This window comes from Mytilus edulis, chromosome 4 (assembly GCF_963676685.1).
Source record: "Mytilus edulis chromosome 4, xbMytEdul2.2, whole genome shotgun sequence".
Taxonomy (NCBI): Eukaryota; Metazoa; Mollusca; class Bivalvia; order Mytilida; family Mytilidae; genus Mytilus; species Mytilus edulis.
Genome location: NC_092347.1, coordinates 24274509 through 24388928, shown reverse-complemented (window position 1 = coordinate 24388928; position 114420 = coordinate 24274509). Strand labels below are relative to the sequence as shown.

Below are 114420 nucleotides of genomic sequence, written 5' to 3'. Positions count from 1 at the left end.
TTAAAATTGTATTTAAAGCGTTTAAAAATGTGTACGTTAGAACGGTTTGAAAGGACATTTACATGTTATATTGTGGACAAGTGTAATAAACAAATTCAGTTTAAATGTTAATTGTCCACATAAGTCAGGTTAATAAGACACCTTGTGTAGAAATGTTAATAAAAAGAGACTTAGGGTATACGTACTTAAGAGATTAGTCCAGCAAAAAAGAATATATTATTACATTTTGTTCTTATTTTGTGCTCTAAATCAAATAATATATAATTCATTTTATTCTAATGTTGTGTTGTTCCACCACTGACCCTGGTAATTAGAGGGTCGATCGCTAACAATTATATTTAACCCCGCCACATTCTTTATGTGCATGTCCCATGCCAGGAGTCTGCAATTTAAAATGGTTACGTTTTAGATTTTAAATCGTTGATTCGTGTGATTGCTTCCAATGTTGTTTTCTGACCTATTTGACTTATATCTGGATTATTAATTTTCAAAAATAGCAATACGATGCTTGTCTTTTTTATCTTGTCTTGGGGTCAAATAATGTATACTGACAGTGTAACGGACTATAATCTTACTAGCTATCACGCTTAAAATCCAACTCAGTGTGTCGGACTTCTACAATGTATGTGTCATTTTGTTTCTAGATGTGAAGATATCATTTATAATTACCTCTTTTGTCCCTCTTTTATAATTAAAACCAATGTTTAAATTTAGATTGTCTTTATTATCCATATTTCGGATAGCCAAAAATGTGCCGAAATCTAATAAGAATTCCAGTTACAAACCAGTGAGATGTACACATAATATCACATCAGGTCAATTTAGACATGCAATGTTATGTGGGTTATGTTTTCCAAGTGATTATAAAAAAAACATGTATTCTGCTATTGAAATGAAAACAGATAAAAATGATATGGTCCGAGTACACAGTTATTTCGTAGTGCATTTCTTTTAGACAATAAATGAAAATAAAAAAAATCTCACCTGCGCTTTCTCAATAATATTTTTACAGTGTGTTGTACTACTTTTGGGACAAATTATATCAAAATTATAGAAAACTTCATCAGCTCTAACTCAAAATATGGACAATTTTATGTTAAGGGGGTCTTGAAATCTTTTGACAGCTTCCGAAGTGCTAAATTTTGACCTTTTTCAGCAGGACCTAATCACTACTTTACATTAATATTTATGACCCAAATGTTTTTACAGTGTCATTTCACCCCCCTACTTGCTATATGAGAAATAAAACATGGAGAAATAAATTTGGAAGGGGTATAACAAAAATTGGCAAGTAACACACTGTCCACACTAAGGACTATATTCGTGGACAACGAAAATCAAAGGACGATAACTGTGTACTCGGACCATATGTTTGAATGCAAATGAGGCAACTACCGTAGAACACAAAAATATGGCCAACTAAAGGTACATTACGGCATTCTCAAATGATCAAACCTATATCGCAACGTTACTTTTAAAAGATCCTGGCATACAAAACAAGAGAATTTATTCTAAAATGAAAACTAGCGTCATAATGTATGCTGAAAACGAAACGACAATTAAATATGACAATAACTAACCACAACTTTAGAACTACAGGCTCCTGGTGTGCTACAGCTTGGTGGCACTCAGCTGTTCCATCTGTGTTTTTGAACCTTGATGGAATTTTATCACTGGTCATTTCTAAAATTTCATTCATCCCCAAGCATTTCGGGGACAAACTTGATCAAAATTATTCCAGCGCCAGTTTGATAGACCATGCTACTTACTACTTGTAATAGCACCACATGGGCTATCCCCTGATGCAGACCTTGCACAACCCGTCTGCAGATGAGATGTCTATTCTCATCCTCTCTGTGGAGACACTCCACTTCCTGGCTGGCGCATTGTCGGGCAGGCAGTTTCTTCCTTTAAATGGAGGTAACGCAAGCTGACCTGCTCAGGCAGGAACTCAAAATTTTATTTTGTATGCTGAGTGTTTCTCAAGGGCCAAAACTGATTTGATTATTTTTAATAAAATTATTATTTTAACATATCTTCCTGCTTTAGCCAGTGTGATTTGCAAGTATTATGTTTTGGTTAACACACAGATATCCCTTATGTTAAATTTGTTTGGAGTAGGTCATTGATTACAATGCTAAAATATGTGGGTTGCTGTCTTGACTTTAATTGTGATTTGCTCAACCAGGAGAGTTACTTGTACTAACAATTGGACATTTAAGAATTATCATCAATACACACGGGAAATAATCAGGACTTCTTATCAATACACACAGAAAATAATTTACCTAAATTACAGCTGTAAAAAACAGGTTGATGTGATCATTAAACTTTTCACTGACACTATACATTTACAAAAGTCTTTGCATACCACTCAGACACAAATAACAAACAACCACCTCATGAAACTATAGGGAATATTTACACCTAATGAGATTTTAGAAAGATAAGAGACTACAGAAAATTACAATATGAGACTATTATACAGACTGATTATACATACAACAGGTTTGAATAAACACAAGAATAACGTGGCGGGCTTAAACATATTTGTGGGCGCTATATAAACTGCGTTTCTTCCGAGAAATTTCGGACAAAATTCAAAAACAGTACAGAAAAACAAGATCGAATGCAATATAAACATAGGTTTTTACAGCAATTTAATACAAAAACTATAAACAAACTTTTAAGTAGTATATTTATAACAAAAATAACTGTTTGTGAATTACAAGGTTGTGATCAAACTCCTGCAAATGAAATAATACTATCAAAATAACTCTATATATTTGCGTTAAAATATTAAAGTAAAGTTTATTTAAAAACATTAAAACAGTACGTGAAAATTAAGCATAAACAAGCGCGTATTTAAACATACAGAAACCTACTATTTATTGAAGAAAAAGGAAAATCACAGTCAGCAAATGGAAAATAAAACTACCGAAAATATAAAAGTCGTCTGATTTGTCATAAATAATTGTGAAAAGATCAAATCGAATTAAAAAGTAAAATAACAAACATTTATAGAACACCAAGGAAAATTCAACACAGAGAGTCCCTTAACTTATACTTAAACAATAAATCCTCTTTAGCATCTTGAAAAATTATTTTCTCTTAATTGACATCATAGTTATTATCTTTAATGGATTTGTTGCTTAGTAAACAGTTTGTTCCCCTTCGGGAATTAATTGTGGTCCTCTCGTAGCGACTCGTTTATTTAATTGTATGATACACACAACACACAGGCGATTTACAAGAAGAATGTTAAGTACCTAACAGTGTCTTTAAAACAATTTAAATTGGTTCATGGAATACATCAAACTTTAGATATCTTTGATGATCACATCCATTCCTTTGAATTTAAAAGAATATAAATCATATTTATTTATAGTTAGTTCTAATTCATATCTAAGAACTTTATTTTACGATCAATGTAATGATTCAATTTTCCTATAGTGAACTTTTCATTTTATGTAACACCTTCTCTCATCCGCACATATATATTGATCATACATTTATTAGTTGATACGATATCTATGGTTTGTGTTTCCTAACCGGATTTCCTAGATATAGTTGTTGTTGATAATATGCATGGTATTTATCGAACCATGTTTTTTTTTAATGTGTAGTTGCGGTTCATATCATCGAAAGATTAATGTACAGCATTATTTAGTTGACAGGTTGGAAAGTCCTTGTCACAGCTTACAACGGACATGTGTAGCAATTACTAAGACGAAATATATTCAGAATTGACCCCTCGGTGTATTAATTCTTAACCATCCGTTTATGCACGTCACAATGAAAAATAAACATATCAAATATTTTAATAGTAATGTTTTGTATCGATTTTTTGGGGGTTATTTGTGGTAAGACATAGAATTTATTTTCGTAAAAAGAGTTAAAAAAAGGCAAGAAATTTTGAAATTAAAGTTAAAAAAAAGTAGAAAGTACGTATAGTTTTGTAATACCTTTTCTGAAAGTTTTTCTTTTAATTTTCTGTTTGCTCAAGTAAGGGTAAATTAAATATTTTGGGAAATATATTGTATATAAAATCACACCAAACAATAGTTTCGTTTATTTGATATCGTTTTAGGCATTCAGTCTAAAAATATGTTATATACCATTATGTTTTTCTCATATTTGGAAAATTACCAAGTGACCAAAAATACAAAAAACCATACGACTAAAACCTATTACCGTCATTAACTAACTTATTTATAATCCGATCATTTTGTTTTTCATTCCAGACATCACCCAATGGTACTTAATTTTGGAGTTTTTACTTGCCAACAGCAACACGACAAGAGCAATGATTGGAAAGGGAAATGCCTGAACTCAGAGACTGAGTTCATCATGCGATTTTGATGAGGTTTGAGTTTTGATATGCTTTGTGATGATTGTTTAAATTATCCACTTTTTGTCACTGTTATATCTATTTTTCTATTGTGACTGATTGTTCTGATTCCTATGCGACATTAATTTCATCATAGTATACTGTAGTAGAGTATATTTTAGTTTACAACGATATATTGTTATATGCTGAGTGTTATATATTTATAGGGTGTTTACGCTTTAGTGTGAACTATGGTTATGTTTGACTTTCTTAACATGTAGTCATCAAATTATGGTTTACCAAATATATTTTCGAATAGCTTTTAATATGTGTTCATGAATTATTACAACAAAACGTTTAGGCCGCTACAGGTGCTTTGAAAATGTCTCTTGCAAAGGTTTTTCTAAATCTCTTAGGAAATTGTTTATGTATGATCTAATGTTGCTATTATTTTTCATGAAGTGGTTCAAGTGCACTAATATTCATAACTTAAACTAAGCCACAGGGTTGATCAAAATATGGTAATCTACAGAAACAAATGATTCAGTCTTTTACACTTTAATGCCATCAAACAGCATAATAATTTTCTTTTTGCATGTAAAATAAACTAGCTTTCACAGTTATAAATAATAAACTGGTCCATTGGAGTGACATCATGAACATTTTTTGTCTCAACGGTGCCATTTACTGTCAAACATGCTGTATCAATTCTTGTTGATCAGATACTATATTTTAATTTGTGTCAACTACGCTTATTAATTTTTCAATAAAATCAGAACTGTAATAGAATTTAAATTGCAGTTGATCGCATTTAGCGTAAAATAAAGTAGCACCGGTTTTAGCAAAGAAATAGTAAATGTATGTCATTGTTCAATAAAACAAATAGTATATGTATGTCATTGTTCAATAATACAAATAGTATATGTATGTCATTGTTCAATAATACAAATAGTATATGTATGTCATTGTTCAATAATACAAATAGTATATGAATGTCATTGTTCAATAAGAGAAAAAGAAGATAATCTGCAATTATTACCTTAACATATCCTAGATTTTATTTCTTCCTTCCCAAAAGTACATTACAATTTGAAAAACAATAAATTCAAATTCAAAAAAACATCTCGTTTGATTTTGTTTATCATTTCGGAATTATTTTGCATTTTCTTTTATTTCTAAGAAAGGAAATTTTACGGCGAAAGACACTTTGTCAGTTGAAAATAACCGATTTTATTATAATTGATACAATATTTCAATTTCGTGAATAAAGCAAGTAATAAAACTTCAGATTTTCAACGTTATGTCAATAATTTCATCATTATCGATGAAATTGCAGAAGTGAGTTAAACGATATCAATTTTCTCAAATGTAGTTAAAACGTTAACGACTTTAATCCCTTGACTCGTATTTTGTTGTTATAAAAATGTTATATTTTCAAAATGAAAGCAACATTGTTACCAGCATTTTAATCGGTCTAATCATTCAATCCTTTATTTGAATATGTTTACTTTTACGCAGTTATCGACATAGTCATTACTAGTATATAACATCTTATCTCCATTATGTTTCTATTAATGACTTATTGCCATTTATACAAAAGCCGTTGGGTATTCATCATATTCGCACGCACGATGCTTTATTCACTAACTCTTTCAAAACCTCATTCTCTGTACAACTTATGTTACGAAAACACTGTTATAAACCTCAAAATAATGTCGGATATTACCAATCATAGACTTTTCAAACAAGTTCGCATTGGAAAACATAAAAAGAAGAAAATATCCTTTCTTTAACTTTCCTTTTTCAACAAAGGTGTCGATGCCACCAAATTCGGCAACATCTTTCATTATAAGTCAGTCAAAAATACCACTGTGCTATTATTTCTTATATTTCTGCAGAATGTGTTATCCAGAGGCATGAAACATCAAGGCTAAATCCGTCAATCAAGAACACAACTTAAGAATACTGATGGATTCAGACGAGTATTATGCCAGACACTGGGTTGAATAAAGGCAACAGTAGTTTACCGCTTTTCAAAATTCATAAATCGATAGATGAAAAACAAATCCGGGTTACAAACTAAAACTGAGGGAAACGTATCAAATATAAGAGAACTACGACACAACCCCGACATGTAACACACACATAAAAGCGAGAAAGAAGACGTATACATGCTCTTTTCGAATGGATTATAGTTGTGAAGTTGTTGATACAAAAAGAATTTAATGGGTTTACGAACACCCTTGCTTTATCAATCTTTAAAGACCAAAATGTTTCAAAACGTCTGCTCTACCCCCATGCAAATTTTGTTTTGTCCCCAAATAATAAAGCCAAAAATAACATTGTTTTTGAGTTTTAATCATATTACATAAACAGCTTGATAAGGGTATTAGGTATCGACAACTCATTTGGAAATCAAAATACACCCCAACGACACTTACCAAGGAGAAAATCCTAAATAATCATAGGTTTGTTCTATGTTCCTTTGGATTTTGACCCAAAAATGAAGATCTGAATCTTTCTTTGCTGTATTTGATACATAAACTACATAAATGTCCTTACGAACAGCGTTATAATGATTGGTCTTTCAAACTATCTACCTCTTTCTAAATAATTAACATCAATTTAATCAGCATCTAAAGCTGGGCTTCAAAATTATTTCGAAACTACCTATTCTACATCAGATATGAAAACTAAAACATATCCAAGATCTTTTTAGAGTACATACAATCTAAGACTCTTTCATCTTGCAACAGTATTAAAATATTTGACCTTCCTACACTGAACACAGGTATTCCCTATTCAAAACTAAAATCAAATTGAAAGAATTGTGTATCTGTTTTGTTGCATAAAAAAAATAACTTGCCAATAAAGATACCAGTATCTGGCCCAAAGGGAAGGATAAATCGTACTTTGTAAGAAATCAATCCGATTCAAGCACAAAATTCGCTAAAACTTCCATTATCAAAATATATTGGTTTATTTCATCGACATTATATTTGTTCATTTGGATGACTTATTTTTCAACAAAAAATCGGCATTCCCTTGGAAATCAACTCCTCTTTTTGCCGAATTGTTTCTTTATTCATATGAGGCTGACTTCATACAGGAACTTCTTTGGAGGAAAAAAGTAAGCAGTATCCTTATCTTTACTTTCAGCTAAGTAGATGATGTTCCCTCACGAAATAATTTAACATGTTTGCAACTTTGTTGAACGCATCATCCTATTCAACTTAGGATAAAGGATACACAAGCACAGTTGAGTCTACCTTACAACTTGACTTGAATATATACATTAACAATGTGGGATGCTTGAACACACTATTTTACGAAACAAAGAGATTATTTCAAATTATACATTGTGACCTTTCTATTTCTATTTTGCAACCTTCCACCAGCGCCTGCATACGGAGTATATATATATCTCCCGATCGAGACGATATTTCAGACATGTACTACCTATCATGATTTCCCTGATAGAGTGTTGCTGCTCACATTAAGCTTTAAAACCAGGAGTTCCAAGTGGTAAAGGTGAAATTATTCCTTCGCAAATTTAACGACCCCATCACGAGTTGGTTCATTATTATGGAATATCTGTTTCACAGATGACGACGGATGTATTCCAATTGTCAAAACCACAATCCCGTCCCCTTACATATGTGACTTACATAATTGGACTTATCACCAGGTGTGTAATTGCATGAGCAACACAACGGGTAACACATATGGAACAGTATCTGCGTACCCTTTCGGAGGACCGGAAATCAACCCTTTTTTAGGGGTTTTTTGTAGGTTCGTATCGTCAGTCTAGTTGTACATGCTGTGTTTTGTGTACTGTTGTTTGTCTATTTGTCTTTTTCCTTTTTAGTCATAGTTTTGTCAGTTTATTTTCCAATAAATTTGGTATAAATCGACGCTGTTTTAAAATGGAAATGTTGACAGCAGTTACTGAATATTAATAACTAACGTTAAAAAAAAAACTAAAGAAAACAATACAGTTGACCTCTTGTAAACACGTTGATATAGATTCATGTATAAAAAAGAGAATAATGCAATTTTGAGTCTCTTGTATATAATAAGCAACTGAATATATGCAAATAAATAACTACATGTAGTTTAAATTATTATTATTACATTTCCTAGTTTCGTTATGTCTATTAAAGTTTGGGATCATGAAATGTATGATAGTCCATAATTTTAGGCGTCACCATCATCACTTTACCATTGTTATCACCGTCATCTAATACTCGTAGAAAAGCTTCTGTAACACGATCAGTCCTGAAAAATAATAGGTCAACAGTCTTTTAAATCAAGTTCACCTACTTAAAAATATAATTATAAGAGTAGCTATTCGAATTTAATAGTGTACACTGCAAGATTATATATATTGTGTAATTTTGTCCATTTTATTTTTATCCCTTTTTTATGACATTTGAAAGGATAGTAGGATTTACTCTTCCTGTCGACACACTCGACTACCCTAAGTGTGATTGGTGTTCATTCGACCTGATGTAACTTCATAATACAACCTCTATTAATAAGATGCATATTATTTGTCATTAAGGCCATGGTAATAATGGTACATCTTGCAAGATGTGTCACCGAATACAAAACGTAAAAGACCAACACACAATTTTCCATGACGACGGTCTTTACGCCTGTATATATTATGTGGTGTGTGTTTTCTTTGTTGATGTCAATGACCAGTAAATGGGCTATTTGACATAGTTTGTATACAAATTTGGTACTTAAAGAGTGCACTGAAAGTTGATATCATAATTAAAATAAATTAAACTTGCGAAAAACATAATTGGGTGAAAATCCTTAAAATATATCATCAACAATTCTACAGAATGGTTTCACAATCTATCAAAATTATCTTAAAATACACGTTTCTCAACGCACACGAAACGTTTTTTTTTTTTACATCGTTAAAAGTGTGCTAGATAAGTTTCTGTTCACCTGATTATAATATTTCTAGTCTTACCGACTTTTTGGTGTAGACATTAGTCAAAGAAGTGAATTTGGTGAAAAAATACTACTTAACTTAATATTCATTCGATCTTGAAAATAAATGCTTTCTAGGCTATATAAATAACATAAAACGTCCATATCTTTAGACAAAAACAAGATCTATATTTCAGCTTAAACTTTGCACATTGTGCAACAATAAAAACTTTACTGTTGCATGGTCATATATTTATTTATAAATTTATTTTACAATACCAATGTATTTGATATACAATGCGTGACTCTTATTCAACAATATAAACAAGAAGAAGTGGTATGAGAGCCAATATGACAACTGTTACTCTCCATCTAAGTCAAATTTTACGAATAACAAGCTATAAAGGGCTAGAAAATAACTAGTGTAAAACAATTTAAACAGGAAAACCAACAGTGACTGTCGAATCTATATAAACACAGGAAACGGGAAACATCTTTGAAAGACACCAACAAACGAGAACCATTAAACAACAGGAAACGAGAAACTCATTTCAAACACACAAACAAACGACAACCACTAAACAATAGGTTCCTGACTTATGTCTTATGACAGGTGCATGCAAGCATTGACCAGTCATGTGACATTTGTAGTGATTTATAAATAAGAAATGAATGCTGTAAGAAAACAACAGCTCTACTTCCAAAGTAAAGCTGTTTTACATTACTAGAATTGCAGATCTATGAACATACTATTGTACATTTTGTACTTATTCACCTTGTGTTTTTATCCAGTAAAATTTTATTTTTATATAAAGTCGTCTTGTTTTTCTTTTTATATAAGTACGTTATTTAAAATAATCTTGGTTTCATGGTCACATGTTCTGAACACTAACACATCATCGGGATGAATGTCTCATTAAATTATTGTTCAATATCCGTTTGAAACGTATTATAATCATCCTTATACCACAGTACCACTAGGCCACGATCGCACTATGGTCTGTAAAAAAAAATGCAAATCTTGATGATCGTAGTACGATCGTGTCGATCACAGTAAAGTCGTATCATGGTCGTGGTGAGGTCTTCAAGCTCGTGATGAGCGTGGCAAACTTTGAACATGTTCAAAACAATCGTGGTGCGGTCGTGGTGAAATCAGGTCGCTGTACCATCGTAGCGAGAGCGTAGGAAAAGCATGATTCTATTCGGAGAGACTGCGCTACGATCTCACTACGACGTTATAACGACCTCACTACGATCATCACGTTCTCACTGCGACCCAACTACGCTTCCACTACGACTATACCACGCTGTTCACGACCATAGTACGATTCTAGAACGCCCTTGCCGTCCTCATCACGCTCTTCTACGTGCATACTACGACCATAATTCTCATTGTCATTTTCACATAAATTATATTAAATCTCTCCAGGTTTTGTTTGATTGTATGTAATTAGGACTTCTTGTCCATTTTCTCTAACGGCTCAACCAAGCTTTTCGTTTTTAAATATATTAGACCGTTAGTTTTCCCGTTTGAATGGTTTTACACTATTAATTTTGGGGCCCTTTATAGCTTGAAGTTCGGTGTGAGCCAAGGCTCGGTGTTGAAGGCCGTACCTTGGCCTATAATGGTTTACTTTTATAAATTGTTACTTGGAGGGAGAGTTGTCTCATTGGCACTCATACCACATCTTCCTATATCTATTGATATCTATTGACACATCTGTGTCATCTCTGCTATCGTTCACTGAAATATCGTCATTTAAGCTTCGTTGGACCAGCAATAGGTTGTAATTTAGGTTGGATTGGTCGGTCCAACATCTCTGCTTCATCAGGATTCGTTACTATCAGAGGCTGCACCCTCTGCCTCTACATCAACCCTACCACCACGTCCACGTGTTCTAGTAGATTTTGGTGGCATGACTGTATTGTGTCCGAGAAATCTACGTATTAATCAGAAATAGAAGGAATGGAACTGCATTTATATGGAACACGATATTTACGTTATTGCTGAGAACGTAGTAAGATCGCGGTATGAACGTAGTATAATCTTGGTAAGAACGTGCTATAATCGAAGTAGAAGCGTGGTAAGATCGTTTTGCAATTGGATAACAATCGTATGGTCGTAGTGAGAACGTGATGAGCGTAGAAAGATCTTGATAAGCGTAGTGAGGTCGCAGAATAAGCGCGGTGAGAACGTGGTATAATCGTAGCGGGGTCGTTAAAGAAGCGTAATGAGGACGTAGTAGCATCGTGAAAGCAATGAAAATTTACATTTTCATGCCGCTCATACCGCTACCTCACCACGATCTGAATTTATTTTAGATCGCGGTGAACGTGGAGCGATCGTGGTCTAGTGGGACTGGGGCTTTAAGGATGTTTGCTTGTCATGTTTTGGAATTTTTGTCAGAGTTTCGAAATCCTCTGGTGTTATTCATTTGAAAGCCTTACAAATGTTTTCCCTTTGACTCCCATTTTTCTTTTTGTAAATTTTTTACATGTATAATTATAAACCATTTGTAAAAGTCTTATAAAATCTTTTTTTTTAATAGTTTTTGAGAACTAATACTTGTCAATGTTAAAGCTATGAAAAGTCAAGAAAGAACATTTTTCAGTCAAAAATTCAATGCCTAATATCTCAAAAACAAGCGCATTAACCTCTTATTTTTTGTTGCTTTTTTGATTCCTTAATTGATCCTCTATCATTATATACTACTGTTATGGAACACTGATTATTTTGAAACTGAGTAGCGAACTTCCTTAAAACTACCATTAATAAAGTAAAATGTATATTTGACGTTGTTATGCCACAAACTTAAATATAAATGATAATGTTGCTACTTTTCATTTTCAATCTATTTCATATATCATAACCCATATCGGAAAATATACAATTTATTTAAACAGAACGAAAAGCGGTGTTTGCTGAGCTTTTCGTTGGTTTCATAGTGAGTACCAATACATTTCATACATTTATTGCTTTTTTGCTGCAATTAACATCAGCAACTTGAGGCTGTAATTGTTTAAATCCAAATACTTTTCACCGATATTTCGACAAAGAAATCGACATAGTTTACACAAGAATCAGAAATAGGATGCTAAAATTTATCGAAATAAATGATTTTATAATTGACAATATTGTCGAATTTGGTAGATCAATGGTTCAAAAATAATCGGTATTCCAATGGGTATTAAGTTTATTGTACACCCCACCTTTTAGTTGAACTTATACAAAAGCCTTTTTAAACAAATCTGGTCAATTGTTTAGTTCAACTTTCAGATATCTTGATGATGTTCTCCTATTTCATCGAATGCTTGAATCTAAAATATTCCAGTGAATTTTACATAAAACATAAAGCTGAAACAAAAAGGTCTGCTTCATATCTTGCTTTTTTTCTTGAAATTGACAAAACCGTGCGACTTCAAACAAGGATTTACGACAACTTGACGTTTCACTTTTTGTAAGTATAATTTTTCATTTCTCAACACATGTGTTGTCACATGTTGTCTGCCACATAGTATGGTATTTACATGTTCTAATCGATACTTTACGCGTGAGTTAGTCCACATTTACATTATATGGAAGTCATTAACAAAGATCCGCTTCTTACGCAAAACATCATCTAGCACGGTTATGAGGAGGTTGACTGACATTCCTTACAAGTTTTAGGGTCATTATTACTAATTGGTAGACTGATACGATGTGGCTGTGTTTCAACTCACGAGCGACATATTTTTTGCGTTCTATGAACTTTAAAAACAATCAGAATGGTTGTCTGATTCGAAAATTTAAAATAGTACCATATTTCCTCATTAGAATTTTTAATTCATTTGACTTTTTTTAATTCCATGGCGACTGTATGATTTATAACAGGAAACTCCAAGTTACCCATCTTGCTCCGTTTATGTTTATACAAACTGATTTTTTTGTTGATTTGTATTTTGAGAATTGTACTAGTTTTGAACATCAGTAAACTACTGTTGCATCTCATTTACACAATCCATATTGATTATCATAAGTAAATTTAGTAATGGGTTGGTCTATCTGATGTATTAATCAGAAATTTCCCAGATATAAAATTGAGAATGAAAATGGGGAATGTGCCAAAGAGACAACAACCCGACCATAGAAAAAAAACAACAACAGAAGGTCACCAACAGGTCTTCAATGTAGCGAGAAATTCCCGCACCCGGAGGCGTCCTTCAGCTGGCCCCTAAACAAATATATACTAGTTCAGTGATAATGAACGCCATACTAATTTCCGAATTGTACACAAGAAACAAAAATTAAAATAAAACAAGACTAACAAAGGCCAGAGGCTCCTGACTTGGGACAGGCGCAAAAATGCGGCGGGGTTAAACATGTTTGTGAGATCTCAACCCTCCCCCTATACCTCTAGCCAATGTAGAAAAGTAAACGTATAACAATACGCACATTAAAATTCAGTTCAAGAGAAGTCCGAGTCTGATGTCAGAAGATGTAACCAAAGAAAATAAACAAAATGACAATAATACATAAATAACAACAGACTACTAGCAGTTAACTGACATGCCAGCTCCAGACTTCAATTAAATTGACTGAAAGATTATGATTTCATCATATGAACATCAGGCACAATCCTTCCCGTTAGGGTTTAGTATCATACAATAATAACATATATGAGAAGAACATAACCCGTGTCATGCCAACAACTGGTTTTTTGAATAAATGTGTTTAGTTCCGATGCAAAGACCCTATAAGTGAATCAATATTAACGCCAAAATATGCAATCTTTAATGACCTGACAACAGTATCGTAACTATATCCCTTCTTAATAAGTCTATTCAAAGGTTTTGTTAGTTTTTGAGGTGAATACTGACACCTTTGTGCTTTATAAAGAATATTTCCATAAAAAATTGGATGTGAAATACCTGAACGTATAAGAAGTCTGCATGTTGAGCTATATTTACGAATGATGTCCTTATACCGATGATAAAATTTAGTAAATGTTTTGACTAGTTTGTGATATCGAAAACCCTGATGTAATAATTTTTCAGTAATACATAAATTTCTCTCGTTAAAATCTAAAACATTGTTACATACACGAGCGAATCGTACAAGTTGAGATATATAAACACCGTAAGATGGTGGCAAAGGAACGTCACCATCTAAAAATGGATAATTAACGAAAGGAAATGAAAAATCGTCTCTTTTATCATAAATTTGAGTATTCAGCTTTCCGTTAGTGATATAGATATCAAGATCGAGGAAAGGGCAGGGGCCATTGTTAGTATTAGCTTTATTTAAAGTAAGTTCAACAGGATAAATTTCTTTAATATACATACTGAAGTCGTCATTATTGAGAGCCAAAATATCATCCAAATATCTAAAAGTATTATTAAATTTGTTTATACATATTTTTTTCTCACTTGAAAAGTATTTGACTCATTTAGAGAGTGAAAAAGGGGAAACAAATGAAATAAAAGCTTATAGAATAATCTACAATGACACTAAACGAAAAGAAAAAGAAAATGAACATGCTGGCAATACAGTAAACAACCAAAGACAATAAGACAAAAACGTTTCTATTTTACACAACATTGAATATTTAGCACAGTTACTAATAAGCAATTTCCTTATGACGTCATACTGATCATATAAGTTTTACTTACACCATTAAACCATATTGTTTCATAACCATCCTGGCTAGTTCTGGTCCATGTACTCTATCATCAGTGCCTTTAATAATATCAGTGTCTGCAAAACTTGGACATAAACATGTAATCCTAATTCTGTTCCTTTTCAAATCAGGATGCAGCTGAAAACATAACACTTGCATGTTCTATTAAAATTAGAAACTGGTTTTCATCAGCAATAAGGTTAACAGAAATATCGAACTGCAAGGCAAATTAAAAAAGGGGAAGTTCATAACAACTGACAACATCAAACGCTATCAACCAACAGATCAAGTAAAAAAAATGACATTTTCCTAACTTAGTACAGACATTTTCCAGAGTAGACTTCAGGGTTAAACCGGGTTTTATAGCTAGCTTAACTTCTCAATTGGATGACAGTTGTAAGGAAACTTGGCTTACAATTGTGTGAAAATTGATAATGAGAGTTGGTTGACAATTAGCTGATTCAGAATCTTAAGGACTATGGGTAATTTCATTGTTCGTACCCCAAAATGATAATAACATCATGACATTGGTTAAATTTCCATTGTTTTTTGACGTTTTCAACCAATCACGACGTTTTGGTGTACACTTTTGAAACTATTACGCAGAATGCATTAGATTTTGAAACGGCGAATTAAAGTTAACGACATAAGGGATTTTCCCTATATAAACTTTTAATTTAGCAACATGCTAGCATCATTCAAATATACAGTCAATGTGTATATATATAATATGTATCTCCCAGTTGATGAGAACATCATAAGCATGACATTATGTGTTTCTATTTCAGATTTACTGAAAGATAGTTGCTGATATATAGAAGAATATAAACCAAGGTTCTTAATGACAATGTTAGAAGTAGTTTCATAGAAACAAAATAAACCACAATTATTGATCATATACTGTATTGTTCTTTCAACAAAAATCATAAATATAAACATTTATTGTGAAATTATGCTGGAATTCAAGCAAAAGTGGTATTTTACTCCCAAGTTTTAACGGTTCAAGTTTTTAGTAATCTAGTTTAAATAGTGTTCTCCACTGGTATGAGGTTTTATTTTGCAATTGATACATTTTATTGTTATACTGTTGCTGGACAATGATAGGGTCTGATATTATTCGGTTTGAATATCAATTCCATAACCTATACTTTGAATAAAGATTCATTATTCCTACTGTGAGTTGCATTTGCAATACATTTTATGACATTTCTATATGATATCTTCTGTGAAGAACAGTCGTCTAAATATTTGATACCATGATTTCATATCAGCAGGTTAAGTATAGTAGCTTGAATTTAGAAACTTCTAACATTCTTTGTCTTAAGTAAAAAGTAAATTAACAAAGATATCGAACTCCGAGAAAAATTCAAAACGGAAAATCCGTAACCAAATGGCAAAATTAAAAATCTCAAACACGAATTGATAACAACTGTCCTATTCCTGACTTAATAAATACATTTTCGTAAGTAGAAAATGAAGTATTAAACCTGGTTTTCAGTAAAATAATGTGAGTCAACGTTCTAGTTTACCAGTGGAAAGGTGTTTCTCCTGTAAGTCTTTGTCCTGTTATAAGTTCTTCTGTGTACCTTTTGTAATGTATATAACCACGACTCAATGGAGAAACTTGAGATCTACAAAAACAAGTATCAAGTCGGGAACCTTTCCAGTGGTTTATTTTCATATCATAAAATGTATTTAAAGTAAGGGTGTTTTTTGTTGACAACAGACATTTGATTAGTCTTTATGTGTTATTCATTCATTATTATCTAAGACTCGGGGCGATATTGAGTATATATGTCTGTATGTCTGAATATATGTATATATGTTTACACTTCTAAAACGATCAATAACTCACAGCCCAGCTTCTTGAAAACGCTATTACTCCATGTTTAGATGCTGTATAGGCTGGACAAAATGACACTGGCATCACACCTACAATAATTAATTGTATTGTGTGTTTATATTATGTATACATATATTATGTGCATTATTGAGAAAATACATTTTATTTGTGTTTATATCTATCTAGTGAGAGGTCGGGAATAGATATTGAGTTGTCGATCTTATTAATTGGAAAGTGTACTCTATCAAGGGCATACAGTTCTGTCATCCTCACTATGCCAGGTTTAAATAAGAAGCAGTTGCTGCCTTTTATGGATAGAGCTTACGTCTACGTCCGGTTCCTGATAAGTTTCGTGTTGCACAATCTTTCAATAAATTTTCTTTAGTACTTCTGTGTAATATTTCGTTATTTTTTTCACCTTTTTTCGTTTGATTATGGTTTTGTGTGTTCTTTGATTTGTTCTTTTCTCGTTTGATTATATATCGCGTTCTGTACCCTTCGGCTAAAACAATTTCTCGTTTGATTATGGTTTTGTGAGTTATTCAGTCAGTTATTCTTTTCTCGTTGGATTCTGGTTTTGTATGCCCTTTGGTATATTTTTTCTAGTTTGGATTAAAAAAAAATTGAGTGCCATTTGGTTTATTATTTTCTCGGTTTCATATGATTTTGATTGCCCTTCAGTTATTTTTTGTTGGCTTATGTTCGATAAACCCTTTGGTATTTCATGTTATTTATAATGTACCTGGTAGTTGAAGATAAATATATTGCGCGTAGTTACTTTCCTATGATATGTACCAGAAGTTATATTCAGCAATATGTGTCTTACCTGCCAAGGATGAAACATTCACAATTAAACCTCCACCAGTACTTTTATTCTTCATATGATTCATTGCCAACAAAGACCCATGTATCACTGCTGTCTAAAAAGTTCGAAAAGCTTCAAATAATATCAGTTACAATGTTCATGCCTATGTATTTATTTTAATATTTATTTCTCTTTCTTATCAATGACTACAATATATGAGTACTTAATGCAATAATCATATATAACTTCAGGTGATGAGATAGGAGATCAAAGGACCCAAATTGAAAACTAGAGAAGACCCTGAGTCGCTCGCCTAGATAAATATAGAGACCACGTCTTCAACAATGAACACTATCCAACATTGTTGACTAGAATATAGTCCATGACCAAAAAAATCTTTGTTGAACTTTTATTGCTGATAATTTAGTAGTTAAAATTCTCTCTGATCATTCCATAGTTCTTGACCAAAATATGAGAGAAACGGTAAAAAATTGCCAGTTAAGGCCAAATACTTCTTGAAAAAGAGTCGACTGACGATTTCGGCCATCTTTCCATTATTTGTAGATAGTGTTTTGTTGATCATGTTAGCTACTTAAAGTTTCTGTCTATCCATTATAGATTTCAAATGAATGGGAAAAATGAATAAAATGGTAAACATTTTCTTTCAATGACAATTACTCTAGACCCGACAGTTTTGACGTAGATAGAAAAAAAGGAAATTTCAACATTGTGATAAATTTTGCCCCAATCAGATGTTCTTTATATCTAGCAGTTTCCAATATAATATACACAACTTGCATTTTATCCATATGTTCTATTTTTAGACATGTCAGTCATGTTGTCAAGTGGGGACATCTGACACACATTTTAAACTAGATACATTAAGGCTGGTTGTGGCCAATATGATTGAAATTGGCCCTGTAGTTTCCGAGGAGAAGATTTCATGCTCGTGCAGGGAATTTATAAAAGTCCAGTTTCTTAAGTTCAAAACTTGATTGGTGGTCCCTACATTTTTCTTATTTGGGTTCAGTTCAAACAACAGATGTTTAAGGGTTTAATTTGGAGTATACCATCCCTTGTCCCAACTGAAAACAGATCCAAAATATGAACAACTGAACCGGAAGTGAGCTTAGGTAACAACCATTTTCTTATGGGGGGGGGGGGGGGCTGGGATTTTTATTATTTTCATAAAAAAAATTTCAGAACCTTCCTCCGATAAATTTTTTTTTTCTTATGAGAAGGAAAGCAAAATTTTTTTCTTTAATGTGGATCAGAAATACATTTTTTTTTCTCAAAACCATAAAATTTACATAAAATTCATTTTAATTTTTTAATTGATGTAAAATGTAAAGTGCATGGCTCTGTCTGTATCCTGGCATTGGCTGTTGTCTCTGTTGTTTTTTTTAGCCCACTTTCTACATTATGATATTCTGTCCGTCATACAGGTACCACAGTCCTTGAATTTTAATACTGCAATTAAAGTGGCCACCATTGCCATATGCAATGGCAAAGAGTGAGTAGCTCCAAATTATAAACATCCACTGTTTCCAACTATGATAATTGGCATTCCATTGAAAAAAGAGGTATAAAGAATGAACACTGGACACTTTTAATTTGCAAAACACTCATTTGCAAATCCGCCGCCGCCTCAAACAAGAGCTACAATATCATGTATATAACCAAAATGTGCGGAATTACATGGGATTCAATAATTTCATTGGTTTTATACTGTTACTTTCATATTTATTTTGCAATTTGAATTATAAAAACATGGGATTTTCAATATCCCATGGGACAGGGCAAAATCCCATGGGATTTACCATTATCCCATGGGATTTTGGTTAAATCCCATGGGATTTTTTTTGGTCCCATGGGATTATTGTAGTCCCATGGGATATTTGTTGTCCCATGGGACAAAAAAAAATCCCATGGGACTATAATTATCCCATGGGATTTTTAATATCCCATGGGACAAAATAAAATCCTATGGGATTAAAATTATAAATATATATATATAAATATAAAGTTATGTGTATGTTACAATGAATGCTGTTTGGTAGTAAAATGTTTTAAATGTATACGAGTTTTTTTTTATTTTTTATATATACATATATATAATTTTTTTAAATTTTGTCACAAACATGTTTTTTATTTGTTTATATGACAATAAATATTATTCTTATTTTGGAATGTATAATAATAATATTTTACAGTCAAAGAATAAAGTCCTTTCACTGAAACAAAATGATGAAATTTCTAAATAAATGAAAAAATATTGTTTTGAAATCTTTGTCTTGTTTATTCTATTATGAAAAATAGAACTGAAAAAATATTTCATATTCTGACTGAATAGTTCACTCTTTTCATGAGGTAAGATTTTCTTTGTTATAGGTTCATTGCAATACTTGTATAGGCAAACAATTTGAATTATATATAACTTTGTGGTGTACATAATAGTATGCTTATAATTGCAAATTTATAATATAAACACTTTTTGTTAAAGTTTTTGCTTTCTTTATTCACAGCTTGCTATGTACAATTATTCAGTCCACTATATAAGAGTGAAGTCAATAAATAATTTCATTCACTAGAATATTCCTGCAATTCTTAGACAAAACATTTTTTCAATCTGTTCTTCAAAGATCTTCCTCTGTACATCTTTATTGAATGGAGAGATTCAAATGAGAAGACAAAGCAAGTTTATTTGGACAACAACATTCTAATATCTTGTTCATTCGTTCCATCTTTCAATTGATAATTACATTGTTGTATTTATATGATCAAGTTCTTGTGCATCAATGATCGTGATGATATGACTCCTTTTCGTTTATAGTCATCATGTTGAAATTTCCTCTTTCAAATAAATGTAGGAAAAAACATGTTCCATTTCAAATTAATAAAAAAGTCGCACTATGGAGAAAAATATCAGCTTTAAGTTTTCCGTTCAGTATTGATCTGTGAATGATGACCATGAAAATCCAGATTTCTGACCTACAAATACACAAACTCAAAAATTATCAGTGAAGAGATCAATAAAATGGCTATTTTATCATGTTTATGATTAATATGATAAACTTTCATTTAAATATTCAAGTACTAAATTACAGAAATCGCTTAAATTTTATAATAGTTTAGTTAAAGTACAGCTTATTTAAAATTATAATAAAAAATATAGGCCACCGATGAGTTAAATAAGATATTACATTTTTAATGCCAAAAAATGGCTTTTTTGCACCAAAGGGAGATAATTTGGAGCTTTTTCAATGATATATGCATTTTAAAAGTCATCTGGGGCCAAACAGAATTGATTGTTTTGAATGATTTGGTGTACCATATGATAAAGATATAAATAAATTGAGTTATGAAAAAAAAATATTAAAACATTTTTCTGAAATTGTTATACCCTAGAGCCTCCTTAAATGTCATTTGATCTCTATTGGAGAAATGTCTCATTGGAAATCAGACTGCTAAGTGTTTCTTATTTTTATATCAACCCAGCCATATTATACCTGTCTAATATCAGGTGCTTGTACATAGTTCAGTGGTTGATGTTGGTTCATACCCGTCATTTTTATTTTTCATAATTTTTTGTTTTTATAAATTAGTCTGGTATATTTGACGTTTGAATTGATGCTCTGTTTCAAATTTGGTTAGTGTTGACTTTTATAGATTACTATAACATGTATAGGGTATGGGTTTTCTCATTACTTACAGGTCATCAATGGCCTCTAATAAGTAATTACAATGCTTACATCCACTAAATTGAACTCTGATGGATAGTTTTCTCTTTCATCATACCACATCTTATTTTAATAAATATTTAATTATTATTCAAGGACAAAATTTTTTATAACAGTGGACTTACCATTTAGGCTTTGTTGACCTCTGTAAATCTTATTTTGTTGATAATTTCTTCTGTTTATAGTTTCCCCTTTATCTTTCATGTTCTTGCCCTACACATAAAAGGGTAAACATCATTTAATGACAAAAATAACTACTACATGTATTACATATTAGTAGGCAACTGAAAATTTTGTCTTATTTGTGGGTGTATATAACATCAACTTACTCATCATTCTTGCTGTTCAATATCATGAATATTATCATTATTCTATGAATATGAGGTCACAGTAAAATTAACCTTGGCAGGCAGACATCTTTTTTTATATGATACCTTGTAGTCATTCCATACAACAAGTAGACCTATGCTTAAAAAATCTAAGGCCAAAATTAAAAATATGTTTGTTTCCCCTCCCCCCACACGGGTCAAAAATAAGCGCCCGGGTCAAAAAATTATTTTCCACAAAAAAATCGAAATTATTTTTTTCCTGAAAATAATTTGTTTCCATTTTTGGAAAGTGTTTGAAAGCAGAAGGATTGATAATCTAAATAAATACACTCAAATTGAGCACAAACAACTGATAAGTGGCCTGGACTGGACAAGTCAAACCATTCATGTGACCATGCTATGACAATCACATCCAGTTAAAAAAAACTAGAGGCTCTCAAGAGCCTGTGTCGCTTACTGTTAATGTGTTTACTGATGTCGGCCATCTTTGTTGGTAGGCGGGGTCATTAGACACTTTTTTTTTTAATAGATACCCTAGTATTATGATTGTGGCCAAGTTTGGTTAAATTTGGCCAAGTAGTTTTAGAAATGATTTTTATACAAGTTACAAAAATGACGAAAAGTTGTTCAATATTGACTATAAAGGGCAATAACACCTTAAGGGGTCCTCTAACAATTTTGATCATGCTGACTTATTTGTAGATCTTACTTTGCTGAACATTATTGCTGTCTACAGTTTATCTCTATCTATAATAGTATTCAAGATAATAACCAAAAACTGCAAAATTACCTTAAAATCACCAATTTTAGGGCAGCAACCCAACAACAGGTTGTCCAATTCAACTGAAAATTTGTGAGGGGATATATCTTATTCTGATGGACATTTAAATCTTGAAAGATTTGCCCTAAATGTCTTAGTTTCAAAGATATAAAGCAAAACCTGCATTTTACCACTATGTTCTAATTTTAGCCATGTCGGCCATTTTGTTTGGTAGGCTGAGTCATCGGACACATTTTTTAAACTACAAACCACAATGATAATTGTGGCCAAGTTTGGTTAAATTTGGCAAAGTAGTTTCAGAGAAGAAGATTTTTAAAAAAGTTACAAAAAATTATGAAAAGTTGTTAAAAATTGACTATAAAGGGCAATAACTCCTTAAGGGGTCGACTGACAATTTTGATCATGTTGACTTATTTGTAGGTCTTACTTTGCTGAACATTATTGCTTTTACAGTTTATCTCTATCTATAATAGTATTCAAGATAATAACCAAAAACTGCAAAATTTCCTTAAAATAACCATTTCACAGGCAGCAACCCATCAACAGGTTGTCCGATTCGTCTGAAAATTTCAGGGCAGATAGATCTTGACCTGATCAACAATTTTACCCCATGTCAGATTTGCTCTAAATGCTTTGGTTTTTGAGTTATAAGCCAAAAACTGCATTTTACCCCTATGTTCTATTTTTAGCCATGGCGGCCATCTTGGTTGGTTTGACAGGTCACGCCACACATTTTTTAAACTAGATACCCCAAGGATGATTGTGGTCAAGTTTGGTAGAATTTGGCCAAGTAGTTTCAGAGGAGAAGATTTTTGTAAAAGTTTACAGACGACGGACGCAGGACGACAGACAACGAACGCCAAGTGATGAGAAAAGCTCACTTGACCTTTCAGGTCAGGTGAGCTAAAAAAAACCTGCCTTACTGGTCTGTTTACAAAGGGTAGACCCGGGGAGGGGAAACAGACATTCTTTTAAATGTGGCCTGATAAAATGACAAAACCAAGAAAACTTCTCATTGACCAAAGTACAATAAAATGCGGTCATGGTTTATATATGAATCTGCCATTCAGACATGCACACCTTACAATTGTTTCATATCTACCAAATATAATCTACCTGTAACTTTAAACATATGATAAACTGACAAAACAATGCAGTGTTTCATTGACCAATGAACCATGCATGAAAATGAGGTCAAGTTCATATAAAATATGACAGACAGCTAAGTGCATCTTACAATTATTTCATTCACTAAATAAAGGGGCCTTATTGCTTACAGTATCCGGAAAATTTACCAAACCACAAAAACTAAATATTTTCAAAGTTCCTTATACCCGGCCAATTTGTTATGGTTGTGCCTGTTCCAAGTCAGGATCCGATAATTCAGTGATTGTCGTTTGTTTATGTGTAACATATCTGTTTTTCAATTTTTTTGTACATAAATTAGGTTGTTAGTTTTCAACTTTCAACTTGGCTATCATGTGTAAAATCATACAAGTGTTGGGAAAACAGGAAGTTGTCGAGTGATGAATCTGAAAATGCATCACACAGTATAGCTGACTTATTTAACCCTGAAACCAAATTTCAGAAATCCTTCTATTGTAGTTCCTAAGGAAAATGGGACGAAAAATATTCATCGGACGGACTGACTGACGCAAGGATGGATGGACAGACAGGGGTAAAACAGTATACCCCCCCCCCTTTTTTAAAGTGGGGGCATAATTTTAATACGGGGCTATAAAAACCCATGCAAGATGTCAAAACAAAAAGAAGTAACCTAATTCTTACTTGTTAGGGGCTATTTATTTATTGTCGGTTATACATATAACAATACAACATATTAAAGGTCTGTAGAGCTTTTATCCGACATACATATATATGACAAGCACAATACATTTGTACATGAAACATAAAGCTCATCACTGAGATAGTAGTCTCAGATAGAGGGAGGCGGGGTCAACCAAACTCCCCTATTCAATCTGAATGCAGGACAGAAAGTCACAGTCAAAAAGTCACACACTGTCACAGGACAAAAAGTCACAATTTAGTTTTGAGATTATTTTTCTTTGAACAAGAAAACACTCTTTTTGTATTTTTCTTGAAGTTTTATACATGAACATGATATAGCAACTTTAAATTAAAATTTATTAAAAACAAATAAATCAGTGCATTAGGTTTGCGCACATTACCATTACATTTGCGCACAAAAATCATTACGTTTGTGTGCAGCTTTTGATTACATTTGCACGCATTTTTTAACATGTAAATATAAAAAAAAAGATATAGTATGATTGCCTTTTACAGCTGACTATGCGGTATGGGCTTTACCTCGGGCTTTGCTCATTGTTGAAGGCTGTTTGGTGACCTATGGTTGTTAATGTCTGTGTCATTTTGGTCTCTTGTGGACAGTTGTCTCATTGGCAATCATACCATACCTTCTTTATATTGGCTTATGGTTGAAGGCCGTAAAGACCTCTAGTTGTTAATGTCTGTGTCATTTTGGTCTCTTGTGGACAGTTGTCTCATTGGCAATCATACCACATCTTCTTTTTTATATTATGAACAATTTCCTAAAATTAAAAATGAATATATGTAATAAAAAGAAGATATTTCAAAATCTTTTTTCATTTATATTCAATCAATTGTCAACAAATTGTTTGTGACTTTTTGTCCTATTAACTTTGTTACTTTATGCCTGAGTTTGACATGTGTTTGACTTTTTGTCCTGTGACTTTCTGTTTTTGCAGAAGTCCAGGGAGTGTTAAAAAATCACATGTGCAAGTTGAGAGTCAACACTTACACAGGGACTACACAATACTTTTTCAGAATGTCAGCAAAAAAGAATCACTGGTGACAGGGGAGTGTCACCGATGAATTGATCCTGAATCAGTTAAGATTTTCCCGGTACGTCTAAACACCGCTCAGGAGGACCTCCTGGGTGCACACATGCAGGTCATACAAAGTGCACTCATGGCAGACCCTATATAGTCGCCGTCGTATCTTGCACACATGATTGATGTATATATTCGTTATTGATCGTCATACACTTCTCATTTTAGAGTTAAATTTGCAAGCAACCTCTTAAGATTCTAAAATAATAATGCTACTAAAAATATATTATTTCCCCCAATTTTCGCAATTTTTTCGCCATATAAAATATTTAGGCGACTGTGCTTTTAGTGAAAATAAACGATGACGAGGCCTCACGAATAAATATAAATATGAAATATACTGGAACATCGATTAGCATAGATCGAGCAGCAGAGTAAACTTCCACATAAATCTCGAAGTTATTTACGCCGGATAATATAGACTGTGCTCCTGAATAAAGTTGTCAAATACATTAATTTGTGTTTTTTACTTCTACAAGAAATTTGATTCAAATGCTAATTACGCACCATTTGCTGAGCAGAGAATCATTCTAAGCCAGGAACCGTCTATACTAACTGATAACAGTAAGAATAGAAAGTCTCTGTAAAAAGGCAGTCAATACTAACGGAACTGTATTAACTTAATGATACATGTACATCAAGTTCCAGCACCTCACCAAGCACCCTTGCCCGAGCCCTTGCCTTGCATACTGAGATGGCAAACTGGTGTGTGTCAGTATTTTAATATAAAACTGCGTAGGTTCATATCGTTTGATTCAACGTTTGTTTGGTTATTTTTTAAGGATCGTTGTAAAATTATATCTAAATCTTTGTTAAAATACGATTTTAAATTGTTCAATTCTTTCTATTTCATAATTTTGTCAAAGTCTACTTTTTAAAGTTTTAAATTTTACAGAAAAAATGAATATTCCAATTTGATTTGAAGAAAATCTTTTTGAACTGTCATGACATGGTGTTGCAAAGCTGATTACAGGTAACTATAACATACAGTAATTTTCCATTACGACAGTGCGTGTATTCTCGGGTGTGTATAACGTATAGTTTTCTAGAGAACATCCTGTCTACGTGTAATACAGATTGATGACATTATACAACATTTCTTTGGTTAAATGTGATAAGGTATCTGTGTCCATTCCCTATTTCAACACCACTAATTTTTCGAAGAAAAAAAATCAAAAAAAAAATTATATGAAATTAAGAAGAAAAGTAGCAAATATAAACTTCAGTAATTGCGCATTGAGTAAACATAATTCCAATATTGCATGAACAAATCCGTGAGAAAACGTATATATACATGTATGAATAAAGATGTGTTTTAAAAGACCTATTGGCATTATTTCACACTATTAGAGGGGTCACGTCCAGTCATGCTTCCGTGATTCCCTATATAATCTACCATTTGTTTCCCAAGATTTAGGAGGGGGCTGGTACACACATATATATATAAATATACCTCTGCGGCGGAGCCAGCCATTTGAAAAGAAGGGGGTCTCAACCCAGGACAAAAGGGGGAGGGGGTGGTTCCAACCATATGTCCCCATTCAAATACATTGATCGTTCAAAAAAAGGGGTGGTTCCAACCCCCGAAATCCTCCCCCTGGATCCGCCACTGATACCTAGTATGCATATAATTAAGAACAGGTTTGAATATATGCATATAAAATAATGGTACGTTTAAAAACCGTTCAGGATCTCCTGGTTGCACACAGGACATTAAGTAACTTAGGACATGTATATATAATAGTAAGAGTTCAGGGTATACATTCGATAACTAACATATTTTATAATTTTGTAATTTTTGTTTTGATAAAATCAGAGACATATAATACATGTATTGAGACATATATAATACATGTGTCTCTGAAAAAATCAAACCATCTTTAAAGAAGTTATTTCAGTTTGAATCGACTGTCTTTTGCATTAGAATTCCAAAACGTTAATGTTATTTACAAATGCCAAAACCTGCAAGAAAGAAACATTTATATTCGGTGATTTTTACACTAAACGTTTTCGTAATTTGTTTTAAAAATATTAAAAAGTACATGTACATCGTTTTTTCAAGATTTGTATAGTAACTGGTTTAATTAAGTCCCCTTGATGAAATTTAAATTGCGAGACGCTAATTAATAAATTATGATCTATCTATCGGCATGCGTCGTTATTTGGGATACGTCACGGATGACCGATGGTCATATTCAATACGATATACCAATCATCATTTGAATTTGGGCAATTGATCTTTAATAATTAGGACTAATTGGTGATGGCAGAGAATAAGTCGCTGGTGATGGTTAAAAACATATAGAAGTAAACTTTGCAAAAAAAAAGGTTTCCTCGGAAAAAATTATGAAAATATATGAATATGCTAAATAATTTTTTTTTCCGAAATAATAATTAAAGACGTTTAGAAATAACAAATTTTCACAGTTGGGAAATTTTCAATTCAAGTTATTTCATTTTGAAAACGTTGAAAAATATAGATCTTATTATATGTTAAATGTGGGCCGCTTGGAGATCAACTTGTGAAACCCTGCATAATTAGGGTTTGTCTACTTTCGTCTTTTTATATTACCAAACATTCTATAATCAAGGATTTGTACAAGGCCTTGTTATAATGAATATTATCGCCAATATCACCATAATTAAATAAAGAACAGATACAATATTCGCCTAAAGAGTTTGCCATCTAACAATTCAAAATGAAATGTTGAGTCGAAACTGAGGTACCAAATCTATAAAAAGAATCACTATTTTAGTCGAAATTAAACTGTATATAATATTCTTTTTTTCAAAACTCCTGAAATAATTTAACATTAACTATAGAGAGCTTACATATGCAAATCTGTTTAAAAGTATGTGAGCGTAAATAAAATTTGTTTATTACCCCCCCCCCCCTTTTTTTCCTTCTATAAAATTTAATTGTAAACGATTTTCGTTCTTAATTTGTGTTTGCTCATTAACTGGGGTTCATGCTGTCAAAAAAAAAATGTCTCCTTGTGTAAAAGTTATTGATAAGAAAAAATTGAAGCTTCCAGAAGAATAACGGTACGTCTACGATGTTTTAATATTTTCGTCTTTTATTAAAATTTCGTTCCATAAATTTTTAAGTTTTATTCTTAATTTTATTATCATGTCCTGGACCAGTAATTAATTCTTTGCACGAGTTTGAAAAGGGAAATAATTATAAATGTTCATACTTTAAAAGAATTTATATTAATTAAAGTTTTGTATATGGAATCCGTTCTAAACGGTAAAAGCCGTACTTTTCAAACAATCAAACTCATATACATGTAGTTAGATGTTATTTCTCATTTTTATCGAACTTGTCCAGGAATTTTATTTTTGAGTTATACGAATATTTTAAGAAATCCGTTTTTATTAAGTTTTTTTTTTCTAATTAAAGTCGTTTTGTCCAGTTTCACAAGCCTGAAACGAATTTCAATGCGAAAATAAATTCTGAAAATGAACTTGTCTCCGTTTTCGTCGTTTTTTGAAAATTATGATATTTTGGGTATAATTATTTCTAAAAAATATGTAAGTTAGATTGTAGTATCGAGAAATTTTAAAAAAGAAGATGTGGTATGATTGCTAATAAGACAACTATCCACAAAAGACCAAAATGACACAAACATTAACAAAGAAAGACTATTTCGAAGACAGTTTATTGACACGAAATCCGTTCAAACCACGACTAAGTCTTCGTGCACAGATTTCCGTTAAGGTTAAACTGAATATTGTACATAATTGTCTTCTCTTGTATAATGGTTTGTTGAGAATAAAGATATACAAATGTAATAAAATTTGATATTCAGTCAACATTGTGTTTGTTTAAAAACTTGATTTAGAGAGAGAGATAGAGAAAAGAATCACACTGAAAAACAAAAATCGAACTTGTTACAGAAAAAAAAACGCAACTATAAAATAATTTTCTTTATTCGTGAACTGCAAAACACAACAAATTAATTTACCCGTCATCATGAAAAATAAACTGAAAAAGCACATCGAATGAGATATATGTTTTATTTTTTCTATATGCAAATTCATGTTAAAGGTAAAACTGAACTAAACAATACAATTCCTAAAAAACAATAAAGATAATCCAATCAATTTTGTTGATTGGATAATTTATGGCTCAGTAGTTGTGTAATCAGTGACACGTGCCCTCATTATTTTATAAGAATTAACATATCTATCTAAGTTCGATTCAGGCGCGGATCCAGAGGGGGGAGGGGGGTTCCGGGGGGGGGGGGGGGGGTGGAACCCCCCTTTTTTTAGGCCGATCAATGCATTTGAATGGGGACATGTAGTTGAACCCCCCCCCCCCCCTTTTTTTGCCCTGGGTTAGGACCCCCCCTTTTTAAAATGGCTGGATCCGCCCCTGCGATTTCAACTTCTACCAAAATTTAACTCTAAAATAAGAAGCGTATAACGAATATAAACATCCATCATGTGTGCAGATATGATTACGGTAATGGGTCCTGAGTGCACTTTGTATGTCCTGAGTGCACTCAGGAGGTCCTGAGCGGTTGTTTAGACGTACCCGAAGAATAAATCATTTCCTGAACCTAAAATACATATATCTGTAATTAAAGAAAATTCGCCTAAAACATTCTCTCATATATTTAAACAATCAATTGTAAAATAATTAATTCAACGTCGGACTTTCTGTCTGTTTACTAATACTTTCTTGTTCAGTTTAGTTTATACCCATAATAGATGAACGGAAATAAGTACTTTTTTTAGGAAAATTTACAATTAGATGAACGGAATTAAGTACTTTTTAGGAAAATTTACAACTCAAATTTTCAAAAACAAAATTCTACACTTTTTACCTAGCTGGATGTTTTTCTCTGTCTCGAAGCCGCAACCTTTGATCCCGTATCAAACGTAGCGACCAACACCTCACATGACGTATTCTCGATGTTGAGGTATTGACAATATACAATCACATTTATCAATCACATTTATCAATATACAGCAAGTAAGTAATTTGGTGTTGAATGCCAGTAGATCAGAATTTGTTAATTGAACTTTACCTGTTTAAGGGGCACTAGCTGCCAAATTCATGTTCTTCATCGATTTTAATAAAATTCACATAACGTGTATATAGTGTTGAATTGTTTATTAAAATGTTGCGCACAATCTTGGCTGATATGCATAGAACCATTATATTTCATGACACTGCATGAAAAAGAAATTGACTTATCGCATAATACCAGAACCAGAGACATATATATTGTATCTAATATCTCTGCCAGAACTAAAAAATAAACTACAGTAAGTCCACATACACATAAGAGGGTATGGATCTAGGTATGGATGTGAATTAACAGAATAGAGAACAAAGGACAAAGAAAAAAAGGAATAAAGAATAGTGAAAGAAAGAGAATAATGGAAAAAAGTGTAAGTTATTAAAAATATAACTAAAACAAGAATGTGTTCCCAGTACACGGATGCCCCACTCGCACTATCATTTTCTATGTTCAGTGGACCGTGAAATTGGGGTAAGAACTCTAATTTGACATTAAAATTAGAAAGATCATACCATAAGGAACATATATACTAAGTTTCAGGTTGATTGGACTTCAACTTCATCAAAAACTAACTCGACCAAAAACTTTAACCTGAAACAGGACGAACGAACGGACGAACGAACGGAGGCACAGACCAGAAAACATAATGCCCCTTTGCTATCGTAGGTGGGGCATAAAAAGAAGACAGAAAAAAAGACACCCCTCCGAGACGAGCCTTACATGCACTGTTATTACCCAAGGTTAATTTTACGGCGGCTCATTTTATTTTGGCTTAGAAATAAACATAATTGACAAGTTTCCTTCCCCTGCATTCTCGATCCCACATGTAAATAGCACGGTGATTTCAAAAAGACATTGATACATCATTACAACACTTGCCGTCAGTATTTGAATATATTGATTAAGAAGGTATAGAAGATTAATGCACGCACACTATTATCCACCACTGGCCTAAATAGTTAGTCCGCAAACAACGAGGGTCATAAAAACCCAGCACTTTGAACACAGCCACCGGCATGGTGTGAATCTGAAAGCTTCCCACTATCCATTTCTACCCATAGAAAACTTTTGCCTTTCATTTATCAAAAATGAAATATGTTGATATTAATGGTATATAAGAATTATTGGGGAATTCAAACCATTCCTATTGTAAGTGATAAAACTAAATTTATATCAGGGTGATTGAAATGAGGAAAAAAAAGGGGGAATCAGGAGTTCAGGGCCCCCTGTGTGGGAAAAGAATTGGTTGATTATATATGGAATCACTGAGTCATGGCAGGAGCAGGCCCCTCTTAGGCAGTCGGTGGGCCCCACTTATGAAAAATTCTGGATCCACCACTGTGGTCATGGTGGTCTTCAGTTGTATTATCTTTTAAAAAAAAAATTACACCTGTATAGTGTATATTCTTTAGTGTAAATCAAGGGAAAATACTGTGAACTATCTGTGCATTGGGGCTTATTAAAAGGTATTTCGGGGGGAAGAAAGAAGGGAGGGTGAGTCCATGGGAGGTAATCCCCACCCCTTTCAATTTGAGAATATGCTATTATCTTGTAAACGGTCCAGATCCCCATCCCTAAACCATATATATTCTTGAATGGGACGATAAAACAAATCAAATGAAATTAAAAGGAGGTCTTTGGGGGTTACCCCACTCTGTTCAATTTGAGAATGTGCTATTATCTTGTGAACGATCCAGATCCCCACCCCTAAACCATATATATTCTTGTCGGGGACAATAAAATTAATAATGAAATAAAATAAAAGTGAAGTCCCACCCCCTCTAGTTTGAAAACTTGTAAACGGTCAAGATCCCCACCCCTAAACCATATTTATATATTCTTGTATAGAACAATAAAACAAATCAAAGGAAATATAGGGAGAGTCCATGGGGTTCACCCCCACCCCCACATGTTTGAGAAACTTTTAAATGGTTGAGATCCCCTGTCATCCAGTGGTTAGGTGAAAAAATTTCAGGATTCCTGATCCCCACCGTCAAACCATATATATTCTTGTATGAGACAATAAAACAAATCAAATGAATATAGGATCATCCCCTTTGTCTTGGGTTGGGAACCCCCCTTTTTAAAATGGCTGGATCCGCCCCGGCATACCATCTAGCTAGCTATAAAGGCTTTAAAAATATGAAATCAAACAAGGAAATTAACAGTGTAGGCAACTGTTTTGAATTTAAAAAAAAGTCTTTTACATATAACAATGTTAAATTTTTTGTGCATTTATTTTTGCTTATCGTATTTTCAATAATAGACAAAATTGCATGATTGAATATTGTAATTTAAGAAAAATCAGCATACATGATATAAAATGGGAAGTGGAAACTGGGAATTTGACAAAGAGACAACAACCCAATCAAAGAGCAGACAACGGCCGAAGGTCACCTATGGGTCTTCAATGCAGTGAGAAAAATTCGGCACTGGTCTTCAGCTCATAAATATGTATCAGAAATGAAAACGAGATACAGCTTTCAGTTGTATTAATAAAAACCTCACAATAAGTTCTGAATATCAGAATATACAGTATTGCAAGATTCTCTCAAAATGTACACATAGAGCTGAAAAACTGTCAGTGACTGTAAAATTAATCATGCTTACATTAAAGTCCATGGAGTCCATCTTAATATGCATACTCTCGTAAAAAGGAATATAAGTATGCAATAGACATCAAGTTTTCAAAAATAAGAGTATCTATGCCATTAATTTACGACAAGATCTTAATCAAGTAATAATTTCGGTTTGTTTAAATATTTCGGAGGTTAGTATGACCTCCTCTTTGGTGATGATGTTTTCGTTTTAAAGTTGGGAAAATTGTTTGTACATGTACCAACAAAAATAAAAACACAAATTCAATCTAGAATTATGTTTTTATCATTTTTTTATGTTTAGGTTGTCAGCAAGATGAAAAGGACAAGTATGCAGTTCAAAATTCAAAATGTGGATAAGTTGAGGTTCTAGGTCTTACCTTTGCAGATTTTCATATTTTGCATGAATGAATTCAAAGGTTATATGATGGACAGCAGAGAAAGAAAAAAACAACTTTTCAATTATCCTGCTCCTGGATAAATGTAAAACATCTTGTTTTTCGGTAAGTTTTATGCTCGGTTTTGATAGTGTTAGTGCATTCATCTTTCCAGTCTTTCCTCTAAATTGTAAGTTTTTGGTGAGTGTTCACCATGAATTTCAGTAAGTAACTTGTGGATTTACATGTATATACTCAAAATTTAGTACTAATATTAATGGGATTTTAGCATGACATCCTGCCAAATGCTTGTTAATCATGTTTATGTTCCAGAACAAACAAGTATTTGGACTGTACGCATACAGTCTGCCCAATTTTAAGAAGTTGGTCAAGTTTATTACAAACAAATGTACAGTACAGATCAACATAACTGAAATCTTTAATAGATTAATACAAAAAGTTTAATTGCAGTTAAAATAAAAACACAGGTTTGGTTGAGCTGGTACCAGACAGTACAAGTATACTTAAATGGTCTGACTGTACACATATGGTGGGACTGTAAGTTCTGGACCATAAAAGTAAGATCCGAATACTGATATGGTCTGGAACATTTATACATGTCTTAAAATTAATATCAAACACATTGATGTTTTTGAACTTGGTAATAAGTTATGTGATAGAACTATAATGTGTTGGGATATCAAAATCAAAAATATCCCATTTTTACTTTTAATAAAGAAGAAGATTATTGATGTATGTTTAAATGTATATTTAAATGAGACAGCAAGCCAACAACACAAAAAAAAGGATAAAACATACATATTTTGTTTGTATCAATGTTATAATTTCCAATATGTTCAAGGTATTTTTTCATTGAAATAAAACACAAATTGAAATCTGTCTGAACTTCAAAAGCTTAAAGAAATATTGTTTCTGTTGTCTGCATTTTGTATAATATATTGCAAATTCTTGTGAATAATGGAATGTTATTATAGTTGTCTAAAGTTTTAACTTTTAACATTGATCTTTATACTGTAAAATTCATAAATTATTGCGTGCATTTATTATTGCGATTCTGTCATTTTAGACTTAAATGCGATTTTAAATTTTACGATTTTGAAAAATCCTGTTTAATCCATATAAAATATTTCATAATACGAGTTTAAATTATTGCGTTTACAACTCCGTTGCATTTTTCGCAATAAAAAAAAACTTGCATTAATTCCGAATTTACAGTATATATATATATTATGTATATAACTTGGGAAAATACCCAAATTTTATAAAGAAGAATAAATTAATTGATTGTTATATGGTATTATAATAGGAAGATGTGGTATATTGCTAATTTGACAACCCTCCATCAGAGACCAAAGGATGTAGGCCGTTAGCAACTAATGACACTGGACAACCTTTAACAATCAGTAAAATCCATACCGCATAGCTATTTTTATTGAAAATCATATTATTGCTACATGTATGAAAACAATTTTGTATAATCCATTACTTTAGATTTTATTGGTTCTTTTTCAGAAGGATTGAAATTCACCACCTAAAATAAATGGAGAAAACATAGAAACAAGACCAGAATAAATTCAAAGAAAAAAGTTGGATCAGTTATTATTTTCATCACTCAGTCAATGATTTGAAGTTGTTTTAAATTCAAAAAAATATTGAAACCACAATAATATCAAAGTTCTGTGCTGAATGTCCAAAAAGTGGACTATACCATCAAACAATGCTGGATGATAAGAAACTATTAATGTTTTGTGTTGAGGGATATTGTGAAAAAAATAGATTTACTTAAATAGCTACTAGTATGTTAAGCCTAACAATAGAGTTTTTATTGATTTCAAATGGCAAATAATTGTGTTTCAAGAAAGTATTCTATAATTCATGAATAAACATATATTGATACTTACATTATCTGCTTTGTTGTTTAAAAGTTTAGTTTTGAGCAGTTAAAGAACAATATGCTAAATTAACATTTCCCAAGAAAAAAAGATATTCAATTAAAAAGATTCATCTTATAATAATTTACTACCAAATAGAATACATTGTAACATACACATTACTGTTTATTTATATCTATATATTTACAATTAGAATCCCATAGGATTTTAATTTGTCCCATGGGATATTAAAAATCCCATGGGATAATAAAAATCCCATGGGATTTTTTTTGTCCCATGGGACAACAAATATCCCATGGGACTACAATAATCCCATGGGACAAAAAAAATCCCATGGGATTTAACCAAAATCCCATGGGATAATGGTAAATCCCATGGGATTTTGCCCTGTCCCATGGGATATTGAAAATCCCATGTTTTTATAATTCAAATTGCAAAATAAATATGAAAGTAACTGTAGAAAACCAATGAAATTATTGAATCCCATGTAATTCTGCACATTTTGGTTATATACATGATATTGTAGCTCTTGTTTGAGGCGGCGGCGGATTTGCAAATGAGTGTTTTGCAAATTAAAAGTGTCCAGTGTTAATGATACAGAATGATACAAAGGAAAATACTACCGGTATACAAGTCTGTGTCATACACAATCAGGGCTACTTTAAAAGACTGTTTTAATATTTATAGTATAACTAATCGCCGTATTTGAATATCAAAAATAAGACAACGCGTGACCGAACGACGTATGGATTAAACGAGTGCGCAGCACGAGTTTAATCCATAGCGGCGTTCGGTCACAAGTTGTCTTATTTTTGATATTCAAATACGGCGATTAGTTATTCTTTTTATTACATTGGTAAATGGCTTTTTTTATGAAATTAATGTAGAAAATGTAAGGAACTTTATCTTTTTCCTACGCATTGACAATTTGTTTTGATCCAACGTTATCGACGTCTTGACAACGCCTAATGTTGTATGACGTCAGAGAGTGAAATAACCACGTTTATTTCACATGTGAAATTATCGGTTTTTATCTAACTGGGAAATCAATGTAATTCATTGCAACCAATGTAATAAGATACCATATCTATACCTGTTATAAAATGACCATATCATGTTTATAATAGTTGCAGTTTTAAGTATGTCTTAATGTTGTAGCATACATGCGGGAGATTTGGAATGCTTTTAAATATTTCTGGATCAAACACTATTACAGGACTGAAAATACAAAAAGTAATAAGGTACAGTCCTTGGATGGTGTAAACTTCCCACTAAAACCATACACCATTACACCATACACCATACACCATTACACCATACACCTTGTACCATTACACCATACACGTTACACCTTTGCACCATACACGTTACACATTACACCATACACCAATGTCCATACTCCATTCTATCTGCACGATCCGAAACTACCCATAACGCAATTAAATTTCAATTATTAAGATTATTATTGTTTATGTTTACAATCCGAAAAATTAAAATAAAAAGAACTTCGTTTTCAACCAATAAAATGTTGTACACCGTTCATTCCCACCATTTACGATCGCACGTTACACAATCACGCCATTCCTCATACACCATTGCACCATTCCCCTTACACCATACACCATAGCACCATTGAATCATATGCCATACACCATTACACCATACACGTTTTTTGGGAAGTTTACACTATCCAAGGGCTGTATAAATATAAATCTCAGCCCCCCCCCCCCCCCCCCCGAAAAGATAATGGTTGTTGCCTCACTAAATTAATATCTATGGTGGTTCTCCATTGATTCTCGTTCATGATTCCAGCATTGTTTACCATTATATCAACGGTGTTGTATTTCTGGATCACTCGGGTGAAGAAATCTGAAAAACAGAAGGAAAATATATTATAAGGTTGTGTTATCATGACTTGATGCTCATGAAAAAAACCCATCAAATGTTGATTATACAAAAAAAAAGAAATGGAGGAGTGGATAGAAACATTGGGAGGGTGGAGGGCTACTAAAAGTGACAAAAACGGGAAGCTGAAATGAAATTTAAATCAAAGAACTAAAGAACTGAACATCGGATGACCGCAAGTTCTTGTAGATGGTCTGTCAAGCACTTGTCTCAGAAAAAAATACATCTCTATACCGGAAACTGAGGTTAATGTACAAATATCATTTTTTTCTGGGACAAGTTCGTGCGTGGATGATAGATTAATGACAGGGAATTAATCCTCACCGTAATGACTATTATATTGTAGTAATACAAATCAGTATACTCTGGTACATTGTTACATATTATATTAATACTTGTATATTACAGTTACATGTATATATAAAATTCATGCATTTTTATATCATTCTATTCTACTATATTTATAATAGTGCAGTGCAAGTGCATGGTGGACACGTCACTCTTTTGTAATAATTCTTTTGTTCTAATAGAATGGATCTGAGTAGCATTCGTATTAACCCGCAAAAAATCATCCATGCAGAGTTATCGTTTCTTGAGATTGCAAACGTTCTTGAGATATTCTTCCGATTTTTTTACTTATATGCATATACATATAACAAAACATTTTAATATTATCAATTTATCTTCTTTAAAAAGTATTTGACGAGTATTCATTGAAGAAATGAATTTATAAAAAGCGATACGGAATGTTATTTTGCAATTGATGATGTCTACATATTCATCATGTTTACAGATTGGTTAAAAAACAAAAACGAATGTTAAGTAATAGAAATCTAGGCGATGGCAATACATCGGAATGCCCTCACTGTAAACAAATGATAGTTGATGTTTTCGTTTGTCAAATTTTGCACATTTGCTCCCGTTACCTTTGAATTCTTCGTCTTTTTGGACATCACATGGTAGAAATTGCACATTATCGTCTCCGAAATTCTTTTTTAATTCATTTTCAGTTTGTTTCCCTTGCTGGACATCGACATCACAAAAGCATACCTAAGGACGAAAGGATATAATCTTTATGTTCACTATGAACATATATCTGGTCTGTTAATTGGAACTGTACTGTTTACCATCCGACAACACGATTGAAAATGTCTTTCATTAAACAAATATATAAAGTTGCTTTCAGAAACTGCGAGTTCTCTCAGATCGGTAATTTTAGTGGTTTTATTAGTTGTTTTTGAGCTTTGTATCTTTCTGGTTTTTATTAGGCTTTATAATTTGTATAACACGTAAAATTGAGAATGGAAATGGGGAATGTGTCAAAGAGACAACAACCCGACCAAATAAAAAACAACAGCAGAGGGTCACCAACAGGTCTTCAATGAAGCGAGAAATTCCCGCACCCGGAGGCGTCCTTCAGACGGACTACCTTCAAAAGAGTTTTAAAAAACGTTGTTCTGACGTCATGTGAAAACGATTTTGTATGAAGTAAAAGCATTTCTACATATAACTACTCATATAATTTATTGAATAGATTATTAATTTTGAAAAATATCAATGGTTTTGTTTCTCCAGATGAAAATATGATTTTTTTAAGTGATGACCTTTGACCTTGATTTTCGGCATAATTGTACCAGATTTAATATTTACGACACATGTTTTCAAAAACTACAGGATTTCAGCTTTCCAATGACCTATTAAAATCCCATGAGGTATTTAGGTAATTTAAATTTCTAAAATAGTCTTCTCCGCCGCTCCACTACATTGGCTAGAGATGAAGGGAAAATAATGGGCGTGCATAAAACCAGTTTAAACTCGCCGCATTTTTGTGTCTAACATAAGTCAGGAACCTTTAGCCTTTGTTGCTCTTGTAAATATTTTTATTTTGGTCCATCTTTATATATAGGAGCATTGAATGGGGTCCATTATCTTGATATAACGATACATAACATTGTGTTTCGGGACATGCTCGGGGCTCCCTCTGGATGTGTGATTTCACTACAGTAAAAACTACATTTGCGTCATTTTACAGGTAAGATTTAATTGGAAAGTTTAAAATGTTTATTGCTTCATCGTGAATGAGATTTTTTTTAAGTATTCCTCCTGGGTATTGGGTTACTTATAAAACTGAGTCACTTAGGTTTAATATTATATAGAGTGTTCACATGTTTGAGATTGTCAATTACAAGTTAATAAAACGGTTTCCGTTAGTTTTCTAAGAATTCAAATTGGATTGTTTTACATTTTTCATGTTTGTGTCGTTTATAGCATACTACAAAGAATGGATTATGAAGGCCATATGGTTGTCTATGGTGGCTTTAAACCACTTCATTTGACCTTGATTGTGCCTCATTGCCAACCATATCACATCTCCTTATTTTTATATAAAGGAAATGATTCAGTAGCTTTCTAGGACCACACATTATAGGCAGTTATCCAGTGTTTTTAGTACGTCCGATCCGTTGCTTTCATGTCTTGTGTTAGAACAAATTTTGGTTTAACTATGGAATATAGTGCTTTCTTTTAGTTTTTATGATGTCGTTTATTTATAACAGAACTGAGCTTTAACATTATTAGTGGTAACGATAACCGATTCTGGAAATATGCTTTGTTATGCAATCAAAACTTTAAGGTTATTATCTTTTGAATAAAATTATTTTTATACTATTTACCTGTACTTACATGTTGTATCTGTATTATTGGCGTAAATGGTGGTTTTTTTTGCGCAAATTGACTGAATACTTATAGTATTTGCGAAATACAAAAAGTAAACACTGACCACTGAACCACGAAAACGAGGTCAAGCGGGTCAAGATCAGATGACAACTGCCAGTTGGGAGGTGTACACCTTACGATCATTCCTTATATCAAACATAGAAGACCTATTGCTTATAGTATCTGCGATATGGACTTGACCACTTATACTTAACTTTGTTCACTGATCCATGAAAAGGTGAAGATCAATTAAAAAATCGTGTGACAGGCATGGGGACGTTGTATGATACGCAAATACCAAATATAGTTATCATTAAATTTTTACTTATAAGGGAGAAATTAACAATAACAAAACATCTTAACTTCTTTTTCAAGTATCCATTCAACGAAATCCTCATCTTCAATCACATTGACTGTTCTTTATTTAGCGATAGTCTATACACATGTCTTTGTTTAATGACTTATGATGTATGAACCAAAAAAAAATGATTTATAAATCAAACGATATTCCAATGAGCAAACTCTTTTCTCAATGATTTTTTAATGTGTTATTATAGTCCGCGCGAGATGCTGAATTTCCTTACTATTTTATTTTTAGGATTATTTGTTTACGAAATATAAGGTAAACAAGTAAATTATGGTTCTTTTTATGTTATAGTGTAAACACACTGGATTAAATAAGATCGATTTCGTCCTTTTTTTTTTTAAATACTTCAAGAACTATACTTATACATATTAGACTCTTACAAATAAGTATCACATATAACTCTTTCAAATCCCGCAAAAATATACGGGAATAACTAAGTTCGGGTACATGCATGCTTTGTTTATCAAATGAGAATCAAACCTGAAAATTCGCAACTCGACTTTCTTAACTCGCAACTCGACTTTTGTAACTCGCAACTCGACTTTTGTAACTCGCAACTTGACTTTCGTAACTCGCAACTCGACTTTCTTAACTCGCAACTCGACTTTCTTAACTCGCAACTTGCAACTCGACGATAAGAAACCCTCCTTTTGGGTAGGTTAAAGCTTTTTCCAGCAATTTATATAGTTTGTTCTTATGTTGTGCTGTAACACCACTGTCTCAGGTTAGGGGAACATGTTTAACCCATGCAGTCGTTTGTTGCAGTATATCATATTTCTTTTATTATTATTGAATTTTTACGTATTTCATGCCGTTAATTTTATCGTTTTTTACATTTGTCTTTTCGGGCTTTTTTTTTTATACTTTTTTTATAGTTTTTTTTAAACTGAGTTTAGAGGTAATAAGCATTATATACACATTTTATTAAATTTAGTTGAGACAAACTTAAGTTAAGAGAACAGAAACTAACAAATTCTTTAATTTTTCCACTTGTAAAGGGGCATTTCCCTAGAATGCTTGTAATCACTGAATGGTAAAGATTGCTTTAATTTATCAATTGGTAGTAAAGTGAATATTGCATTGTATATATTGTATAATACTAAAATAACGAGGTCCAATTTGTCAGCCGTCATCACGTAAAAACGACGAATCAAAGAATTCAACTTTATATATAACTAATATAGTACCAAGGTGTAGATTAAAAATTACACCACTCCAGGCCCTTTTGTTTTCCACGTAATTAATATTGCCAATAATTAAGAAGTTCGGGTCGAGTCCGATACCGATACCAAAAGTATATTCACCTGTTACCTATTACCTTATCTGTACGTTCCGCATCTGACAGGCGCAACACCAAACGGTGTATTCAGGATTAATATGCTATATACACGGGTCATAATCACAGGGTTGACACTACTAAATTGTCAAATTGTTACCTATTGTAGTATTTTAATCAGTAAGACTTTCTAAGATAACAGTACGAATACTAAAAATCTGGACTAAAAATAAGGCGAAAAGGTAGAGTTTTCAATTTGTTAGTGGGCATGACGTAAAACAGCGAATCAAAGAATTTAACTTTATTTAAAACTAATATAGGACAATGCTGTTGATTAGAAAATACTCCATTCCAGGACCTTTTGTTTTCCAAATAATTATCTTACCAATAATTGATAAGTTCCAGTTCGACGGGTTCAAACAGAAAGATTTGAAAGCAGAGAAAACTGTGTATCTTATAATCGGCATGACTTTATCAGATGACAATACTAATACTAAAATAAGGCTTACGCATAGTTATATACTTTAATTCAGTCACGGATCCGCGATATCACGGGTGTGTTCTAGTTGTATATATATAGCATTGATTTAAGTTGATTCAACTTCTATTCTGTACATAGAAAAATAACTCCAATTCATTGACTTGAAACTACAAAAATGCTTGTTTTTTGCCCCTTTTTGGTCCTTTTTCCCCAGACTGTTTGCCCCATAACCCTTAAAATATATCTCAACCTTCTACTTATGGTATTAAAAATAGTGGTACAATTTCAGAACAATTGAAATACTTGTACACAACTGATTGTTCTGACACTTGATAAATGCTATTTTTGAGACCTTTGGGCCCCTAGTTCCTAAACCTTAAGGACCATAACCCCCAAAATCAATCCCAAGCTTCCTTTTGTGGTTATAAACTTTATGTTAAAATTTTATTGACGACGACGCCGACGACGACGTGATACCAATATACGACCTCAAAAATTAAATGCGGTCGTATAAAAAACGGCTGCCAAAACGACTCAAGTGTCGTCTTTTAACATTTACAACAATTTAACAAAATATATCACTCAAATGCCTATTTTAGTTAAAAAAAACAGGTTGCTTTATTTAATATTTATCTTACTAACAGTTTAGTTCCGCACAAAGCAGGCCAGAAAGGTAGTTATTACAGTTATTAAAACAGCTGGATTTCTTGCATGCACATTTAAAAAGTTCCTGACACGAGTATGCGACGACATGCAATAAAGTCTATTTTGGTCTCCAACTGTCATCAGTGGCGGATCCAGAGGGGGACGTACAGTGGAGATCAGTTCTAACCTCTCATAAATTCTGTCAGAATCTGTCAGGAGAACTGTTCTAGAACAGTATGTAGAACTGTCAGCCTGACACCTTTTAGTCAGTTCTAGGTTAGAACTGTTCTAGCTAGAACTGATTTGGTCAGTTCTACCTAGAACTGATTTGGACAGTTCTAGCTAGAACTGATCCTGACAGTTCTACCCTAGAACAGTTTTAGACAGTTCTAGCTAGAACTGACCAAATCTTTGGTCAGTTCTACTTCTAGAACAGTTCTACGGTTAGAATTGATTTCAAATTCTACGGCTAGAATTGATTTATAAATTCTACGGCCAGAATTAATTTACAAATTCTATGGCTAAAATTGATTTATAAATTCTACGGCTAGAATTGATTTATAAGTTTTAAGAAATATTTGTCTTAATATAAAGGCTTCGGCAAAATAGCGATTAATATTATATAGAGTTTTGCTATTTTTCCGGTTTTATTTCAGATTTATAATCGGCAAGAGAACATGTTTAACCCCGCCATATTCTGCATGTATGTGACTGTTCCAAGTCAGGAGCCTGTTATTCAGTGATTTTCTTTTGTTGATGTGTTACATAAATTATTTGTGTTTCTTTCATTTTTTGAACATAAATAAAGCCGTTAATATTGGAAGGCCGGGGGGGGGGCATTATTATTTCATTTATTTTACATTTGTCATTCGGGGAGTCAGGATGACTCGTTTTACATAACAAAATTATCTGACTTTAATGAAATACGTTATTCCGGCCCAAACCCCCAGGACGGATCCAGCAGTTTAAAAAAAAAGGGGGGGGGGGGTCCAACTAAAATTTATTGTCCTCATTCAAATGCATTGATCGTCCATAAAAAGGGTGCTGTACAGTAATTCAGTTATAATTCTAGGTCAAGAGGGACTGTAATATATATACAAGTTATAGCAATATTGGAAAACAATGACCTCAAAATTTTGTACGCATGAATTTATAGTGCCAGCATGTCCTCTTTTTATTCAAAGTATTGAATCGTAAACAAATATCAATAGTTTTCATACTTCAGACTGAGTCGTGTAATAAATTTTTTGACCGCATCAATCTAAACTGACCTTATTTGCTCTTTCGTTCTGCAAATCTATATAGCTGTACAGTAATTCAGTTATAATTTTAGGTCAAGAGGGACTTATATATACAAGTTATAGCAATATTGGAAAACAATGACCTCAAAATTTTGTTCGCATGAATTTATTGTGCCAGCATGTCCTCTTTTTATTCAAAGTATTGAATCGTAAACAAATATCAGTAGTTTTCATACTTCAGACTGAGTCGTGTAATAAAATATTTTGACCGCATCAATCTTAACTTGACCGTATTTGCTCTTTCTTTCTGCAAATCTATATAGCTGTACAGCAATTCAGTTATAATTTTAGGTCAAGAGGGACTGTAATATACAAGTTACAGCAATATTGGAAAACAATGACATCAAAATTTTGTTTGCATGAATTTATAGTGCCAGCATGTCCTCTTTTTATTCAAAGTATTGAATCGTAAACAAATATCAGTAGTTTTCATACTTCAGACTGAGTCGTGTAATAAATTTTTTGACCGCATCAATCTAAACTGACCTTATTTGCTCTTTCGTTCTGCAAATCTATATAGCTGTACAGTAATTCAGTTATAATTTTAGGTCAAGAGGGACTTATATATACAAGTTATAGCAATATTGGAAAACAATGACCTCAAAATTTTGTTCGCATGAATTTATTGTGCCAGCATGTCCTCTTTTTATTCAAAGTATTGAATCGTAAACAAATATCAGTAGTTTTCATACTTCAGACTGAGTCGTGTAATAAAATCTTTTGACCGCATCAATCTAAACTGACCTTATTTGCTCTTTCTTTCTGCAAATCTATATACATGTAGCTGTACAGTAATTCAGTTATAATTTTAGGTCAAGAGGGACTGTAATATATACAAGTTATAGCAATATTGGATAACAATGACCTCAAAATTTTGTTCGCATGAATTTATAGTGCCAGCATGTCCTCTTTTTATTCAAGGTATTGAATCGTAAACAAATATCAGTAGTTTGCATACTTCAGACTGAGTCATGTAATTAAATCTTTTGACAGCATCTATCTAAACTGACCTAGCTTATTTGCTCATTCTTTCTGCAAATCTATAAAGCTGCATAGTAATTCAGTTATAATTTTAGGTCAAGAGGGACTGTAATATACAAGTTACAGCAATATTGGAAAACAATGACCTCAAAATTTTGTTCGCATGAATTTATAGTGCCAGTATATCCTCTTTTTATTCAAAGTATTGAATCGTAAACAAAAATCAGTAGTTTTCATACTTCAGACGGAGTCGTATAATAAAATCTTTTGACCGCATCAACCAAAACTGACCATATTTGCTTTGTTTTATGTGAGTCTATATAGTTGCACAGTACTTCAGTTATATTTTTTTTTACTGTAGTATATATAAATAACTGCAATATTGGAAATTGAACAAACATCAGTAGTTTTCATACCTCAGACTGACTCATGTAACAAAAATATGTGTCTGCATCAATCAAAACTGACCATATTTGACAGCATCAACCAAATCTGACCATATATGACTGCATCAGCCAAAACTGATCATTTTGCTCATTCTTTCTGCAAATCTATAAAGCTGCATAGTAATTCAGTTATAATTTTAGGTCAAGAGGGACTGTAATATACAAGTTACAGCAATATTGGAAAACAATGACCTCAAAATTTTGTTCGCATGAATTTATAGTGCCAGTATATCCTCTTTTTATTCAAAGTATTGAATCGTAAACAAAAATCAGTAGTTTTCATACTTCAGACGGAGTCGTATAATAAAATCTTTTGACCGCATCAACCAAAACTGACCATATTTGCTTTGTTTTATGTGAGTCTATATAGTTGCACAGTACTTCAGTTATAATTTTTTTTACTGTAGTATATATAAATAACTGCAATATTGGAAATTGAACAAACATCAGTAGTTTTCATACCTCAGACTGACTCATGTAACAAAAATATGTGTCTGCATCAATCAAAACTGACCATATTTGACAGCATCAACCAAATCTGACCATATATGACTGCATCAGCCAAAACTGATCATTTTGCTTTTTTTAATGTAAAAATGTGTGAAGCGGGTTTTTAATAGTGTGCACCACATTTTTTATGTTATTTCTTATAATTTAATTCTAAATTCCATTTTAAACCTTGCCAAACCATGAAAAAACGTTGATGACATTACGGTCACATGACTAACTTATGTCTATGGGCGCTGATAACACAATAACGACAGAAGACCCGTTACATCCAAACTTAAATTATTAAATAATGAACCGTCACAAAAAGTGACTTTTTAAGTCAGTAGTTCATGATGGTTTTTTTTAAACAAAACTATTTAAACAGCATCATCCAACACTCACATCACTGATTCATATACTTTATTTTAAAATGAAAAGTACATGTATGAGAAGTTCTCTTCTTGGAAAGGTATACTGACTTTACTGTTAATATAATTTGAAGAAGGAAAATGATTGGTTTTGTTTGAAGCCTTACGTCCAGTGGCAAATATTTCATTCATGTTCAGATCGAGTATATTTTTCTTACGTTCCAGACTCGCAGATATTATTCATTATCGTTATGGATAAGTTTGGCAACGAGATAATGCAAATCTGAGACCTCAGTGCAAATGTACATAGTTTTCTTGCGTTTAACAACACTGTGTTCATTACTATGATATATCCCATAATTCATCCACTGTACATTTTTCGTTTGAACATTTGTCAAAACAGAATCTTAAATCATGAATGTAAATCCAAGGCAAACAAGGTAAGTTAAGATTAAAATTCCATGAATTAAATGTAGAGTTATATTTACGAAGAGACTGTTAAAAACGGGGAACGAAGAAACGTGAAAAATCATGTTTCATTTAAAATCTAATAAAAATATTTCTCCGATGAGTTGGATAACCTCCTATCCACTTCGATATTTGTACATGTAACTTTTGATCAGTAAAAAATATAGAAACATCTTATATTATATATAGTAAAGTAATTGGAACTGATTTTTTCTTCTAAATTCTAAATTGCCCTTTCTGCAGTGACGTCATTTAGAACTGTTCTACAGTCCTGACTGATTTAGTCAGTTCTGCTGACAGTTCTACGGTTAGAACTGATTTGGTCAGTTCTACCTAGAACAGTTTTAGACAGTTCTACCCTAGAACTGATCCTGACAGTTCTACCTAGAACTGATTTAGTCAGTTCTACCTAGAATTGATCCTGACAGTTCTACCTAGAACAGTTCTAGGGTAGAACTGTTCTAGCTAGAACTGTTCTAGGACAGGTTAGAACAGTTCTATGACAGAATATTCTGACAGTTCTAATGAGAGGTTAGAAGTGATCTCCACTGTAGAGGGCGTACGTCCCCCTTTGATTGGATTTTTTTTTTTAAATGATTAATCAGACAGACTTCGTGAACATTGCTATTTCCCGTGTACTCTAATATTATTTTTTTTGCGACAATTCTCTACTTATAAAGAGATATTTTGCTGGAATTTACTGATTGTCAAAGTCATGTGATTCACTATGACTGAGTTGACCAGTCCGTCGAACAAACGTCACTCAGTCATTTTGAAATTCAAATTAAAGTAATACATAATTACTTAGGCTGGGAATGACAATAATAACACCATCAAAGCGACAAAGGATTGAGTAAGAACGTATTGACTTCTATTTCACTATTCCACCAAACAGAAAGTAATACTCTATAGACTATTACACTCGCATGGAAGAAAAAAATCCACAGAAATATTATTTACCTACGAAAACATGTTTAACCCCAAACGCCAAGCCTATTTTAAAATAACATAGCTGAATTATGATCCCAAGTCTGTATAAGCTCTAGATAGATTTAACGTCTAAGGTACGAACCATTTGATTTGAGGCCGCAGTCTTAGATATCTGCGAGAAAAAAATTGACTCTGAGTTTTGCCTTAAACAAGTTCTGACCGGAACTGGATTGAAAACAATAATCTTGTCCACTTTTTTGCTATTAAAAACAAAAATTTCCAACAGAATTATTTAGCATTTATTGAACATGATGAATAAAAACGGGCGTATTTTGTTTTTTGTTGTGGCCGGGGTTTGCATGTCTGACCGGAATGTCTGTTTCGCCGAACTGATATTTGTTTACTTTTTTCAAGGCTTGACTGAAACCTGCCTGCTGGGTGTGGCCTTTATGGCTCCATTTGTCGAACGCCATTCATAAATACGTTGCCATTTCAGACTCATTTGTAGCCTTTGGTTTGTTTTGAACCAGTCACTTCCCTTGTTGGGTGAAACATTTTAACCAAACATTTAGATAAAAATTGTTGTTTGTCTTTCTTAACTCGTGTCGGTCGTATTGTAAATTTCATATAATAGCCCGGTGTATATCTTGTTTACAACAAGGAATCTGCGGGGTTACGCTAAATAAACATACAACAAACGAGAATTTCCATGTCCATTTTTTATTGACAAGACAAGTCCCACATCAAATATACTAGTACATAGTTTGGGATCCATCCAATCATTTTTTAATCGACAATTAATGGGGAGAAAACGGCATCAAAATATCCAACCCTTACACCTAAACTATATAGAATATACATGCCCCATAAATAAATTAAATAAAAAGTGCATCATTTACACTTATTCTGTGTTTTTAACCAAAAAAAGGTCAAAAAAATTGTTCCCCTCGCTCCGCTCGCCGAAGTTTATATACTTCGCCTCCCCCTTTCGAAATTCCTGGATCCGCCTCTGGTCATTGTTCTTCTTTCGGTACCGAGACTTGATACCTGTTGAATGCATATACCAGTTGGACCCCCCCCCCTTTTCTACTTTAACGATCAATGTATTTGAATGGGGACATATGGTTGAAACCCGCCGTTTGAAAATGCTGGATCCGCCTCTGGAGAATATATAAGCCAAAAAAGTGTCCCATGAAATTGTGTCTTCTATAGAACTATAGTTCACAGTTTATCTGTAAAAGTTCGTTCACGGGACAGAATATCAAGATTGTAAACTATAAATTAGTGTCTCCCTTAGTCAAAAATTGTCCCTAGTACTTTGATGTAATTATATGGATGTTTTATACAAGTATGTCACAAGCTATTTTTTTCTGTCCCTAAAGAAGGGAAATAATTTAGAAACCATTGAAATGTTTTAATCAATTAGTTAAATCTTAGTTGAAATTTAAATCAAGACAATATATCCAACAAAGGCCACATAAGTGGACAATATTTTGTAATAAAAATCTGTCCTGGACAAAATTTCACAGCTCATATCCGTGAAATTTTGTCCATTGGACATCATTTCATGGGGGACCCTATTTAATCCTACATATACAGTCGATAGTTTAAGGTATCAATTGATTTCAGTTTTTATTTACTTGAAGATACAACCTTTATATAATATGTTTAATGGGAAATGTTATGAATGAATCAATTTATGAAAACAAATATCATATGAGAGGGATAATAAACAGCTGCGCCATTAGCGCATGATACGTCCGACGTCTTATGTGGAAGTCTTATGCAATAATCATAAATAGTTTCTGAGAAAGTTTTAAGCAATAACCATATATTGTTTTAGAGACACAGCGGGACATGTGAAACCCCCCACCCTTTTTTTTTTTACAAAAAAACTAAATATTACCAAAATAAAATTTTGAATCAAAACCAAAAAGTATACAGATCTTTAGATTAATATAACAAAGAAGTGTGTAAAGTTTTAAGCAATAATCCTAAATTATTTTTGAGATACGTCGCGACATGTAAAAAACCCTCCCCTGTTTTACAAAATACTCAATAACTCAAAAATAAAATTTTGAATCATCACCAAAAAGTATACAGATCTTTAGATTAATATAACAAAGACATGTGTAAAGTTTTAAGCAATAATCATAAATGGTTTTTGAGATATGGCGCGACATGTAAAAAACCCTCCCCCTTTTTTACAAAATACTTAATAACTTAAAAATGAAATTTTGAATCATCACCAAAAAGTATACAGATATTGAGATTAATATAACTAAGAAGTGTTTAAAGTTTTAAGTCATAATCAAGAATCGTTTTTTACAGTGCGACATGTGAAAAAAAACACCCCTGTTTTAGTTATAAAGTGCCGTAACTCAAAAAGTTTAAATCTTATTATCACCAAAAAGTATACAGATCATTTGATCATCATAAGAAACAACCATATTAAGTTTCGTGAAATTTGGATAAGTCGTTCTCAAGTTACGGTGCGACATGTTTACGCCGGACAGACGGATAGACGGACAGACGGACGGACACCGGACATTTGTATACCATAATAAGTCCAATTTTGACGGGCGTATAAAAATAACAAGAAGAATCCACATTAGGCATTTGCTCGATAACCGGTCCCTATTTCAAAATAATACTCCAATACCGTTTAGTCAAATATGAAAATTCTTAAATGATTTAATCTTTGAGACGACCCCTCCATTTAACCTGTAGACTGTAGGTGTCAATAATAAAGTTGAAAATGTGTATGACAAAGACAACTCAAATTGTGCGTATTTATTATGGCAAAAGAAATACCATCATAAATCTTGCTCTCAAGATCTGGCCAGAGGCTGTTTTTAAATATTCCACTAGTTTTAAAGGGAATATTATTTTTGGGGGATGTTTATCTTTGAACCTATAGTACGAAATATTGACCTTTAACATAGTAGGTCAGATTACACGATGTATATATAAACAAACACGTAACAATGGTTAGCGTTATTTACCTTGTCTCCTCTTTTCAGTAATGCTTCGGTAAATGCTCTCCCCAAGCCTCGGGCAGCACCAGTGACCACAGCCACCTTACCTGACATGTTTAATATCGTTATCACCGTGGGTTAAAGTATAACATGTATAATATAAATATAGATCCATATATCTATACAACCAAAACTTCTTTACCTATGGAAGCCAGATCGTCACGTGCTACACAGTTCTCAGTTTCGTGCATTAAAAACCTTTTTCTCGCTATTGTTCATAACTAATTTTGTTCACTTTATCGTGTTTTCTTGTTTACATTCCCCTTTTCTCCCCAATTGTTTCCATGGACTGGTATCTCATGGAATGTCAGGTCTTCTGAATTTTCAAATTACCACTTAGTAATTCTAAAAAGTTTATTATAACAATTCAAATAATGTTTTTCTATGTTGTGATGTTATACTATTGTTTCAGAAAAAGGGAGAATGTGTGATGCCATTAAAACGTTTAATCCCGCTGCAAATGTTTGCACCTGTCCTAAGTCAGGAATCTGATGTACAGTAGTTGTCGTTTTTTATGTAATTTATACGTGTTTCTCGTTTTTTATATAGATTACACCGTTGGTTTTCCCGTTTGAATGGTTTTACACTAGTAATTTTGCGGCCCTTTATAGCTTGTTGTTCGGTGTGAGCCAAGACTCCGTGTTGAAGGCCGTACATTGACCTATAATGGTTTACTTTTATAAATTGTTATTTGGATGGAGAGTTGTCTCATTGGCACTCGTAGTCATGTGTCTCACTAACAACAGTATAATTCAGGCGTACTACAAACGGTCTGGATTCATTCCATGCTCACTACAATGGGCAATTTTATGCAGCACATCCATGTATTTTAAAATATTTCAAATAACCCCGCCACATTATGTATGTGCCTTGTGTTTTGAGTTTTTTAGCCCAGTAGGCTTTACATTTTCCGAGAAATAATCGTTCATTTCTACAATAAGGTGCAATTTCCTCACAATCATGTATTCTGTGGGCTTTTATCGAAATCTGCGGTGAAAAACATGAATGACAGTAGATTTTTGTTCTGATAGATTGCTTTATCCTTAAATATTTTTTAGCACTTAAGTTTGAATTTACCGGACTTTCTCATGCATTTTACAAACCTCAATTTTACAAGCCTCGTTTGAGTGGACTATACCTTGCCTTCAAACAGTACTTTGTTCATGTCTAAAATAAGTTGCTAGTTTATATTTTATTGCCTAAATTACGATTGGATAAAAGCAACAACTTTACATAATACTATTCAAGTAATTCAAAAATTCAAAATTCAGGATGACAGTAAATATATATATATATATTGATATACAAGTAGAGAATAATAATATACAATAGATAAATTACCACAAAACATGCAACAATCATGAATAGATATTTCTTGAAATGATAGATCTAGTGTTTTGTTCAACAACCAAATCGTATTTAGACTAGATTGATTTCCAAATAAAATTCTGTTTGTGTAAATAGTAAAAAGTGTAAGATTTTTTTCAAATTACTGATTTCTAGACTTGGCAAGTACAATAAGTGTTCATGGTATTCTAAAAAAAAATATACAGCTATTATTTACGTTATTTAGACTAACAGTTTTCAAACAAAAACAAAAAAGGTCATGGTTTATTCCTAAGACGGTATCTTTGATCGTTTACTCGTCACCAATGTGCATACATACATATGTACTTGCAACTGGACATTTAACAATCAACAAATAACCAATCATCAACGATCATATGAGGTATTATTTCATATTGCGGGAATATGAACGACGCTATATATTGTCTTGACGTCACATAAAAATTATGACGTCTTAAAATTAGATTCAAAGGTCAAAAAAAGTAAACGGCATGTTAACGGTACCATGATGTGTGTCTTCATAATATAGATGTCTCGCTCAGGTTAGTTAATTGATACTTTTGGTTAATTTAAAACTGCTACCCTGTTGCAATGAATACACTTTTTAGGAATAGAGAGTCACAGATAGGTTAAAATTCAACTTACATTAAAAAAAATCATTAATGGGAAGTGTCTAATTGTCCAATCTGGCAACCCATTGTTAAGACATCCTATTTCTCTGCCAAGTTGGGAAACCATGTTTCCGATAAAAAAATGTTTAAGTCTGTATTCTTTTTTAGCGATCGCATAGCCCTGCATTGTACTTTGCCCGATAGGCGATATGCGCTATGAAACTACAGTGGTGACTCTCTTTTGTAAACTAGTTAAAAAAAACTAGGTGTTTATGCAGTTGCCTCAAAACCTTATATATATATTTTAAGAGATAACATTTAAATAGGTATTGAATTTGAAAATTTGGATGAACAGAACTTAAAAACAAAGGTCCGTAGTATCCATGGCCTAATATTTGGCAGAAAAAAAAACATTTAATCATCCATTCATGGATAAGGTGAACAAAAACCAACGTGAAAAGACTAAGCTAGCATAAACGACAGTTACTATATGGTATGCAAAACTCGATATCTAGTGAATTATTCATTTTTTAATTTTATTGCCGACTTCAACCTTTTTCTAGCCAGGAAATAACTTTCGGGTTTGGCAATCTATTAAAAGTCCCTGGTTAATAAAATTTATGGAATGATGATAGTTTATTTTTTACAATAATTTTGATTTCGAAATTGCATCACAATTTGTTAAATGGGTTGCAAAATATGTAATTACACAAAGTCACATTTTTTAAAGTACGAACAAGATCTTTTTATAAGATTGCATTAGCAGGGCAGTGTTTTTTTTTTACCTGCACATGTGATTTGTCTCCGATTGAAAATATATCAGAAATTGAAAATAGTGTACGCAAATGGGGCCGATTTATATAGTTCGTACATTAATCTTACATAGAAACTGAGAAAGTCCAACAATTCGCACAATATTGTTTATTCGTCTTTCTATTATACTATAGAGAAAAGTAGAGGTTTAATGTCAACCAAGGAATTATTGCTTATTAGCCTTGAAACTAAATAAGAAAATCATTGCTTACGGTTTTTCAATGAATTTGATTGTCAAATTAGTTATAATGTTACAAAAGATAAAGGTCAACGTAAAATTATCAAATTATCAAAATGTCAAACAAGACCGGAATATTGGTTTGCATGCATGTATTTGTCTTCCAAATAATAAAATGAAAACAAAATGAATGTCAAAAGCAACTTTTACAACATCTTTTTGTCAAATATAGACACAAAAAAAAAGTCAAATGTCAAATAAAACAGCCGGATGTGAAATAGCAGTCAATTAACAATTTCTCTATTGTGTGTTAAAAAATAAGAAAGTTGAATATAAGTGTACGGAATACTGGTCTACAGCTACTGTAACGACAACAGTATCAGCATATTCTCTATGTGACTTAAAGTGTTGAATCATGGACTGTGGAATGGACTGTGGAATGTTGTTCTCGTTGTTCTTTTTCAGATGAATTTTCAGAAATGCACTTATATTGTTTGCAATAAACACACGGCAAAATCATTAAACGCATTTCATTTCTGAGTTTTGCACTCATTGCAATGTAAATAATAAAATTAGAGGCACATGCAATCACAGTGAAAAGCTTTATAATTTCAATGAATAGTTTCAGATCTTTCAAATCGGCATCTTTGTAGTCTATGACTGTATTAATCATATAATTCATTTGTTCTGTGTACGGTGAGGAGGCCAGTATTAATAACAGTAGATGGTCAAGTAATGAGTTATACAACCCAATAGAACAATCGGTGTAATCTGAAAAATGGATAATAGTTGAGTCCATGCAAAGTGTCCAAACACTAGCGACATCATCTTCAGTAAGGGTCTTAATTGTCATGTTATCGGTAAGATTTGAAATAACTTGATTTATCAGTTCACTATAACCATAAACGACAGAATTGCGGGCTCTGCTTGCAAATACTTTATCGATGTCATATCTCATAAATTTAAATATTGACAAGCCCATATTCAATTCAGATTCCTTCGTACAACTTTTATTGAAAGCTGCAAGTTCGATTCGATCATCTGCATTACCGATCATGGAGCAATACGTTGATACTACAATTTCGGTCATCAGTTCTTGACTTGTACCTTTGTAAAAACTTGGGTTTATTAGCGTTGAATTTAAAATGTTGTCATATCGCTGTTTAATGGATATTTTTCTAGTCATGTACACGTTTGGGTCAAACGGAGTTGTGTGTTTGTGTGTTGATGAAAATGCTAGTATATTTTCTAGAAGTTCAGCTACTCGTTCTTTTTTTAGTTCTTCATCTTTTTTAGAACCGCTCCGACTAGTACATCCGGTTACAATATCCATCGTTATCCTTGTTGTCATTCGTTCCAGACAATCGTGTGCATCTCTTTCTATATCTGTCCGAACTGTTTTCCTAATGTATGACGTTTTATCTGTTCTTCCCCAGTATGCATTAGACACTGTTCCATTGATGTAAAGCCGTGGACATTCTGACACAACGAACACCACAAGTACACAAAGGATCAGAATACAGGAATTTCTTTCGTATTTTGAAAATGTATTCTTTCCTCTCAGTTGTTTCCGCTTACACAGTTTATACGTTATATAGATAGTAGAAGTTAACATGGCTGCCACTGCTAATGCCAACAACACAGTGTATATGAGTGGGTAAGTTGTCAGAGCGTAACTTTCTAATTCTGTTGTTGGCTTGAGCACTTTACATATATCATTTTGTGCTTCACCGAACTGAACCAATAATGCTCGAGGGAGATGTATTGAGAGTGAAAAAAGGAAACATACGCAGCATACTATTGCAGATCTCTTTGGCGACATGTTTGAACGAGTCCATATTGGAAACGCAATGGCTATCATTTTCTGTAAACCTAGACACGTGGTTAGCAGTACAGACGTCAAATGAAAACTATCAGCCATTGGTGTGGTCCAGTAGTGTATGATACAGTAAGGGGGTGGTAAATCGACAACTTTGCTTGTAACATATCTGTAAAATGGCGAGAAAATAGGTTCAATGCCATAAAGAAAAAATGCAGTGCGACCATCGGCAAGTGCTAATCCCTGCATGAGTACTGTCGATGTTGACATAAGTTTTTTCGAAGTAAGTGTCCAACAGACAACTATGTTCATCAGAATAGCCAAATATGAAACTAAAGGTCCAAAAACAATGTTCACCCCGAAAGGTATTCGCTGATATAAAAGAACAAACATTTCTTGTTTCTTTGTATTATTCTGTTATTATTCCATTGATGTCAAATATCTGAAATTTGAAATTAACATAACTTGTGGTGTTTTATATGAATGCGATAAACATTCAAGCTCTTATCATGCTTATTGTATTTAATTGTGAAAATTCATATATCTATAATACTTTAAGGGGCATTGCTGTGATTTGACAATAAAAGTTGAAATAATCAAAGTATTGGCTTCAAACATTTACAAAGAATGGATTATTCCTTATAAGCTTCTAATTTGGTTCCGTTTCGTCAAAATATGGTCCGGCAACCATTCAGCCGATTTTTTTTCATGCAAAGATGATAAATTGACCTCATTCTGATCTATATGCATGCATTGCAGCAACCTTTGATTTGCCCTAAGTAAGAGATGTTTGCGGATTTATTATTTTACAAATGATACTATGTCGGACAGGAGATCGACTTTGTTAACTCATATCAATGGATGGTATAAAAAAATGTACAAGAGAGAGGGACGAAAGATACCAGACGGACAGTCAAACTCATAAATCAAAAATAAACTGACAACGCCTGGCTAAAAATGAAAAAGACAAACAATAGAACACATGACACAACATAGAAAACTAAAGAATAAGCAACACGAACCCCAAAATCGTTTTACAAGTGTAGCATGTACACAATTGATTTTTGCGAGTCGAAACGAAATCAAACAAAAATCGTCCTTGTTATATATTACACATGCTATCATGATTTATTTGTTTATATATACCGGGTCGGTCAAAAGCTTCTTAGAGCTTGTGTTGTATATTTAAACTAACGCCGAATCAAAATAAAGTTTTCTTATTCTTACTATACCGGGTTATTAATATATGTTAATCGGCAATGTTGAAAGGTTAGACGATGATAATTGTAGATGGTGCCCGTTTCCAAAGAAGGTTAGACTAGGGTTAATTGTAGACCCAAAAGCTAGACGAGGGTTAATTGTTGACGGTGACAGGTCCCAAAAAGGGTAAGGTCAGACGAAGTTTTATTGTAAGCGTTGCCATGTCCCAAAGAAGGTTAGACAAGGGTTAATTGTAGACGGTGCCCAGTCCCAAAGTTTGATAAACGCGGGTTAATTGTAATTTGTAGATGGTGCTTGTCCCAAAGAAGGTTTGACGAAAGTTAATTGTAGACAGTAACCGGTCCCAAAATATGTCAAACGAGGGGTAATTGTAGGTGGTGACAGGTTAAAACAAAGAGTCTTTAAATTTCGAGTGCAGTACGTCAACTGTCAGAGTATGCGCGAAAACGTATAAGACACGTATCGATAACGGTCTCCGAATTGGGTTATTTTTTAAAACAAATTGCGTCAGTTTTCTATAGAAAAAACTATTGTTTCAAAGAATAATTTATACGACATATAACAAATGCGTCCGACTTTGAATTGTTTCATAAGCGATGTAGCGGCTCCGTGAACTCGGTCTCTTCCTTTATTGGTAATAATATGTTACCGTGATAGTAGATGAAATGACTGGAAGTAAAGTTACCGAGGTTTATGTCGAATAAGGTGGGTTTTTTTTTCTCACTTTTTACTAAGATCACTATTTTGTACGGTGGCAGAATGCGGTCATAAAAGAAAAAAAAATATGTTGTTCCCTCAAGATACTATGTCGTTCCCTCAAGATGCTATGTCGTTCCCACAAGATAGTTATGTCGTTCCCACAAGATAGTTATCTCGTTCCCTCAAAATACCGTAATTTTGACTGTTACAAATGAATGTATAACCCCAAAACCGAAGTCGGTGATCCTATAATTATTTTAGATGTTTAAGTGTTTAGAAGTATCTCCATTCAGAACAGAGGACTCATATATCATTTCCATTACCAGTCAAACTCTTTTACTATATTACGTCATTTAGATTTTTTTATGGGCAAACTGAATCCACCAATCTTAACGATTCGGCCATTCTCGATATGCAGTTATTTATTCGTACAACCAGAAAGGCCGAGTAGTCACGATCCACGTGGACTGACACAGTCTTATATTTTTGACATTTTTACCTATTATGTTTGTTTGTTTTGTTCACGCATCGTTGTCAATATAACTTGATGGACTTTGATGTTACTGTCATACAAGTGAGAGGTTTAGCTAGCTATAAAACTATCTACATATTATAAAGAAAATGTCAGGTTTAGCTAGCTTTAAAACCATCCACATATTATAAAGATAATGTCTGTGCTAAGTCAGGAATATGACAGTTGTTATCCTTACGTTTGATATGTTTGGTTTTGCCATTTGATTAGGGGTTTTCCGTTTTGAATAGTTCAGTATTTTTGTGATTTTACCTTTTATACATTGTACAAGTTTCCGTCTGTATTCTTTTATACATTCTTCAGCCAAATTCGATATACCCGATGGAACCATGCTTACACCTGTTACGTTAAACGTTCTTCATAGATTTGTGTGATAAAACTTGTCAGTTCTCAACAACAATTTAAACATTCCATTCTCTTTTTTTAAACACAAATGATATATATGCTGCTGCTAGTTTTTGTTTGCATTATAAGTTCACATTTGATATTACACAATTAATTGGCATACCTTATATCAATGAGGATGTATTCCTTGTAACTTTGTGTTCTTTCTCTGTAGTGATGTGTACATTTGTATATTTTTATTTGTTCTTTTGTAAAAATTCATGGTACATAATTATATTGATATATTATGTAAATTAGGTTAAACACCTTCCTTTTTATACAATTTCTGAAATTTGAAACAACTTGACACGCAAATGTATTTATAGTTCACATTGAAGATCATTGAAATATAATACAACGTTGTGTTTTCCTTTTTGTCAAAAGTATAGGCGTGCAGAATTGTCATTATTCGTGGAAGGCTATTTTCATTTGAAGGTCCCACCGTAGGCAACAAGGACATTACGTGTTACCTAGTCAATTGACCATCCGTCCATTTATCCCATTTTCGTTTCCACATTGTAACTTTTAAAAGTTTCCTTCATCAATTTTTATGAAACCAATACACATTGCTAAGAACCAAAACTAGCCGACAGATTTTGGAAAAATTTGGGCAGTGAGTCACTCACTCTTTTAGAGTTTTATAACTTCGACAATTGCAATTTTTTCGTTTTCACACACTTACTTTTTTTTAAAGTGTGTCTTATCCATACTTTATGAAACTCGTACACAATGCTTTTAAGAATCACATCATGCAGACACATTCTTCTTCTATCTTATTGTATGACACTGGCGTTTGGACTATGTCGGACATGTCGTTTTATATAGCCATCGCTGCTTAAAGGCTGTAGAACTATCCGAGTTAACTCAGAGTTGCCATTTTTCTTCTATAACTTATAACAAGTTTGTGTTTTGAAAAAAGCCTCTACTTATGTGAAATATTTTGTGAAATGTTTTGTATCAATCTGAATTTGTTATTTTTCTTTTAAAAATTGCTGCTAAACAAAAACAAAAGATGTTGTATGATATACCACAGAGAAAAGAATTCATCAGAGATAAAATGAAATAAAAGAGGGCTGCTATAGGTCACCATAAGGCCTTCAACAATGAGGGAAACCAATGCCATATTGAAAGCAATAAAACGTTTTTTTATTCTGTTATGTTATTTATAAAATTACTAGTTTGGACACTCAAATATACCTAACCGACGACTTGTGTTTGTCCTTATATAAATATACCTTACCGACGACTTGTGTTTGTCCTTATATAAAGCAGAGTTCATACACAACCGTCAACAAAAAACAACCATCTTGCAAAGTTCTTAAACACTTTCAGATATTATAAATGATGTCAATCAATAATACATATTTCAGTGATTACTTGCCACTTATGTATATATACGGTTCTGGAAGCCCGTTTAGGACCTCCCAAATATATATTGTAAATATCGAATTTTCGTATTTTTTTTTTGTAATTCGTAGTTATAGCAATTTTTTTGTGATAAAGGATTAAAATCGTAGTAACGAATTTCATAATAAAATAAAACAACACATTATTAATTTCATGCGACCGAAGCGCTTTTCTTATTTGAACTTTAGCAGGAATGCTTTAGGTCGAATATTTGAATGCCGGGGATATTACAATGATTAACGAATTCTATAATTTCGTGACAACGTATTTAATGTGATACTCAATTCTACATCTCGTGATTACGATTTAAATTCGTGATATTGAATTCAAATTATATGTTGGGAATTTCTAAATGGACTTCCTACATAATACATATATCCCAGTAATTTGATATGGACGATGCTTCCAAAGATAGAAAGTTTGCTTCACATTACCAATTTCTCAGTTGTAACATACTAAGTACTCTCTCTCCCATCGTATTGCGTTCACATATCTCAATTTATATACGTGACAATTGTGCATTTTGACATTTACCGCATGAGTCCTAATCCGGACCGTGACGTTTTGATAGCTAGAGTGTGGATTGGCTCGAGATGCATATTAAGCAGGAGACTTGACTGGCATGTCAATCCCTCAGTTTGGTGTGTATATGTTCCAGACCTTATGAGTATTTGGACCGTACGCGTATGAGTATTTTGAAAAAGTACGCATACGGTCAGGACCGTACACGTACGGTCCAAAATCTCATACGGTATGGAACATTTATACCTGAATTGTCTTTTTACTTGAATTATGAGATTTGAACATAGGTAAACTGTACTTCTGTTCATTGTACTAATTTGAGTATGTTGTTTTTATCCTGACATTAACCAGCTCAACATGGAAGCGTCAAAAAAAATATTAGTGTAACTGTTATTTGTACAATAGTTAGCTGATTGCAGGATAAAAACAATAATTTAACCATTGAAAGACTTCATTACAACAATATACATGCTGTCAAGACGTTTTCGCATTTTATTTTCCATATATATTAGAGATCATTAGAGTCAATGTCTTCTATCTCTTTTTAAATGTGTCGGTCGGCCGACGTTGATTGTTTCTCGAGCATCGAATTCTTGGAATAATTATTACTAGTATGTTCTCAATCGTTACAATTAGTAAATTTTGTACATTTATTTTGAAAAAAAATATTCAAAATATACCATTGATTAAAAATATACAGTTATAAAGTTTAAATCACATAAAACAACTTATGACATAACTAGTTATTTACCTCAACGATTCTATATCGGCTTTCGCTATTGAACCTAACTTTGTCTTTGTTGTAATGTAATATGAACTCTTAATTTTGTCTTTCTTATGTGCAATCTGATTCAGTGATTAGTCAGCTTTCAGTTTCATTGTCCGTAATAACTCGTTTCTTGGAATAAAAGAAACAGGTGATAAAGATTTATATCTTTTATAATCTTACGGTCCTTCTTGTCGTTATGCATGGTAACATCGGATAGAAAAAATTACGCGACCACAAAAATATTTCCGTGTCTCTTAGCTTTTAAATTGTTTGATTAAAGGGTGGAAATATATAGTATCATAATTCATACATGGAAGTACCAAGTATAACATTAGTTTTTATGAATTTTTTAATGTAAACATGAATATTTCACTCGAAAAAACTTGACACGATGTATTTAAAATGGTTTCTCTGTCTCCTTTCATTATAATATATAGACCCTACTATTACATTTGGAGATAGAGACTTTCGTTGATTTTTTATTGGTTTGATATGATACGTTTATCTTTTGTATTCACTAGTTTTAATCGCTTGAGATTTTTCCTTGAGAGCAAATTTCGTAAGCTTTTACATCATTCATTGAAAATCTTCTCGTAAAACCAAATCACAAGGAGATCTTGTTATAGGACAACTATTACTATACGATTTTCCGCTATAATCTACTGTCTGAAGGTAAACTGCGAATATTTGTTTCAATTTCGACTCTTTTTGAAGATTTTTATAAAAAATCCAAAAGTGTGCCCCTCGAAGCAATCGTTTCTAAGGTTAACAGCACATAATATGCGTACAGAATGGCGGAGTCACGTAAGATTATAAGTATATAAATGTCAAGTTGTATAATGGCGGAGTCGCGTAAGATTATAAGTATATAAATGTCACGTACAGAATGGCGGAGTCACGTAAGATTATAAGTATATAAATGTCAAGTTGTATAATTGGATGTGTGCTTCCTTACGACTTTTTTCTTTCTTGCAGGGCACATAGAAATATAACAACAGTCAGATTACCACATACTTGATAGAAAGAGCTTTGCACATATTACCATGACAAAAGTTGAACAGAAATCAAAGTAAGTTCCCGCTGTAAAATATGCTGTTAAAAAAGAAGAAAAACAGCTAGATTAAACAGATTGTGTTTTCTGCGAATCATGGAAATACAATATTAGTGGTAGACATACTCTGATCTAGTGATTTGTAAGTCGGGACTCAAAACGATAGAATGTTCTCTTCATAGTTAAAAATGTATGCTATTGAAAAAAAAATATAGTGAAAAATATGTGTTGATTATGTTGCTCAAAGGCGTTGCTGTATATAAATATATATATATATATATCTTTATTCTCATCACCAAGCACGTAGGTACAGAGAAGACATGCATGTATAATACAATATATTAACTACATAAACATAAATATACAATATTATTGTCATGGCTGAAAATAGAACAAAGGGATAAAAGACATGTAATCATATATCCCGAAAAAAACGTTTCCAGAATAACGGTCAAGATCTACCTACAATATATTAAGGTTGCTATTCTGTAAATAAAGAAAATACAATTCCTTTGCGGCTAAAACTGTGGGACTTTTACTATATGAGGTTTCGTGAAAAAGTATATCCCAGACCGGAAAGTTGATATGCACTACTGTTTTATTCAAAGGTCTGATTGACTCAAGATAATTTCAACATTTATATGCCCAGAACTTCTAAGAGTTTAAGCTTCTACTAAAATGCTATACTACCCCTACCTCCACTTTTGGACCTCCTAAGAATTATGTTCAACTCCGCCACATTATTCATGTATGTGCCTGTCCCAAGTCAGGAGCCTGTAATTCAGTGGTTGTCGTTTGTTTATGTGTTACATATTTGTTTTTCGTTCATTTTTTTTTATATAAATAAGGCCGTTAGTTTTCTCGTTTGAATTGATTTACATTGTCATATCGGGGCCTTTTATAGCTGACTATGCAGTATGGGCTTTACTCATTGTTGAAGGCCGTACGGTGACCTATAGTTGTTAATGTCTTTGTCATTTTGGTCCCTTGTGACAGTTGTCTCATTGGCAATCATACCACATCTTCTTTTTTTTTTTTTTTATATATCTATGAATATCCCTAAAAGAGACGTGGCTTGTGAAAATATATGTATATACATAGTCCAACCTAAAGACTGAAATTGTCAGACGATAACAGTTACATAAATTATATTTTAGGTACCTGCAACATGTTTATATGTATTCAGGTTTTGGTATTTTCGAAATTTTGAATTTCGCTTCATCGTATACCAGGTTAATCCTTTTTATAGTTCCCTTTGCCTTTGCATCATGTTGTATGAAGCAATGTTAAACATCATCTCTAACATATATAGTAATTTATATTAACATTCTATTTTTAGATAATAGATAAAGGTATGGATTCCAAATGCCATAATCAGTATCAACTTAAAGAAGCATCTGTAGTTTTGACAAAGCTTGATGACAAAATATTTTCACAGGATACATTAACTGTTCTCTCAGATAATGATGCAAATAATTCTACAAAATGTGAAAATACATCAGCTAATCAAAATATAGAAGAGAGCCAAACTCCTTTGTCTGATAACATTACACAAGGAAGTCGCAAACGTAGAAGGAAAAATGAAGCACCAAAAAGAAAAATAATGAGAATAGATGAGTCTTATGATGTTGATGATGATATTTATAGGACCTATTCAGAAGACAGGTCCTCTATTGATAGTGATACAGATGTAGACTGTTGTTTTACTCGTGAAAAGACTCCAAGCCATCTTTACATGACGTCTGGTTGTGGTAACAACAATGCAAATAAAGGGGAACAAAAGGACTGTATAGACAGTGATAAACCAAAACTCTACAAAACACCAATATATATCATGAAATCTAAAAGCACAAGAAGTCCAGATGATTCTCAGTCATGTCTTAACTCATCTATTCAGACAGGAATTACCGACCCCGTTACACCGCACAGTCATGCTGATTCTGATGAATGTGATTTTATAGACGTAACTACAATAACCGACTCCATAAACATACAGAGTCCTGTAAATTCACAAGATTGTCAGATTACTTCAATTGATACACGTGAATTTACCTGTCATGTAAGTCCACATAGTCCCAAAGAGTCTCTGCGAAATCATGTTAATTCAGAAGTTCAAAATGAAATTATCAACCCTGTTACTTCTACCACAATCAACAGCGATACGTTTCCTATATCATCAACCAGTGAAAACATTTCAAATAAACATAAAGTCATTCTTGAAAAAGAAACAAAACTGAAAAAAGAGAAAAAAGTGCCAAATATTTTATCCCGAGCGAAAAGAGCATCAAAAAAGCCACTTAAACTTAAAGATACTAGTAGCTCTCTTGTAGAGATAAGACCAAAACCACACGAACACTTCAAAATCACTACTGCAACACGTGCTTTGTTAGATGAAACGTTAAACAAACATGTCGTTTCACCAATAAATCGTCCTGTTTTTAATTCAACATTGCCAATTATACTTAAAGATGCTTCAGATACTGACAAAAATCCAACACCACCAAATTTGTCCTTAGCTAAAAGTATAGACACATCGTTAACTTCACAAGTAAAGACACCAACAAATATCCCAATGACGGTTAACAAGTTTGCTTTGTCATCCACAGTATCCACAGCAATTAAACCGACTATGTCAAAACCGCAGTATAGCTCGAGGTTGAGGTCAAAATCTGGGACAAAATATATAGTACGAAAGGATAGTATCATCAGTACCAACATTTCAGATTTTCTAGAACCTTCATTTAGCAGTAAGCTGACCAAAGAATTTGGTAGCAGATTGATTTTAAAACTTCCCGAGAAATATCTGAATGAAACAAAGTGTTTTAAGAACTTTTCGCCTGGAATCAAATCAAAACAAGGTACAGTGTCTGACAGTGAAGTCCAGGGGTCTTCCGGATTACAGATATCATCAGTTAATGTTAGTCCGTCTGTCCAAATAAACACTGCTCCTAAAGCATCCCCGATTCTCAAACTTACGCATTCGAAGGAAGATTATCAATACGTAGATGCTGACGAGAGGCCTATCTTTTTACGAAGTAAAGGTGGTCTAGATGATATAATGCAGGAACTGAATATGATGAATCCAGAGTTACCGAAATCACCTGATGTTGCAACAAAACCGGAACAGACAGAGGCAGATTTTCAAATGATTATTCCGAACAAAGAGAGAAAATTTAGTGTCAAACAAATAACCCCTACTGGTCTATTCTTATCTAACTTGAAAGGTAGACTGATGACGCATACAAAGTCCTCCTCTAAAAGTACAGGTAGTCTGTCCATACAAGATATAACAAAACCACGCATTGTGCAGACTTTTAGTATGCAACAACAGGTCGAAAGAAATGAGAACGACAGGAGACTTAGAGAGGGAACGATCTTCAATGATTTACATAAAATTGATGATAAGAGAAAGAAGAATTTTGAAAAAACCTCTAACTTTGATAACGTTCAGGTAAAATGCAAAATTAATAAACTCCAAATGAGACTTAACAAACCACTTTCTGCAGAAGAACTTAAAGGTAGATCAGAAAATTCTTCACAAAGGCCTCACCAAAGTTCAAATCAGCAAGAATTGAACGGTAATTATTTTGCAGATGACCAATCTAAACCAAACAGTGCGTTGCCTCATAGCGGGTTTCAACAAAAGAATGAACATGATAGCAGAAGGTTGTCGAAAATGGAGCTAACCAGTACCACATATCAGACTAATAATGAGGGATTACTCAGTGTCACTCAAATTAAACAGGAACCTGTTGATCCAATGGAGGAAAGTAACATGAAACCGGAAGGTGAAAAATATGGCAAGATAGACGATGTAAAACCAAACGTATTACTCAACGACTCAAAACCGGTATTTGTAAGTACAAATGAAATTAAATCTGAACGCCTGGATTCAAACGAAGATTTACAGAATGGAAACGAAAAAAACAAATTACACACATACAATGAACATGAAATAAATCAGACAGACAAGAAACCTATTGTTGAACCAAACAAAGAAGGATCAATGAAGAAGACTGAAATACCAGATGGACGAACCATTTCAATTGAGCGCAACTATGAATATAAATTTGATGACCACGCTTATACAAGATTAGAAAGAGAAGCCTCTAAAAGTAAAGGAATCGAGTCGGAAACGTATACTAACCAGAATGAAGAAAACAGTCAGAAAATACCACTTACTGTGCAAGAATTCGAAACAGATATTATTTCAGAAACACTACTAAAGGCACATAATTCGATAACATCTCCAAAACCTACTTCAATACCTGTTTATGCTGTGCGCTGTGGAGAGAGAGTTGTTCTGTTTCCTGCATCTAAAGCTGTCACTTTAGGAAAACCTACAAAAGCAGAAATTCTGCCTAAACTGGCGCCGACGCCAACAAAATCACAAAAACAGGTATCCCCATCTAAAAACATAAACAAAATATCAATGAAAAAACACCAATTAGAGAGACAGAAAATGAATTTTGTCAAGAAATGTGCCTTAAGCTGTTCACAGGAATCAAATGCAAAAAAACTAGAATTGGATGTAAACGATCTCATTACTAGAGACTTTAAACATATTATTGGTAAGAGACCAAAGAACAGTATGAAACATATGTGTGCTGTTGTCGTGCAAATAACTAGATCTTTGGACAACAAATTTACTTTCTCCAAAGATGTGTTGGCTTTAAGTTTTACCAACGGATCAAATCCTACTCTTGTCAGGTGGCATACAGATGGAATACATGCTGCCTTGGTTACCTTCAATAACAAAGGTAAGATTCAGCATCTAACTGTAGACCGCCTGTTATCAGGATTTTATTGTTTGAGTTTGAAAAATGACCCGGTGATACGAAAAAGCAGGACGTTTGAGGGGTTGTTAACCTCAACATTACCAAATGAGGACCTCTTGCATTCTGAAAAGGATTTCCTTGCCGTTGGAGAAATCAAAAGCATAATGGACCCAACACTTAGGAAGCCGGATATAAAACCTTCTAGTGGTATGACATTGACTGAAGCATTATCAGACGTTTTACCTAAAGATTTAATGCAGATGTACAACCCTGCCGTGAGTGACAGGAGTTATATACCAAAGGTACATGACAAATCTTGGTACTCACTTGAAAAGTTCGAAACTTTTACTAGAACGTATGGTAGAAAGAGGGGATATTATACAAATGGATGCAGACTACCTGGAGAAGAAGTGGTGAATTAATCTATACTTGTGGTATTTTATAATGTTTTAATGACAGTACAATTTAAAACAAAACATTTTGTTCAACTTATCTTTGGTTTATAAATCCTTTTGTGATGAGTGCCATCCTTAATATTTGAAAGAATTATCTTTTTGTTTACATTTAGCGTTTGGTTGATGTAGAACTTTATATCATGTATACAGTAAATAGTACATGTCTTAAAAAGGTTTTTGTTCGGTCGTGAAGTTTTTTTTTCTGTTTTTAGTGACAACTTTTGCATAGGCTTGTACTGTTGGCTTGGTATAGAGCATTGTGCTTTCATTAAATTTACATGATATGCGTCTGATATTTCATTTTAATGTGGACTTTAAAAATCCATACTACATGTAGATAGACTTAGAAAAAATAACACAAAAAAATACAGAAGAAAGGAAATGTAGAAAAAAATATTACAAAAAATACAGAAGAAAGGAAATGTAGAAAAAAATAACACTTAAAAATATAAAATGTAGAAAAATAACACAAAAAAAAAACACAAGGAAGGAAATTTAGAAAAAAATAACACTTAAAAATACAGAAGGAATGAAATGTAGAAACAATTAACACGAAAAAATATAGAAGAAAGGAAATGAAGAAATGAATAACACGCAAAAATACAGAAAAAGGGAAATGTAGAAAAAAATAACGCTAAAAAAAACCAGAAAAAAGGAAATGTATCACCAAACAAAATTGAACGTCCAACAGAAATAACCGATTGAAAAATAAAACAAGTGATACATGAAGAGAACAAAGTAAGGTTTGGATAACCAAAAATCATTTATTCTGAAAACTTAGCCGGAATCGGGTCATAAGGACAGGACAAGCTACGAAAATATCAAAATAATGAGATATGTGGTATGGTTGACAAAGCACAGTATCCCGTCAGAGACACGTAGATGACAGCATTTATATGTCACCGTAAGGCCTTCAACAATGAGCAAAACCCATACCACAGTGTAAGCTTAAAAAGTCCCCGCATTTAAATTGTTACAATTCTGACGAGAAATATAACGGTCTAATTTATGTACAAAATCAAAAAGGAAAAACAATATGATTTGCAGTAAAAAACGAAAATCACTTAAGTTACTGGGTCTTGATTTAAGACAGGCACATAGAGAATATGGCGGGGTAAAACATGTTTACGGGCCTTCTATAAGATAATGGGAGAATGATGTAACAGCACAACAGAAGCTAGTTCAAAACCATTTGAGACATGCACGAGTAAATAGCACGAAGGAAAGAATATTTCAGACTTGCGAGAGAATTACGAACATGTTTGAGATATGCAAAATTGTATACTAGTATCATGATGTCAAGTCATCTGAGGAGAAAGAAGCACGATAGAGACAAATCATAAAACCCTATAACAATGCTAGAATGAGACAACAAAATACGCATCGTTTGATATGCATGTTATAAAACTTACATAGAACAAATACGAAATAACAGAAAATCATAGTTCACTCATGAATCATACCAGAATTAGAGATACGAAAAGGATGAAGTTTTTCTTTAGCTGATTGTCCTGAATATTAATTGACTTTTTTGTTACAAATAAGTTTGAAGGTTTTAAAAAAACAAACATATAAGTACACTTTGCCAGACGTTGAGTCTGTTATAAACTGTGCTTACATTATACACATTGCGTGGTATTCTTGGTACATCGACATATTAGACCCTATATTACATAGACATACAAGACCTTGGCATATATTGCGATTCCAGAGCTTGAAGAACATTAATATACCAGACATTGAAGTAATTTGACATACCAGATCTTTTAATGTATTGACATAGTAGATCTTTAAGTGCATTGACATAGCAGACCTAGTGCACCAACATACCAGATCAAGTAGAAAATTGACATACCAGATCAGTGTTGATATGTTGTTTTGTAAACATTTTAATTCTTTTTCAAAACTTACAGTACATTGACATTAAAGTTTTTTGGTAAGTGGACATACTAGACCTTATAGCAAATTGACACTTCAGTACATTAACATACCTGATATTATGGTACATTGAAGTACCAGACCTTGTATATTGACATATGACATTGTGGTACATTTGAAACAAGACCTTGTGGTACATTGGAAAACAAGACCTTGGGTACATTGGCATACAAGACCTTGTGGTACATTGACATACAAGACCTTGTGGTACTTTGAAATACCAAACCTTGTGGTACATTGACATAGCCGACCTTGTGGTACATTGACATAGCCGACCTTGTGGTACATTGACATAGCCGACCTTGTGGTACATTGACATAGCAGACCTTGTGACATACAAGACATTGTGATACATTGACATACAAGACCTTGTGGTAGATTGACATAGCTGACCTTGTGGTACATTGACAAACAAGACCTTGTGGTACTTGGACATAGCAGACCTTGTGGTACATTGACATAGCAGACCATGTGGTACATTGACATACAAGACCTTGTGATACATTGACATACAAGACCTTGTGGTACATTGACATAGCCGTCCTTGTGGTACATTGACAAACAAGACCTTGTGATACATTGACATAGCTGACCTTATGATACATTGACATACCTAACCTTGTGGTACATTGACATACTAGACCTTGTAGTATATTGACATACCAGACCTTGTGGTACATTGACATACCTAACCTTGTGGTACATTGATATGCTAGACCTTGTCGTATATTGACATACCAAACCTTATGGTACATTGACATACCAGACATAATGGTACATTGACGAACCAGACCTTGAAGAACATTGACGTACCAGACCTAGTACTAGTAGTACATTGACACACGAGTCGTTGTGGTAAATTGACATACAAAACCTTGTGGTACATTGACATACAAGACCTTGTGGTACATTGCCATACAAGACCTTGTGATACATTGACATACAAGACCTTATAGTACATTGACATACCAGTAATTGTGGTACATTGACATACAATACCTTGTGGTACATTGACATACAATACCTTGTGGTACATTGACATACAATACCTTGTGGTACATTGACATACAAGACCTTGTAGCACATTGACATACAAGACCTTATGGTACATTGAAATAGCCGTCCTTGTGGTACATTGACAAACAAGACCTTGTGGTACATTGACATAGCTGACCTTATGATACATTGACATACCTAACCTTGTGGTACATTGACATACTAGACCTTGTAGTATATTGACATACCAGACCTTGTGGTACATTGACATACCTAACCATGTGGTACATTGACATGCTAGACCTTGTCGTATATTGACATACCAAACCTTGTGGTACATTGACATACCAGACATTATGGTACATTGACGTACCAGACCTTGGAGTACATTGACGTACCAGACCTAGTACTAGTAGTACATTGACACACAAGTCGTTGTGGTAAATTGACATACAAGACCTAGTAGTACATTGACATACAAGACCTTGTGGTACATTGACATACAAGACCTTGTGATACATTGACATACAAGACCTAGTAGTACATTGACATACAAGACCTTGTGGTACATTGACATACAAGACCTTGTGATACATTGACATACAAGACCTAGTAGTAAATTGACATACCAGTACTTGTGGTACATTGACATACAACACCTTGTGGTACATTGACATACAAGACCTTGTAGCACATTGACATACCAGTACTTGTGGTACATTGACGTACAACACCTTGTGGTACATTGACATACAAGACCTTTTAGCACATTGACATACAAGACCTTGTGGTACATTGACACAAAATATTGTAGTACATTGACATATCAGTACTTATGATACATTGACATATCAGTACTTATGATACATTGACATACCAATACAAACCTTGTGGTCCATTGACGTACCAGACCTTGTAGTACATTAACACAGCCGACCTTGTGGTGCATTGACACACAAGATCTTGTGATACATTGACATACCAGATCTTGTAGTAAATTGTCACTCCAGACATTTATAAAATTTGGTGCAAAAGAAAAGTTTAGATGAAAGGAATTCACATTCACTGAAATAGATATCTGAATGAACAAGATTAACTCCAAGTGTGACCCAAGTAGCAAGTTATTACCAAACATTACTAAGTAAGGCTGAATTAATGTTTAACAATTAAGAGTTTAGTGTACCCTTCCACATTCTAATAGCCTTAAATTTTAATAAGGCAAAATTCGTTTCTGCTATAGCTTATGCAGTCTATTTTCATAAGCATATTTAGATTTACTAGTAATACCAATTCACCTAGATGGAGAAAAATTTGTGCAGAATTCCCAATTTACAGACAAAGGTTCAAGTCAAGTCGGCTAACACATCAGGCATAGTGCAAGGTGATTTGTTGCCCTGATATCTCTATAGCATGAGTTTCAAATTCTGGCCAGGGAAGAACAAAACAACAGCTATCTCAAAATTCACAGATCTAATATTGTTGGGCTGATGTTTAATTATATAATTATACAGGATGTATTTTTATGCCCCACCTACGATAGTAGAGGGGCATTATGTTTTCTGGTCTGTGCGTCCGTCCGTCCGTCTGTCCGTTCGTTCGTCCGTCTGTCCGTTCGTCCGTCCGTCTGTCCGTTCGTCCGTCCGTCTGTCCCGCTTCAGGTTAAAGTTTTTGGTCAAGGTAGTTTTTGATGAAGTTTAAGTCCAATCGACTTCAAACTTAGTACACATGTCCCCTATGATATGATCTTTCTAATTTTAATGCCAAATTAGAGTTTTTATCCCAATTTCACGGTCCACTGAACATGGAAAATGATAGTGCGAGTGGGGCATTCGTGTACTGAGGACACATTCTTGTTAGCCTTGTACCACCATCACTGACGGTGATCAGATGGATACATCTGTTGCAGAGTTGTCACTGGTTCAGACATACTTATGTATTTATATAAATTATTATAGCGATGAATTAAGACAGTAAAAGATATTAAAAAGCCACAAGGACAATAACAACAGTCTAATTAAACCGGTGAAAATAGATACATAAACACCATATAACAGTCAAAACAATGAACAAGAGAAAAATAAGAATAGGTAAAGCTTAAGCAATACAACCTTCCAATACAACTGTAAGTGATATCGAGTGCTCTGATTGACATTATTATGATGAAGCTCTTGTTGCCCATCATAATCATTTAATTAAATGGGAATGTGTCCATGGGACACAGATGATGCCTCTGCTTGCAATTCATATATTATAAAGGGACATAACTGAAGAATGGTAAAAGCAATGCTACCCAAATGTGTAAATGATCTAAGTTTTGTGGTAATGAGTATTGTGTATAAGTTTCATAACATTTTGTTGAGGCTTACTTGAGTTAGAGAACAGAAACTAAAAATTCTGCAATTTTTCCATTGTAAAGGGGCATAACTCTAGAACCCTTATAGTGTAATCACCAAAATTCAAACTTGATCTGTTTTGTAGTAATTAGCTTGTGTATAAGTTTTATAACATTTTGTTGAGGCAAACTAAAGTTAGAGAACAGAAACAAACTTTGGGACGTACAGGTGTACGTACAGATGGACAAGGGTAAAACTCAATGCCCTCCGCCACAGTGGGGGCATAAAAACAGTATACCTTGACTATGATGTCCACTGAATTCAGAGTGAGGCTTTATAATAAAACAACATATAGTTTTAATAAAAGTATATATTTTGATATAACTGATATGTCTACTACACAACCATTGGGATAAAACAATTATAAAAATATAACGGTTACATTTGATTGCATTTCAACAAAACCTTAGGATAAAAAAAAAGGTCACATGGTGCATCATAATAGTACAACAATCTGGTTTATATTTCATTTTAACTCATCTATTTTAACATAATTGACCTGGCAAAGTTACTGACCATCAAAGTGGAATAGCTACTTAACAGTTGATAAAAAGCACCTTTGGCATAAATAAGCAAGTTACTAGTATATAAAAGGTCAAAGTTGTTAACAATCAAGCAAGCTTTCTCATAAAAAGAAAATATTTTCATCATCTCTTATCTAATTTTGTCTGCGACTAATTTTCTTTCCATTAAAAACATTTGTAATCGATTCATTAAATTTCATGTTGTTAATAATGAGTATCAAATGATGAAAAGGAAGAAAACTTTCAAATCATAAGAAATGAACGGTCATGATGATAATACTGGTAAGAGATTCAACATTTTGTCAATTAAAACAACCCGTATATATATGCTACTATATTAATGTGGTGACATGACCCTAACTGCCTTAAATAATATTCAGAGCAATAAAACATTCACACTTAGTATAAGCACTCATTTTATATCTCTATCTGGAAACAATTAAAAAAATTATTTTAAGCGTCATGTGAAAAAAGCACTGTACATCAAAGCACCGAAACTCTGCAGAAAAAACTCAATTTAAATGAAGGCACTTGAAACAATATTTCTGGTAAAAATTACAAATTAAACACATTTTCAAAACAGTATTAAAAATCTAAATGAGATAATAAGTTAAATACAATAGAGACCTTCACATGATCAGGTTTATTTGTATATAAATATGTATCAAATACCTGTTTTAATAAATAGATATATATATAAAGTACACAAGAGACATTAGAAAGCAAAATACACATGTATTAACAAGAAATATAAAGTAAGTATTTGCGTAGTCAAAAGCAGTTTTAACACTTTAATATTAGCACACAGAAGTTAAAATATAACAACATAAAGAAGCAGTTATGGTTGATATTTCTTACTTTACAAAAAATAATCTAACAAGTAGATCTGGGTTATGTATTTCAATCAGACATTCACCCAATAACAAAACAATATTTTGTTTATATTGTATTATATATATGACACTCCTGTTTATATTCTATTCATAAAACTTTTAAAATATAATGGCATTATACGTGGGTGCTGATGGAATAGAAAAACAAGTGTTGGAAGATATTTTTTATGTTGTCTCCTTTAAAATGAAACGAAAATGAGATAAAGGAGCAACTTCTATTTGATTTATCTGCCTTATAAACAGCACTATTTGTCACTGAGGATGAATACACTTTTGATCTTTCTTTATTTTAATTTCTTACAGGCTTCAAAATCTGATTAAAAATATAACTATTTATAAATAAAATTATAAAACATGAACAGGATGAGATCAGACAATAGCTACACTAGATAAGACTAATGGAATGTATGATTAATACTGTGTACTGTGTAGTGATATATTATTGCAATATATGATATAATGATTGGAGACTATTGCATTTAAGTGAGTTGTGCATAATACATATTGCTCACAATGGAACTCAGAACTTCATTTTTTCTGCATAATGATTCCTTTTAAGCAATACTTGAAAATTTTGTGGAAGGGTTATTTTCAGCAGTTGTTCATGTTGTCACAAATTTCAATTGACAATTGAAATTGATTTTTATGTGTGTTTTGAAGCCTTTTAACTTATTAAATTTTTTAAATCAAAATTAAACACTAACGAAATTTCCAATAATCCATTTTTACCAATCTTTAATCAGGACAATAAATGATTTTCTTACCTATAGACCAACATATAAATAAATATATATATATGAATATATGTGTATATTATCTCTCCCATTGACAAATTTTTGTTGACATAACTTAAATTAGTAACATCCATATTATGATTGTGTGCAAAACATGATATAGTTGAACAACATGGTACAGCATCAGCAATATTCCTCCATACTTCTCAGTTCTATGATGTTATAAAGAGCTTGCTGAACATCTTCATCCATGTGACCCTGAAACATACAAATTTATCAATATTAAAACAAAATCTTAATTCTAAGTATGGGCAAGTGTATTTTTTCACAGTATATCATTAAATGTTAGAAAATGTAGGATAATAATGTGCAATCTTCATTCTATTGCAACAAAAATCAAAGCGCTGTAAGCGCTGAAGGCAGTTAACCAAAAACCAAGGCAACCGTAATTATGAAAACTGTGGCAATGTTGCCTCAACATTAAACATTTATATATAGTACATTCATGTTTATCTAATGATTTATTTATTAACCCTTTCCTCCATAGTGACGCCTTTTGACGCCACCCCCTTTACTCCATAATGACGCCTTTTGACGCCTGTGTAGTACCTCTGTTGAAACACTTTGACTACAAAGTGTCTGCAGTAGACTTAATAAAATGTGTATCCAATATGAAAAGGAATATCATAGGAATATCTGACTTAAATTTATTTGATGAAATATTTGTTTTTCGCAATGCATTAATACTTTAAAGCATATTTTCAGGATTTTATTGAAAAATCCTATGCGAATCAAGTATGCAAAAAAAAAATTCAACGGAGGAAAGGGTTAAGGCAAATAATTTATATGTTATCAAGGTTTCAAAAGCAATGCATATACGGTATCAATGTATATTTTTTATGGTGAGTCTGCAGTGGTACAAGTTCCCAATGATTGCAGTTGTTCTACTTGGTAGTTAACCTTGGTTTTATTTGACTGCTAGAAGTTCAATTTGACTTAGTATGAACATGTAATAGTATGAATGGACTGGTTTCCCTGGAAAGAAAACTGAGTTTGTGTTCTATAGTACAAAAGTTATGAGACACGAATTAGACAAATGTTCACTACAACAGGGATCAAAGGTGAGGTCTGACTGACCTGCCCATAGTAAATGTAAATGATTTGTTATTTTGTCCCATACATATGAATATATATAATTTAGGGGTGGGGATCTCAACGGTTTTCAAGTTCTCAAACAGGTAGGGGTAGGCAGAGGATTTAGGGGGGCAGGGGGCCCAGCCCCCCTTTTTTGGAAAAATTTTGGTTGCTTATATAGGGAATCACTGAAGCGTGACTGGAGCGAGCCCCTCTTAGGTCAGTAAGTGGGCCCCACTTATAAAAATTTCTGGATCCGCCACTAGGGGTAGGGTGACCCTAGGGACTTCCCCTACATTTCATTTTATTTGTTATATTGTGCCATACATGAATATATATGGTTTAGGGGTGGGGATCTCATTGGTTTCCAAGTTCTCAAACAGAAGGGGTAGGGTGACCCAAGGGACTCCCCCTATATTTCATTTAATTAGTTATATTGATCCATACATGAATATATATTGTTTTGGTGTGGGGATCTCCACCGTTTCCAAGTTCTCAAACAGGAGGGTTGGGATGACCACAGGGACTTCCCCTATATTTCATTTGATTTGTTATATTGTCCCATACATGAGTATATATGGTTTAGGGGTAAGGATCTTGACCAATTCCAAGTTCTCAAACAGGAGGGTGAACAGTGACCTCAGGGACTCCCCCTATCTTTCATCTGATTTGTTATATTGTCCCATACATGAATATATATGGTTTAGGGATGGGGATCTCGACCATTTTTAAATTCTAAAACAGGAGGGGTGGGGTGACCCCTAGCAACTCTTCCTATATTTCATTTGATTTTTCATATTGTCACAAACATGAATATATATGGTTAAGGGGTGTGGATCTCGACCGTTTCCAAGTTCTCAAACAGGAGTAGGTGGGGTAACTCCAGGGACTCCCCCTATATTTCATTTTTTATTTATTATATTGTCCTATACTTGAATATATGCAGGGGCGGATTCAGACGGGGGAGGGTTGCGGGCTTGCACCCCCCTTAAATTTGCAAAGCATGGGTTGTTCTCAGCTTAATAAAGAATATTCAGAGAATTTTACCTCAATTTTTTTTTTAGCCTTGCTCTGCTCAGCGAAAATTTAAGTTTGCGCCCCTCCTAACCTAAAATCCTGGATCTGCCCCCTCATATGGTTTAGGGGTGGGGAGCTCGACCGTTTCCAAGTTATCAAACAGGAGGGGGTAGAGTGGTCCAAAGAATGCCACCTATATATATAATCATATGATTTACTTACATTAAGGTATATATATAATATAGTTGCATTATTAGTGAAAATAAAGAATGAAACTTTTAGCTACTTTAATTGACCCTTCAAAATTGAGAAAAAACAAATAACCCCTCGAAATTGCAGTAAACTTTACACTTTAAAAGCATCTCACATGCATTATCATCATTTATCATTTATAAAGAAAATTTAGACTGAGACCATGAACATGTATATTGTTAGATATACTGTTCCCAGCTGTCACGTTGTATTGGATTTTTAAATTAAAATTTGTCAAAAAGTAATTTTGAGTTTCTGAATAAAATATTTTTCTGCTTTTTCTTTCTTTTACATATATCTTTTGGTTTACAATACTAGTGTTTATATTCATTTACCATGCATAGATGTATTTTTTCACCTGCCCCTTGGATTTATTTTGTAAATGATCGCCAAACCCGGAATTACCCTTATCCGCTTCCGGAATCGGATCCGATTTTGTAAAATTTTGTCTTCACGGCCGCCATTGCTATGTGTTTACAATGTTGTTTTTGTCATTCAGATACGATTTTACTCGCATTTATACAATATTTGTCGGCGATTTTCTGTATAAAGCTAGCGGTTGAACAAAATGAACATCGCCTTCATGAATAATAATGATAAAAATAAGTTTTTAGCTCGTTTAATTGGAGACTTTGGTGAACATGGTGAAAAGGTTTGCAAAGTAATTTCTTATTTTCTTTCAAATGTAAGGTGACTACGTCGGGCGTAGCTAGAAACCAACTATCCTAGTCGAAATTCCGCTTGCAAAAGTGGAAGATCGCGGACCTCGGACCACCGCTAATTTGCACACCTGCCTCCAAATTGAAAAGCTACGAAAATTTCTTTTTCTAATTTGAAATTGCCGCCAACAGCATGAACAGTTGAACTTATTATATAATAGACTACTGACGTAGTTGTACTACGTATTGATGACAAACAATATTCCTACGACTTTTGTCATTTGGGAAATCTAAACTACTTGTCTTAAGAGATTTTCGGCGATTAAATATTTCATACAATTGTTCTTTGACATCTTAGCTAAAAGCACAAGTCATAATGAACTACACAAGGATTCTTAATAAGCACTACTTCCTATGTGTAACTTTAAAACTTTTGGATAAATCGACGATCATTTAAGGTTTTTCTGGTCATTTTTTTTGTAATCCAGAATAAAAAGGATTAAAAAAGTGTTCAATTAGTTATAAATAACATAGTAGCAAGCTAGATAATAACAATGGCAAGTATTTCAGGATTTATTGGGTAGAACACAAATCTAAGGTGCTCGCATAATGCAGCTTAACTGCATAAAAAATTGATTTACTGATTACGTAAAAAGAATTATAATATCTTTCAGGTATTAAAATTACGAATCATGACACGACATACAGACTAACTAGAGTAATTCAGATATAATCCTGAAATGAAAATTCATCCTTACCGCATTAAAGGTTCAAGGACAGACCTGAGAGGCTAATCATTTTTATATGGCATGACCTCAGTTTAATAAGCCTACTTTCATACAGAGTATTTCCAATATACCTCACCCCAACTTTTCTGAAACATTTTTTGCTTTAGTCTGATATGCATGCTTAAACTATTATTTCATACAAGGGTGAAGGTTGGTACCTTTTAAAATGTTTAAACCAGCTGCATTTGTTTGCACCTGTCCTCAATCATGAATCTGATGTTCAGTAGTTGTCGTTTGTTGATGTGGTTCATAAATGTTCTTGTTTCTCGTATTTTATATAGACTAGACCGTTTGTTTTCCCTTGTGGATGTTTTACACTACATCATTTTTAGGGCCCTTTGTAGCTTGCTGTTTGGTGTAAGCCAAGGCTATGTGTTGAAGACCGTAATTTGACCTATTATAATTAACTTTAACAAATCGTGACTTGGATGGAGAGTTGTCTCATTGGCACTCACACCACATCTTCTTATGTCTAATAATTCATTTTAGGTTACCAACTTATTCTCACAAAACAATGTTCTTACCTGTACAGCACTGATGAGATGTGTTCTATATGTGTTGACGATATCCATGTGACGTCGGTCTGTTTCCTGTAAATAGAGTATGTATGGTTAGACTCTGGATTATCTACTCAAGCTAGAAAGCACTTCAAGAGTGAGGGATTTATTGGAAAATCTTCAATGTTTCAGTAACACTGCTTTATTAGCGATGCCAAAACAAGAGAAAGTCTCCAATGTTTTAGTTACACTACCAACATTTCATTACAATGAAATTCTATGGTTTAAAATTTCAAGCTCTTGTATGTGAATGTAAGGTATCTTAGAGTTTTACTGAAACAATGAACAGATTTTCTAATAGGTTTATGTTATTAAATCTAGCAATATCTTCAGCTTTTTCTTTAAATGATTTGCATGGAGTTAGTTGTAAATAAGTAAATATGCTAAATATTGTTAGGCAAATGTAGAGAATAATGTATAAAGCAATGCTTCCATAGAAAAATAATAATCATGATAATGGAGCTTATCAACGTTTACAAAGAATTATTGCAATTGAGAACTTAAATCATTATATAAACTCCTTTCAAAGGTTCTCTTTGCCTTGAAAAAAGAACACCTTGAGGTTTTCAAAACATTTAAGGGGGCTCAGGGAGATAATTTGGAGCTTTTTCAAAGATATCTACTTTTTAAAAGTCATCTGAAGCCGACATGAATTGATTTTGTTGAATAATTTTTGTTCCATATGATCAAGTAACAACTACTAAAGGTAATAAATAAAATTTGTAGTGAACAATAAATGTATTTTTTTTTCTAAAATATTTATACCCTCGAACCTCCTTTAAATGATCATTACATTTTTGTCGTAACAAATGTTTTCAGAATTTTTTTTGTGGAGCATTAAAAATAATATGAGAGGGTGAACAGGGGTTCCTAATTCCAACTTTGCTACTCTCTATTCCAAAACAAAAATCATTCCAAATTCCCCCCCCCCCTCCAGAATATCCCAATTTTCACTCCCCCTGAATCCCACTTTCATCCCACTGACTCGCTCTTCTTGCCCCCTCATTTCCATGTTCCCTTACCCCTGTACACTACGTCATATATATTACAGATTTCTAATAGCTACAAGTTTATGTTTATAATATTTTAAGGTATGGCTACAGAAAATATTCTTCAATAAAATGGAAATATATATTATCACTATATAAGTACATACTATCATAAAATAGAGCAGACAATATGTACAAACTGCTATGTGTGAATTGTAGTGTTATCTACGTGTGCATCTACTTGTTGCTATGACAACATTGTGTACCTGTCTACCAAATGTGCTACAAGAATTCTCACACAATAATATACCTGAGTAATATATCTTGTAAATTTTTGAAGTAAAATTTCCTTGAACACATGGTGGGTAAACAATAATAAACACACAACTTTTTACACAAACAATTCACACATGTACAGTTTGTTGACTAGAAACCTACGGCAAGTTGTTGTTGAAGTCGACTGACTTGGACTTGTAAAGACTTGATCTGTTTTTCTTTATCTGTGTTAGCATCTGTATCATGCTTGACACGTATTGAAGCTTCCTTTTTTAATTTTTCTAATGTTTTTCCTAATTCACCCCTATTCCTCTCTAGCTTCTCTTCTAGAAGGGCATTGTTTTTGGATAATTCTTTAATTGTCATTTCCAGTTGATCTTTTTCATATGATAACATTTCATTTTCTTGTTTTAATTCTTCAGTTTCTTCTTCTGCTAATGGATTTTGTTCTTTAACACTAGCAGTCTGAACTTCTAAGAATTCTGTTTCTAATTTTTCTTTGTCAGCCAGTAGTTCTGAGTAATCTTGTTCTAACTGATTATAATCCTGTTGTAGACCCTCATGTTGTTGTGTGAGCTGATCAAACTCCTCCTGAGCTGTCTCGAAATCCACAGTCATTTGTTCATTGTCAGCCTGTAACTGGTTACATTGCTCCTGCATGCTCTGAACTTCTTCAAGGACTATTTCATGATCATGTTTCAGTCGCTCATTTTCTGTTTGTAATTCTTGACACTGATCTTTAAATTTGTCTCTCTCCTCCACAATTTTTGCCATTTCACTTGCCTTAGCTGGGACATTCAACGATCCAAGTTTACGTTCTAAATCATCCTTTTCACCCTGAACAATTTTGAATTTCTCTTGAATGTCTTCTAATTCTTGAACTAGTTTTTCCAAATCATCATGCATAGCATTACCTTCAGACAATAGGAATTCATTCTCTTTAACAATTTCTTCCTTTTCCCTTGCTAACTTTTCCATTTCATTATATTGTTGGTCTTTCTCCGTTAACAACTGATCGTACATATCCTGAAGATTGTCACCTGCCTGCACTAATTTCTCATAAGTTGACTGCAGAGTCTCTAAATCCTGTCGTAATATATTATTTTGTTCTTTCAATTTATCATAGTCTGTCCGTAACTCATTAATTTCAGATTCGTCATTAGAATCTTTCGAATGAATGCCACTATCAGAAGCCACTGAACTGTCTTCTGCATGCTGTAAAATATATTGCAAATTTCATCTTAGATTGATAAGTTATTCAATTTGTTGTTCAATGAATGAAAAATATCATCAGGAAGTACTTAATGTTATGTAAAATTCATTTTTCTTTTAACTTTCTTACACAACAAACTAACAGAAAAGAAGCTAAAAGAAATGTTCCCCTTTTTGTTAGGCTCAAAATGTACTGATTTCTGTTTTCATTACCTTTATATCAATCACAGATTTGCTCACTAACAAATACACGTATCAATCTTTTGTGTCTTGAAATTGCTTAGAACAAAACTTATTCAGGATCATACAGGTAAAAATATTGAATTTCTGGATTTCATTTCATGAGACATTCACGATTAATAACATTTTGCTTACAAATCCTATACATTAAACATGAACTAAAATATTTTAAAAATGCATATGCTTTTATTTTTCTCAGAATTACTATTGATTGACTATCTTTAAATAAATCCATATTTGTATAGAATGTACACCAAATTGGTTTAAAATATGAAAAATCATATCATGACAAAATTAAATTCATTAGTAAAGCTGTTCCTACATGAATTAAAATTAAACTGATTTCAAGTTATCATATGGTCACCCCTTTTTGATGCATTAACCTACTTCATCAATTTACTCATTCTTAACTTAAAAATATAATCCAAACAGATTTTTCCTTTCATATACATATACTTACAACATGTTTATCAGTTTCCTTCTGTATGTCTCCATTGGGTACTTTACCCTTGACAGAACTATAGATAGTGTCAAATATGTTCTGTAATTCTTGGCCTTTCTCTGATAACTGTTCTGACTGTGAACTATTGGTAATAATCAACCTTACATCTGACACAAAGCTGTCCAAAGATGAGTATTTCCCACTGTTCAGATTGTCCTTTAAAAGTATGTTCAAATGAGAAACTATCAGCTATTAACCTATCTCAAACATTTCACATTCAATATATAATATTATTCTGTTGTATACCAGATGATAAATGACAATTTATATCTTTGACCCCTTGTGACAATGTTTCATTGATAAATATACAAATAAATGTACATATAATTATACATCAAAGACTACATCACAAAATAAATGTATATTTCTTTATTGAACAATAACAATTGTTGAACATTTGGCATATCTCATACAAAGGGAGGTAACAATAAGTATAATCAACATACACAAATCTACATAAACAAATTAGTGTTGTCTCAAGTTTCCATGTGAACATTATTCTTTTTTTTTCCATATAAAAATAAGAAGATGTAGTATGACCTGTTTGCCAAGTAGACAACTCTCCATATTCAGGTCCCTCGTAAGATCTCTTTAAATAGAATATTCCTACAGATTTTTTTATTGGGTCAGTCCAGTAAAAATTTAAAATTTGAACAACTTTTCAAACATTTCTTCAGTTTAGAAATCAATATCGATCAAGTGTAATTGATGGAATGAGTCAACTTTACCTTAATTTAAATCAGCCATTTTTGTTTCAGAAATTCCTAAAAATTACAATATATTTGTAGATTTTAATGAAATAGATCGACCACTTTCAAGAGGCATTTTTTTATATATATGAATAGTTTCTGATATGAAATTATAAAACTGAGTTATCTTTTTTAAAATACTAAATCTATATACTATATAATGTAATTACCTGAACAACCTTCAGATCCATGTCTGACTCATCGTCATGGTTACAGAATGGTTCTACTATATCCTGAAAAATGTCAATTGCTTATAACTAAACATGTATAAATGTGATTGAAATTAAAACTTGATTTGAAATTGTTGCCATTGAAATACTCCTCCTTCATAACATGTTATCTCTAATTATGAGTTATTATCATTAAACCTAAAATACTGGAATTCCTCAAACTATATATAATATGAAACATAGCTATACCTTATACTTGGGTGACATCAGTTCATCTAAGATGGCAGAACAGGTTTTACATTCATCTGTACTGTTGCTCATTTTATACATTGCCTAAAAGATAACCACTTTTAAGTTTTTTTCACAGACAATCATGAAAGGAAGATGGAGAGTATATGTAATTTTACTATCTAACTTTATCTTTATCAAACATGTTTGTTTGTTTTTATGGTTGTTTGTTTGTTTGCTTGTTTTTTAGTTCAATAATTTCATGTGAAGGGCACTGACCATTTATCACTGTTCCTGCTTAAGGTGGCTCGGGACTATTCGACTGCGCATAATTTCACGCATGAATTACAAAAGTATTTGTCGTAAATTCGATATAATTTTTTTTAATATTTTGATTGATTAGAAATGTCAAATCATTGTAGTTATGTAACTAATAGAATATTTTCGTTATTATCGGTATTTTTTAAAGGGTCAAAATGACAATTCACCCATTTTCACCATTTTCCCGCCAAAATATGGGTTTTAAGGTAAAATATTTTTTTTTCCTTATCGGTGACCTATGTTTTTTATTGGCTAATTCTTTGAAGCTATATTCCAGCTTTTCATATAACAGTTTTGGACCAATTGTCATAGATCGTTTTTTTGATATTCCGAAAAAAATATGTCAACAACTCTATTTCCCCTATCATTTCATTGAAAAATGGTCCCTTTTACATACCTGTTTAAAAGTAAAATTTTGAGCTTAAATGGTCCGTGACCCCCTATTTTTTTTGGACCATTTTGAATCATTTTCTTTACAGAATAAAATAACCAAAAATACGGCACTTCTGATAGAAACTTCGAATACTCCCGAGCCACCTTAATCTCTCTTTTCAAATAGAAAATGTCTTTTGCATATTATTCTATACATCACTGGATATATTTAACATATTTCTGATGCAGTAAAGGTTTACCATATGTTAATGTAAATCATCTATGCAATAAGGTCATATGGTAAGATTGCCAATGAAACAACTAGCAATATACTCAGTAGTGTTTTAGGGGAATAATTTAGGTTTCGCTATTAAGTGAAACACAACATCTTGAACAAACCCAGTTAAAATATTTGATAAAAAAATTAAGTGCAAATTTTACACGACATTAACGACAGAAACAAAAGGACATAGGTTAAAACACCAATAGAGTAGCCTTCAACAATGAGCAAAATCCATACAGTTATGCAGGCTATGTATGACAGAATGTGAAACAGTTTAAAAAGGAAAATCAATGGGCTTGTATTTAAAGCATAAGAATTCATTAATCACTACTAACTACTTGTTCCTGTTGTATTTAAAGCATAAGAATACATTAATCCCTACTAACTACTTGTTCCTGTTGTATTTAAAGCATAAGAATTCATTAATCACTACTAACTACTTGTTCCTGTTGTATTTAAAGCATAAGAATTCATTAATCACTACTAACTACTTGTTCCTGTTGTATTTAAAGCATAAGAATACATTAATCACTACTAACTACTTGTTCCTGTTGTATTTAAAGCATAAGAATTCATTAATCACTACTAACTACTTGTTCCTGTTGTATTTAAAGCATAAGAATACATTAATCACTACTAACTACTTGTTCCTGTTGTATTTAAAGCATAAGAATTCATTAATCACTACTAACTACTTGTTCCTGTTGTATTTAAAGCATAAGAATTCATTAATCACTACTAACTACTTGTTCCTGTTGTATTTAAAGCATAAGAATTCATTAATCACTACTAACTACTTGTTCCTGTTGTATTTAAAGCATAAGAATTCATTAATCACTACTAACTACTTGTTCCTGTTGTATTTAAAGCATAAGAATTCATTAATCACTACTAACTACTTGTCCCTGTTGTATTTAAAGCATAAGAATTCATTAATCACTACTAACTACTTGTCCCTGTTGTATTTAAAGCATAAGAATTCATTAATCACTACTAACTACTTGTTCCTGTTGTATTTAAAGCATAAGAATTCATTAATCACTACTAACTACTTGTTCCTGTTGTATTTAAAGCATAAGAATTCATTAATCACTACTAACTACTTGTCCCTGTTGTATTTAAAGCATAAGAATTCATTAATCACTACTAACTACTTGTCCCTGTTGTATTTAAAGCATAAGAATTCATTAATCACTACTAACTACTTGTCCCTGTTGTATTTAAAGCATAAGAATTCATTAATCACTACTAACTACTTGTTCCTGTTGTATTTAAAGCATAAGAATTCATTAATCACTACTAACTACTTGTTCCTGTTGTATTTAAAGCATAAGAATTCATTAATCACTACTAATTACTTGTTCCTGTTGTATTTAAAGCATAAGAATTCATTAATCACTACTAACTACTTGTTCCTGTAGATCATCTCTGTGTTTCTGTAACTGGGATAACTGCTGACTCATCACTTCCATTTTCTGTACCATTTCCTTGTCGCCAACAGTTGTGTCTTTGCCATCGTTATCCTAAATAAAACAATAAAATAATGAGCAATGGTTACAGAAATATTATTTACCAGTGTTTCTGTATGATGCCAAAAACATATGTAAAATGGGGGAAAAATAGTTCTTTTTATGTGACCAGTCTTCTTAAGTAAATAATATTAAAATATTTTTTCGTCCTAAATGAAAATGGTTTAAAGAAAATATTCTTTATTATGGAAAGCCATTGTTGCTTCTTTTAAGTTGAAAAGTAAAAGCTTGTTACTGAAACTATTTATTGTTGAAAGCTATTCTAAAGTCTTTAGATGGACATCATCTTCAAATAAAGATGCTTAAAGGCAGACTATCTCAATAGCAATTATACTTAAGTTACAGAACATTACAAATCAGTCGAGTTTCTATTTATAATTTTATCGACCAGTTAAAAATGGACTGATAAACTTTCTTAACTGAATTCATGCTTATATTCAATGAAACAGACATGCTTATTGATTCAAGTTTTGATATATTCAATTGTCATTCAAAAATCAAATTAGCAAACCATATAATCACACAAGTAGTTTAAAAGTACAAGATCATTATTATATAAGTATATGATTCACAAACAAGGCAATATGAGCACATTTAGTATGTTTTGGCATCTAGATTTCATTAACAACAGTATATTTTATTTTGCGAAGTCCAAGTCATATACACAAGAAAATTAGTCACAGTTTTTGTTAATGACAATCTGGAAATAAGACAAGAACTATGATAGAAAGTAATGACTTGTACTATTTCAAGCCATAAAACATAGGTATTACAGTAAGTTGAAATAATTACTTAACAATCCTACTGGAAATGTTAAAATGAACATCTATAAACAAATATTTCTACAATGTTTATATTTACAGTTGCCATGCACACAATTACGACAATTGACTATTGATCATGTCACAATTTATAATGCAGATCCTTATTCCCAGTGCCATTGAAGTACTACACGTATCTCTATTAATACTCACCTACGATTAAACCATTAAAGCCAAATAAACTCAATAAAGACAAAAATGGCTAAATCCCACAAACGAAAAAATGCAAATTAACAGAAATACTAAAATTCCAAACTCTAAAAAAAAAAAATTTTAATCTTATTTTAATCCATTTAAAAACTACATAAGCCTAATAACAAAAAAAAAATTTTAATTTTATTTTACTCCATTTAAAAACTACATAAGCCAAATAACAAAATGTATTTTACACTAACCATTCTATTCAAGAAATGTGTTTCGAATCAAACATGGAATGAGTGAAAATTTTGTTGTTACATGCAATGTAAGACAAATTGCAACTAGATGTAATCATGCAAAATGCAAAAAGTATGAAGATGTACTAAAAACCTTTCACATGATGGCTGTAAAAAGATTAATCCATTTATGTTAGTAAACCTTCTATTTAAGTCTCTGTAAAATTCATTATTCCAAATAAATAAGATGCAAAACTGGCAATTCATTTTTAGTTAACAAAAAATGATTCAAACATAAATAAGAATAAACTTGCATTCAACTTTACATTTGAGTAAAGATGATTTAATATGAAACTAGGATTTTTTGTTCAGTACATAGATGGTCATATCAAACTTATGTTAATGATGTCTTAATGGTATTTAAACATATATGTGCAGCACCACGAAATGAATTATAACAATATGGACATAGTGTGATATGTAAAATGAGAAGAAACAAGATCTAAAATCATTTGAAAGCATTGAAAGACATAAAACTTTGGCAAACAAAGCTGAAAATATTGATATCCAACAGAAAACATTTAAAATTTAGGTGTTGTAGGTCGGTTTGATACATGAAAACAATCACTATTTTTCTTCATTAATCTGTACTGTTCTTTTTATTTCAAGTGTAAACTTATTTCAAGTGTAAACTTGAATGCCACAGATAGAGTTCATATTGGCTAGAATAACAATTTAATATACCTTTTGTGTCCATTTATCATTATTAACAGAAGCAAATCCAAATAATATCTACTTGAAAAGATTTATTGCACAGTTCAAGAGTTTTAAAATAGCAGTTAAATTCTGTATAGGTCTTGAGTCTGAGCTTCTAAAATATTCAGCCACAAATGAAATAAGATGCATACAGAATAGAAGACCTGACACCTTAAAATGTCTTGATGGTTTAGAGTTTGAATTTTCAAAGGGCCAATTCTCAGAATGAGGTCATGACAGTTGTAAAGAAAAAATGAAATCCCTAAGATGCACTTGTTAACACAAATCCAATACAAAATTACTGATGCCTAAAATTCAGGTCACAAAAATTTGACATGAAAGAAAGACATTAACCTCTTACAAACAAAAAACAACCATATATTGATAGGTAACAATAAACAGGTATGACCCTGAAAAACTGACAAATATTAAATGAAAAAGAGGTCAAGGCCACATAAAAATTACTGATTGAAACGGTTACACTATGAAAGACCTCCATACAAATTTGTTAATTCTTAGTAAAAGTGGAAATAAAAAATTGAGGTTAATTGCAAATTGTAAATATCACTAGAAATAAAGGCTCCCATGAAACAAAGTTCTGGTCATTATATTTCATTTTCGTGTTGTTACTGTAAATGATATACAAAATAGAAGGTGCTTTTATCTTGTATAATCTGAAATGTATAATCCCCTACCTCTGTAACCTTCTGTTTAAGTTGTTCATTTTCTGACTGGAAGGTCAATATTTGACTTCTCAGTAAGGCTATCAGCTGTTTGTCATCAGTGTCACTATCTTTACTGGACTTTTTACCTGAAGCAATCATTCAACAAATTATAAACTTTGCTTGTAATTCTGAAATCAATTATTTGAAATAGGTAAATAGCTGTTTTGTTCTTGAATATTATATATATCATAAATGCAATCTTTATCAAGTTATAACTGTGAGTCATGCATATGTTATCAATCCTATTATTTTGTATTTTATATTATTGTATTATAATTTAATTTTGAATGTAATGCGTCTTCTGATTGGCTGATGTTGTTTTGTTTATCAGCTCATAGACATAATTTTGTCATGTGAACATGACGTCATCATCATTTTATTCATGGTTTACTCCGGTTTAAAATGGAATTTTGAATTAAATTATAAGATATGACTGTAATATTTTTCTGTCTATTCGAAATAACATAAAAAATGTGGTGCACACTTTAAAATAACCCGCTGCATTGATTATTCAGTGTGCACCCCATTTTTTATGTTTTTTTCTTCATAGACAGAAAAAATATTACAGTCATTCCTTAAAGGTACACACTATATTTACCTCTCTTCAATGAACCAAACAGATCTTCTTCACTGTCATTCCAATGGTCTGTCTCAATACCATCGTCTGTACTCTATATCACAGAATTAGATCATTTATCTTATGGATTAAATAGACTTTTAAAGTCATAGAATTTGCGACTGAGTGTTAACACTTTTCTTTTACTACAACAAGTTAAAAAGTTTACAAATAACAGAATCTACAAAATGTGTTGCTTTGCTTTAGTCCCTAATTAAAACCGTGTTCGGCATTGTTGACTTTAAACTTTATATATGAATCAATCATAAATTTTCAAGTGCTTTCAGCAAACAGATTACACTTGAAACATATTACACAGTATAACACAACCAGATGAAACTTAGAAGCCATTACTTAAATGCAAATAACAATGTGACAGAAATGTATAACAGATATAGACTCAGACAAATAGACAGTGGTTAACCATAATACCTATCCCCTTTATAGCTCAAGTATAAATTTTTGAAATCTGTGATTTAAAATTTCACATTCACAAAATTTGTGCAATATTAAAGGATATCATCCTATGGGGATAATGTAATCCAAAGCACCCTTCAAACCATGAATATTATCAATCTAGAATAATAATCAACAGAGTATTAGTCTACTAACCTCTGTCAGAGTATTACTGATAGACAATGAATGGGAATTTTGTTGAAGAGTTTCAACTTTCTTCATCTCTGTATCTAAACTTTCTGTTAATTCTTTCATCTGAAACAAGAGAACCAATCATATTAACTAACAAAATATTAATACAATCACACACGCATATTTCTACCTTATTAATATCATCAGTATGCCTGTATGGAGAAAAATATACCTCAATACATTTGTTGTCTTTAATGAAAGCTATCAACTTCAACTGAGATTTGTATAGATTAACAGTGTTCATAAAAATTATGTCTATATAGCTGTCATCTCCAGTTTAAATTGTACAAGTCATGCATCAGTTTAATGACTTTTGTTTTTAATAAAAATGTTTGACTTCTTTGTTTGTTCAGCTTTTAGTTTCTCCAAAATATTATTCTTTAGCACTTAACAACCCTCCCAACATGTTATAAATGTGGTGCATCAAAAGCTCTTTTCTGGATTGACTCTCAGTAGGAATAATCAAAACCAAAAGTAAATATGTGAGAATTTTTATTACAGAAAGTCTCTCCAGCTAAAGCAACCAACAATTACTAATTGTCGTTGTATAACTAAATGTGCTGAAAATAATGATAAACGCAAACAATCAACTGACATTAATTCTGAAAATGAAAAACAGATGATAACAAATAAAGAAATACTTCAAGAATAGCTCTATTGTAGTTTAATGATTATTGGTTTCTACTAACCTTTAGTTCATGTTCTTGAGTTTCTTTAGCTTTCTGTAAGGAAATCAAAGAACTTCCTATTACAAGTTGAGCAAAACGTAAGGAATATTTTTGAAAAAATTTGTTAATACAATTTATATTAAATTATAAATTATACTGTGGAAACATTAATTTTTCGTGAGTTTAAAATTTCGTGGTTTTGTCTCTATATAAGATTTCATGGTTTATATGATAGTTAAATTTTCGTGGGTTTTTTAATTTAGTGGTTATATCTTTGCACGAAATATATGAAATCAAATCCTTGTCGAAAAAAAAATTCCTTATAAAATTACAGTATGTTGAAATATCAACAGATTGCAAACATAGTCAAGGGCTTTCAAATGTGTTAACCAAAAGATATTTCACTTAAAGCACTACAGTTAATAAAAGAGAAACAACTCCTATCAGATAAACAATACCAAATGTTACAAGGTTACTTATTCATATTCAATAATCTGTTTAAAATCAAAATACCATTTCATATTGTCAAATCCATCTAATACAAATAATGAATTTAACTTCAGCAAACCACTGCAAAGTAAGAAAAATCTGGAATAATAAATAAATAAAATAATTGTATGCACAACTCATTCCTGAATATAATATCATGAAAATATGCTGCTTTACATATAAATCTGTATGTCTCTTACCTCTTTAAGTTGATGTTGTAGAGAGGTAATGTTGTCTTGGTTTTTGATATTTTGGATCCTCAGTTTATGCAATTCCTCATTCAGCTGATCATTTTCTTCCTCTAATTCCTAAATAAATTGAAATATATATATATATATATAAGTTAAATCATAAAAGGTATTAAAATACATATACTCGTCAAGAAGAACTAATTACGCTCTAAAATATTAAACCAAACATATTTTCTTCAATACATAGTTTAGACATGTTTTCTGCTGAAATTTTAAATAAATTCTATTTCAATAGGTAATTAAAAATACATCAAAATGAGGGAATGGTCTGTGTACTTGTTTATGATATACAAGCGTTGAAGAATGAGATTCTTTTACTGAAAAATTACAATCTCAGGATTTTCTAAATAAATGTATGTTCAGCTGATTGTTTGGTGGTTAAGTGTGGCATCAATTATACTGAGCTAGAGTACATTTTTGTTCAGGGCCAGCTTACGCTACCCCTTAAGAAAACTTTAAACTTTAGCAGAAAGCACTCTTTGTGATGCATGTTTTTTATTCTATTATTTAACTTTTAAAGATCTATAGAAAGTACAAGTTTTTAGATTCATTCTAAATTTGAAAAAACCTCAATATGTTTAATGTTTTAAGTTTTTGCTTCTCAAGTTAACTAAGTTCTTAAAGCACTTTAAAATTTGCATAATTTGATTCATTTTGTTCATTCTTTATACTGGATTTATTTCTGTTGTCATTAATATTTTTAAGTTTCACAAAAAAAGTACAAAAAAATCTACAACTATTAAAAAAAATTATATCTTTGAAGAGCATTATTATAACATATCAATAGTTCACTTAAAATAAACACAAGGTAAAAACAAGCATTTCAAAAATAGATCTAACAGAATGCACACCTCATAAACAGAGATAGATTAAAGAGCATGCAATGATGAACTTAGAATACTCATAAAACACAAATGATATTCTGTATAAATATTAAATGTACCGGGTATGTCAATTTGTTACAAATTTACAAAAAGATTAAAAACAACTATTGTTAGATCATGCTTATAAGTTGAATTAAATTGACCAATGCCCATTTTATTACAACTATATATATTACAATGGGGGGATTCTATTCTCATATACAAATGAAATTCAGTTTTGGCAAAATAATATAAGCTTCAAAATATTTCTGTTGAGTATACAACTTGTTGCATTCTATCTGCAGGGCTATATATGTAGCATCAGCAAGTAATTTTCACATGTTGTCTCTTTACATTTATTTCCCCCTCTAAATATACTCCTTATCAACAACAATCCATATGGATCTTATCATGTAATCATTAGTTTCCAATTTAACTCCCCAGCCAATGAAATGATTGATAACTAAAATCATGAGGTGTAAATTAGAAAGTGCTAAAATTTAATCAAAGGGAGACAACTGAGTGCAACATGTGATGACTTTTTTTTATAAATATAGCCACTCCCTCTTACCTTTGGTGGTAAACCAGCCTTCAGAAAACAATTAGCAATCATTTTGTGCACTCTTGCATGAATAGTTTAACAGATAATAATCAATTTCTATCTTTTAGGTATGTAACTACTCCTAATTTAAATTTGTTAGATGTAACATTTCATGACAATTTTGTCTACAAATTTCTGTTTTCAATAATCTTTTTAAAATCTGTAAATTATAATGATTAAGTTCTCTTATATGTATTTTTTTATTTCCATGATATCCAATTTTTGCAAAATTATGTAAAGTAAAGCATATCAGCAAAGAGTTTTCCATAAAGCCTTCATTTTGAATTTAACAAGTCTCACGACAAGGCATATGCTTAACAAAATAAACATCATTTGACGGAACTTTTATAAGGAGGCTAATATTTGTGTACACATGTATTACCTTATAGGCTTGAAGTGCTCTCTGGTCTACAGCTGGCTGGGTAGAGGGTTTCTGTGCTGCCTGAAGATAAAAAGAGGACAATATCTAAACTGAAAAGTTGTGTGGCATCGAAAAAGTTTTACCATATTCACTTAATTTGATTTCTAAGGTATTTTTTTTTTCATGAGACATAATGTTATACAGATAAGAGGTTTGATAATGCATTTGTTACAATGACTTATATAAATATCATCATAGATTGATGATATAGAAACAATGCATTTGTTGTATTAAACACAAAAACTATTTTTCTTTTCTTCTTAGAGTAAAAACAAGAATGTGTCCATAGAGGCCTCACTCAAACTATTATTTGTTACGATCAGTGGACCCTGAAATCAGGACCAATATCCCTAATTTGGCATTAAAAGTAGAAAGATATCATAGGGAACATGTTTACTAAGTTTCAAGTTGATTGGACTTCAACTTCATCAAAAATTACCTCAACCAAAAACATTGAACAGTAGAACGAATGGATGCACAGACCGAAAAAAATAATGCCACTAAATTGAAATGTAACGACCAAAGTTCTCAAAAGTACCAAAAGAAAAAGATATTTGACTGAACAGACTGTATACCTGTTGAAGAGTTCCTTCTTTCCTTTGAGGTCCAGGTGATGGAGATGTATCAGCAACAAAATTATCCACTCTATCAACCTACAAATTAAAGAGATATCTTCAAATATATATATTTTTTAAATGCAACACTTTGAATGCTAATCAAGATTTGCAACTCTGCTTTGTATATTTATCTATTAGGTGTAATATCTTCAATTATTTTATCTAAACTAATGTGTTGTAAACACAAAATAAAATGAAGTTTCAAAATAATCAATATTAACATGTACATACTGTGATATTTATAAAAAATGCTGTTTCTAATAAACACATTTCAAAAAAAACATTGATCAGATTTGAAAACAATAATTTTACACACAGGAAAAATATTTCAAGAGCCAATTTCACATTCTAATTTTTTTAAGGATATTGTACAAGGGGATTTAACACATTTCCCTCTGGATTCATATTTTTTAGAAAGCAGTAAAAATTTAATGGTGATGACAAGTATATTATGAAGCGTATGTTTTGTTGGAATTTAAAAAATACCAGCACTTTGTTTACAGAACAAAGAAGAGACTAATATAAGAATAATATAAGAATAATAAATTACCTGATCAGCCTCTGGCATCTCTGAAGTATCTGCTCCACCTTCAGCACCCTTCGTGTCTTTTGGTTTTCTGTCCACTAAAATGTAAACATTATTTTTCAATCATATAAAGTTTCACATAACAATGGATAGTAAAATCATACTGTTCAGATATATAATTTTATGATTCTTAAGTGGGTCTTTGATAAGTACCAAACTACTTTTTGATAAAGTTATTTACAGCATAATCTTTTAAATAATTTATTTTTAGGCTTATTGCTGTCATATTCTTACAATTTAACTGTTTATACCAGTAAAACAATTCATACTTTTTTTTTAGCTTTTCAGTGTCAAAATCAGATTTGTTTGACTTTTTTATTTCTTTAAAATATTACAATTTATTTATTTGAATAATAATTATAAAACCAGCGATTGACAGAAACCTACATGTAGTACCAGGAACGTCCCACGTTGCTATGGTAGGTGCTTTGATAAATACTTCCTGGATGTCTTTATGGTTCTCTTCCATAGCATGTTGTAATGCTGTGAAACCTGGAGAAAAATAACACCATTATAGTTAGTTATTAGATAATGTGAGGGAATTTTATCAGACATGAAAATTGACAATTGCACAGAATACAAATCATTTAATGCACTGTTTTGAGAAAGTGATTTTTGTAAGTTTTTTTACTCAATTTATTAGAAATAAATTGTTTTTACCATGCTTATGGTCTGAATGAAATTAATATTTCTATTGACCTATGAAGATCATACTTCCTGCTTCTTAGCAAGCCATGAAGTATGTCAATGCAGACATATAGGCTAACTGTGGTTGAAAAGTAGTGTGTGTTGGTTGTCTTTGTTTGTTCCGTCAATTTAAAAAAAAATCTACCATATTTTCGTACATAGTGTATCTCTTATGCCTTTTATGATCTGAATTTTATTTTGAAATCAAATTTTACATAATTTGATTGGCTTCAGTTATAATTGTCTCACCTATAACCTTCAGAAACTTTCCATGCATGTTTTATGTTAAAATAATATAGTCAATTTAAGATTTAAACATTATTTTCCCTATAAATAATGATGTGTGCCTAAGCTTATTAAATGTTCCAAACATTGTTATATAGTTATCTCCCTTGACTAACCTCTGACATCAGTGAGATCTCTATTAGCACCTTTTTTAAGTAGTAGTTCACAAACTTCCTTACGACCTCGATTTGCTGCACCCATTAATGGAGTCCTAAAAAATATATAATTCTCTTTAGATTTAGATTTTTTTTATGAATTTCTCTTTTTAATGCTTATTAATTTGTTAAGATCATCAACCTCTGCAGCTACCAATGACTTCTGAATTTATTATTTTAAAATAGGAATATTGTCTTATTTCCTCAGATATCAATGGTACTACATACAATGGCTAGAAATATGCTGAAATATTACTATTGTTAAAATATCTCGAACAATTTTTGTGCTGACTACAAAGTAACAGTATTAACATTAATTTATGTACAAAATTTTACACACTTACATTTAATTATTTTGTACACATTTTTACACACTTACATTTTATAATTTCCTACACAATTTTACACACTTACATTTGATTATTTTCTAGACTATTGATGTTGGCACCTTTGTCTAAGAGATCTTTACATATTTCTACTTGTCCTGATAAAGCAGCGAAAAATAGGGGAGTTCTCCCAGTCTGTAAATAAATCAAAATATTAGTCAAAATTAAAGAAGTTCATTCAGTCAATAAACACACAATAAAAATTGTAGTTAATTGATACTCCAACACCAACCAAGGGACATATTTTGTAAATTCCCAAAAAAGTACTTGGTTAAAAAAATGAAGCAGAGGTGAACAATGGAATTAAAAATTTTTTATGTAATAATATTTTATTGTAAAAATACTAACATAAACATTACAATATTTATAGATTATTGTTGATCATCTCAGTGTGATTGATTTTCTTGCTTGAGCCGGTATGGCCAAAGTGAGAAAACAAATCTGGTTGATGATGACCAATGATAATCTGTTTATTGCTATTTTATCTATGACACCGTTTCCAATTTCATTGACTATGCGGCAGTATGCCACGTGCATCCTTAGTTTCTAGCGAAAAATTTTCCTATCACTCAACTCCACTGAGATAGGAAATTATCAGTCAGTAAGATCAAAGGAAAATTTCGTAAAATAGCGATAAGACAAGTCTATCAAGATTGGAAAACAAGTTGATAAAATGCAGACTGTAAAAATATCAAATCTATAAATAGCCTTCAGAGGTGTTAATGATACAAGATGCTTAATCCATTCAAAAATATGTGTCTTTGGTTTTGTTTGAATATTGCATTAAATTTTATGGAAATGAAGTCTCAATATTTCGAGGGGTAGCTGAAACCTTAGCTTCATTGTAAGAACAGATGATCAAATACACAACATATTCACTTATAACCAAAACATGCCAAAACTAAGCTTCATTAAATAGAGGTTCATGATTTATACAAAAATAGGTAAAAGATACAATTTCTCAAAGTATACATATATATCAGGAAAAAGAATTAGTCATGATCATACATTTATGTAGAAACTTTTTAAGATATATGCTTTGGAAATAATATAAAAAAACTTTCTTTATCGAGTAGTTTATATTTAATTGTTTAAATGTATGAAATTTTCAAATGGGAAAAATCAAGCAACAAACAAACCTGATCTCCCAATGAAACATCTACACCATTAGCCAATAAAACCTGAACACATTCATGGTAGCACCCCATACACGCATGGTGTAAGGCTGTAAGCTGTTGTCCATCCTTCAAATTCAGTTCTGCACCAGCCTGATAATGACAAATCAACATAAATATGAAATTCAGAATTGAAAAAAAAAAAACAACAATTTGTAAGATGCAAATTCATAAAAATATAGTATATGCCAATACACATAATAAACAGTGCCTAATGACATTTCATAACCATACCATTTTCTGTCCAAAAGGGACCTTCATCAGAGGAAGAATGGTGGATTAATGTTTTTAGAGACCTCTTATGTCAGTACACTTTTCCTATATTGCCTATATTGAGATTGAACTACAGTGAGATTATACCAATAACAAGCCAATTCATATATAGAAGCCATGGCATTATGGCTTGTAACTCACTTCAAAATTACTCATAATGAGTTTGGTATAAATAAATTTCAACAATTTCAACTCTTAAAGTGGTTGTAGATATTTCTATTCTATAGAAAATAATTCTTACTATGATGAATGATTCATGTCTTATATAATTAATTCAACTACAATTTTTACACGATTCATTTTTTGATTTCTCACCTTAATTAATCTATCTACAATTTTGACATGTCCTGATCCACAAGCTAGCTGTAAGGCTGTAGAACCTGGAAATAGTTAATGGACATTGTAATTAATGTCTTAATACATCAGACTTTTCAAGAACTCATTTAAACAAAATGTGTCCATAGTAGTTTTATGTACATGGATGCCCAACTCACACCATCACTTTCTATGTTCAGTGGACCGTGAAACTGGGGTCAAAACTCTAATTTGGCATTAAAATTAGAAAGATCATATCATAGGGTACATGTGTAATAAGTTTCAAGATGATTTGACTTCAACTTCATCAAGAACTACCTTTACCAAAAACTTTAACCTGAAGTGGGACAGACAAATGAACAGGCAGACAAAAAAAACATAGGTGCGCCATAAAGATCCTGAATTTCACTAAATTACAATTTGATACAAGTTATGCTCCCTTCTTTAGTAGTAAAAGTCTGATTCACTTCAATGAAGAAACAGTTATCCTATAACTATTATGAGGATAGAACAAGCTTGTACTTGAATGGTCATTGATGTTACATGTAATATAAAATTCTGACCATAGATATTTGAAGACGTAAGAAAAACAAAGTGAAGTCCAAATAACGGTTTTGCTCTTTAAATTGTGCAAGTTCTGTTATGTCATGATAAATATGGTCTGCTCTTGCATGTGGAAGAAATAGTTCGCCAAACAATTTAGTTCAGTACAATAATAAAATTATGGTATGTTCATCTAAAATTCAAAAAATTTATAGGGATTATTTTCCTTTCCTTTTTATTAGGAAAGAATAAAGGCTTATGAAAAACTGACATCTTGAAAGGTACAAGTACTCCTGAATTTCATTTGAAACTGTAAACAAGTTATTAGTAACACGTAGTGTTAACATAAGCCATGTAATATAATTTATCATAATAAAGGGTTTGTTATCAATGAAGTCAGCCAAAATATTAACTCTTCATGTCATCATTAATTTACTTAACACATGTTTTATGTAGTTTTTACTACATCTTTTAAAGAAATCATTATTTCAGTTTATCAATTATAACACAATATGAAGAATATCTATGCACTTTTAAATCTCTATTTATCTTTTGTAATTTCAGTGTTATCGTTTTAATTAACTATGTAATATAACCAATTGATATTATGAGTTTCCAATCTTGAGCTCGGATACAATTTGTTCTATAGAAAAATATCTGTATTTCTTAGATACAACACTTTTTTTGTTGTTGGCAAAAGCATTATAAAAGTTTTTATCCTGCAACGTCAAATCAGCTAGCCATATGCATACTAATCTAAACCAACCAAGTCTCAGTAAACTGGATGACAATTGATTGTATAACTTACCCTGGATTGTGAGACAAATGATTGTTTAACTTACCCTGAATTGTGAGACAATTGATGACAATTGATTGTATAACTTACCCTGGATTGTGAGGCAATTGATGACAATTGATTGTATAACTTACCCTGGATTGTGAGACAATTGATGACAATGTAATTGATTGTATAACTTACCCTGGATTGTGAGACAATTGATGACAATTGATTGTATAACTTACCCTGGATTGTGAGACAATTGATTGTATAACTTACCCTGTATTGTGAGACAATTGATTGTATTACTCACCCTGGATTGTTAGATAATTGTTTGTATAACTTACCCTGGATTGTGAGACAATTGATTGTATAACTTACCCTGTATTGTGAGACAATTGATTGTATTACTCACCCTGGATTGTTAGATAATTGTTTGTATAACTCACCCTGGATTGTGAGACAATTGATTGTATAACTCACCCTGGATTGTGAGACAATTGATTGTATAACTTACCCTGGATTGTGAGACAATTGATTGTATAACTTACCCTGGATTGTGAGACAATTGATTGTATAACTCACCCTGGATTGTGAGACAATTGATTGTATAACTCACCCTGGATTGTGAGACAATTGATTGTATAACTTACCCTGGATTGTGAGACAATTGATTGTATAACTCACCCTGGATTGTGAGACAATTGATTGTATAACTCACCCTGGATTGTGAGACAATTGATTGTATAACTTACCCTGGATTGTGAGACAATTGATTGTATAACTTACCCTGGATTGTGAGACAATTGATTGTATAACTTACCCTGGATTGTGAGACAATTGATTGTATAACTTACCCTGGATTGTGAGACAATTGATTGTATAACTTACCCTGGATTGTGAGACAATTGATTGTATAACTTACCCTGTATTGTGAGACAATTGATTGTATTACTCACCCTGGATTGTTAGATAATTGTTTGTATAACTTACCCTGGATTGTGAGACAATTGATTGTATAACTTACCCTGGATTGTGAGACAATTGATTGTATAACTTACCCTGGATTGTGAGACAATTGATTGTATAACTTACCCTGGATTGTGAGACAATTGATTGTATAACTTACCCTGTATTGTGAGACAATTGATTGTATTACTCACCCTGGATTGTTAGATAATTGTTTGTATAACTTACCCTGGATTGTGAGACAATTTACATCAGCACCATATTCTAGCAACTTTTCTATTATAGATAAATGTCCATATCTACTGGCCACATGAAATCTACATAAAAAAAAATTAGTACTTAGTTTTATTCAATGTGTAAAGCGAAAAATTATTGCTCCATTAAAATAAACAAGGAAAGACCTCTTTTTTCCCTAGTAGTAAGTCTTATCATGGGCCTTAAAGAGTACAGTATAGCTTTTTCTTATTGTCGAAGGTCTAACAGTGACAAATAATTCCTCTAATCCACTTATCTGAACGCCGGTGGATATTTGTCTGACTAGCAATTTTGATTTCTTCAAAATAACAGATTTAAAGACAGGGAAATAAACTGTTATTAATACTAATCATACACTGAATGAAAACTCTAAATCCCTGTCCTTATGAAATATGATAAATAAGCACGGTGTTTTTTGCAGGATCAGACAATATTTTGGACTTAAGGAGTACAGTGAAACCTAGGTAAACCGAAACCCTGATATAACCGAACAATTTTCAAAGTCCCACAAAATTTCCCTATCGATTAATGTTAATCTAACCTGAAAAAAGCAAATTTCGAATGCTTTTTGAAGGCTTGTTAATAAATATGTATTTAAAAATTACCTTTCAAAATCGCTCGATAGCAATCAAAACAAAAAAGTATTTTTAATTATTTTCATGATTTAATTAAACAAACACAGGATGACAGAGTATCCCAGAGGGCATTTGAGGTAAAATTTACTGGTGAGTTGTTATTTCAAACTAATAAGCATGTAATCAGTGATCAAATGATTTTTTTTGTAGAGAAATGTTTAACTGGTCAGCTGCCATGATTGCCGAAAACTACAAGAAAGGAACTTTCCCAAAGATCAATTAAATGCACGTTACTCAAATATTTATGGCCACAAATTCATAACTGTCATTCAGTAGCTAAACTGTTAAATTAAATAATTGTTTGAAAGCCTTTCACTGGATTAAGAAGTCGTGGAACACAACAAAGTCAATGACTTTCGAATGATGTTTACGGGATGCCCGATTCCCTTTAATAGAGGCCCCATATATTTAATTCAGCAACCCTTTTCACAAAGAATCTTAAGTGTAAAATTAAACTTACAATAAACATATTTTGTTGAATTGTTAAGGTTTATTTTAGACTTATGATAAATTTTACTCTTAAGATATTTTGTGAAAAGGGCTACAGATGCTCCTGCAGACTTCCGTTAGCTATTTTGCAACGATTAAGTCCAAGAATAAACTAGACCCCTGCTGTTGTTTTGCTCCAATCTTGTGGCAAAGTATCTATAAGCTGGTGGTCAGTTTAGTCTGAGAACTCTGACGATCTCGATTCAACTACGGACTCGTAATTTGACAGTGAATGTATGAATTAGCGGATGAGAAAATAATTATGAAAAGCAAAATCGCTCCACATCGGACCTCGTTGAAAGATTTATACATTTTTACAAGGAGGAGTATGATTGACGTAGTGGCGTTTGATTGATAAAAAATGCAACAATACGTCTATCTTCATCTACTGATATTTTTACATTTACATCTAAATCAAAATGAAAATAGATTGTCGTCTGTTGTGTCACCTATTATCCCTTGTCAGTAAGTGCCAAAATTATTTTGGTGTCGACTTCTGTTTACCTCTACAATCCGAACACCTGTGAAAAATGAAAAACAAAACGTAAAGTCCTGTGGGTGTTCGGTTTGGACAGGTTTCACTGTACATTACACATTTATGTTTCAACAAGCAATTATACAATGAATATTCGCTATTTACAGCTAATGTACATCATATATAATATAATGTTCTTTCTATAAGGTATACAGTTTGTCCTTCTTACTCGTTCTTTCCCTTTGCATGTATCAACTTTCTGAACACGTATATACATGACTGGCATTACTTTAGCTAGTGGGAACATTGTATATCTAGTGAAAAATATCTGAACAAAACCACACAGAGGTCAGTTTTTACTTACATTGAAAACCCATGAATACCCAGTTTGGTTGGGTTAATGGTTTTCTTCTGAAGGATGGCCTCCACTTTACTAAGATCTCCATTTTCTACAGCTTTTAATATTTTATCATCTCCTTTGTTCCATTCTGATAACTGTAACATGTATCGAATTGCAACTTTAATCACGTATTGAGAAAAATACTTTTAAATATATATTCTAAATAACAGCAAAATAGTACAAAAACTGTGGTAAAACTTTAATTCAACAGGATATCTGAAATATGTTTACCATCAAAAAATTATCATATTAATTTTAAGTCATGACACATTTTTATTTTGTGTATTATTTGTTTCTACTTGTACAATAGAATGAAGTCATTGTGTCTAATAGATGTTTAACCCACATCTCCTTTATCCATATCTTACTTACACCTTTTAATACTCTCCATCTTATACTTACATCAGTTGTACTTTTCCCAAACTTTTTAAACAAACTGAACTTTTTCATTCGACTCTTAGACATTTTGATGCCTTCTTGTTACACCTCTGGACTTTTCATTCTAAATCATCATATCTGAAAAGAGAAAGTACAAAGTAATTCCTCTGACATATTAAAGTATCATACATCTGAAATCTGAACGCCTTATATACAATTATCATTAGATTTTTAATTGCAAATAAAGGATTATTCATTCTTAATTCATTAATCAGACAGAAAAGTTATTTCTAATTTCAGCAATTCAGAGCATAACACACAGTAATGCATATGGCAGTATTTGGTCAAATTCATGAGCTGAAAAGAATGAATGCTTTCGTTACAACAAATGGAAGTTTTTAATGACCTTGACTGGCTATATATACAGCTTTCGTTTTAATATTTAGGTCAAATATATACCAGTTCTACTGATCATCTTTACCTTATGTATATATACAGGATGTGTATTGATTGTGTATATATGTCAGCATGTATTATTTGTGGTCAATAATGACATGTGACAACAGTTTGGACGCTATCTTTACAAGGAATGTCAGATAAGGACAAATGACCAGTTAACTATTTCAATCTTTATTGACATTACTATACATGCTATATACAATTGTGTGTTTATTTGTGTCAATTGATATTCATAGTGTGTCTTTCTATGTTGTGATGTTATACTACTGTTTCAGAAAAGGGAGAAGGTTTGATACCATTAAAAGGTTTAATCCCGCTGCAATTGTTTGCACCTGTCCTAAGTCAGGAATCTGATGTTCAGTGGTTGTTGTCTGTTTATGTGGTTCATACGTGTTTCTTGTTTTTCTTTTTTTATATAGATTAGACCGTTGGTGTTCTAGTTTGAATGGTTTTACACTAGTAATTTTTGGGGCCCTTTATAGGTTGCTGTTGGGTGTGAACCTAGGCTCCATGTTGAAGACCGTTCCTTGACCTATAATGGTTTACTTTTATAAATTTAGACTTGGATGGAGAGTTGTCTCATTGGCACTCATACCACATCTTCCTATATCTATATACAAAGCAATGTAATTGACTTGCATAAAGTATGCCAAAAATTTGCTTAATTTTATAAATCAATACTTGAAAGTTTGTTTATCCCTTTATCCTTTATAATGCAAAAAAAAAGCAGCAGCAAAACTCTTAAAAGTATTGAAGTTAGAACAATTTGATGATATATAAAATTTGGCTATTTTTTAACAGACTTTATGCATGTTATTTACATTGCTTTGTAAAGTAATAATCTTAATAAAGATTAATACAGTTAACTGGTCATTTGTCCTTATCTGATATTCCTTGTAAAGATAGTGTCCAACTGTTGTCACATGTCATTTTATTGACCACAAGTTAAGATAGGAATAATAGATTTTAAAATTTATTTAGACATTTTTATCGATGTCCTACATGAACATATACCTTTTCACTGAAGTAATATAAAATATGTATCAATCGTGTTGTATTTCATATAAACCATTTGCTCTCAAAATCATAACTGAATTTTTTTATACATTGTATATATAGGTCATAAAACAATATAAATCCACATTGTATATAGGTCATAAAACAATATAAATCCACATTGTATATAGGTCATAAAACAATATAAATCCACATTGTATATAGGTCATAAAACAATATAAATCCACATTGTATAAAACAATATAAATCCACATTGTATAAAACAATATAAATCCACATTGTATATAGGTCATAAAACAATATAAATCCACATTGTATATAGGTCATAAAACAATATAAATCCACATTGTATATAGGTCATAAAACAATATAAATCCACAATCATAAATCAAAGAGAAAAAAAATTTGAACTTCAAGCAATCATTAAAATTTTAATGCTACACAATTCAACAGAAAATCTATATACAACTGGTTTTATTTTTCAATTTTTCACAAGTTACTACCATATGTGTTTCAATATAATCTAAGGTAACATTGGTACGCATTCACAAACAGCAAATGTTCTCCAAAAAAAATACAATATACATTAGTATAATGTACATAGAATTAAAAGACTTAGAACTTAACAGAAACCACCCATCTTTCCTTGACATTCTATTTTGACTGTAAATGTTAACTTCTGTTTCTTCAGTATACCCTAGTACTGTGTAGCAACAATTCAATGTACACTGTGAGCTTTATTCTGATGTATAAGGTTTTGGTATTTTAAGTTAAGAATCTTGAAAAGGATAAATAACTATTCCCTTACATGTACATCACCCAAAGATCTTTATCAAACGCCATTTGTACAATCAGAATTGAGCTTTTTTATCTGCTTCAAATTCATTGATTTGAACGCAATGATTTAAGGTATATTGTATCATAAACAAAAATATGTGTCCAATATGAGTACAGCTCCTACTATGAATTTTCCATCAACCTTTAAAAATTAAACTTCTTTTTAATTAAAATATTTGAAGATTCAAATATATACCTTTTATAACAGCTCCTGCCCATCTCTAATTTTCAAATGACAGAATATATGGAGAATTCAAACAACCACACGATCTGACTAATACATGTACTACTATTAATAAAATACTAAGTTATATCTGTATATTTGTGAAAAGAACCAAATACAACTGTAAAACTTCAAGATTTTTGAATTCACAAGTTGACAGTTTAATATGTTCATTCCAAGAGATGAATACAAAATTAACCTACCTTTAAAAAAACAATTTTCTCCAAAACAGAAACACATTAAAATTTCCTCATTTCAAAACCAAAATAGAACCACCATGTGTCTATAACTTGAGAAAAGAATGTTGAATTGGACATTGAGTGATAGTGCCTTGAGGTAAATAATGATGACCACATATAAACAGGTAATTATATAACACCTGTAATTACAGGTAAGGCACCAGACATACAGTTTATGCTTAATTACTGAAGCTGTATCCTCAAGCAGGTAACAGTTCAGCAACAAATGTAATCACATGGTGTTGTATTGGTATATTTATTTAGATTTTAAAGTGTTATAAAAACAAGCCTTGGGTGAAATAAAATAACATTTCATTGTAACTGTGTGACCTTCTTAAATTTAATTGAAAACCATCAGAACTCAAACTTTAAAAAAGAAAACTTTCTATATATATATATAAGCTATATATTATAAGTTCATACATTTTTTAATAAAGAATTCTTCCTATTTTTTTTATATTTAAGGTATAGATAAATTACCCACCATAATTTGGTCATGAGATCAAAATTAAAGCTATCTGAGCAATGTATAATACAACTGATACATATACATGTATATACAAATTACGATTCCATTTATTACAGGTTAGTAAGGTTTGTGTGTGCATTTCATATCTCTTCAAGTTCAAAATAATAAAATGGTTGTGAAAAGTAATTTGTGAATAAGGCCTTAAAAATAATATGTTTGTTTGCCCTAACCCTACTTACCCAGAAAATAGCTGCCTTAATTTGAAAAAGTTTTGTTTTAATCAGATCTGCATGACAAAAAAAACATTTGACAGTTTCTGTTTTTCCAAGGATATGTATAGTCTAACTATACAAATCCTTGGTTTTTCCAACTTAAAAAAAAGAAAAAGCCTACCTACCTTCCCACTGTCTCTGCCTTTGGTTAGGGTTTGGGCAAACCAAAATATTTTTAAGTGTGGCCTAAATTGCCAACTTTAGTTTTACATAAAAAGGCTGATTGATGTTGTGCAAATAATGCATTGACTGCATTGGCAATAAAAAGTTTGGTAGTCTTTTCTGAAGAATGTACACTACAAGTATGTAGATACAAACCACCCTCTATACATATTATTACATATTTAATCAAAGTACTTAGCAGGGAGTGTTCATTCCACAGATATAAGTACACAAGTTTTGTAAATAAATAACCAATATAATAAGATAAAAATTCAGATAAACTGATAAACTCATTTATTAAAAATTCATAAATTTAAAATAGGTTAGTGATACAAAGCCAGAAATCTAATTAGACATGCAGACATCTTAAAGATTCTCAGTTGGATTACGTAATGACTTAAATTTCATTCAACCTCTAGTTATGAAGGTGGAAAACGTTCACACAGAATATCAAAACAAATATTTTTATCTTTTTTTACTTCAAAATAAAAACTTTAATATCAAGCTTCAGTTATAATGGTTCAACAATTTCAATTTCCTGTATGTATAACTTCCAATACAAAAATATATTGTTAAAGGGGCCTGACCTGAATTTTAATCGCCTTATACCTTATTAGAGGTGCAGCTTCAATTGATGATCAATATCCTTACTCATGTGAATTTGTCATTATTGTAACACAATATTATATCAAATAGTTTTATACAGTAAATTAAAGAAAAGCCTTTTTCCTAAAATGAACAATAAAAAGTTTTAGTAGTATGATTCAGAGATTTCTTTTTTAATACATCCATCTGATCATGAGAAACTGCAAAATAAATGCTTTTCTGATTTCTTCAAATTACAAACAAACAAAATCTTACCCATATATTTCTTCTTTATTTTTGATGTGTTTCAGTCATGTGAAATACCACCTAAGTTTGTCAACAATGTATAACCCAAGCTTGTATTGTTTAGGGTAAACTATGGTTCAGCAAACATTAAGTTAAAATCTACCCATGCTTCTCTTGTCAACAATAGAATGATCAATCTGTTTTTACATTTCACTATTATCAAACAGTTACGGTTTTATTATCTATCAGCGGTATATCACAGGTGATCGTTATTTGCACATTCCTTTCTTGTCTCATTATTTGTAATTTATAGTAAATACATGTAAAGGGAACAAACAAACAGCTAAGTGCATATGAGGACAATATGGTATTCATCAATTTATAACTATGATGTCTTATGTTCCACAAATGTTCAGAATATAGTTAAAAGGATCTGCCCATTCTGGTAGTCAAAATTTAAAATCAAATCAATCTGGATCATAAAAAATAAATGCACCCTTATTGTCCTGATAATAATGAATTTTAGATGACAGACAAAAATATATGATTAACTAATGTAGTTCACTTACATCATGTAGATATTGTAATATTAAAAATCGAAATGCGAGTTTTATTTATTGTGAAGTTGAAATCTATTGCATTTTCCACCATGAAGCAGATCATAAGTTGCACATTTTTAGTGAGACCCATATGGAAATTGTTAAGCCCAACTAGAACTCATCTGCTCTAAGCAACAGCAAGAAACCTTGAAAATGCTGCTTGCTCTAAAAAAAAAATGAATGGCTTGGCCATTTTACTCACCATCCTTCAAAAAATACATGCAGACTTTCTTGTCTTTCTATGATTTTTGCAAATATATATCTCAAGAATGCCCCCCTTTTCCTGATAATTACAAAAGGGACAATCAAAAACCATCAGTCAAAGAAAAATGAACACCACCATGACCAAAGAGAGGAAAGATGTCAGAAAAGACTACCAAGTACAATAATCTACAAAACACTACACACTTAAGATGGAGCAACACTAACCCAACTAACCCAGGGCAGGTGCTCTGTAGGGGTAAGCAGTTCCTTTAGGAAGTACACCACTAATTCATGGTCCCATTGCTTTCTATGTTAATTTCCTCCATTTCAAGCAGGCACACCTCTTTTGTTTTAAGTTCAAATAAAGTGGCAATCATTGCATTTCAAAGCAACACTATGGTGACTTGTACTGAAATAAACAACATACCTTTAATGGCATATAAGAAAGAACTGGTTCCCGGAAATTCGATGTACCAAAACAGGTACATCAGATCTGACAAACAGACAAAATGTACCCTTTTTTTAAAATTTGGTGCAGTTTTTTTAAATATTCAAAATTCAAAAGTGTTCTACAGACTACAATGATCACCAGTCCTTCAGCTTTCATTTGATACCAAAAATACCTAAATATTCTACATATTTTGAAAGTTACACTCATGCATAGGAACTATTTTGTGTTAAATATGTACTACTTTCTGGCAGGGCCCAAGTGAGTGGTGTTACACCTGAAGTGACAAGTCACATACATGTATCCCTAACTTCAAAAACAACAGCCAGGTATTACTGCTTGTAATAAAAAAAAATTAAGTTTGAAAATAAAATGTCATCATTATGTAATTCAAACAACAATCACGAATCTGCAAAACACTACACAGAAAAGTAAATATGTAGCAACAGGAGCTCACTCCCAAAACTGGTAGTTAAAAATCGCAACTTCAAAATAAACAGACTACACCATTGCAGGCAACAAAACATTAATTAGTTTTCAAAACTGTTAGACTTACACATTCTGCATTCCAACTAAGGAAATCAATCTGTCCATAAATCCTCTCAAGAAATACACAAATTTTCATGACATTTAAATATTTGTAATTAAATTAGTATAAGTATAAAAAGACATCATAAAAAGCTGATATTATAACTATGACAGATTTAATACAGAAAAATCAATTAAATATTAAACCTATATAAAAATAAAATGTTGAATTAAATTCCTCAAGTTCCATTGATGCTATGGCTGTTAACCCTTGAATAGTTGACCTATTTTTCTATTTTACCTGAGATTTAATCTTTTTAAAAAGCATATTTTTGTGAGATATTGGTACATGTATTTTATGTGGATACTGGTCTTTGAAAAATAAACATTTATGTACAAATGCATATACAAATGTACATGTGTAACGTAGCTGTCATTTAGGTACAATATAAATATGTGAGTGTACTAGTATTGTAGACAAACCAAAACATAGATAAATACATTGTTTATTTAGAGTAAGCAGCTTTACCAGAAAAATAAAAAAAAACACACTTTCCCTACTTTTTTCTGCTTTTTTATCTTTAACCCTAGAGTATTATTCTTAAAGTCATATCTTTATGAAACATCTTTCTTGTAATTATCGAGAGTCAATTATTGACCAATGATTCCAAAGTCCATTTTATCATATGTAAATAACGGAAAAACAGGATTTTTTTCCTCCAAAATTTACTTCTGGATATGATCACTAACAAGCTTCTTTCCAAATTTGGAAAGTTTATTTAAGAAAGTTCTTGAAATTTAAAAAAAACTTTAACCACAGAGTGAATATTTGTGACAATGGAATGTAGGGTTGCTATGTCCCGCTTTTTCAACAACAGTCAAAGGCTCAACAATATTTATGTAAATTTCATATAACACTTGTTTAATAATTGGGAGTATCAATTTTTTTCAGAATAAATTGTGCTATTTCTTCAATGTTTGTTTTCCTTTACTTTCATCTTTACTATTACTTTACACTTGCATTGAGCGTTTGGCGATATTTTTTTTTAACAAAAAGTGTCATGGTTCAAGATCATAGCATACAAAAAAGCTGTCTGAGAATAAAAGTATGGGAAGAGAAAGATTCAATATATAGCATGTTTACATGTAAAGCAGTTGATTCTGTTTCATACATTTTTTGTAGGTAAAACTTTCCTCAAAAAACAAATAAGGGTTAACATTTTCCTGAAAACTCCCAAAAACTTAATATGAACCTGAGAACCATTGAATAGATATTAACCAAAACCTCTTATTTATTTGCTTCAATACTTCTTTAATTGATAATTTTGACTAAAATTAAAGTAAAAATTTAATTGAGACATATGTTTAAAGTCATAAGAAACCTTAAATTAAAAAAAAAATATGCATATATTTTTTATAACTACTTTTTTCTGAGGAAAATTCTTTAATTTGTCCACATTTAGAAGAAGTTTACTTATTTTTAATTGCTTGCTTCCAGGAAGCAATTCGCCGACATATTTTCTGTATGCATAGTGACCCGAGCGTAACCCTCCTCGTAAAAATCCGGTAATCGCAATACGCATGGATCTGTATTGAAATAAAAAAATATCTGAGTATACATGTTAAACACGTGCTCAATACCCATGCTTTTTGTGATTTGTTTACTATATTAAGGTGACAATCGTTAAAACTCGGCTTCAAAACACGGCATTTAATGAGCAGCCATATTTTTTAAATCATAACAAACAGAGAGAAAAAAAAATTGACGATTATAGCCTATATTTGCGAAAATAATGAAAAAATCGTGCACAGAGGACTAAGTTTATGATATATACATGCATTGGTTCAAGAATTGGATAAACATTATTTTTCACCACTCACTCGTTTCATATGACTTTAATGTACAAAAACTGTGTTTGTGTTTTTGTCTTACATCAGTGATCTTGCTAGCGCTCGTCACTTAAATATTTTACGAAAGAGTTTTCTCATTGACGAAAGTATTTCAAATCCATTTCGTCACTTTAATTTTGAAAGTGTAAAAAAAAATTCGCAATAAAAATTATAAATCTACCCGTCTTCATGTTTTTGACAAGTTTATGACCTCCAGGTAATTAACATTTTCAACAGGTGTTACAAGTTGTGATTACAACTAATCCGCTTATCCCCATCGGATGGGTCACTAATCCGTTAATTATTAATAAACCCCATAATTGAATGACCATCATAATTATTTCCCCAGGAAAATCAGTCAGTCGGCATTTCAACAACCAGGAGTTTAGTTTCTTCAGAGACATATAATAATGTATTATATGTCTCTGGTTTCGTCATTTAATCAAAATTGTAACACCCCGGACATTTCGCATTTGAATTTCAATATTTTTCAAACGATCACAATCTGAAGTTTGTTTGTCGTAGATTCGTCATTCGAAGGCATTTTCGTCATGTTTAATTTAAATGTTCATCAAAAACTTTCGACAAATTCCATTCAAAATAAAGAACTTTAATGTGTTTATTCAAAACTTTCACGAGTTTAACAGGTGCTTCCTGTATTGTGTTCTACGCATGCTAGAAAGTATTCCTTTAACTATTTATAGACATTAAAACGTAAAATACGAAATCATTCACATGTTCAGAATCAATTAAATGAGAGAGACAAATATATATCTCTTACTAAAGGAATTTAATAGAAGAATAAAAAATTTCCTAATGAATCCGGACTCGTTTTGAATTTATTATCCACGTGTCACTTCCCGTTTTCGTTTCATTTTAAAACCGAAAGTAGTAAACGTGATCTATTGTTGATTTTTTACAACCTCCTTTCATTCATTATAATAGTTCCAAAAAGGATTTTATACATTTTCAACTTGATAGAAATGCTTTCCAAATATCCATTTAGACCTTTTATAAGGATAATGATTATACAGTGAAATGATCATTGCAAGTTAATTTCTGCTGTGATTCCTTGTTTAAAAAAATTAGAATCCAACTTTTGTTGATCAGGAATGACCCCTAGAACAAACTGAAGAGAAATTTTGAACTAAATTTCTGGATTCCATGTCAGAATCTTTCATAATAATGGCCAATACAGTCAAATCATACAATAACTGCCAATCATGCTGGTGCCTCAATCCCTTAAAATCTGACAAAGTCAAAAGATGAAGCTAGTAATATACATCATTGGTCCTTTGCTTTTACACAAATAAGGTTGATTTTTAAAATGCGCAAAAGTGACTAAAGCCCTCAAAATCCTAGCTTAAACCCTGCATACATTGTAATAAAAGTAAGATTAACTTCAGAAATTTGTTTTTTGTGTCTTGTATGCAATTTCCTAATTACCTTATAATTATATCCCAACTAGAAGATGCCAGCAAAATCGTAGTACAATTTGGCAAGTGTTGAAACAAAGTTTTTAAATTTAGAGGGCAGTACGTTGACTAAGCATGCACATAAGGGTATAAGACACAGATCAATAAAGCCTCTGAATTTCTGTGGAAAAAAATTGTAACACTCATTGATCAATGTACAGTAATATTGGGTTTATATTCAGTTATACATGTACCCTTATGACAGCACATAATCTGACTGAGCAAAGACAAATGAAAGAAGTTTTTCCTTAGCTCAACTGCTTACAGCTGACTAGGTTTCTACCATATTAACTAAGGGAAGCAATCCCATCATACATGTACCATTATGACTCTCACACATACCCTAGCTAGAATTCCTTTTTAACCACCGTGGGTTTATAAGTTGGGTGCCAATGTTTCTTACAAAATCATCTTTGTCTCATCAGAGACTCAAACCCACAACCTCTGTGTAACAAGGTAGCGTGTATATCGAATGACTGAGCTAAAGAAGTAATTCCTTTGCTCAATTGCATAAGGCTGACTTAGTTTCAACCACAATAACAAGGGTGGTAAAGGGTTATATTAGTGCAACGTGTTTTGTCATTTTTATTTCATGTGCAGCCGTAAAAAAGGTTTGTTATTGAATATTCACTGTGTTTTGTGAAATCTGTAAAGAGTTCAACATGCAAGACATTTATATTGTTCATTCATCTTGAAATGGCACTTTTATTTCACCTTCTTCTGTGCAGATACATCCCTTCACGCCCCTTGTTAACTAATGAAAGCATTCCTGATGCATCAATTTAAAAATTTAGAACTAAGTCCAAGAATATTACAAAATTCATGAGGGGGGTAGGAGGGGTCCTGATCCCGAAATCCCGGGCTTAAAAACACGAAATCCCGAGGTCCCGAAATTGAATAAAGTTAAATCCCGGATCCCGAAATTTGAAAAAAAGAATTCCCGGATCCCAAAATCCCGAGCTTAAAAACACCTGATCCCGGAGTCCCGATAAAGGTCCTATCCCCCCTCATTCATGGACATGTTTTGAAGATACAATACCAGATAGATGGTTCTTTGAGAAAAAGTTTTTCAAATAATATAAATATGCGCTCTTCTGAAGTTCTGCACTAAAAAGTGGTTCTTAGTTTTACAAACAAACAAACAAATATGTTTATCACTTGAAATCATGCAAATGGAATTGCAGTTATCTTGATCATTGCAAACTCCAACAAATTTTGACAACTTGTATCACTTAAAACAAACTTGTACCACAGTAAATTCATACCAACTTATTTAAATTTATGCATTCAAATGGTGTTGTCTTAAAATTATGTACCCCTCAGAAAGTCTATTGGATAGTCATTTAATTGAGTTGTTTTTAACGTGTTGTACTACATGTCAGATATTTTAGTTAAAACAAAAACCTTAAGGCTTTCGGAGCTGATTTTACCCATCGAGAGAGAGACAGCCTACTCTGAAAACAACTCTGACCTCAACTCAACTTCAAGGAAATTTTTATATATCAGGAAAAGCTGGCCTATAGTTGAATTTATTCTTCATCCTTTGTAAGATGCAAGTTCCGATAACTACCAAATACAAAGTTTGTGATGTATCTTTTATTTTCGTGTTGTTTTTTTTTTTTTTGTAATAATCTAGTGTTTTCATTTAACAACAAACTTTCAACTTACAGAGACTGAGTCGAGGCGTTTCTATATTCCGGAAGTTTAGATATCGGCAACCTCAGCAAAGTCATGCGCAATGACTTCAAATAATCCCACTAAATACCGAAAAGACCATTTTGAATAGAGGTCAAGACTGTCCCTAATCTAAAACTTCTTATTTTGCACAAATTAGCCTTATTTTTTTCCCCACAGGACAATAGAGGGTCAGGTACCACGATACCGCTTCTGAACCATGATAAAGGAAGACTTCAAACTTAACAAAAAAAATTCACGATTTTTAATACACCTTATAAAATTGAGAATGGAAATGGGGAATGTGTCAAAGAGACAACAACCCGACCATAGAACAGACAACAGCAGAAGGTCTCCAACATGTCTTCAATGCAGCGAAAAAAAATCCCGCACCCGAAGGCGTTCTTCAGCTGGCCCATAAACAAATATATATGCGAGTTCAGTGATAATGAACGCCATACTAA

The 114420-nt window shown here is 32.1% G+C and overlaps 4 protein-coding genes and 2 long non-coding RNA genes across 12 annotated transcripts; 2 read left to right on the top strand and 4 right to left on the bottom strand.

The window, feature by feature from the left end:
* Window positions 1-8382: 8382 nt before the first annotated feature.
* Window positions 8383-50789, bottom strand: LOC139521754 (15-hydroxyprostaglandin dehydrogenase [NAD(+)]-like). Of its 2 annotated transcripts, none has more exons than XM_071315337.1 (7): window positions 50621-50789; window positions 38075-38198; window positions 37006-37112; window positions 17604-17697; window positions 16790-16866; window positions 14927-15072; window positions 8383-8608 (listed from the first exon to the last, which is right to left on the bottom strand). In XM_071315337.1, the coding sequence occupies exons 1-7, from the start codon at window positions 50705-50707 to the stop codon at window positions 8488-8490; spliced, it is 756 nt and encodes a 251-aa protein (XP_071171438.1). In that variant the 5' UTR covers window positions 50708-50789; the 3' UTR covers window positions 8383-8487. The 2 variants fall into 2 exon arrangements, with proteins under 2 accessions (XP_071171438.1, XP_071171439.1); XM_071315338.1 differs by lacking the exon at window positions 50621-50789 and adding an exon at window positions 38578-38661.
* On the bottom strand, window positions 19858-25304 carry LOC139521755 (uncharacterized). Its single transcript, XR_011664059.1, has 3 exons — window positions 25233-25304; window positions 21448-21535; window positions 19858-20573 (listed from the first exon to the last, which is right to left on the bottom strand). It is a non-coding gene; the product is annotated as an uncharacterized lncRNA (long non-coding RNA).
* On the top strand, window positions 30996-35253 carry LOC139519276 (uncharacterized). The gene is made up of 3 exons (XR_011663550.1): window positions 30996-31265; window positions 33258-33456; window positions 34864-35253. It is a non-coding gene; the product is annotated as an uncharacterized lncRNA (long non-coding RNA).
* Window positions 50790-51830: 1041 nt separating the features above from the next.
* Window positions 51831-61023, bottom strand: LOC139519275 (uncharacterized). Of its 3 annotated transcripts, none has more exons than XM_071311244.1 (2): window positions 60938-61023; window positions 51831-55863 (listed from the first exon to the last, which is right to left on the bottom strand). In XM_071311244.1, exon 2 carries the CDS (start codon window positions 55812-55814, stop codon window positions 54003-54005), a length of 1812 nt encoding a protein of 603 aa, XP_071167345.1. In that variant the 5' UTR covers window positions 55815-55863; window positions 60938-61023; the 3' UTR covers window positions 51831-54002. The 3 variants fall into 3 exon arrangements, with proteins under 3 accessions (XP_071167345.1, XP_071167346.1, XP_071167344.1); XM_071311245.1 differs by lacking the exon at window positions 60938-61023 and adding an exon at window positions 58382-58440; XM_071311243.1 differs by lacking the exon at window positions 60938-61023 and adding an exon at window positions 58126-58231.
* On the top strand, window positions 52432-67525 carry LOC139519274 (uncharacterized). Its single transcript, XM_071311242.1, has 3 exons — window positions 52432-52542; window positions 61931-62024; window positions 63346-67525. Exon 3 carries the CDS (start codon window positions 63361-63363, stop codon window positions 67204-67206), a length of 3846 nt encoding a protein of 1281 aa, XP_071167343.1. The 5' UTR covers window positions 52432-52542; window positions 61931-62024; window positions 63346-63360; the 3' UTR covers window positions 67207-67525.
* Window positions 67526-72858: 5333 nt separating this feature from the next.
* On the bottom strand, window positions 72859-114035 carry LOC139519273 (ankycorbin-like). Of its 4 annotated transcripts, none has more exons than XM_071311237.1 (25): window positions 113951-114035; window positions 102654-102767; window positions 102216-102346; window positions 100226-100314; window positions 97708-97772; window positions 97084-97212; window positions 95973-96079; window positions 95520-95614; window positions 94819-94923; window positions 94396-94469; window positions 93804-93881; window positions 93190-93249; window positions 92778-92795; window positions 91293-91400; window positions 90625-90657; window positions 89900-89998; window positions 89270-89342; window positions 88642-88757; window positions 85873-85989; window positions 83512-83595; window positions 83263-83325; window positions 82302-82499; window positions 80552-81604; window positions 79092-79157; window positions 72859-74975 (listed from the first exon to the last, which is right to left on the bottom strand). In XM_071311237.1, exons 2-25 carry the CDS (start codon window positions 102714-102716, stop codon window positions 74901-74903), a joined length of 3099 nt encoding a protein of 1032 aa, XP_071167338.1. In that variant the 5' UTR covers window positions 102717-102767; window positions 113951-114035; the 3' UTR covers window positions 72859-74900. The 4 variants fall into 4 exon arrangements, with proteins under 4 accessions (XP_071167338.1, XP_071167339.1, XP_071167340.1 ...); XM_071311238.1 differs by lacking the exon at window positions 113951-114035 and adding an exon at window positions 107169-107291; XM_071311239.1 differs by lacking the exon at window positions 92778-92795.
* Between the last annotated feature and the right edge of the window lie 385 nt (window positions 114036-114420).

Bases quoted from the DNA above. Each gene is read 5' to 3' on its own strand.
- LOC139519274 (XM_071311242.1), top strand. From the start codon at position 63,361: ATGGATTCCAAATGCCATAATCAGTATCAACTTAAAGAAGCATCTGTA.
- LOC139521754 (XM_071315337.1), bottom strand. From the start codon at position 50,707: ATGTCAGGTAAGGTGGCTGTGGTCACTGGTGCTGCCCGAGGCTTGGGG. The intron at 38,199-50,620 runs GTAAATAACGCT...TTTCGTCCTTAG, and splicing joins TACTGAAAAGAGGAGACAAG to GTATGCTTTTGTGATGTCGA. The intron at 15,073-16,789 runs GTGAGTTATTGA...TTATGTTTTCAG, and splicing joins CGTTTTCAAGAAGCTGGGCT to CTGCATCCTGATTTGAAAAG.
- LOC139519275 (XM_071311244.1), bottom strand. From the start codon at position 55,814: ATGTTTGTTCTTTTATATCAGCGAATACCTTTCGGGGTGAACATTGTT.
- LOC139519273 (XM_071311237.1), bottom strand. From the start codon at position 102,716: ATGTCTAAGAGTCGAATGAAAAAGTTCAGTTTGTTTAAAAAGTTTGGG. The intron at 100,315-102,215 runs GTAAGTAAAAAC...TTTTTTATGTAG, and splicing joins GGTATTCATGGGTTTTCAAT to ATTTCATGTGGCCAGTAGAT. The intron at 83,596-85,872 runs GTTAGTAGTGAT...GTTATCTTTTAG, and splicing joins ATGATCTACAGGAACAAGTA to GCAATGTATAAAATGAGCAA.